Source organism: Oncorhynchus keta, chromosome 18 (assembly GCF_023373465.1).
Source record: "Oncorhynchus keta strain PuntledgeMale-10-30-2019 chromosome 18, Oket_V2, whole genome shotgun sequence".
Taxonomy (NCBI): domain Eukaryota; kingdom Metazoa; phylum Chordata; class Actinopteri; order Salmoniformes; family Salmonidae; genus Oncorhynchus; species Oncorhynchus keta.
This window is the reverse complement of record NC_068438.1, coordinates 57,030,321-57,174,499: the sequence shown is the minus strand read 5'-3', so window position 1 is coordinate 57,174,499 and position 144,179 is coordinate 57,030,321. Positions and strand designations below refer to the sequence as shown.

Genomic DNA, 144,179 nt, shown 5'->3' with positions numbered 1-144,179 from the left:
CCCAAAGTGGCACCCTATTCCCTACTGGCTCTGGTCTAAAGTAGTACACTATATAAGGAATAGGGTGCCATTTGGGATGCAGCCCTGAAAGTGCAGAAAGGACCCGAGGAGACAAGTACCATTTTCTTCCAGTGTCAAGATCCACTTCCTCCTGACACCACTTAGGCTGACTCGTAATGAGAAACAGGAGAATCTGTCTGTCTCTGTGTCCCAACTGGAACACTTCTCTATGGGTCATGCTCAAAGTAGTGCACAATATAAAAATAGAGTGCAATTTGGGAAGCAGACTGTCCCTGTCCTCACATAGCTGACAATGACTAATTGACTGCTCCCTGAACCCACCACGACATTCTGCTAGGTCATCACTGCCCCAAACCCCTCCTACAACATTAATGACTACCCAAACCCTCCTATGAAATGCTCCTCAACATTGTGGAAACCCTCCTACAACATTAATGGCTAACCCCAAACCCTCCTCCAACATGAATTGCTGCTCCAAACCCTCCTGGATGCTCCAGAAACCACTTAATGGCTCCAACCCAAACCCTCCTCCAACATGGAACTCAGGAATTGCTGTTCTTAAACCACTCCTACAGCAAACCCTCCTACAACATTAATGGCTAAGCCTCCCTGCAACAAACCCTCCTCCAACATGAATTGCTGCTCCAAACTCCTACAACGTTAATGGATACTCCAAACCCTCCTACAACATTAATGGATACTCCAAACCCTCCTACAACATTAATGGATACTCCAAACCCTCATTATGACTCCAACATAAAATACAAAATAAAACAGTCCTGCTCCTTAAAAAATAACCTCCTACAACATTAATGGCTAACCCAAACCCTCCTCCAACATGAATTGCCTGCTCCAAACCTCCTACAACGTTAATGGATACTCCAAACCCTCCTACAACATTAATGGATACCCAAACTCCTCCTACAACATTTTTCTTAATGGATACTCCAAACCCTCCTACAACATTAATGGATACTCAAAAACCCTCCTACAACGTTAATGGATACCCAAACCCTCCTACAACATTAATGAATACCCACACCCTCCTACAACATTAATGGATACTCCAAACCCTCCTACAACATTAATGGATACCCACACTCTCGTCTGTGAGGAAATTAACAACGTTAATGGATACTCCACACCCTCCTATCAATGAGTTAATGGATACTCCAAACCCTCCTACAACGTTAATGGATACCCAAACCCTCCTACAACGTTAATGGATACTCCAAACCCTCCTACAACATTATATGGATACATCCAAACCCTCCTACAACATTAATGGATAGTCCTCCAAACCTCCTACAACATTAATGGATACCCAAACCCTCCTGATCAACATCTTAATGGATACTCCAAACCTCCTACAACATTAGGTTTCTTCCTAGGTTTTGGATACTCCACACCCTCTTGCTAGGCTGGGTTTCAACATTAATGGCTAACCCAAACCAGTCTCCTACAACGTTAATGGATACTCCAAACCCTCCTACAACATTAATGGCCAATTTTTCCCAAACCCTCCAACATCCAACAAAAATTCATGTTTTTATTTTTATATAAAGTGTGAAACTGAAGTTTTACATATACATAAGTATTCAGACAGTTTAATTTGTTGAACCACCTTTTGGTAGTGATTACAGCCTCGAGTCTTCTTGGGTATGACGCTACAAGCTTCAAGCACACCTGTATATAGATATTTTCTACCATTCTTCTCTGCAGATCCTCAAGCTCTGTCAGGTTGGATGGGTAGTGTCGCTGCACAGCTATATTCATGTCTCGCCGGAGATGTTGATCCGGGTTCAAGTCCGGGTTCTGGCCGGGCCGCTCAAGGACATTCAGACTTGTCTCAAGCCACTACTGCGTTGTCTTGCTGTGTGCTTAGGGTCGTTGTCCTGTTGGAAGTTAAACTTCACCCCAGTCTGAGGTCCTGAGCTCTGAGCAGATTTTCATCAAGGAGCGCTGTACTTTACTCATCTTTCCCTTGATTCTGACTAGTCTCCCAGTCCCTGACACTGGAAAAAATCCCCATGGCATGGTACTGCTGCCTGCCCATGCTTCACCGTAGGGATGGTGCCAGGTTTCCACCAGGCGTGACTCTTGGCATTCAGGCCAAAAGAGTTGAATCTTGGTTTCGTCAGACCAGAGAATCTTGTTTCTCATGGTCTTTGAGTCTTTCGGTGCCTTTTGCAAACTTCAAGCAGGCTGTCTTTCATATTACTGAGGAGTGGCTTCTGCCTGGCCACTCTAACATAACGGCCTGATTGGGCGCTTGCTGCAGAGACAATGTCCTTCTGGAAGGTTCTCCCATTTCAAAGAGGAACTCTTGTAGCTCTATCAAGAGTGACCATTGGTTTCTTGGTCACCTCCCTAACCAAGGCCCTTCTTCCCCAGATTGCACAGTTTGGTCGTGGGTGGCCAGCTCTAGAAGATTCTGGTCGTTCCAGACTTCTTTCATCTAAGAATGATGGAGACCACCTTGCTGTTGGGAACTTAAATGCTGCAGACATTTTTGGTGCCCTTCCACAGATCTGTGCCTCGCCACAATCTTGTCCCTGGGGCTTTACGTACAATTTCTTAGGGAACTCATGCCTTAGTTTTTGCTCTGACATGCACTGTCACACTACCCGCTATTCTGCTGAGCCAGTCAATAATGACGTGCGTGACACTTACATATATATATGCCATTTAGCAGACGCTTTATCCAAAGCGATTACACAGTCATTTGTGCATACATTCTACGTTATGGGTGGTCCATTTTAGAACGAAACACACTACCCTGAACATTTATTTTAGCGCCATGCTTTACATTCTATTACTTACACAGAAGGTTATTTACACATTCCATGTTCTTAATACCTGCCTAGCTGCTATTATCTTATATTACAGAACGTTGTTACACAGAACATTGTTACACATTCTATTGTTACACAGAACGTTGTTTCACATTCCATTTTTACACAGAACGCGTTTTTACAGAACGTTGTTACAGCATTCTATTGTTACACAGAATATTGTTACACAGAAACATTTGTTACACAGAACGTTGTTCACATTCCATTGTTACACAGAACATTGTTTCATTCCATTTTTACACAGAACATTGTTACACATTCTATTGTTACACAAACGTTGTTACACATTGTTATACAGAACGTTGTTACACATTGTTACACAGAACGTTTGTTACACAGGGTGTTCCATTTTAACACAGAACGTTGTTACACATTCCATTTTTACATTCCATTTTTACACATTCTATTGTTACACAGAACGTTGTTACACATTCTATTGTTACACAGAACGCTTGTTACACAAGATATTTATTTGCACATTCCATTTACACAGAACGTTGTTACACAGAACGTTTATTTACACATTCCATTTTTATACAGAACGTTGTTACAGAGAACATTGTTACACAATGTTAGACATTCCATTTGTTACACAGAACGTTGTTACACAGAACGTTGTTACACATTCCATTTTACACAGAACGTTGTTACACAGAACGTTGTTACACATTCATTGTTAGGCGTTGTTACACAGAAAATGTTTACACAGAAATTTGTTACACATTCCGACATCTCCATTGTTACACAGAAAATTTTACACAATGAACATTTTATACATTCCATTGTTAGAACATTCCATACACTATTGTTACACAGAACGTTGTTACACATTCTATTGTTACACAGAGCGTTGTTACACATTGTTACACAGAACGTTGTTACACATTCTATTGTTACACAGAACGTTGTTACACATTATTGTTACACACGTTGTACACAGAACATTGTTACACATTCCGTTGTTACACATTCCATTTTTACACAGAATGTTGTTAGACATTATTTTATTCCATTGTTACACAGAACATTTTATACATTCCATTGTTACACAGAACATTTTATACATTCTATTGTTACACAGAACATTTTTACACAGAACGTTGTTACACATTTTCTATTGTTACACAGAACGTTGTTACACATTATTGTTAGCACAGAACGTTGTTAGACAGAACGTTGTTACACAGAACGTTGTTATTCAGAACGAATGTTACACATTCCATTTTTTACACAGAATGTTGTTAGACATTCCATTGTTACACAGAACATTTTACACATTCTATTGTTACACAGAACGTTGTTACACATTATTGTTACACAGAACGTTGTTATTCTACAGAAGCGTTGTTACACAGAACGTTGTTACACAGAACGTTATTTTACACATTCCATTTTTACATTCTAGAATGTTGTTGACATTCCATTGTTACACAGAACATTTTTTATACATTCTATTGTTACACAGAACGTTGTTACACAGAACGTTGTTACACATTCTATTGTTAGCACAGAACGTTGTTACACATTCCGACAATCTGATTGTCAGGGAGTACTATTGTCTGGGTCTTTGTCTGCTAAAGGTTGTCTCCACATGAGCAGAATAGCAGTGTTGGCAGTCATCTCTCCACACCTGAGAGGATGTCTAAATGTTTCCTGTTTATGATAAATCTAATTTATTGGGTTTGACATTTCCATAACTTAGCAGACATTCTTATCCAGTGCAACTTGCAGTGGTGAGTGCATGCATTTTGATACTGGTACACCGTGGAATTTGAACCCACAACCCTGGCATTGGAACTGCCGTGCTCTAAAAACTGAGCTACACCTGTCGCCAAGCTTGCCAGGTAAATCTTAATTGCAAATGTTTCACTTGTAAAACTGTAAAAATCGATGTTTTGGGGGCAGCTCAAGTCTTCGTCTGGTTGCCGGCAGATCACATTTTAGGTGTAAAGATTCTCTCATGTTGTTTACGCTGTGTTGAAGGTGTAAAGATTGTTTTGGCCAACACCACACACGCTTCTTGGCAGTATTCCTATTGCCTCCCTGTGCACTCTAAAGATTGACATCGAACAGACATTTTCATTAGATATTGATGAAAAGTCAAACCCCTCCTGAGCTAACGACTGATTAGGATTTCAAAGTAACACCTTTCTATGAGACATTTGAGTGAACCTCAAAGCAACAATGGACCCACTGTTCCCCAGGCGCCTAAGACACATTTCAGCTGAATATATTCAGTTGGACAACTGCCTAGGTATCCCCCTTTCCCTTTCAGTGCTTAGGCAACAGTTTCCTTCAGCAGGTTTTCCAATATTAGCTTGTCATTCCACTAATGACAGAGTTGGTCCGATTCAGCAAGTGGACTGGTCTCACCGTGTCTGTACTTTCACTGTCTCATTTCCATATTGCCCAAATGCCACTTACCCAATAGAACATTGGAAATGCTTGAATTAAAAACATAAACCAATAGGGTCTAGTATAAATCACAATGTACTGTGTAACAATGGAATGTGTAACACTGTACTGTGTAACAATGCAGACCGAGCTGTTGGGTTGATGTTAGGTGCACCATACGCTAATCTGTCCAAACAGGCCCCCACCCCCCCACCTTACCAGACCAGAGTTTCCCCATATGTGAGACCCACCAGACCCCAGCCTCCCCTCTCCACACCGTCCAACCAGACCCCAGCCTCCCCCTCTCCACGCCATCCAAAGAGACCCCAGCCTCCCCTCTCCACACCGTCCAAAGAGACCCCAGCCTCCCCTCTCCACACCGTCCAACCAGACCCCAGCCTCCCCTCTCCACACCGTCCAACCAGACCTCAGCCTCCCCTCTCCACACCGTCCCACAAGACCCCAGCCTCCACTGTCCAACCAGACCCCAGCCTCTCCACACCGTCCCACCAGACCCCAGCCTCTCCACACCGTCCCACCAGACCCCAGCCTCCACTGTCCAACCAGACCCCAGCCTCCCCTCTCCTGACACCGTCCCACCAGACACCAGCCTCCACTGTCCCACCAGACCCCCAGCCTCCCCACACCCATCCCACCAGACCCCAACATCTACTGTCCCACCAGACTCCAGCCTCCCATCTCCGCACTGTCCCACCAGACTCCCAGCCTCCCCACACCATCCCACAAGACCCCAGCCTCCCCACTGTCCCACCACCCAGCCTCCCCCTCCACACCGTCCCACCCAGACCCCAGCCTCCCTCTCCACCCATCCCACCAGACCCCAGTCTCCACTGTCCCACCAGACCCCAGCCTCCCCTCTCGACACCGCCCCACCAGACACCAGCCTCCACTGGTCCCACCAGACCCCAGCTCCATCTACTGTCCCACCAGACTCCAGCCCACTGTCCCACCACTCAGCCTCCCTCTCCACACTGCCCCACTATGGCTCACATCAACACCATCATCCCACTCCACTTGCATAACGCCCAACAGATCCACAGATGACGCAATCTCAATTTCACTCCAGACCATTTCCGTTCACCCAGACCCCAACTCCCCACCGTCCCAGGAACAGCTATGTGAGAATGCTGTTCAGTTTAGCATTCAACACCATACCCCCAGCCTCCCCCTACCGTCCCACCCACTATCCTCACCTGCCACTTCACAATCCATTTAATCACCGGGCCAGCCTCCCTCTCCCTGAAAACCTCACATCAATAATCATATGGTACAAACGCCCCAAAATCCACAACTGGATGGTGATCAGATTTAGACGGGACAGCTATGTGGGGAATGCTGTTCAGTTTTGGCACTAAAAACAAACAAAGATCTCCTACATGTAAAGCCTCTAGTAGTATGTATAAGCTTTTGAAGTAGAAGTGTTGTTATCCTCTAGTTTACTTCAATTAGGGAGGGATGGTAGGGTCAGGGGACAATAATAAAGGAAAATATTAAATAAAAATATATGGGGACTGGAATGATACAGACTACTTTGTTGGGAGCTCGATCTGCTAATCATTTACATTTACATTTAAGTCATTTAGCAGCTAATCTATCTATTACAGCTCATCTACCCCACCAAAATAACAAATACATTCAAAAAAGCCTCAATCCCTCAGAGGCATAATAAATGTTGCTGCAAGTTGTATAAATTGGGGGATCAATGATCATTGATTTCCAGTCAATACATTTATTAAGGTGACAACCATTTAAGCATTTGCTTGCTTGTTCCCATCCATCAGCCCCCCAGCCTGTTCCATCTATCAGCCAGCTGCCTGGTCCCAGTCCCCGAGAGATAGATCCAGCCCACTGCTTTAACCACACCACTTTGGTAGCAACTATCGGTCTCAGGAATTTATTACAATGGAATAATTGCCGAGCACTGTCAAGGCAGATTCGACACGCATGGAGGCAGCAGTTAATTTTCATTTTGGAGCAGACTGAGGGAGGGTCTCAGGGCATAGTCTGTTAACCAAATCTTGGTTATTGTTGACAGTGAATTGAATTTCCCATAAGGCAGAATAAATTGGTTCTGGAGTGTCAGCTCCTGTCATAGAAGGTGGTGATATACAACTGCAGATGAACCCTGTCATCTGGAAGAGAAGGAACCACGCGTGATTATTTCATCTGGTGGGACGGTGTGGAGAGGGAGGCTGGGGGTCTGGTGGGGCGGTGTGGAGAGGGAGGCTGGGGTCTGGTGGGACGGTGTGGAGAGGGGAGGCTGGGGTCTGGTGGGGACGGTGTGTGAGAGGGGAGGCTGGGGTCTGGTGGGACGGTGTGGAGAGGGGAGGCTGGGGTCTGGTGGGACGGTGTGAGAGAGGAGGCTGGGGTCTGGTGGGACGGTGTGGAGAGGAGGCTGGGGTCTGGTGGGACGGTGTGAGAGAGGGAGGCTGGGGGTCTGGTGGGACAGTAGTGAAGAGGAGGCAGTGTGGGATCGTGGAAGGACGGCGGTGTGAACAGACTGGAGGGGAGGCTAGATCGGTGAGACGGTTGGAAGGGAGCTAGTCTGAGTGGAGACGTGTGAAGAGGAGGCTGGGGTCTGGTGGGACGGTGTGGAGAGGAGGCTGGGGTCTGGTGGGGACGGTGTGGAGAGGGAGGCTGGGGTCTGGTGGGACGGTGTGGAGAGGGGAGGCTGGGGTCTGGTGGGACGGTGTGGAGAGGGGAGGCTGAGGTCTGGTGGGACGGTGTGGAGAGGAGGCTGGGGTCTGGTGGGGACGGTGTGGAGAGGGAGGCTGGGGTCTGGTGGGACGGTGTGGAGAGGGAGGCTGGGGTCTGGTGGGACGGTGTGGAGAGGGAGGCTGGGGTCTGGTGGGACGGTGTGGAGAGGGGAGGCTGGGGTCTGGTGGGACGGTGTGGAGAGGGGAGGCTGGGGTCTGGTGGGACGGTGTGGAGAGGGAGGCTGGGGTCTGGTGGGACGGTGTGGAGAGGAGGCTGGGGTCTGGTGGGGCGGTGTGGGAGAGGGAGGCTGGGGTCTGGTGGGACGGTGTGGAGAGGGAGGGCTGGGGTCTGGTGGGACGGTGTGGAGGGAGGCTGGGGTCTGGTGGGACCGGTGTGGAGAGGAGGCTGGGGTCTGGTGGGACGGTGTGGAGAGGGGAGGCTGGGGTCTGGTGGGACGGTGTGGAGAGGGAGGCTGGGGTCTGGTGGGACGGTGTGGAGAGGGGAGGCTGGGGTCTGGTGGGACGGTGTGGAGAGGGGAGGCTGGGGTCTGGTGGGACGGTGTGGAGAGGGAGGCTGGGGTCTGGTGGGGCCGGTGTGGAGAGGAGGGCTGGGGTCTGGTGGGACGGTGTGGAGAGGGGAGGCTGGGGTCTGGTGGGACGGTGTGGAGAGGGAGGCTGGGGTCTGGTGGGACGGTGTGGAGAGGGAGGCTGGGGTCTGGTGGGACGGTGTGGAGAGGGGAGGCTGGGGTCTGGTGGGACGGTGTGGAGAGGAGGCTGGGGTCTGGTGGGACGGTGTGGAGAGGGGAGGCTGGGGTCTGGTGGGACGGTGTGGAGAGGGAGGCTGGGGTCTGGTGGGACGGTGTGGAGAGGGGAGGCTGGGGTCTGGTGGGACGGTGTGGAGAGGGGAGGCTGGGGTCTGGTGGGACGGTGTGGAGAGGGGAGGCTGGGGTCTGGTGGGACGGTGTGGAGAGGGGAGGCTGGGGTCTGGTGGGACGGTGTGGAGAGGGGAGGCTGGGGTCTGGTGGGACGGTGTGGAGAGGGGAGGCTGGGGTCTGGTGGGACGGTGTGGAGAGGGGAGGCTGGGGTCTGGTGGGACGGTGTGGAGAGGGGAGGCTGGGGTCTGGTGGGACGGTGTGGAGAGATGAACCCTGTCATCTGGAAGGGAACCACGCGTGATTATTTCATCTCAGACTTGGTGGCCCCTTTATGTCTTCCTTAAAGTGATGGCACAGACATGGGCTTGTATATTGAGAACCAGGAATCATGAAGATAATATTATTATTATTATTATCAGAACTCAGCCTAGCATTTTTCTCAGATGTTTTGTGTGCCATAGGATGAACTATATGATGAACTATAGGATGAACCATAGGATGAACTATAGGATGAACTATAGGATGAACCATAGGATGAACTAGAGAATGAACTCATTAAGGAAACCAGACAGGGACAACGTTCTCTGTAACTTCATTAAGGAAACCAGACAGGAACAACGTTCTCTGTAACTTCATTAAGGAAACCAGACAGGGACAACGTTCTCTAACTTCATTAAGGAAACCAGACGGGGACAACGTTCTCTAACTTCATTAAGGAAACCAGACAGGGACAACGTTCTCTAACTTCATTAAGGAAACCAGACAGGGACAACGTTCTCTAACTTCATTAAGGAAACCAGACAGGGACAACGTTCTCTGTAACTTCATTAAGGAAACCAGACAGGGACAACGTTCTCTAACTTCATTAAGGAAACCAGACAGGGACAACGTTCTCTAACTTCATTAAGGAAACCAGACAGGGACAACGTTCTCTGTAAGTTCATTACAGAAACCAGTGTTGACTAAGGGTATCAGTGTTGATTAAGGAAATCAGTGTTGACTAAGGGTATCAGTGTTGATTAAGGAAATCAGGGTTGACTTGCCATGCACATAGAAATCCCCTTGCGAAGAAAATTCAAAGATTGTGTTTGACGGCTCACATATTTGTTGTCACAACATGAATTTTAACTGAATACCACACCATTAATTGACTACAGCTCAGTGTTCAACACCATAGTGGAAAACTCATCACTGAGCTAATGATTAGCTCAGGGGTGCGTGCTTAGTCCCCTCCACATACTCCCTGTTCACCCACGACTGTGTGGCCAGGCACGATTCCAACACCATCATTAGGTTTGCTGACAACACAACAGTGGTAGGCCTGATCACCGACAATGATGAGCCACCCTATAGGGAGGAGGTCAGAGACCTGGCAGTGTGTTGCAAGGACAACAATCTCTCCCTCAATGTGAGCAGGACTAAGGAGCTGATCGGGACTATTGGTTCTGCTTGGTGCTGTTGAAAAACATCCCCACAGCATGATGTTTCCACCAGCATGCTTCACCTTAGGGATGGTGCCCAGGTTCCTCTCAGCCATCACGGTGGCAATTCCGGCTAGTTCAATCTTTTGGTTTCATCAGAAGCGCTAAGAACCTTGGCGTTTCTCTGGACAACACGCCTGTAGATTCTGCCTTTTGACGAAATCAGGGCGGTGGCCGTTCTTGTGTGTGCCTTTCAGTGCTCTAGTAGTGGCTTCTGTCTGACCTCACATCAGACAGGAGCGCGCAGGTACAATCAGAAGATCGTTGTCATCTCCGTCTGGATTTCTCATCTAGCTGTTGGAACTCAGGAGCTCTGTGAGAGTGACCATCAGGTTCTTCGTCACCTCCCGACCAGTCTGGGTTCAAGCCTTCTCATGTTTCTCGTCACCCGCTCCTAGGAGAGTCTTCGTGGTTCCCAAGCTCTTTCCCTTTACAAGACCATGGTGGAGGCCACTGTTCTGTGAGGGGACCTTCAGTACCTCCCAGAAATGTCAAGGCCCTGCACCCCAGTTCTGGCAAGCGGTTGTCAGATGTCTGGCCTCTGAACCTTCTACCACTGAGAGTACGGTTTCCGCTCCCAGCCCAGTCCAAAACTATTAGACAGGTCTGGCTTTCAATGGTGGGAATCACACTCCTTTCCGCCAGGACAGGTGGGCTCAATCCCACCACCTTCGGAGTTCACCTGAACCCACCTCTTTGGAATACCTAGGATTTAGGATATTTTATTTCCTTTCACTAAATTTTCAATTGTAGTGGCTGTTCCACACTGGTTTACGTCATTTATGGAAGATGTGTGTGTAAATTGATGGGCGAAAATATATCATTGCAATGTTTTAGAAAGAGGCTTTAAATGTAACAAATGTGAAAAGTCAAATACTGAATACTTTCAAAACACAGTATTATTTTTCAAGTTTCAACCTATGTGTTAACAGAACATACTTTTCCCATAGCCAACCTAATTAAGAGACATAAATGCTAACTATTATATATTTGAATGTTGTTCCAAGTACAATTTCACATAAGAGATTTCTACATTTCTTCCATTCAGGTTTCAATCAATTAGATCCGTTTCCTGTTAAGGAAGATACCGTGTTAGTTCCATAACATGATGACTCCAAACACTTTCTTTAAATAAGATTTTCACAACATCTACAATATTGTAGCCAATTGATCACCTCAACAACAAACAACTGAACACATTATTTGCTGACCAACATATTTTCATTCAGTAAATCAAATCAAATGTATTTATAAAGCCCTTCGTACATCAGCTGATATCTCAAAGTGCTGTACAGAAACCCAGCCTAAAACCCCAAACAGCAAGCAATGCAGGTGTAGGAGCACGGTGGCTAGGAAAAACTCCCTAGAAAGGCCAAAACCTAGGAAGAAACCTAGAGAGAAACCAGGCTATGTGGGGTGGCCAGTCCTCTTCTGGCTGTGCCGGGTGGAGATTATAACAGAACATGGCCAAGATGTTCAAATGTTCATATATGACCAGCATAGTCGAATAATAGTAAGGTAGAACAGTTGAAACTGGAGCAGCAGCATGGCCAGGTGGACTGGGGACAGCAAGGAGTCATCATGTCAGGTAGTCCTGGGACATGGTCCTAGGGCTCAGGTCAGTTGAAACTGGAGCAGCAGCATGGCCAGGTGGACTGGGGACAGCAAGGAGTCATCATGTCAGGTAGTCCTGGGGCATGGTCCTAGTGCTCAGGTCCTCCGAGAGAGAGAAAGAAAGAGCGAAGGAGAGAATTAGAGAACACACTTAGATTCACACAGGACACCGAATAGGACAGGAGAAGTATTCCAGATATAACAAACTGACCCTAGCCCCCGACACAAACTGCTGCAGCATAAATACTGGAGGCTGAGACAGGAGGGGTCAGGATACACTGTGGCCCCATCCGAGGACACCCCGGGCAGGGCCAAACAGGAAGGATATAACCCCACCCACTTTGCCAAAGCACAGCCCCCACACCACTAGAGGGATATCTTCAATCACCAACTTACCATCCTGAGACAAGGCTGAGTATAGCCCACAAAGATCTCCGCCACGGCACAACCCAAGGGGGACGCCAACCCAGACAGGATGACCACAACAGTGAATCAACCCACTCAGGTGACGCACCCCTTCCAGGGACGGCATGAGAGAGCCCCAGTAAGCCAGTGACTCAGCCCCTGTAATAGGGTTAGAGGCAGAGAATCCCAGTGGAAAGAGGGGAACCGGCCAGGCAGAGACAGCAAGGGCGGTTCGTTGCTCCAGAGCCATTCCGTTCACCTTCCCACTCCTGGGCCAGACTACACTCAATCATATGACCTACTGAAGAGATGAGTCTTCAGTAAATACTTAAAGGTTGAGACCGAGTTTGCGTCTCTTTCATGGGTAGGCAGACCGTTCCATAAAAATGGAGCTCTATAGGAGAAAGCCCTGCCTCCAGCTGTTTGCTTAGAAATTCTAGGGACAATTAGGAGGCCTGCGTCTTGTGACCGTAGCGTACGTGTAGGTATGTACGGCAGGACCAAATCAGAGAGATAGGTAGGAGCAAGCCCATGTAATGCTTTGTAGGTTAGCAGTAAAAGTTTTCAGTACATTTATCTGCCATCCCTCTTAAATACGCTGTACATTAATTACAATGTTGTCAGACTCACTAGAATACATTGAGAGAAGTGGTTCAGAATATTAGAGATCAATTAATTAAATCCATCTAAATATATACATGTTTGTCTCTGTTTCAGCAGGTAGATGTAAAGATACTCAGGTCGATTACTTATATTTATGGATCATAAAAAAATAATTGAGAGACTTTACACACGAAAGAAAGAAAACAGTGGCTTGATTCATTCAGAACATTTTTACATTCAGTTCTTGAACTCATGGTAATGGTAGAAGAGTAGCATACAGAGAATTATAATATGGAGAATAGTGTACAACAGCAGGCTAGCTATACCGTCTTCTATTGCCTGCACTAACCACTTGCTTCCCGACTCCCAGTGTCCACATTTACAGTCAGATTCAATCTGTTGTCTACGACCATAACGATTTTTTTTGCCTTCATGTCATTTAAAAAAAAAATATGATCAACTGTTACTAATGATCCTCAGCAACAACCACAGTCGCCGTGACGACGTTTAGAGGAAGCTAATGAAGGTAAACGAAATGGACCCAAATTCCCAAATTCATGCAGTCAAATGACCTGGTGGTCTCATGGGTGGAATGTTTTTCACATTTTTCACAATTTCATAATGAATTAACTTTTTTTTTGTTTTAAATGTTGAAAATCTGTTGTTTCTATGTCCAACAGTTCTGTTATATTTTCAGTCTTCTGTGATGTATTTAAAGTGTAATATTTGGACGCTAACTCCAAATGGAATACATTTCAACTCTGTATCTGACATGGTGTCTTCTTTCTTTAAAGCCCATAACCATTTGTGTGAGGTGTATTATACTATTGTTGCAAAACTAGATTTGTTTTAGACTACCAAGAAACACTCTGAACCTGATTTTAGTCCACTGGAATAAAAGGTTCAATGTAATGATGATGTAGATCGTACCAAATGAACGGTACTTAGCAGTACATTTGCAGTTGATCATGTGCAATTATAAGGCAAGCCAAATGAAACTAGTTCAGACAGGACAAACCGTTCGGCAAGGGAGAGGAACGGTTCAAAAAACAAATGTCACTTAAAGGGAATGTTTCCGGGTTATGGGAGGGGAGGGGAGAGGCTTAAGGGAGGGGATAGAAGGAAGGAGACGTTGATGCTTAGAGCCGTGTGGAGGGACGGACCAAGGGACGAAAGTCTCACTCAAAGGGAATGTTTCTGGTTATGGGGAGTTGATGCTTAGAGCCGTGTGGAGGAAAGAATTACCACTGATGAATTGGTTTACAATTTCCATCATAGTCATGAAAAAACCAAAACATTGCTCTTTTAGGGGTTATTGACTCCTGTTAGAAATGTAAAAACCAGCAACCAGACGGTCATTACTGATAGTGACTAATATTTAACATGATAGAAATGATAGAAATTCAAGGTGAAGCATTGAGAGTCTTATACCTGAAAAGATTAAAAAAGGTAATATAGTAGCAGCATTTAATCAACTTTTCTACTTCAGTTTGCTGCCCATCGACTGGTTTCACATTTATCAGTTATAAAGGTAATATATATCTTAAAATGAAACAGATTACTAATTTGACCAGTAACCGAAGGTTGCTGTATGGGAATATTAGGCCATTATTGGCACATTGGGGTAGGTACTGACAGAGATCTGCAGGTAGTGGTTAGACCAGTAACCGAAGGTTGCTGGTAAATTATTAGGCCATTATTAGGCACATTGTAGGTACTGACAGAGATCTGGGGGAGGCAGGTGGCTTAGTGGTTAGACCAGAAGGTTTGCTGTATGGGAAGTGTGGGCGTTATTAGGCACATTGGAGTGGTACTGACAGAGATCTGGGGAGGCAGGTAGCTTAGTGGTTAGACCAGTAACCGAGAAAGGTTGCTGTATGGGGGTATTAGGCCGTTATTAGGCACATTGGGGTAGGTACTGACAGAGATCTGGGGAGGCAGGTAGCTTAGTGGTTAGACCAGTAACCGAAAGGTTGCTGTATGGGAGTATTAGGCCGTTATTAGGCACATTGGGGTAGGTACTGACAGAGATCTGGGGGAGGCAGGTAGCTTAGTGGTTAGACCAGTAACCGAAAGGTTGCTGTATGGGAGTATTAGGCCATTATTAGGCCCATTAGGTAGGTACTGACAGGATCTGGGGAGGCAGGTAGCAAGTGGTTAGACCAGTAACCCCGAAAGGTTGCTGTATGGGAATTATTAGGCCGTTATTAGGCACATTGGGGTAGGTACTGACAGAGATCTGGGGGAGGCAGGTAGCTTAGTGGTTAGACCAGTAACCAAAAAGGTTGCTGTATGGGTATTAGGCACATTGGGGTAATCCAGAGATCTGGGAGGCAGGTAGCTTAGTGGTTAGACCAAGGTAAAATCGGTTGTTCTGCCCCTGAACAAGGCAGTTAAAACCAACTTGTGACGTAGAAGTCCGTCACTGCCGCGGGCAGCATTTGGTACTTCAACACACACACATTCATCACTCCTCCCTGCTCCGTTATCAGATAAGGTAACAATGTGGGTCGACACAAGTTAACTTCTCTGTCTTAGTACCATTTCACACTTGTCAGTGTTCAAATTTAATATAAGCACATGTATTATACATATCTATGTTGTGGATGAGCGGGTTTTGTTTATTCTGTCTCTATCTCTGTAGCTTCGGGGGATGCTGGATAAGGACCCGAGCTAAGGAATTGGGCTGGACTTTGTAGTGCCTGTCCCGAATGGTTCATTCATGTAAATGGCCATATTGAAAGACACTGTCACTAGTGATACTAATTTTGTAAATGTTGTGGTGATATTGTTTAATAGACATGTTGCAATGTATATACTTTAGTATGTTTAGTTAAATGGAAAATGTAGGTTTGACGAGGTAATGGCTTAATTAATGAGTGTTAATTGTTCTGAGGAGGGGGCTAGCCCTGAAAGGAGCCTCTTTCAGTTCATGAGAGGCCATTTTTTGGCATTTTTTGATGTCAGCTGGGGAGTACTTGCAGGTAGCATTGTTTTTAGCTGTCCCATAAGGTATATGTTTGATGTCAGTACTGTTGTTATTGTTCCAGAATCACTATGTAAATTAACACCCTGAAGCACAGAATAACATTTGGAGGTCCACCATCTTTTATTTTGATAGAGGTTAGGTACCCATGCCTTTTATTTTGATAGAGGTTAGGTTTTCCAGCCTTCTGGCCTATACGTGATAGAGGTTAGGTTTTCCAGTTTAGCCTTCTGGCTACTCCGTGATAGAGGATTAGGTTTTCCAGCCTTCTGGCCTACCTCTACGTGACACCACTGTTCCCTGTTGGCTGTCATTGTAAATAAGAATTTGTTCTTAACTGACTTGCCTAGTAAAATAAAGGTCCTGTTCTGCCCTCTCCTCTGAGTCTGGGAGGACAGTGCACTGGTGGTGAACCTACTCTGCCTTCTCATTTAAAAACAGGTAGGCTAGTTGAGAACAAGTTCTCATTTAGGCCGCGACCTGGCCAAGATAAAGCAAAGCAGTGCGACACAAACAACAACACAGAGTTACACATGGAATAAACAAGCACAGTGAATAAGACAATAGAAACAAATAATGTCTATATACAGCGTGTGCAAATGGTATGAGGAGATAAGGCTATAAATAGGCCATAGTACAAATAATTAAAGTTTAGTAAATAAACATTGGAGTGATAGATGAACAGATGACGATGTCCAAGTAGAAATACTAGTGTGCAAAAGAGCAGAAAAGTAAATGAAAAACAATATGGGGATGAAGAGAGATGAGGTAGGTAGATTGGGTGGGTTATTTACAGATTTGGCTAAACAGCTACAGCACTCGGTTAGCTGCTCAGATAGCTGATGCTTAAAGTTAGTGAGGTCGAAATATAAGTCTCCAGCTTCAGAGATTTTTTGCAATTGTTCCAGTCATTTCGAGAACTGGAAGGAAAACAAAGTAGGTGTTTGCTTTGGGGGAAGACTAGTGAGATATAGCTGCTAAAGCGCATGCTAGGGGTGGTGTTATTGTGACCAGTGAACTGGAGATAAGGCGGGCTTACCTAGCATGGACTTGTAGATGACCTGGAGCCAGTGGGTCTGGCACGAATATGTAGCCAGAGCCAGCCGACTAGAGCATACAGGTAAAGTGGTGGTAGCATGTCAGTGCTATATGGGGGGCTCCAGAGTGGAGCAGGGGTCTAAGACACTACATCTCAGTGCTATATGGGGGCTCCAGAGTGGAGCAGGGTCTAAGACACTGCATCTCAGTTATATGTGGGGGGCTCCAGAGTGGAGCAGGGGTCTAAGACACTGCATCTCAGTGCTATGTGGGGGGCTCTAGAGTGGAGCAGGGTCTAAGACACTGCATCTCAGTGCTATTGGGGGCTCCAGAGTGGAGCAGGGGTCTAAGACACTGCATCTCAGTGCTATATGTTTGATGTCAGAGTGGATCCAGGGTTCCAGAGACACTGCATCTCAGTACTATGTGGGGGGCTCAGAGTGGAGCAGGGGTCTAGACAATACCATCTTTTGCTATTTTGAGGGCTCCAGAGTGGAGCAGGGGTCTAAGACACTGCATCTCAGTGCTATATGGGGGGCTCCAGAGTGGAGCAGGGGTCTAAGACACTGCATCTCAGTACTATGTGGGGGGCTCCAGAGTGGAGCAGGGGTCTAAGACACTGCATCTCAGTGCTATATGGGGGTCTCCAGAGTGGAGCAGGGGTCTAAGACACTGCATCTCAGTGCTATATGGGGGCTCCAGAGTGGAGCAGGGGTCTAAGACACTGCATCTCAGTGCTATATGGGGGCTCCAGAGTGGAGCAGGGGTCTAAGACACTGCATCTCAGTGCTATATGGGGGGCTCCAGAGTGGAGCAGGGGTCTAAGACACTGCATCTCAGTGCTATATGGGGGCTCCAGAGTGGAGCAGGGGTCTAAGACACTGCATCTCAGTGCTATATGGGGGCTCCAGAGTGGAGCAGGGGTCTAAGACACTGCATCTCAGTGCTATATGGGGGCTCCAGAGTGGAGCAGGGGTCTAAGAGCAATCTAAGGCTATAAGGAGGTCTCAGTATGATAATTTAAGTTTAGTAAATAAACATTGGGGATTGATGAACAGATGAGGATGTCCAAGCACATAGAAATACTAGTGTGCAAGAGCAGAAAGTAAATGAAAAACAATATGGGGATGAAAGAGAGAGGAGGATGAGGTAGGTAAATGGGTGGGTTAGTTTACAGATGGGCTATGTACAGCTACAGCGATCAGTTAGCTGCTTCAGATAGCTGATGCTTAAAGTTAGTGAAACAGGGGGTCTGCTTCCAGAGACTGTCTTGGTTCTAGTCATTATGGGGGGCTCAGAGTGGGCAGGGTCCAAGAGTGCCCATCTCAGTGCTTTGGGAAGGCTAGTGGAGATCTAAGACACTGCATCTCAGTGCTATGTGGGGGTGGGTGTGACAGGGTCTAAGACACTGCATCTCAGTGCTATAGAGGGCTCCAGAGTGGAGCAGGGTTAAGACACTGCATCTCAGTGCTATATGGGGAGCTCAGAGTGGAGCAGGGTGGTCTAAGACACTGCATCTCAGTACTATGTGGGGGCTCAGAGTGGAGCAGGGGTCTAAGACACTGCATCTCAGTGCTATATGGGGGTTCCAGAGTGGATCAGGGGTCTAAGACACTGCATCTCAGTGCTATATGGGGGGCTCCAGAGTGGAGCAGGGTTCTAAGACACTGCATCTCAGTACTATATGGGGGCTCCAGAGTGGAGCAGGGTCTAAGACACTGCATCTCAGTGCTATATGGGGGCTCCAGAGTGGAGCAGGGGGTCTAAGACACTGCATCTCATTGCTATATGGAGGGCTCCAGAGTGGAGCAGGGGTCTAAGACACTGCATCTCAGTACTATGTGGGGGGGGCTCCAGAGTGGAGCAGGGTCTAAGACACTGCATCTCAGTGCTATGTGGGGGGCTCCAGAGTGGAGCAGGGGTCTAAGACACTGCATCTCAGTGCTATGTGGGAGGGTTCCAGAGTGGAGCAGGGTCTAAGACACTGCATCTCAGTGCTATATGGGGGGCTCCCAGAGTGGAGCAGGGTTCTAAGACACTGCATCTCAGTACTATGGGGGGGCTCCAGAGTGGAGCAGGGGGTCTAAGACACTGCATCTCAGTGCTATATGGGGGCTCCAGAGTGGAGCAGGGGGTCAAGACACTGCATCAGTGCTATATGGAGGGGCTCCAGAGTGGAGCAGGGGTCTAAGACACTGCATCTCAGTGCTATGTGGGGGGCTCCAGAGTGGAGCAGGGTCTAAGACACTGCATCTCAGTGCTATGTGGGGGCTCCAGAGTGGAGCAGGGGTCTAAGACACTGCATCTCAGTGCTATATGGGGGCTCCAGAGTGGAGCGAGGGTCTAAGACACTGCATCTCAGTGCTATATGGGGCTCCAGAGTGGAGCAGGGGTCTAAGACACTGCATCTCAGTACTATATGGGGCTCCAGAGTGGGCAGGGGTCTAAGACACTGCATCTCAGTGCTATGGGGGCTCCAGAGTGGAGCAGTGGTCTAAGACACTGCATCTCAGTGCTATGTGGGGGGGGCTCCAGAGTGGAGCAGGGGTCTAGACACTGCATCTCAGTGCTATATGGGGGCTCCAGGAGTGGAGCAGGGGTCTAGACACTGCATCTCAGTGCTATATGGGGGCTCCAGAGTGGAGCAGGGGTCTAAGACACTGCATCTCAGTGCTATGGGGGCTCCAGAGTGGAGCAGTGGTCAAGACACTGCATCTCAGTGCTATGTGGGGGGCTCCAGAGTGGAGCAGGGTCTAGACACTGCATCTCAGTGCTATGGGGAGGGCTCCAGAGTGGATCAGGGTCTAAGACACTGCATCTCAGTGCTATGGGGGCTCAGAGTGGAGCAGGGTTCTAAGACACTGCATCTCAGTGCTGCTATATGGGGGGCTCAGAGTGGAGCAGGGTCTAAGACACTGCATCTCAGTGCTATATGGGGGCTCCAGAGTGGAGCAGGGTCTAAGACACTGCATCTCAGTGCTATATGGAGGGGGCCAGAGTGGAGCAGGGTCTAAGACACTGCATCTCAGTGCTATGTGGGGGCTCCAGAGTGGAGCAGGGGTCTAAGACACTGCATCTCAGTGCTATGGGGGGCTCCAGAGTGGAGCAGTGGTCGAAGACACTGCATCTCAGTGCTATGTGTGGGGGGCTCCAGAGTGGAGCAGGGGTTCAAGACACTGCATCTCAGTGCTATGTGGGGCCTCAGAGTGGAGCAGGGGTCTAAGACACTGCATCTCAGTACTATGTGGGGGCTCCAGAGTGGAGCAGGGGTCTAAGACACTGCATCTCAGTACTAAGTGTCAAGACACTGCATCTCAGTGCTATATGGGGGCTCCAGAGTGGAGCAGGGGTCTAAGACACTGCATCTCAGTACTATGTGGGGGCTCCAGAGTGGGCAGGGGGTCTAAGACACTGCATCTCAGTGCTATATGGGGCTCCAGAGTGGAGCAGGGTCTAAGACACTGCATCTCAGTGCTATATGGGGGCTCCAGAGTGGAGCAGGGGTCTAAGACACTGCATCTCAGTACTAGAGGCTCACTGCAGACACTGCTTCGGTCCAGGCTGCATCACAAACGACCGTGATTGGGCGTACCATTGGGAGGCTGGCCTCCTGCTGCTGCCTTGTCGGTCAGTGGGATAGGATGGCCTCCTGCTGCTGGCTTGATGGTCAGATGGGATAGCACGGTCTCCTGCTGCTGTCTTGATGGTCAGATGGGACAGCACTGTCTCCTGCTGCTGTCTGATGGTCAGATGGGGATAGCAGGTCCTGCTGCTGTCTTGATGGTCAGACAGCACGGTCTTCTTCATGGTTGAACACTGTGTTGTGATTCCATGTAGATCAAACAAAAGGTTATCAAAGAGCATCTCTAGACAGCTGATTAATCACTACTTAGTTAATATATACAGAAAGTTTTGAAAAATACAGAACAGACCTCTCCCCTGTCTTATTGCTAGGGTTCCTCCCAGCGCAGAAATGCAGGAGAACATCCCTGTCTTATAGCTAGTGTTCCTCCCAGCGCAGAAATGCAGAAGAACATCCCTGTCTTATTGCTAGGGTTCTCCCAGTGCAGAAATGCAGAAGAACATCCCTGTCTTATAGCTAGTGTTCCTCCCAGCGCAGAAATGCAGAAGAACATCCTGTCTTATAGCTAGGGTTCCTCCCAGCGCAGAAATGCAGAAGAACATCCCTGTCTTATAGCAGGGTTCCTCCCAGTGCAGAAAATGCAGGAGAACATCCCTGTCTTGTGCTGGGTTCCTCCCAGTGCAGAAATGCAGAAGAACATCCCTGTCTTATAGCTAGTGTTCCCTCCCAGCGCAGAAATGCAGAAGAACATCCCTGTCTTATAGCTAGGGTTCCTCCCAGCAGAAATGCAGAAGAACATCCCTGTCTTATAGCTAGGGTTCCTCCCAGTGCAGAAATGCAGGGAGAACATCCCTGTCTTATTGCTAGGGTTCCTCCCCAGTGCAGAAATGCAGAAGAACATCCCTGTCTTATAGCTAGTGTTCCTCCCAGTGCAGAAATGCAGGAGAACATCCCTGTCTTATTGCTATGGTTCCTCCCAGTGCAGAAATGCAGAAGAACATCCCTGTCTTATAGCTAGGGTTCCTCCCAGTGCAGAAATGCAGGGAGAACATCCCTGTCTTATAGCTAGGGTTCCTCCCAGTGCAGAAATGCAGGAGAAAATCACTGTCTTAGAACTGTGTTTTGTCTCCATCTCTTGGGCAGATGAGTAAGTACAACAATAAACATGCATGGGAAAGCTGCAGAGCAGTGATTTAGGCCTTGATTCACTCACATGAGAGGTAAATCAGTGTTATATTAGGCTTTTTAAAGGTAATTTCCAATTGAGCCACCAAATACAACATATACCATGATAATGGCCCTGCCAATGAAGGAACATTGTTTTAAAAGTTGCATAGCCAACAAAGCGAGATCTAATAAAATCCTGGCCCCAAATGATGCTGGTTTATGATGGTGGTGGATGCAATGACTCGATATTATGAAACTAGGTGACTTTACAGACTGTCCATCCTATTAGCCTATCCTTTAAATTGGACTGCTATTTGACCAGCGCCTTGGGCAACCACTATAAAGGAATATGTGCAATTTGGAACACATTGGTTCAGAGTTTTCCAAACCACCAGACCTGACCAGGGTTGACAAACTCTAAATATTACTGAGCATTACTATAGCACAAAGGCAGGTGGTCACTAGACACTGTCTCCAGAATAATACATAGACACTCCTGTCTCTAATAATACATAGACACTCCTGTCTCTAGAATAATACATATACACCCTGTCTCTAATAATACATAGACACTCCTGTCTCTAGAATAATACATAGACACTCCTGTCTCTAGAATAATGCATAGACACTCCTGTCTCTAATAATACATAGACACTCCTGTCTCTAGAATAATACATAGACACACCTGTCTCTAGAATAATACATGGTCACTCCTGTCTCTAGAATAATACATGGACACTCCTGTCTCTAGAATAATACATAGTCACTCTGTCTCTAGAATAATACATAGACACTCCTGTCTCTAGAATAATACATAGACACTCCTGTCTCTAGAATACATCGACACTCCTGTCTCTAGAATAATACATCGACACTCCTGTCTCTAGAATACATAGACACTCCTGTCTCTAGAATAATACATAGACACTCCTGTCTCTAGAATAATACATAGACATCCTGTCTCTAGAATAATACATAGACACTCCTGTCTCTAGAATAATACATAGACACTCCTGTCTCTAGAATAAATGCATAGACACTCCTGTCTCTAATAATACATAGACACTCCTGTCTCTAGAATAATACATAGACACACCTGTCTCTAGAATAATACATGGTCACTCCTGTCTCTAATAATACATAGACACTCCTGTCTCTAATAATACATAGACACTCCTGTCTCTAGAATAATACATAGACACACCTGTCTCTAGAATAATACATGGTCACTCCCTGTCTCTAGAATAATACATGGACACTCCTGTCTCTAGAATAATACATAGTCACTCCTGTCTCTAGAATAATACATAGACACTCCTGTCTCTAGAATAATACATAGACACTCCTGTCTCTAGAATAATACATCGACACTCCTGTCTCTAGAATAATACATAGACACTCCTGTCTCTAGAATAATACATAGACACTCCTGTCTCTAGAATAATACATAGACACTCCTGTCTCTAGAATAATACATAGACACTCCTGTCTCTAGAATACATAGACACTCCTGTCTCTAGAATAATGCATAGACACTCCTGTCTCTAATAATACATAGACACTCCTGTCTCTAGAATAATACATAGACACACCTGTCTCTAGAATAATACATGGTCACTCCTGTCTCTAGAATAATACACATAGACACTCTGTCTCTAGAATAATACATAGACACTCCTGTCTCTAGAATAATAAATAGACACTCCTGTCTCTAGAATAATACATAGACACTCCTGTCTCTAATAATACATAGACACTCCTGTCTCTAGAATAATACATATACACTCCTGTCTCTAGAATACATAGACACTCCTGTCTCTAGAATAATACATAGACACTCCTGTCTCTAGAATAATACATAGACACTCCTGTCTCTAGAATAATACATAGACACTCCTGTCTCTAGAATAATACATAGACACTCCTGTCTCTAGAATACATAGACACTCCTGTCTCTAGAATAATACATAGACACTCCTGTCTCTAATAATACATGGACACTCCTGTCTCTAGAATAATACATAGTCACTCCTGTCTCTAGAATAATACATAGTCACTCCTGTCTCTAGAATAATACATAGACACTCCTGTCTCTAGAATAATACATCGACACTCCTGTCTCTAGAATAATACATAGACACTCCTGTCTCTAGAATACATAGACATCCTGTCTCTAGAATAATACATAGACACTCCTGTCTCTAGAATAATACATACTCCTGTCTCTAGAATAATACACTCCTGTCTCTAGAATACATAGACACTCCTGTCTCTAGAATAATACATAGACACTCCTGTCTCTAGAATACATAGACACTCCTGTCTCTAGAATAATACATAGACACTCCTGTCTCTAGAATAATACATTCCTGTCTCTAGAATAATACATCGACACTCCTGTCTCTAGAATAATACATCGACACTCCTGTCTCTAGAATAATACATAGACACTCCTGTCTCTAGAATAATACATAGACACTCCTGTCTCTAGAATACATAGACACTCCCTGTCTCTAGAATAATACATATAGACACTCCTGTCTCTAGAATAATAGACACTCCTGTCTCATACATAGACACTCCTGTCTCTAGAATAATACATAGACACACCTGTCTCTAGACACTCCTGTCTCTAATAATACATAGACAGAATAATACATAGACACTCCTGTCTCTAGAATAATACATAGACACACCTGTCTCTAGAATAATATGGTCACTCTGTCTCTAGACACCCTGTCTCTAGAATAATACAGATCACTCCTGTCTCTAGAATAATGCATAGACACTCCTGTCTCTAATAATACATAGACACTCCTGTCTCTAGAATAAATACACTCCTGTCTCTAGACACACCTGTCTCTAGAATAATAATAGACATGGAATAATACATAGACACTCCTGTCTCTAGAATACATAGACACTCCTGTCTCTATATGCATAGACACTCCTGTCTCTAATAATACATAGACACTCCTGTCTCTAGAATAATACATAGACACACCTGTCTCTAGAATAATACATGGTCACTCCTGTCTCTAGAATAATACATAGACACTCCTGTCTCTAGAATAATACATAGACACTCCCTGTCTCTAGAATAATAAATAGACACTCCTGTCTCTAGAATAATACATAGACACTCCTGTCTCTAATAATACATAGACTCCTGTCTCACATATACCTCCTGTCTCTAGAATAATACATCGACACTCCTGTCTCTAGAATAATACATAGACACTCCTGTCTCTAGAATAATACATAGACACTCCTGTCTCTAGAATAATACATAGACACTCCTGTCTCTAGAATAATACATAGACACTCCTGTCTCTAGAATAGTAACATGACACTCCTGTCTCTAGAATAATGCATAGACACTCCTGTCTCTAATAATACATGGACACTCCTGTCTCTAGAATAATACATAGACACACCTGTCTCTAGAATAATACATGGTCACTCCTGTCTCTAGAATAATACATAGACACTCCTGTCTCTAGAATAATACATAGACACTCCTGTCTCTAGAATAATACATAGACACTCCTGTCTCTAGAATAATACATACTCCTGTCTCTAGAATGTACATGACACTCCTGTCTCTAGAATAATACATAGACACTCCTGTCTCTAGAATAATACATAGACACTCCTGTCTCTAGAATAATACATAGACACTCCTGTCTCTAGAATAATACATAGACACTCCTGTCTCTAGAGAATACATAGACACTCCTGTCTCTAGAGATAATACATAGACACTCCTGTCTCTAGAATAATACATAGACACTCCCTGTCTCTAGAATAATACATAGACACTCCTGTCTCTAGAATAATACATATACACTCCTGTCTCTAGAATAATACATAGACACTCCTGTCTCTAGAATAATACATAGACACTCCTGTCTCTAGAATAATACATAGACACTCCTGTCTCTAAAATACATAGACACTCCTGTCTCTAGAATAATACATAGACACTCCTGTCTCTAGAATAATACATAGACACTCCTGTCTCTAGAATAATGCATAGACACTCCTGTCTCTAATAATACATAGACACTCCTGTCTCTAGAATAATACATAGACACACCTGTCCTAGAATAATCATGGTCACTCCTGTCTCTAATAATACATAGACACTCCTGTCTCTAATAATACATAGACACTCCTGTCTCTAGAATAATACATAGACACCTGTCTCTAGAATAATACATGGTCACTCCTGTCTCTAGAATACATGGACACTCCTGTCTCTAGAATAATACTCACTCCTGTCTCTAGAATATACATAGACACTCCCTGTCTCTAGAATAATACATAGACACTCCTGTCTCTAGAATAATACATCGACACTCCTGTCTCTAGAATAATACATAGACACTCCTGTCTCTAGAATAATACATAGACACTCCTGTCTCTAGAATAATACATAGACACTCCTGTCTCTAGAATAATACATAGACACTCCTGTCTCTAGAATAATGCATAGACACTCCTGTCTCTAATAATACATAGACACTCCTGTCTCTAGAATAATACATAGACACACCTGTCTCTAGAATAATACATGCTCACTCCTGTCTCTAGAATAATACATAGACACTCCTGTCTCTAGAATAATACATAGACACTCCTGTCTCTAGAATAATAAATAGACACTCCTGTCTCTAGAATAATACATAGACACTCCTGTCTCTAATAATACATAGACACTCCCTGTCTCTAGAATAATACATATACACTCCTGTCTCTAGAATAATACATAGACACTCCTCTAGAATAATACATAGACACTCCTGTCTCTAGAATAATACATAGACACTCCTGTCTCTAGAATAATACATAGACACTCCTGTCTCTAGAATAATACATAGACACTCCTGTCTCTAGAATAATACATAGACACTCCTGTCTCTAGAATAATACATAGACACTCCTGTCTCTAGAATAATACATAGACACTCCTGTCTCTAATAATACATGGACACTCCTGTCTCTAGAATAATACATAGTCACTCCTGTCTCTAGAATAATACATAGACACTCCTGTCTCTAGAATAATACATAGACACTCCTGTCTCTAGAATAATACATCGACACTCCTGTCTCTAGAATAATACATAGACACTCCTGTCTCTAGAATAATACATAGACACTCCTGTCTCTAGAATAATACATAGACACTCCTGTCTCTAGAATAATACATAGACACTCCTGTCTCTAGAATAATACATAGACACTCCTGTCTCTAGAATAATACATAGACACTCCTGTCTCTAGAATAATACATAGACACTCCTGTCTCTAGAATAATACATAGACACTCCTGTCTCTAGAATAATACATAGACACTCCTGTCTCTAGAATAATACATAGACACTCCTGTCTCTAGAATAATACATAGACACTCCTGTCTCTAGAATAATACATATACACTCCTGTCTCTAGAATAATACATAGACACTCCTGTCTCTAGAATAATACATAGACACTCCTGTCTCTAGAATAATACATAGACACTCCTGTCTCTAGAATAATACATGAGTCCACTTTATCAACACAATGTTGTGGATGTTTTATCTGTTCCAGAGTAAAACAATGTCAGTTTGACCTGGATGGTCTGCAGTTGGAAAACATTATCTTTGCTTCTCTTTAAATACCAGGATACTGCGAACCACATCTCCCTATTACAAGATGATTGGCCATTTATTCAAAACTAATGTGTCCCTTCCCTGCCCCAGTCCCTTTAAAGACACTATAGACGTTGTAGATGCAGCAGGGCTATGACAGACATGGTTAATCTGCAGGCTCTCTTCTACTGCAGATCGATTAGATCTCCCCCCGCAGCAATTCAAGGAACTTACATCTTCCAAACGAGCCGCCTGGACAAATGATGCACGACATCAACTGTTAAATAGGTCTTTGGACCCAGGCAATCTATTCCCATCTATTCTACTTTACCACAGCCACTGTAAAGCTCTTCCATAAAAAACGTATTTTCCACACCCGTTCAAGGTAAACGCTCTAGGGATATTCTGTGTTGCTCATTTAAATTTGCAATGCAGATGGCTCTTTGCCACAACTAGATAGGGTATCTGGAGTGCATCCTGGCATGAGAGTAGTTGGCTGTAAAAAAATGCATGAGATATGTGATTTACTGTAGGAGGATGGAAACGCCCAGCTGCTTTCCAGGTACAATCAGTGCAGTATCTCTGGAATTACATCTGGGTGTATTAGATAGAACCTAGATATTTATCTGATATTACAGTAAATGATTGACAAATTAAAATATACAGTAACAATATTGAACAGCAATAATATATTGTTCACAGGTGGCTGGTGGCAAATTAATTTGGGGGGATGGGCCCATAGTAATGGCTTGAAGGGAATTGTTGGAATGGTCTCAAGCACATGGAACACATGGTTTCAAAGTGTTTGATACCATTCACAGTCATTATTATGAGCCTTTCTCCCCTCAGCAGCCTCCACTAATATTGTTATATGCTGAAGTGTTTCCTAAGACCATCACAACTCTACACAGCATTTCAATGACCAGACATACACAAAAAAAACTGAAAATGAGATTTAAAATATATAATTATTTTACATTTAAAAAAATGTTTTTAAATGGTTTGATTGATTACTTGTGAATAGTCTAAAGTTGATTGGATAAATCAATGATGTATGTGTGTCTACAGTTTATAGGAGGGTGTTACATTAGAGAGCCAGCTCAGGTTGATTAGAGACAGCTCTGTGGTACTCAGTAGGCAGGTTGATTAGAGACAGCTCTGTGGTACTCAGTATGAAGGTTGATTAGAGACAGCTCTGTGGTACTCAGTATGCAGGTTGATTAGAGACAGCTCTGTGATACTCAGTATGCAGGTTGATTAGAGACAGCTCTGTGGTACTCAGTATGCAGGTTGATTAGAGACAGCTCTGTGGTACTCAGTATGCAGGTTGATTAGAGACAGCTCTGTGGTACTCAGTAGGCAGGTTGATTAGAGACAGCTCTGTGGTACTCAGTATGCAGGTTGATTAGAGACATCTCTGTGGTACTCAGTATGCAGGTTGATTAGAGACAGCTCTGTGATACTCAGTATGCAGGTTGATTAGAGACAGCTCTGTGGTACTCAGTATGCAGGTTGATTAGAGACAGCTCTGTGGTACTCAGTATGCAGGTTGATTAGAGACAGCTCTGTGGTACTCAGTATGCAGGTTGAGTAGAGACAGCTCTGTGGTACTCAGTATGCAGGTTGATTAGAGACAGCTCTGTGGTACTCAGTATGCAGGTTGATTAGAGACAGCTCTGTGGTACTCAGTATGCAGGTTGATTAGAGACAGCTCTGTGGTACTCAGTATGCAGGTTGAGTAGAGACAGCTCTGTGGTACTCAGTATGCAGGTTGATTAGAGACAGCTCTGTGGTACTCAGTATGCAGGTTGAGTAGAGACAGCTCTGTGGTACTCAGTATGCAGGTTGAGTAGAGACAGCTCTGTAGTACTCAGTATGCAGGTTGATTAGAGACAGCTCTGTGATACTCAGTATGCAGGTTGAGTAGAGACAGCTCTGAGGTACTCAGTATGCAGGTTGATTAGAGACAGCTCTGTGATACTCAGTATGCAGGTTGATTAGAGACAGCTCTGTGGTACTCAGTATGCAGGTTGATTAGAAACAGCTCTGTGGTACTCAGTATGCAGGTTGATTAGAGACAGCTCTGTGGTACTCAGTATGCAGGTTGAGTAGAGACAGCTCTGTGGTACTCAGTATGCAGGTTGATTAGAGACAGCTCTGTGGTACTCAGTATGCAGGTTGAGTAGAGACAGCTCTGTGGTACTCAGTATGCAGGTTGATTAGAGACAGCTCTGTGGTACTCAGTATGCAGGTTGAGTAGAGACAGCTCTGTGGTACTCAGTATGCAGGTTGATTAGAGACAGCTCTGTGGTACTCAGTATGCAGGTTGAGTAGAGACAGCTCTGAGGTACTCAGTATGCAGGTTGATTAGAGACAGCTCTGTGGTACTCAGTATGCAGGTTGAGTAGAGACAGCTCTGTGGTACTCAGTATGCAGGTTGATTAGAGACAGCTCTGTGGTACTCAGTATGCAGGTTGAGTAGAGACAGCTCTGAGGTACTCAGTATGCAGGTTGATTAGAGACAGCTCTGTGGTACTCAGTATGCAGGTTGAGTAGAGACAGCTCTGTGGTACTCAGTATGCAGGTGGATTAGAGACAGCTCTGAGGTACTCAGTATGCAGGTTGATTAGAGACAGCTCTGTGGTACTCAGTATGCAGGTTGAGTAGAGACAGCTCTGTGGTACTCAGTATGCAGGTTGATTAGAGACAGCTCTGTGGTACTCAGCATGCAGGTTGATTAGAGACAGCTCTGTGGTACTCAGTATGCAGGTTGATTAGAGACAGCTCTGTGGTACTCAGAATGCAGGTTGATTAGAGACAGCTCTGTGGTATTCAGTATGCAGGTTGATTAGAGACAGCTCTGTGGTACTCAGTATGCAGGTTGATTAGAGACAGCTCTGTGGTACTCAGTATGCAGGTTGAGTAGAGACAGCTCTGTGGTACTCAGTATGCAGGTTGATTAGAGACAGCTCTGTGGTACTCAGTATGCAGGTTGATTAGAGACAGCTCTGTGGTACTCAGTATGCAGGTTGATTAGAGACAGCTCTGTGGTATTCAGTATGCAGGTTGATTAGAGACAGCTCTGTGGTACTCAGTATGCAGGTTGATTAGAGACAGCTCTGTGGTACTCAGTATGCAGGTTGAGTAGAGACAGCTCTGTGGTACTCAGTATGCAGGTTGATTAGAGACAGCTCTGTGATACTCAGTATGCAGGTTGATTAGATGTCCACATGTACTCTACATTTGGATGCTTCATTACCTCTAATATCAAATAACTGTGAATAAAAAGTATACTAATTTACCTTGATTATATTTTACTCTGACAAATGTTGTCCTGGCAGTTGCCGTTTTTACCTAAAATACATTTTATTTTACATTAAAATTACGTCAGAACCTCTACATTCTAAATAATGTCTTAATGCATATATACAAATTATAGTTTTTTCAGTGAACACACTGAATTTATAACCAGGATAATTATCTGTGAATACATTGCATTTATAACCAGGATAATTATCTGTGAATACTTTGCATTTATAACCAGGATACTTATCTGTGAATACTTTGCATTTATAACCAGGATAATTATCAGTGAATACACAGCATTTATAACCAGGATAATTATCTGTGAATACTTTGCATTTATAACCAGGATAATTATCTGTGAATACTTTGCATTTATAACCAGGATAATTATCAGTGAATACTTTGCATTTATAACCAGGATAATTATCTGTGAATACTTTGCATTTATAACCAGGATAATTATCTGTGAATACTTTGCATTTATAACCAGGATAATTATCAGTGAATACACAGCATTTATAACCAGGATAATTATCTGTGCATACATTGCATTTATAACCAGGATATTTGTTATCAGTGTGTTGGACCTTGGGCTAAGTCCTCTCATATTCATTATGTTTCCTTTGTCAAAGGGAGAAGGGAAGCTATATAATTGTTTTCTCAGATGTACCTTTTAAGTCATGCTATGTTCCTTTAGATGCACTAATTGGTAATAGAACTAGCCTTTGAGCTGCTGCAGTAAGTGGTTTGCTATGTTTTTATTTCTGTACACTGTGACTTTGAGGGTTAACTATTGATTTTCGTCTTCGCAGATGCACTATGAGGAATAGAGTGTGACCTTAGATTCCATGTGTCTATTTTCTTCAGTGGATTCAGTGGATCCTAGATGTTATCTGGGATGATACTGGGAGTCTCTGTCCTCTTCAGTGGATCCTAGAGGTTATCTGGGATGATACTGGGAGTCTCTGTCCTCTTCAGTGGATCCTAGATGTTATCTGGGATGATACTGGGAGTCTCTGTCCTCTTCAGTGGATCCTATATGTTATCTGGGATGATACTGGGAGTCTCTGTCCTCTACAGTGGATCCTAGATGTTATCTGGGATGATACTGGGAGTCTCTGTCCTCTTCAGTGGATCCTAGATGTTATCTGGGATGATACTGGGAGTCTCTGTCCTCTTCAGTGGATCCTAGATGTTATCTGGGATGATACTGGGAGTCTCTGTCCTCTTCAGTGGATCCTAGATGTTATCTGGGATGATACTGGGAGTCTCTGTCCTCTTCAGTGGATCCTAGATGTTATCTGGGATGATACTGGGAGTCTCTGTCCTCTTCAGTGGATCCTAGATGTTATCTGGGATGATACTGGGAGTCTCTGTCCTCTTCAGTGGATCCTAGATGTTATCTGGGATGATACTGGGAGTCTCTGTCCTCTTCAGTGGATCCTAGATGTTATCTGGGATGATACTGGGAGTCTCTGTCCTCTTCAGTGGATCCTATATGTTATCTGGGATGATACTGGGAGTCTCTGTCCTCTTCAGTGGATCCTAGAGGTTATCTGGGATGATACTGGGAGTCTCTGTCCTCTTCAGTGGATCCTAGATGTTATCTGGGATGATACTGGGAGTCTCTGTCCTCTTCAGTGGATCCTAGATGTTATCTGGGATGATACTGGGAGTCTCTGTCCTCTTCAGTGGATCCTAGATGTTATCTGGGATGATACTGGGGTCTCTGTCCTCTTCAGTGGATCCTAGATGTTATCTGGGATGATACGGGAGTCTCTGTCCTCTTCAGTGGATCCTAGATGTTATCTGGGATGATACTGGGAGTCTCTGTCCTCTTCAGTGGATCCTAGATGTTATCTGGGATGATACTGGGAGTCTCTGTCCTCTTCAGTGGATCCTAGATGTTATCTGGGATGATACTGGGAGTCTCTGTCCTCTTCAGTGGATCCTAGATGTTATCTGGGATGATACTGGGAGTCTCTGTCCTCTTCAGTGGATCCTAGATGTTATCTGGGATGATACTGGGAGTCTCTGTCCTCTTCAGTGGATCCTAGATGTTATCTGGGATGATACTGGGAGTCTCTGTCCTCTTCAGTGGATCCTAGATGTTATCTGGGATGATACTGGGAGTCTCTGTCCTCTTCAGTGGATCCTATATGTTATCTGGGATGATACTGGGAGTCTCTGTCCTCTTCAGTGGATCCTAGATGTTATCTGGGATGATACTGGGAGTCTCTGTCCTCTTCAGTGGATCCTAGATGTTATCTGGGATGATACTGGGAGTCTCTGTCCTCTTCAGTGGATCCTAGATGTTATCTGGGATGATACTGGGGTCTCTGTCCTCTTCAGTGGATCCTAGATGTTATCTGGGATGATACTGGGAGTCTCTGTCCTCTACAGTGGATCCTAGATGTTATCTGGGATGATACTGGGAGTCTCTGTCCTCTTCAGTGGATCCTAGATGTTATCTGGGATGATACTGGGAGTCTCTGTCCTCTTCAGTGGATCCTAGATGTTATCTGGGATGATACTGGGAGTCTCTGTCCTCTACAGTGGATCCTAGATGTTATCTGGGCTGTAACCCACAATGTGTTACTGACTCCAGTCTCAGATAGGCAGACAGGTCGTCATAGCTTTATTTGTAATAACTATTTATTTTCTCCTGCGGTGTATCAAGTGGATATCAAGAGGGTATAAAATGGGACATGACCTCCGTCTGATAGCTTGAAGATTGGAAAAAGATTTGTTTTTGAATGGTGTTGTGTTTGCATATAAAACACTTCTGAGCTGAGAGAGCGGATGAATACCTGGATATGAATACCCACCAGTGAGTGGAGACATATCCCATTTCAATCAAGAGATGACAATAACTGTTAGAGTGAATAGAGATTTAGCTGGGGGAAAGCTGCAAGGCTGAGAATCCTCCTCTAGTTAAATGCTTCATGATGTATTATAAAAGTTGTTTGTTTTTGCCCCTGCAGGTATTGGAGAGGGGGAGAGGGGGAGATAGGGGGTGAGGGAGAGAGGGAAAGAGGGGCGAGGGGGCAAGGGGGCGAGGGGAGAGGGGGCGAGGGAGATAGGGAGGGCGGGAGATAGGGGGAGAGGGAGAGGGGGAGAGGGAGATAGGGGGAGAGGGGGCGAGGGAGATAGGGGGGGAGAGGGGGCGAGGGGAGAGGGGGAGAGGGGGGAGAGGGAGATAGGGGGGGAGAGGGGGATAGGGGGCGAGGGGGAGGGGGAGGGAGATAGGGGAGGGAGATGGGGGAGGGAGGAGGTGAGGGGAGATGGAGGGGGGGGGTGAGGGATGGAGAGGGAGATAGGGGGGGGGAGGGGGGAGAGCGAGGGGGAGGGGTGGAGGGGAGGGGGGAGAGGGGTGAGGGGGCGAGGGGAGGGGGTGAGGGAGAGGGGGGGGGGTGAGGGAGATGGAGGGGGCGAGGGGGAGGGAGGGAGATGGAGGGGTGAGGGGGGAGGGGTGAGGGAGATAGAGGGCGGGGGAGGGGTGAGGGAGATGGAGCGAGGGGGGGGGAGGAGGAGGGGGATAGAGGGGGAGGGGGAGGGGGTGAGGGGGAGATAGAGGGGGCGAGATGGAGGGTGAGGGAGATGGAGGGAGGGAGATAGAGGGGGCAGGGGAGGGGATGGGGGGGGGGGAGGGGGCGAGGGGAGAGGGAGAGAGGGAGGGGGGGGAGAGGGGGCGAGGGAGATGGAGGGAGATAGGGGGAGAGGGAGATAGGGGGAGAGGGGGGAGAGATAGGGGGAGAGGGAGATAGGGGAGGGCGAGGGGAGGGGGCGAGGGGAGGAGGGGGCGAGGGAGAGGGGGGAGAGGGAGATAGAGGGGCGAGGGGAGAGGGGAGAGGGGGCGAGGGGGCGAGGGAGAGGGGGAGAGAGGGAGATAGAGGGGGTGAGGGAGATAGGGGCGGGGGGGGGAGGGGGGGGAGGGGGAGGGGAGGGGCGAGGGGGGGGGGAGGGGTGAGGGGAGAGGGGGTGAGGGAGATGGAGGGGAGGGGGTGAGGGAGATAGAGGGGGCGAGGGGGAGGGGGTGAGGGAGATGGGGGCGAGGGGGAGAGGGGCGAGGGAGGGGGTGAGGGAGATGGGGGCGAGGGGGAGAGGGGCGAGGGGGCGAGGGGGCGAGGGAGAGAGGGAGATAGGGGGAGGGGGCGAGGGAGAGAGGGAGAGAGGACTTTTTCCACATTTTGTTACGCTACAGCCTTATTAAAAATATATGAATCAAATGTTTTTCCTCATCAATTTACACAAAATACCCCATAATGACAAAATGAAAACAGGATTTGAGAAATGTATTACAAATAATTTTAAAAATGTATTTTATTATTTACGTAAGTATTCAGACCCTTTGCTATGAGACTCGACATTGATGTTTACAGTGATCATACTTGAGATGTAGTCCATCAACTTGATTGGAGTCCATCTGTGGTAAATTCAATTGATTGGGCATTATTAGGAAAGGCACACACTTGTCTATCTAAGGTCTCACAGTTGACAGTACATGCCAGAGCAAAAACCAAGCCATGAGGTCAAAGGAATTGTCCGTTGAGCTCCGATACAGGATTGTGTTGAGGCACAGATCTGGGGAAGGGTACCAAAAATGTCTGCAGCATTGAAAGGTCCCCAAAAACACAGTGGCCTCCATCCCAGTGGACTTGGTCTGGGAGGTAACCATGAACCCAATGGTCACTCTGACATTGCTACAGAGTTCCTCCGTGGAGATGGGAGAACCTTTCGGAAGGACAACCATCTCTGCGGCACTCCACCAAGCAGGCCAGATGGCCACTCCGCAGTAAAGAAAACATGACAGCCTGCTGGGAGTTTGCCTAAAAGCACCTAAAGGACTCAGAGAAACAAAATCCTCTGGTCTGATGAAACTGAGCATGAACTCTTTGGCCTGAATGCCAAACGTCTGGAGGAAACATGACACCATTCCTACGGTGAAGAATGATGGTGGCATCATGCTGTGGGGATTTTTTTCAGTGGCATGGACTCAGAGACTAGTCATGATAAAGGGAAAACTGAATGGAAAAAACCCTGACAAACTTTTACGGATACACAATCGAGAGCATCCTGACGGGCTTTATCACAGCCTGGTATGGCAACTGCACCGCCCTCAACCACAAGGCCTACAGTCGTGGCCAAAAGTTTTGAGAATGACACAAATATTAATTTTCACAAAGGCTGCTGCCTCAGTTTGTATGATGGCAATTTGGATATACTCCAGAATGTTATGAAGAGTGATCAGATGAATTGCAATTAATTGCAAAGTCCCTCTTTGCCATGCAAATGAACTGAATCCCCCCAAAAACATTTCCACTGCATTTCAGCCCTGCCACAAAAGGACCAGCTGACATCATGTCAGTGATTCTCTCGTTAACACAGGTGTGAGTGTTGACGAGGACAAGGCTGGAGATCCATCTGTCATGCTGATTGAGTTTGAATAACAGACTTGAAGCCTCAAAAGGAGGGTGGTGCTTGGAATCATTGAACTTCCTCTGTCAACCATGGTTACCTGCAAGGAAAATGTGCCGTCATCATTGCTCTGCACAAAAAGGGCTTCACAGGCAAGGATATTGCTGCCAGTAAGATGGCACCTAAATCAACCATTTAGCGGATCATCAAGAACTTCAAGGAGAGCGGTTCAATTGTTATGAAGAAGGCTTCAGGGCGCCCAAGAAAGTCCAGCAAGTGCCAGGAACGTCTCCTAAAGTTGATTCAGCTGCCGGATCGGGGCACCACCAGTACAGAGCTTGCTCAGGAATGGCAGCAGGCAGGTGTGAGTGCATCTGCACGCACAGTAAGGCGAAGACTTTTGGAGGATGGCTTCGTGTCAAGAAGGGCAGCAAAGAAGCCACTTCTCTCCAGAAAAAAACATTAGGGACAGACTGATATTCTGCAAAAGGTACAGGGTGAGGACTGGGGTAAAGCTGAGGACTGGGGTAAAGTCATTTTCTCTGATGAATCCCTTTTCTGATTGTTTGGGGCATCTGGAAAAAAGCTTTTCTGGAGAAGACAAGGTGAGCGCTACCATCAGTCCTGTGTCATGCCAACAGTAAAGCATCCTAAGACCATTCATGTGTGGGGTTGCTTCTCAGCCAAGGGAGTGGGCTCACTCACAATTTTGCCTAAGAACACAGCCATGAATAAAGAATGGTACCAACACATCCTCCGAGAGCAACTTCTCCCAACCATCCAGGAACAGTTTGGTGACGAACAATGTCTTTTCCAGCATGATGGAGCACCTTGCCATAAGGCAAAAGTGATAACTAAGTGGCTCGGGGAACAAAACATCAATATTTTGGGTCCATGGCCAGGAAACTCCCCAGACCTTAATCCCATTGAGAAATTGTGGCCAATCCTCAAGAGGCGGGTGGACAAACAAAACCACACAAATTCTGACAAACTCCAAGCATTGATTATGGAAGAGTGGGCTGCCATCAGTCAGGATGTGGCCCAGAAGTTAATTGACAGCATGCCAGGGTGGATTGCAGAGGTCTTGAAAAAGAAGGGTGAACACTGCAAATATTGCCTCTTTGCATCAATTTAATGTAATTGTCAATAAAAGCCTTTGACACTTATGAAATGCTTGTAATTATACTTCAGTATTCCATAGTAACATCTGCCAAAAATATCTAAAGACACTGAAGCAGCAAACTTTGTTTTCTCAAAACCTTTGGGCACTTTAAAAATGTTTACATATCTTACATTACTCATATATATCACATGTATATAATGTATTTTATACCATCTATTGCACCTTGTCTATGCCGCTCGGCCATATAATATAATAATATATGCCATTTAGCTGACGCTTTTATCCAAAGCGACTTACAGTCATGTGTGCATACATTCTACGTATGGGTGGTCCCGGGAATCGAACCCACTACCCTGGCGTTACAAGCGCCATGCTCTACCAACTGAGCCACAGAAGGACCACCATATATGTACATATTTTCATTCACCATTTAGATTTGTGTGAATCAGGAAGTTGTTGTGGAATTGTTAGATTACTTGTTATTAAAGATTACTGCACTGTCGGAAGTAGAAGCACAAGCATTTTGCTACGCTCGCATTAACATCTGCTAACCATGTGCTTGTGACCAATAACATTTAATTTTATTTGATGAAAACCTGCTCCAGAGTGCCCACAATCTGAAAGTGGGGCGGAGGTTCATCTTCCAACTGGACAACATCCCTAAGCATACAGCCAAGACAAAGCAGTCTATGATTGTCCATGAGTGGCCCAGCTAGAGCTCAGACATCTCTGGAGAGACCTGAAATAGCTCTGCAGCAAAGGTCCCCAAAGAATGGAAGAAACTCTCAAAATACAGGTGTACCAACCTTGTATAGTTATACCCAAGAAGTCTTGAGGTTGTAATTGCTGTGAAAGGTGCTTCAACCAAGTACTGAGTAAAGGGTCTGAATACTTATGTAAATGTGATATTTAAGTTGTAATTTATTTATTTTTTAAAAACATTTCTAAAAACCTCTTTGCTTTGTCTTATTCTAAAATGTCATCAATTTTAGAATATGGCTGTAATGTAACAAAATGTGGAAAAGTCTAGGGGTCTGAATGCTTTGTGTGTGTGTGTGTGTGTGTGTGTGTGTGTGTGTGTGTGTGTGTGTGTGTGTGTGTGTGTGTGTGTGTGTGTGTGTGTGTGTGTGTGTGTGTGTGTGTGTGTGTGTGTGTGTGTGTGTGTGTGTGTGTGTGTATAGATATATATATATATATATCTATACAGTTGAAGTTGGAAGTTTGCATCCACTTAGGTTGGAGTCATTAAAACTAGTTTTTTGTCCACTTCACACATTTCTTGTTAACAAACTATAGTTTTGGCAAGTCAGTTAGGACATCTACTTTGTGCATGACACAAGTAATGTTTCCAACAATTGTTTACAGACAGATTATTTCACTTTTTATTCACTGTATCACAATTCCAGTGGGTCAAAAGTTTACATACACTAAGTTGACTGTGCTTTTAAACAGCTTGGAAAATTCCAGAAAATGATGTCATGACTTTAGAAGCTTCTGATAGGCTAATTGAAATCATTTGAGTCAATTGGAGGTGTACCTGTGGATGTATTTCAAGGCCTACCTTCAAACTCAGTGCCTCTTTTCTTGACATCATGGGAAAATCTAAATAAATCATCCAAGACCTCAGAATTTTTTTTGTAGACATCCAAAAGTCTGGTTGATCCTTGGGAGCAATTTCCAAATGCCTGAAGATACCACGTTCATCTGTACAAACAATAGTATGCAAGTATAAACACCATGAGACCACACAGTCGTCATACCACTCAGGAAGGAGATGCATTCTGTCTCCTAGAGAGGAACGTACTTTAGTGTGAAAAGTGCAAATCAATCCCAGAACAACAGTAAAGGACCTTGTGAAGATGCTGTTGGAAACGGGTACAACAGTATCTAGATCCACAGTAAAATGTGTCCTATATCGACATGACCTGAAAGGCCACTCAGCAAGGACGAAGCCACTGCTCCAAAACCGCCATATAAAAGCCAGACAACGGTTTGCAACTGCACATGGGGACAAAGATCATACCTTTTGGAGAAATGTCCTTTGGTCTGATGAAACAAAATAGAACTGTTAGGCCATAATGACTATTGTTATGTTTGGAGGAAAAAGGGGGAGGCTTGCAAGCTGAAGAACACCATCCCAACCATGAAGCACGAGGGTGGCAGCATCATGTTGTGGGTGTTCTTTGCTGCAGGAAGGACTTGTGCACTTCACAAAATAGATGGCATCATGAGGAAGGGAAATTATGTGGATATATTGAAGCAACATCTCAAGACATCAGTCAGGAAGTTAAAGCTTGGTCGTTAATGGGTCTTCCAAATGGACAATGACCCCAAGCATACTTCCAAAGTTGTGGCAAAATGGATTAAAGACATCAAAGTCAAGATATTGGAGTGGCCATCACAAAGCCCTGACCTCAATCACATAGAAAAATTGTGCGTGATTAAGAAGGCCTACAAACCTGACTCAGTTACACCAGCTCTGTCAGGAGGAATGGGCCAAAATTCACCCAAGTTGTTGTGGGAAGCTTGTGGAAGGCTACCCGAAATGTTTGACCCAAGTTAAACAATTTAAAGGCAATGCTACAAAATATTAATTGAGTGTATGTAAAGTTATGTCCCACTGGGAATGTGATGAAATAAATAAAAGCTGAAATAAATCATTCTCTCTTACTATTATTCTGACATTTCACATTTTTTAAATAAAGTGGTGATCCCAACTGACCTAAAACAGGGATTTTTTACTCACATTAAATATCAGGAATTGTGAAAAACTGAGTTGAAATGTATTAGGCGAAGGTGCATGTAAACTCCTGTCTTCAACAGTAGATATTAGTTTATATAAAATGTTGAACTGATTGGCAGGCAGGTACTTCAGTTCTAAATAACCTCAATAAGAATCAATGTTGTTGCTTTGATCACCTCAGAAATCCCCATAATCTCCACAGGACAACTTTGTTTGGACCTATCTGATGCACATTCAGATAAATCAGCACTGCAGAGCTTTCCCTGTCCTCTGCCATGCCTTGATTGTATTACTGCTGATGATATATAGAAATGTGCTTGTGCAATCTGGAAGTGTGGGTTCAGCTCCAATCCAGATGTGTTGGTCATTACTGAGACGTGGTTAAGGAAGAGTGTTTTGAATATGTTAACCTTTCTGTTTATAACCTTTTCGGAAAGACAGATCTTCGAAAGGTGGTTGAGTGGCAATCCTCACCAAGGATCACCTTCAGTGCTGGGTTGTCTCCGCCAGGTCTGTCCTCAAACAAATTGATTAGCTGGTTTTAAGCATTACACTTTTAAATCTACATTGTTGACTGTTGCTGGGTGTTAACGTCCATCATCAGCACCGGCCTGTACCCTACCAGTACCCTACCTGTACTTTACCTGTACCCTACCTGTACACTACCTGTACCTTACCTGTACCCTGCCTGTACACTACCTGTACCCTACCCGTACCCTACCAGTACCCTACCTGTACTTTACCTGTACCCTACCTGTACCCTGCCTGTACCCTACCTGTACCCTGCCTGTACCCTACCTGTACCCTAGCTGTACCCTACCTGTACACTACCTGTACCCTACCTGTACCCTGCCTGTACCCTACCTGCCCGAAGTTCTCTACTGACCCCTTACACTTAGTCTCAATTTGTCCTGCTAGGTGACTTAAACTGGGACATGCTTAAACCACCTGACCAAGTCCTAAAGCAATGGGACTCCCTAACTCTTTCTCAGATTATTACCAATCCCACAAGGTCTGACTCCAAACACCAAGAAAAGGCTACACTTCTTGATGTTATCCCCACAAATAATCCTGATAGGTGTCAGTCTGGTGTTTTCTGTAATGACCTGTCTTGATTTGTCATAGAAGCTTACTAAAAAACTTGAATGAGCAAGCCTTCCTGCATGACCTGGCCTCTGTAAATCGGTATAGAATCAGCTTGATCCCCTCTGTTCAAGATGCTTAGACATTATTTATTTTAAATATTTTCAGTGGTATTGTTAATTCCCATAAAGAAAAATATAATTGAAAACAGGTTCAGCTCCTGCTTGGACAGTGATCTGGCAGAGTTACTCCACCTCAAGAATTTCATTTGGAGCACGGCTCGGCACACACATACTCAGGTTGACTGGCTCTCGTGAGAAAAAAATGCACTTGTGCTATCCAGTGGGCCCAAAGTTAGTTACTTTAAGGAGCAGCTCTCTCTCTGTCTCTGTGGGTCTAACCCCAAGAAGTTCTGGAAAATGGTTAAAGACGTGGAGAATAAACCCACCTCACAGCTGCCCATGTCCCATAAAGTTGATGATGTGGTTGTTAACGACAAGTTCCACATGCCAGAGTTTTTTTAATCACGACTTACTCTCGAGCAGCTAGAAGTTATTTACCATTCAGCCATCAGATTTGTCACCAATGCACCTCTAAGGACACATAACTGCACCCCATACTCCTCTGTAAACTGGTCATCTCTGTATACCCATCGCAAGACCGCTGGTTGATGTTTATTTATAAAAAAAAACTTATCTGAGATATCTGCTACTGCCCTCATCCTCCACAAACAACACCCGGTGCGTAGCGTGGGCTGATCAGTAGAAACTTGTGTGAGCGTTGTCTAACCAGTAGAAACCTTTGTGTAGCGTGGGCTAACCAGGAGAAACTTGTGCGTAGCGTGGGCTAACCAGTAGAAACCTTTGTGTAGCGTGGGCTAACCAGTAGAAACCTTTGTGTAGCGTGGGCTAACCAGTAGAAACTTGTGCGTAGCGTGGGCTAACCAGTAGAAACCTTTGTGTAGAGTGGGCTAACCAGTAGAAACTTGTACGTAGCGTGGGTTGACCAGTAGAAACTTGTGCGTAGCGTGGGCTAACCAGTAGAAACCTTTGTGTAGAGTGGGCTAACCAGTAGAAACTTGTACGTAGCGTGGGTTGACCAGTAGAAACTTGTGCGTAGCGTGGGTTGACCACTAGAAATGTGTGCGTCGCGTGGGCTAACCAGTAGAAACCTTTGTGTAGCGTGGGCTAACCAGTAGAAACCTTTGTGTAGCGTTGTCTAACCAGTAGAAACCTTTGTGTAGCGTTGTCTAACCAGTAGAAACCTTTGTGTAGCGTGGGCTAACCAGTAGAAACTTGTGGGTTGACCAGTAGAAACTTGTGCGTAGCGTGGGCTAACCAGTAGAAACTTGTGCGTAGCATGGGCTAACCAGTAGAAACTTGTGTGTAGCGTGGGCTAACCAGTAGAAACCTTTGTGTAGCGTGGGCCAACCAGTAGAAACTTGTGTGTAGCGTGGGCTAACCAGTAGAAACCTGTGTAGCGTGGGCTAACCAGTAGAGACTTGTGCGTAGCGTGGGCTAACCAGTAGAAACCTTTGTGTAGCGTGGGCTAACCAGTAGAAACTTGTGTGTAGCGTGGGCTAACCAGTAGAAACCTTTGTGTAGCGTGGGCTAACCAGTAGAAACGTGTGTGTAGCGTGGGCTAACCAGTAGAAACTTTGCGTAGCGTGGGCTAACCAGTAGAAACCTTTGTGTAGCGTGGACTAACCAGTAGAAACTTGTGTGTAGCGTGGGCTAACCAGTAGAAACTGTGTAGCGTGGGCTAACCAGTAGAAACCTGTGTAGCGTGGGCTAACCAGTAGAAACTTGTGCGTAGCGTGGGCTAACCAGTAGAAACCTTTGTGTAGCGTGGGCTAACCAGTAGAAACTTGTGCGTAGCGTGGGCTAACCAGTAGAAACTTGTGTGTAGCGTGGGCTAACCAGTAGAAACCTGTGTAGCGTGGGCTAACCAGTAGAAACCTGTGTAGCGTGGACTAACCAGTAGAAACTTTGTGTAGCGTGGGCTAACCAGTAGAAACTTGTGTGTAGCGTGGGCTAACCAGTAGAAACCTTTGTGTAGCGTGGGCTAACCAGTAGAAACGTGTGTGTAGCGTGGGCTAACCAGTAGAAACTTGTGCGTAGCGTGGGCTAACCAGTAGAAACCTTTGTGTAGCGTGGACTAACCAGTAGAAACTTGTGTGTAGCGTGGGCTAACCAGTAGAAACTTGTGTGTAGCGTGGGCTAACCAGTAGAAACTTGTGTGTAGCGTGGGCTAACCAGTAGAAACTTGTGCGTAGCGTGGGCTAACCAGTAGAAACCTTTGTGTAGCGTGGGCTAACCAGTAGAAACTTGTGCGTAGCGTGGGCTAACCAGTAGAAACTTGTGTGTAGCGTGGGCTAACCAGTAGAAACCTGTGTAGCGTTGGCTAACCAGTAGAAACCTGTGTAGCGTGGGCTAACCAGTAGAAACTTGTGCGTAGCGGGGGCTAACCAGTAGAAACTTGTGTGTAGCGTGGGCTAACCAGTAGAAACCTGTGTAGCGTGGGCTAACCAGTAGAAACTTGTGTGTAGCGTGGGCTAACCAGTAGAAACCTGTGTAGCGTGGGCTAACCAGTAGAAACCTGTGTAGCGTGGGCTAACCAGTAGAAACTTGTGTGTAGCGTGGGCTAACCAGTAGAAACTTGTGCGTAGCGTGGGCTAACCAGTAGAAACCTTTGTGTAGCGTGGGCTAACCAGTAGAAACTTGTGCGTAGCGTGGGCTAACCAGTAGAAACTTGTGTGTAGCGTGGGCTAACCAGTAGAAACCTGTGTAGCGTTGGCTAACCAGTAGAAACCTGTGTAGCGTGGGCTAACCAGTAGAAACTTGTGTGTAGCGTGGGCTAACCAGTAGAAACCTGTGTAGCGTGGGCTAACCAGTAGAAACTTGTGTGTAGCGTGGGCTAACCAGTAGAAACCTGTGTAGCGTGGGCTAACCAGTAGAAACTTGTGCGTAGCGGGGGCTAACCAGTAGAAACTTGTGCGTAGCGGGGGCTAACCAGTAGAAACCTGTGTAGCGTGGGCTAACCAGTAGAAACTTGTGCGTAGCGGGGGCTAAAGTCAACTGGAGGATCATCACATTCTCACGTCAAGTTCAGTTTTTACAGGTTTTGCGTAAAAACGGGTACGTCATGTTGTGGGTGATATCTTGTGCATCTACGTGTATAAATGAGACCCATGATGAGCCCAAAAGTTACTGTGTGTGGTCGAAGAGTGGAGGCGAATGTAAAGTAGAGAAGTGAAGATCATACTGCCACCAGTTGTCTCTGTCCTGCAGTCCTATTATATGTTACGGGTGGCCTTGATGCAACTCCCTAGAACTCTGACCTCTTGCCACGGCCCCTTCCTTCAGAGCGCTACAGCCGATAGGCTGGACTGTGGGACTTATATTTCTACATTACCGTGGGAGTGTCAACAAGGCTGCACTGTGGGCCAACAGTACTACATTACTGTGGGAGTGTCAACAAGGCTGCACTGTGGGCCCACAGTACTACATTACTGTGGGAGTGTCAACAAGGCTGCACTGTGGGCCCACAGTACTACATTACTGTGGGAGTGTCAACAAGGCTGCACTGTGGGCCACATTACTACATTACTGTTGAACCATCAACAAGGCTGCACTGTGGGCCAACAGTACTACATTACTGTGGGAGTGTCAACAAGGCTGCACTGTGGGCCACATTACTACATTACTGTTGAACCATCAACAAGGCTGCACTGTGGGCCAACAGTACTACATTACTGTGGGAGTGTCAACAAGGCTGCACTGTGGGCCAACAGTACTACATTACTGTGGGAGTGTCAACAAGGCTGCACTGTGGGCCAACAGTACTACATTACTGTTGAACCATCAACAAGGCTGCACTGTGGGCCACATTACTACATTACTGTGGGAGCATCAACAAGGCTGCACTGTGGGCCAACAGTACTACATTACCGCGGGAGCATCAACAAGGCTATACTGTGGGCCAACAGTACTACATTACCGTGGGAGCATCAACAAGGCTGCACTGTGGGCCAACAGTACTACATTACCGTAGGAGCATCAACAAGACTGCACTGTGGGCCAACAGTACTACATTACTGTGGGAGCATCAAAAGGCTGCACTGTGGGCCAACAGTACTACATTACTGTGGGAGCATCAACAAGGCTGCACTGTGGGCCAACAGTACTACATTACCGTGGGAGCATCAACAAGGCTGCACTGTGGGCCAACAGTACTACATTACTGTGGGAGTGTCAACAAGGCTGCACTGTGGGCCAACAGTACTACATTACTGTGGGAGCATCAAAAGGCTGCACTGTGGGCCAACAGTACTACATTACTGTGGGAGCATCAACAAGCTGCACTGTGGGCCAACAGTACTACATTACTGTGGGAGTGTCAACAAGGCTGCACTGTGGGCCAACAGTACTACATTACCGTGGGAGCATCAACAAGACTGCACTGTGGGCAAACAGTACTACATTACCGTGGGAGTGTCAACAAGGCTGCACTGTGGGCCAACAGTACTACATTACCATGGGAGTGTCAACAAGGCTGCACTGTGGGCCAACAGTACTACATTACATGGGAGTGTCAACAAGGCTGCACTGTGGGCCAACAGTACTACATTACCGTGGGAGCATCAACAAGACTGCACTGTGGGCAAACAGTACTACATTACCGTGGGAGTGTCAACAAGGCTGCACTGTGGGCCAACAGTACTACATTACCGTGGGAGTATCAACAAGGCTGCACTGTGGGCAAACAGTACTACATTACCGCGGGAGCATCAACAAGGCTATACTGTGGGCCAACAGTACTACATTACCGTGGGAGCATCAACAAGACTGCACTGTGGGCAAACAGTACTACATTACCGTGGGAGTGTCAACAAGGCTGCACTGTGGGCCAACAGTACTACATTACCGTGGGAGTGTCAACAAGGCTGCACTGTGGGCCAACAGTACTACATTACCGTGGGAGCATCAACAAGGCTGCACTGTGGGCCAACAGTACTACATTACCGTGGGAGTCTAGACAGGCTGCACTGTGGGCCAACAGTACTACATTACCGTGGGAGCATCAACAAGCTGCACTGTGGGCCAACAGTACTACATTACCGTGGGAGTCTAGACAGGCTGCACTGTGGGCCAACAGTACTACATTACCGTGGGAGTGTCAACAAGGCTGCACTGTGGGCCAACAGTACTACATTACCGTGGGAGCATCAACAAGGCTGCACTGTGGGCCAACAGTACTACATTACCGTGGGAGTCTAGACAGGCTGCACTGTGGGCCAACAGTACTACATTACCGTGGGAGTCTAGACAGGCTGCACTGTGGGCCAACAGTACTACATTACCGTGGGAGTCTAGACAGGCTGCACTGTGGGCCAACAGTACTACATTACCGTGGGAGTCTAGACAGGCTGCACTGTGGGCCAACAGTACTACATTACCGTGGGAGTCTAGACAGGCTGCACTGTGGGCCAACAGTACTACATTACCGTGGGAGTCTAGACAGGCTGCACTGTGGGCCAACAGTACTACATTACCGTGGGAGTCTAGACAGGCTGCACTGTGGGCCAACAGTACTACATTACCGTGGGAGTGTCAACAAGGCTGCACTGTGGGCCAACAGTACTACATTACCGTGGGAGTGTCAACAAGGCTGCACTGTGGGCCAACAGTACTACATTACCGTGGGAGTCTAGACAGGCTGCACTGTGGGCCAACAGTACTACATTACCGTGGGAGTCTAGACAGGCTGCATGTCACTCCCTACTGCCTCACATAATGATACTAACATTAGTCATGTCACCGGTTAGCTGCAGTGAAATGTGTTGTTTTACAGAGTCAGCCATGGTAGTAATTAGGGTTAAGTACCTTGCTCAAGGGCACATCGACATATTTGTTTTACCTTGTCGGCTCGGTCTGTATATAATAGTAGTATCATGTTGTTCTGTTCTCTCCAGAAAGAGTCAGGCAGCTCAACAGATCAACAGAAATCGGTTGATTGATGTATTTCATGGATGTGAATTGTTCCGATAACGGCAGGTGAAGCACCACTCTGCTGATCTGCTGCCAAAGCAGGCCTACTTTGAATAGCATCATGTAAAGAAGTGTGACCATGAACACATGAAGACATGGACATGCAGAGCTACGTATCATGTACATGGACGTCTGGGCAGAGGAGATTAACATATGGTCTCCATGCATTTGTGTTTTACACTGGAGTCACGGAAGCAGAGGATCATCTGGTAAGGTAGCAAGAGGTCTGTCTGTCTCCCTACTGTAGTCAGTGGATGGCTGGTCAGGTAGCTAGAGGTCTGTCTGTCTCCCTACTGTAGTCAGTGGATGGCTGGTCAGGTAGCTAGAGGTCTGTCTGTCTCCCTACTGTAGTCAGTGGATGGCTGGTCAGGTAGCTAGAGGTCTGTCTGTCTCTCTACTGCAGTCAGTGGATGGCTGGTCAGGTAGCTAGAGGTCTGTCTGTCTCTCTACTGTAGTCAGTGGATGGCTGGTCAGGTAGCTAGAGGTCTGTCTGTCTCCCTACTGCAGTCAGTGGATGGCTGGTCAGGTAGCTAGAGGTCTGTCTGTCTCTCTACTGCAGTCAGTGGATGGCTGGTCAGGTAGCTAGAGGTCTGTCTGTCTCTCTACTGCAGTCAGTGGATGGCTGGTCAGGTAGCTAGAGGTCTGTCTGTCTCCCTACTGTAGTCAGTGGATGGCTGGTCAGGTAGCTAGATGTCTGTCTGTCTCTCTACTGTAGTCAGTGGATGGCTGGTCAGGTAGCTAGAGGTCTGTCTGATGGCTCTCTACTGTAGTCAGTGGATGGCTGGTCAGGTAGCTAGAGGTCTGTCTGTCTCTCTACTGTAGTCAGTGGATGGCTGGTCAGGTAGCTAGAGGTCTGTCTGTCTCCCTACTGTAGTCAGTGGATGGCTGGTCAGGTAGCTAGAGGTCTGTCTGTCTCTCTACTGTAGTCAGTGGATGGCTGGTCAGGTAGCTAGAGGTCTGTCTGTCTCTCTACTGTAGTCAGTGGATGGCTGGTCAGGTAGCTAGAGGTCTGTCTGTCTCTCTACTGTAGTCAGTGGATGGCTGGTCAGGTAGCTAGAGGTCTGTCTGTCTCTCTACTGTAGTCAGTGGATGGCTGGTCAGGTAGCTAGAGGTCTGTCTGTCTCTCTACTGCAGTCAGTGGATGGCTGGTCAGGTCGCTAGAGGTCTGTCTGTCTCTCTACTGTAGTCAGTGGATGGCTGGTCAGGTAGCTAGAAGTCTGTCTGTCTCTACTGTAGTCAGTGGATGGCTGGTCAGGTAGTTAGAAGTCTGTCTGTCTCTCTACTGCAGTCAGTGGATGGCTGGTCAGGTAGCTAGAGGTCTGTCTGTCTCTCTACTGTAGTCAGTGGATGGCTGGTCAGGTAGTTAGAAGTCTGTCTGTCTCTCTACTGTAGTCAGTGGATGGCTGGTCAGGTAGCTAGAAGTCTGGCTGTCTCTACTGTAGTCAGAGGATGGCTGGTCAGGTAGCTAGAATTCTGTCTGTCTCTCTACTGTAGTCAGTGGATGGCTGGTCAGGTAGCTAGAGGTCTGTCTGTCTCTCCACTGTAGTCAGTGGATGGCTGGTCAGGTAGCTAGAGGTCTGTTTGTCTCTCTACTGTAGTCAGTGTATGGCTGGTCAGGTAGCTAGAGGTCTGTCTGTCTCTCCACTGTAGTCAGTGGATGGCTGGTCAGGTAGCTAGAGGTCTGTCTGTCTCTCCACTGTAGTCAGTGGATGGCTGGTCAGGTAGCTAGAGTTCTGTCTAATGTAGTAAATGGATTGGCTGGTCAGGTAGCTAGAGTCTGTCTGTCTCTCTACTGTAGTCAGTGGATGGCTGGTCAGGGTAGAGGTCTGTCTGCTGTAGTCAGTGGTCTGTCTGTCTCTCTACTGTAGTCAGTGGATGGCTGGTCAGGTAGCTAGAGTCTGTCTGTCTACTGTAGTCAGTGGATGGCTGGTCAGGTAGCTAGAGGTCTGTCTGTCTCTCTACTGTAGTCAGTGGAGTCAGTGGAGGTCTGGCTGGTCAGGTAGGTAGCTAGAGTCTGTCTGTCTCTACTGTAGTCAGTGGATGGCTGGTAAGGTAGCTGGAGTCAGGTCTGTCTCTACTGTAGTCAGTGGATGGCTGGTCAGGTAGCTAGAGTCTGTCTGTCTACTGTAGTCAGTGGATGGCTGGTCAGGTAGCTGGAGTCTGTCTGTCTCTGTAGTCAGTGGATGGCTGGTAGTCAGTCTGGACTTGGCTGGTCAGGTAGCTGGAGTCTGTCTGTCTCTACTGTAGTCAGTGGATGGCTGGTCAGGTAGCTAGGAGTCTGTCTGTCTCTACTGTAGTCAGTGGATGGCTGGTCAGGTAGCTAGAGGTCTGTCTGTCTCTACTGTAGTCAGTGGATGGCTGGTCAGGTAGCTAGAGGTCTGTCTCCACTGTAGTCAGGGGTCTGGCTGGTCAAGGTAGCTGGAGGTCTGTCTACTGTAGTCAGTGGGTTGGCTGGTCAGGTAGCTAGAGTGGTCTGTCTGTCTACTGTAGTCAGGGGGATGGCTGGTCAGGTAGCTAGAGGTCTGTCTGGCTGGTCAGGTAGCTAGAGTCTGTCTGTCTCTCTACTGTAGTCAGTGGATGGCTGGTCAGGTAGCTAGAGGTCTGTCTGTCTCTCTACTGTAGTCAGTAGAGGTCTGTCTACTGTAGTCAGGGGTTGGCTGGCCAGGTAGCTAGAGGTCTGTATTGTAGTGAGTGGACGGCTGGTCAGGTATACAGAGGTCTGTCTACTGTAGTCAGGGGTTGGCTGGTAAGGTAGCTGGAGGTCTGTCTACTGTAGTCAGGGGTTGGCTGGTAAGGTAGCTGGAGGTCTGTCTACTGTAGTCAGGGGTTGGCTGGTAAGGTAGCTGGAGGTCTGTCTACTGTAGTCAGGGGGTTGGCTGGTAAGGTAGCTGGAGGTCTGTCTACTGTAGTCAGGGGTTGGCTGGTAAGGTAGCTGGAGGTCTGTCTACTGTAGTCAGGGGGTTGGCTGGTAAGGTAGCTGGAGGTCTGTCTACTGTAGTCAGGGGGTTGGCTGGTAAGGTAGCTGGAGGTCTGTCTACTGTCGTCAGGGGATCGGCTGGTAAGGTAGCTGGTCAGGTATATAGAGGTCTGTCTTTCTGTATGGTCAGGTATATAGGGGGCTGTCTTTCTGTATGGTCAGGTATATAGGGGGCTGTCTTTCTGTATGGTCAGGTATATAGGGGGCTGTCTTTCTGTATGGTCAGGTATATAGAGATCTGTCTTTCTGTATGGTCAGGTATATAGAGATCTGTCTTTCTGTATGGTCAGGTATATAGAGATCTGTCTTTCTGTCTGGTCAGGTATATAGAGATCTGTCTTTCTGTCTGGTCAGGTATATAGAGATCTGTCTTTCTGTCTGGTCAGGTATATAGAGGCCTGTCTGGTCAGGTATATAGAGGCCTGTCTGGTCAGATATATAGACGTCTGTCTTTCTGTCTGGTCAGGTATATAGAGATCTGTCTTTCTGTATGGTCAGGTATATAGAGATCTGTCTTTCTGTCTGGTCAGGTATATAGAGGCCTGTCTGGTCAGGTATATAGAGGCCTGTCTGGTCAGATATATAGACGTCTGTCTTTCTGTCTGGTCAGGTATATAGAGGCCTGTCTGGTCAGGTATATAGAGGCCTGTCTGGTCAGATATATAGAGGCCTGTCTGGTCAGATATATAGAGTCTGTCCTGGTCCTGTCTGGTCAGATATATAGAGGCCTGTCTGGTCAGGTATATAGAGGCCTGTCTGGTCAGATATATAGAGGCCTGTCTGGTCAGGTATATAGAGGCCTGTCTGGTCAGGTATATAGAGGCCTGTCTGGTCAGGTATATAGAGGCCTGTCTGGTCAGGTATATAGAGGCCTGTCTGGTCAGGTATATAGAGGCCTGTCTGGTCAGGTATATAGAGGCCTGTCTGGTCAGGTATATAGAGGCCTGTCTGGTCAGATATATAGAGGCCTGTCTGGTCAGGTATATAGAGGCCTGTCTGGTCAGGTATATAGAGGCCTGTCTGGTCAGATATATAGAGGCCTGTCTGGTCAGGTATATAGAGGCCTGTCTGGTCAGGTATATAGAGGCCTGTCTGGTCAGGTATATAGAGGCCTGTCTGGTCAGGTATATAGAGGCCTGTCTGGTCAGGTATATAGAGGCCTGTCTGGTCAGGTATATAGAGGCCTGTCTGGTCAGGTATATAGAGGCCTGTCTGGTCAGGTATATAGAGGCCTGTCTGGTCAGGTATATAGAGGCCTGTCTGGTCAGATATATAGAGGCCTGTCTGGTCAGGTATATAGAGGCCTGTCTGGTCAGATATATAGAGGCCTGTCTGGTCAGATATATAGAGGCCTGTCTGGTCAGATATATAGAGGCCTGTCTGGTCAGATATATAGAGGCCTGTCTGGTCAGATATATAGAGGCCTGTCTGGTCAGGTATATAGAGGCCTGTCTGGTCAGGTATATAGAGGCCTGTCTGGTCAGGTATATAGAGGCCTGTCTGGTCAGGTATATAGAGGCCTGTCTGGTCAGATATATAGAGGCCTGTCTGGTCAGATATATAGAGGCCTGTCTGGTCAGATATATAGAGGCCTGTCTGGTCAGGTATATAGAGGCCTGTCTGGTCAGATATATAGAGGTCTGTCTGGTCAGGTATATAGAGGCCTGTCTGGTCAGGTATATAGAGGCCTGTCTGGTCAGATATATAGAGGCCTGTCTGGTCAGGTATATAGAGGCCTGTCTGGTCAGATATATAGAGGCCTGTCTGGTCAGGTATATAGAGGCCAGTCTGGTCAGGTATATAGAGGCCTATCTGGTCAGATATATAGAGACCTGTCTGGTCATATATATAGAGGCCTGTCTGGCCTCTTTGTGAATATGAAAACGCATCTGGAAGAACAATGATAATGTTGTAACTAAACTGTTAATGTTTCAGACTCCATATTTAATACACTTCATACATTTAACGTCACTATAATTGTGAAAGTGGCTGATCTTTACAGTCATGAATAGAGACTCACAGAAGTGTAGATGTACTGTACAAACAAGATACCTGTGTGTGTGTGTGTGTGTGTGTGTGTGTGTGTGTGTGTGTGTGTGTGTGTGTGTGTGTCAGTGTGTGTGTGTGTGTGTGTGTGTGTGTGTGTATATAGTGGTGTGTGTGTGTGTGATATATAGAGGTCTGTCTGGTGTGTGTGTGTGTGTGTGTGAAACAGGAGCACTGCCTCCTCTATTCCAGCACCATTTAAACTTAAACATGTAACCGTCTTCAAATCAACAAGTCCATACTTATGCTTAGTCTGATACACTGAAAACAAACGTAAAAATATCCATTCAATGTTGCCCAATATCATCGGGCAGTCCATGGTGGGGATTTCTCTGTGTGCGTGTGTCCAGTGTTTCAAAGTATACACTCACAGCAGAGTTTATGTCTGAGTTAACCAAATACAGATGTCCTCTCTGCCCAGAATGATCTCAAAGTCTGCCTGTTTCCACCCCCTGCTTCGATTGGTTGAGGACAAATCTGTGAGAATTTGAGCAGAAAATGCACCCCTCACCCACCACTTCGGATCGCAATTCCACTACTCTGACTTCTGCTACACACCCATCTGTAACAATGGCTTCAGCCCATGACAGAGCTGTACTTCAGGCCATCTTTAACCCCACCAGCCCTCCAGGAGACGTCCCGGGATTAAACCAAGAGCAGGAACTGACAGACGATGGTGAACACCTTTTTTTACAATGGATTTATCATGTGTGTTAGTAGTTATCATGTGTGTTAGTAGTTATCATGTGTGTTAGTAGTTATCATGTGTGTTAGTAGTTATCATGTGTGTTGGTAGTTATCATGTGTGTTAGTAGTTATCATGTGTGTTAGTAGTTATGTGTGTTAGTAGTTATCATGTGTGTTAGTAGGTATCATGTGTGTTAGTAGTGTGTTAGTAGTTATCATGTGTGTTAGTAGTTATCATGTGTGTTAGTAGTTATCATGTGTGTTATATTAGTAGTTATCATGTTAGTAGTTATCATGTGTGTTAGTTATCATGTGTGTTAGTAGTTATCATGTGTGTTAGTAGTTATCATGTGTGTTAGTAGTTATCATGTGTGTTAGTAGTTATCATGTGTGTTAGTAGTTATCATGTGTGTTAGTAGTTATCATGTGTGTTAGTAGTTATCATGTGTTAGTAGTTATATGTGTGTTAGTAGTTATGTGTGTTAGTAGTTATCATGTGTGTTAGTAGTTATCATGTGTGTTAGTAGTTATGTGTGTCAAAGTCTGCCTGTTAGTAGTTATCATGTGTGTTAGTAGTTATCATGTGTGTTAGTAGTTATCATGTGTGTTAGTAGTTATCATGTGTGTTAGTAGTTATCATGTGTGTTAGTAGTTATCAGTTACCATGTGTGTTAGTAGTTATCATGTGTGTTAGTAGTTATCTGTGTTAGTAGTTATCATGTGTGTTAGTAGTTATCATGTGTGTTAGTAGTTATCATGTGTGTTAGTAGTTATCATGTGTGTTAGCCATCATGTGTGTTAGTAGTCATGTGTGTAGTTATCATGTGTGTTAGTAGTTATCATGTGTGTTAGTAGTTATCAGTAGTGTGTTAGTAGTTATCATGTGTGTTAGTAGTTATCATGTTAGTAGTTATCATGTGTGTTAGTAGTTATCATGTGTGTTAGTAGTTATCATGTGTGTTAGTAGTTATCATGTGTGTTAGTAGTTATCATGTGTGTTAGTAGTTATCATGTGTGTTAGTAGTTATCATGTGTGTTAGTAGTTATCATGTGTGTTAGTAGTTATCATGTGTGTTAGTAGTTATCATGTGTGTTAGTAGTTATCATGTGTGTTAGTAGTTATCATGTGTGTTAGTAGTTATCATGTGTGTTAGTAGTTATCATGTGTGTTAGTAGTTATCATGTGTGTTAGTAGTTATCATGTGTGTTAGTAGTTATCATGTGTGTTAGTAGTTATCATGTGTGTTAGTAGTTATCATGTGTTAGTAGTTATCATGTGTGTTAGTAGTTATCATGTGTGTTAGTAGTTATCATGTGTGTTAGTAGTTATCATGTGTTAGTAGTTATATGTGTGTTAGTAGTTATCATGTGTGTTAGTAGTTATCATGTGTGTTAGTAGTTATCATGTGTGTTAGTAGTTATCATGTGTGTTAGTAGTTATCATGTGTGTTAGTAGTTATCATGTGTGTTAGTATGTGTGTTAGTAGTTCATGTGTGTTAGTAGTTATCATGTGTGTTAGTAGTTATCATGTGTGTTAGTGGTTGTAGTAGTTATCATGTGTGTTAGTAGTTGTTTATCATGTGTGTTAGTAGTTATGTGTGTTGTAGTTGTGTGTGTTAGTAGTTATGTTGTGTGTGTGTTATGTGTGTTAGTAGTTATCATGTGTGTTAGTAGTTGTTGTGTGTGTTAGTGGTTATCATGTGTGTTAGTAGTTATCATGTGTGTTAGTAGTTATCATGTGTGTTAGTAGTTATCATGTTATCATGTGTTAGTAGTTATTGTGTTAGTAGTTATCATGTGTGTTAGTAGTTATCATGTGTGTTGGTAGTTATCATGTGTGTTAGTAGTTATCATGTGTGTTAGTAGTTATCATGTGTGTTAGTAGTTATCATGTGTGTTAGTAGTTATCATGTGTGTTAGTAGTTATCATGTGTGTTAGTAGTTATCATGTGTGTTAGTAGTTATCATGTGTGTTAGTAGTTATCATGTGTGTTAGTAGTTATCATGTGTGTTAGTAGTTATCATGTGTGTTAGTAGTTATCATGTGTGTTAGTAGTTATGTGTGTGTTAGTAGTTATCATGTGTGTTAGTAGTTATATGTGTGTTAGTAGTTATCATGTGTGTTGTGTGTTAGTAGTTATCATGTGTTGTAGTTATCATGTGTGTAGTAGTTCATGTGTGTTAGTAGTTATCATGTGTGTAGTAGTAGTAGTAGTCATGTGTGTAGTAGTTATCATGTGTGTTAGTATGTGTGTTGTAGTTAGTGTGTTAGTCATGTGTGTTAGTAGTTATGTGTGTGTTAGTAGTTATCATGTGTGTTAGTAGTTATGTGTGTTAGTGGTGTGTAGTAGTTGTTGGTGTGTTGTTGTGTGTGTTAGTGGTTGTCATGTGTGTTGGTAGTTATGTGTGTTGGTGGTTGTCATGTGTGTTGGTGGTTGTTGTGTGTGTTGGTGGTTGTTGTGTGTGTTGGTGGTTGTAGTTATGTGTGTTGGTGGTTGTCATGTGTGTTGGTGGTTGTTGTGTGTGTTAGTGGTTGTATGTGTGTTGGTGGTTGTGTGTGTTGTGGTTGTGTGTGTGTTGGTGGTTGTGTGTGTGTTGGTGGTTGTTGTGTGTGTTGGTGGTTGTGTGTGTGTTGGTGGTTGTTGTGTGTGTTGGTGGTTGTCGTGTGTGTTGGTGGTTGTTGTGTGTTGGTGGTTGTTGTGTGTTGGTGGTTGTTGTGTGTTGGTGGTTGTCGTGTGTGTTGGTGGTTGTTGTGTGTGTTGGTGGTTGTGTGTGTTGGTGGTTGTTGTGTGTGTTGGTGGTTGTGTGTGTGTTGGTGGTTGTTGTGTGTTGGTGGTTGTGTGTGTGTTGGTTGTTGTGTGTGTTGGTGGTTGTGTGTGTGTTGGTGGTTGTGTGTGTTGGTGGTTGTTGTGTGTTGTTGGTTGTTGTGTGTGTTGGTGGTTGTTGTGTGTTGGTGGTTGTGTGTGTTGGTGGTTGTTGTGTGTTGGTGGTTGTTGTGTGTGTTGGTGGTTGTCGTGTGTGTTGGTGGTTGTTGTGTGTTGGTGGTTGTGTGTGTTGGTGGTTGTTGTGTTGGTGGTTGTTGTGTGTGTTGGTGGTTGTTGTGTGTGTTGGTTGTTGTGTGTGTGTTGGTTGTTGTGTGTGTTGGTGGTTGTCGTGTGTGGTGTGTGTTGGTGGTTGTTGTGTGTGTTGGTGGTTGTCGTGTGTTGGTGGTGTGTTGGTGGTTGTCGTGTGTGTTGGTGGTTGTTGTGTGTTGGTGGTTGTTGTGTGTGTGGTGGTTGGTTGTGTGTGTTGGTGGTTGTTGTGTGTTGGTGGTTGTCGTGTGTTGGTGGTTGTCGTGTGTGTTGGTGGTTGTCGTGTGTGTTGGTTGTTGGTTTGTGTGTGTTGGTGGTTGTCGTGTGTTGGTGGTTGTCGTGTGTTGGTGGTTGTTGTGTGTGTTGGTGGTTGTTGTGTGTGTTGGTGGTTGTCGTGTGTTGGTGGTTGTCGTGGTGTTGGTGGTTGTCGTGTGTTGGTGGTTGTCGTGTGTGTTGGTGGTTGTTGTGTGTTGGTGGTTGTGTGTGTGTTGGTGGTTGTCGTGTGTTGGTGGTTGTCGTGTGTTGGTGGTTGTTGTGTGTTGGTGGTTGTCGTGTGTTGGTGGTTGTTGTGTGTTGGTGGTTGTCGTGTGTGTTGGTGGTTGTCGTGTGTTGGTGGTTGTGTGTGTGTTGGTGGTTGTCGTGTGTTGGTGGTTGTCGTGTGTGTTGGTGGTTGTGTGTGTGTTGGTGGTTGTGTGTTGGTGGTGTTGGTGGTGGTTGTGTGTGTGTGTTGGTGGTTGTTGTGTGTTGGTGGTGGTTGTCGTGTTGGTGGTTGTAGTTATCATGTGTGTTGGTGGTTGTTGTGTGTGTTGGTGGTTGTTGTGTTGTGGTTGTTGTGTGTGTTGGTGGTTGTTGTGTGTTGGTGGTTGTTGTGTGTTGGTGGTTGTTGTGTGTGTGTTGTGTGTTGGTGGTTGTCGTGTGTTGGTGGTTGTCGTGTGTGTTGGTGGTTGTCGTGTGTTGGTGGTTGTTGTGTGTGTTGGTGGTTGTCGTGTGTTGGTGTTGTTGTGTGTGTTGGTGGTTGTGTGTGTTGGTGGTTGTTGTGTGTGTTGGTGGTTGTCGTGTGTTGGTGGTTGTCGTGTGTTGGTGGTTGTCGTGTTGGTGGTTGTTGTGTGTGTTGGTGGTTGTCGTGTTTTGGTGGTTGTGTGTGTTGGTGGTTGTCGTGTGTTGGTTGTTGTGTGTGTTGGTGGTTGTCGGGTGTGTTGGTGGTTGTCGTGTGTTGGTGGGTTGTGTGTGTTGGTGGTTGTCGTGTGTTGGTTGTTGTGTGTGTTGGTGGTTGTCGGGTGTGTTGGTGGTTGTTTGTGTGTTGGTGGTTGTCGGGTGTGTTGGTGGTTGTTGTGTGTTGGTGGTTGGTTGTCGTGTGTTGGTGGTTGTCGTGTGTTGGTGGTTGTCGTGTGTTGGGGTGATGTGCTGTTTCATGTTCATCATTTTGTAACATATCTGTTTATCTGTCTCCTCCATCAGAACACTGTTTATCTGTCTCCTCCATCAGAACACTGTTTATCTGTCTCCTCCATTAGAACACTGTTTATCTGTCTCCTCCATTAGAACACTGTTTATCTGTCTCCTCCATTAGAACACTGTTTATCTGTCTCCTCCATTAGAACACTGTTTATCTGTCTCCTCCATTAGAACACTGTTTATCTGTCTCCTCCATTAGAACACTGTTTATCTGTCTCCTCCATTAGAACACTGTTTATCTGTCTCCTCCATTAGAACACTGTTTATCTGTCTCCTCCATTAGAACACTGGTTATCTGTCTCCTCCATTAGAACACTGTTTATCTGTCTCCTCCATTAGAACACTGTTTATCTGTCTCCTCCATTAGAACACTGTTATCTGTGTCCTCCATTAGAACACTGTTTATCTGTCTCCTCCATTAGAACACTGTTTATCTGTCTCCTCCATTAGAACACTGTTTATCTGTCTCCTCCATTAGAACACTGTTTATCTGTCTCCTCCATTAGAACACTGTTTATCTGTCTCCTCCATTAGAACACTGTTTATCTGTCTCCTCCATCAGAACACTGTTTATCTGTCTCCCCATTAGAACACTGTTTATCTGTCTCCTCCATTAGAACACTGTTTATCTGTCTCCTCCATTAGAACACTGTTTATCTGTCTCCTCCATTAGAACACTGTTTATCTGTCTCCTCCATTAGAACACTGTTTATCTGTCTCCTCCATTAGAACACTGTTTATCTGTCTCCTCCATTAGAACACTGTTTATCTGTCTCCTCCATTAGAACACTGTTTATCTGTCTCCTCCATTAGAACACTGGTTATCTGTCTCCTCCATTAGAACACTGTTTATCTGTCTCCTCCATTAGAACACTGTTTATCTGTCTCCTCCATTAGAACACTGTTATCTGTCTCCTCCATTAGAACACTGTTTATCTGTCTCCTCCATTAGAACACTGTTTATCTGTCTCCTCCATTAGAACACTGTTTATCTGTCTCCTCCATTAGAACACTGTTTATCTGTCTCCTCCATTAGAACACTGTTTATCTGTCTCCTCCATTAGAACACTGTTTATCTGTCTCCTCCATCAGAACACTGTTTATCTGTCTCCTCCATTAGAACACTGTTTATCTGTCTCCTCCATCAGAACACTGTTTATCTGTCTCCTCCATTAGAACACTGTTTATCTGTCTCCTCCATTAGAACACTGTTTATCTGTCTCCTCCATTAGAACACTGTTTATCTGTCTCCTCCAGACAGTGGCTTTGAGGTTGGGCTACTGCAGCAGGTCAAAGAGCTGGAGATGGAGGGGGTTGCAGCAGCAGAGGCTGGGGATTTACCCACAGCTCTGGAATGGTTCAGCCAGGCCATAGACACACTGCCGCAGAGAGCCTCTGGCTACAACAACAGGGCCCAGACCAGACGACTCCAGGAGGACACAGAAGGTAGTAGGCTGCTGAGGCCACCTATACAGTGGCTTGGGAAAGTATTCACCCCCTTGGCATTTCTTCTATTTTGTTTTCTTACAACCTGGAATTAAATTGATTTTTGGGGTATTTGTATCATTTGATTTACTCAACACACTTTGAAGATGCAATTTTTTTTATTGTGAAACAAACAAGAAATCAGACAAAAAACTAAAAACTTGAGCTTGGATAACAATTCACCCCTTCAAAGTCAATGCTTTTTAGAGCCACCTTTTCTTTTGGGGTAAGCTTGGCACATCTCGCCACCTCAATTTTTTCCCCACTCTTCAAGGTAAAACTGCTCCAGCTCCTTCAAGTTGGATGGGTTCCACTGGTATACTGCAATCTTTAAGTCATACCACAGATTCTCAATTGGATTGAGGTCTGGGCTTTGACTAGGACATTCCAAGACATGTAAATGTTTCCCCTTAAACCACTCGAGTGTTGCTTGAGCAGTATGTTTAGGGTCATTGTCCCGCTGGAAGGTGAACCTCCGTCCCAGTCTCAAATCTCTTTGACAATGAAACAGGTTTCCCTCAAGAATTTCCCTGTATTTAGTGCCATCCGTCATTCCTTCAATTTTTACGAGTTTCCCAGTCCCTGCCGATGAAAAACATCCCCACAGCATGATGCTGCCACCACCATGCTCCACCTTGGGGGTGGTATTCCTGGGGTAATGAGAGGTGTTGTCTTTGCGCCAGACATAGCATTTTCCTTGATGGCCAAAAAAATACATTTTAGTCTCATCTGACCAGACCTTCCATTTTTTTTTTTTTTTTTTTTTTTACCTTTATTTAACTAGGCAAGTCAGTTAAGAACAAATTCTTATTTTCAATGACGGCCTAGGAACAGTGGGTTAACTGCCTTGTTCATATGGTTGGGTAGTCTCCCACATACCTTTTGGGGAACACCAAACATGTTTACTTATTTTCTTCTGGCCACTCCTCCGTAAAGCCCAGCTCTGTGGAGTGTACGGCTTAAAGTGGTCCTATGGACAGATACTCCAATCTCCGCAGTGGAGCTTTGCAGCTCCTTCAGAGTTATCTTTGGTCTCTTTGTTGCCTCTCTGATTAATGCCCTCCTTGCCTGGTCTGTGAGTTTTGGTGGGCGACCCTCTCTTGGCAGGTTTGTTGTGGTGCCATATTCTTTACATTTTTTAATGGATATAATGGTGCTCCGTGGGATGTTCAAAGTTTCAGATATTTTTTAGTAACCCTGATCTGTACTTCTCCACAACTTTGTCCCTGACCTGTTTGGAGAAGTCCTTGGTCTTCATGGTGCCACTTCTGAAAGGCCCCAGACTCTATACTGAGATCATGTGACAGATCATGTGACACTTAGATTGCACACAGGTGGACTTTATTTAACTAATTATGTGACTTCTGAAGGTAATTGGTTGCATTAGATCTTATGTAGGTGCTTCAAGGGGTGAATGCATATGCACGTACCACTTTCCATTGTTTTTTTTGTTTTTTTCCACTTCATCAATTTGGACTATTTTGTATATGTCCATTACATGAAATCCAAATAAAAAACTATTTATATTACAGGTTGTAATGCAACAAAATAGGAAAAACGCCAAGGGGGTGAATACTTTTGCAAGGCACTGTAGAAGGGCCAGTCACCATACTTTCACTTTCATATCACCCACTATGCAGTTTTCCATTGTGGTTTACAATCTACATAATTTACAGTTACATCTTGAACGTTATTTCAGTACGTTATGAAATATGTCTCTGAAATCAACCACATGCGGTGAATGTTCTACCTAATATAAATGTATGGGGATTTTTGTGATCATATCAACCACATTTTCATCTTAAAACCACATGTCCTTGAAAGTAACCCTGTTAATGTCTACATACAAACACGTGTTCTCGCCGTTTGCATCATCTGCGGGTTCTGTACTCCTCCAGGAGCCCTAGAGGACCTGGAGGTTATCATTATGTGTGGGTTCTGTACTCCTCCAGGAGCCCTAGAGGTTCTGGAGGTTATCATTATGTGTGGGTTCTGTATTCCTCCAGGAGCCCTAGAGGACCTGGAGCGTGCCATCGCTCTGAGTGGGGGTGTAGGGCGTACAGCGTGTCAGGCTCTGGTCCAGAGAGGCCTGCTTCTGAGGCTGGCCTGCCAGGATGATAAGGCCCGGGAGGACTTCAAGAGGGCAGCCGTCCTGGGCAGTGAGTTCGCCCGGCAACAGGTAGTGGTTCTGAATCCGTACGCTGCCCTCTGCAACCGCATGCTGACGGAGGTCATCAACAAGCTACGCAACCCGGAGGTGTCAGAGACAAAGTAGTCAAAGGACAAGACTTACCACCCCAACACTGGCAAACCAAATAGATTTGTATCACTTGTGCATGCATTAAATGTTGTCTTGAGAAATTAATTAATAAACGTTTACGTTTTATTGAAGGTGAAAGATTTTATTGAGTTATCCTGAGTCATTCTGTGGAATTCATTCAATCAAATGTATTTATAAAGCCCTGTTTACGTTATCAGATGTCACAAAGTACTATACAGAAACCCAGCCTAGAACCCAAAACAGCAAGCAATGCAGAAGTAGAAGCACAGTGGCTAGGGAAAACTCCCTAGAAAGGCAGAAACCTAGGAAGAAACCTAGAGAGGAAGCAGGGTCCAAGGGGTGGCCAGTCCTCTTCTGGCTGTACTGGGTAGAGAGGAACCAGGCTCTGAGGGGTGGCCAGTCCTCTTCTGGCTGTACTGGGTAGAGAGGAACCAGGCTCTGAGGGGTGGCCAGTCCTCTACTGGCTGTACTGGGTAGAGAGGGACCAGGCTCTGAGGGGTGGCCAGTCCTCTGGCTGTGCTTGGTAGAGAAGAACCAGGCTCTGAGGGGTGGCCAGTCCTCTGGCTGTGCTGGGTAGAGAGGAACCAGGCTCTGAGGGGTGGCCAGTCCTCTGGCTGTGCTGGGTAGAGAGGAACCAGGCTCTGAGGGGTGGCCAGTCTTCTGGCTGTGCCGGGTAGAGAGGAACCAGGCTCTGAAGGGTGGCCAGTCCTCTGGCTGTACTGGGTAGAGAGGAACCAGGCTCTGAGGGGTGGCCAGTCCTCTGGCTGTGCTGGGTAGAGAAGAACCAGGCTCTGAGGGGTGGCCAGTCCTCTGGCTGTGCTGGGTAGAGAGGAACCAGGCTCTGAGGGGTGGCCAGTCCTCTGGCTGTGCTGGGTAGAGAGGAACCAGGCTCTGAGGGGTGGCCAGTCTTCTGGCTGTGCCGGGTAGAGAGGAACCAGGCTCTGAAGGGTGGCCAGTCTTCTGGCTGTGCCGGGTAGAGAGGAACCAGGCTCTGAAGGGTGGCCAGTCTTCTGGCTGTGCTGGGTAGAGAGGAACCAGGCTCTGAAGGGTGGCCAGTCCTCTGGCTGTGCTGGGTAGAGAGGAACCAGGCTCTGAGGGGTGGCCAGTCCTCTGGCTGTACTGGGTAGAGAGGAACCAGGCTCTGAAGGGTGGCCAGTCCTCTGGCTGTACTGGGTAGAGAGGAACCAGGCTCTGAGGGGTGGCCAGTCCTCTGGCTGTACTGGGTAGAGAGGAACCAGGCTCTGAAGGGTGGCCAGTCCTCTGGCTGTGCTGGGTAGAGAGGAACCAGGCTCTGAAGGGTGGCCAGTCCTCTGGCTGTGCTGGGTAGAGAGGAACCAGGCTCTGAGGGGTGGCCAGTCCTCTGGCTGTACTGGGTAGAGAGGAACCAGGCTCTGAAGGGTGGCCAGTCTTCTGGCTGTGCTGGGTAGAGAGGAACCAGGCTCTGAGGGGTGGCCAGTCCTCTGGCTGTGCTGGGTAGAGAGGAACCAGGCTCTGAGGGGTGGCCAGTCCTCTGGCTGTACTGGGTAGAGAGGAACCAGGCTCTGAAGGGTGGCCAGTCCTCTTCTGGCTGTGCCGGGTGGAGATTATAAGAGTACATGGCCATTAAGGCCAGATTGTTCTTCAAGATGTTCAAACGTTCATAGATGACCAGCAGGGTCAAACAATAATCACAGTGGTTGTAGAGGGTGCACCAGGTCAGTTCCCCAGGAGTAAATGTCAGTTGGCTTTTCATAGCCGAGCATTCAGAGGTCGACACAGCAGGTGCGGTGGAGAGAGAGAGAGAGGGAGAGTCAAAACCTGTTGAGTGTGTTTGTTGCAGTAATAGTGACTGTTAGGCACTTATGGTGTTGTAGACTGACCTGTGGAGAAGTTTAAAATGCTTTCCAGATAGATAAATCATGTTATATCCAACTGGCCCGGCTGTGAAGGGAAAGGGAACGGAAAGTGCATGGCATTGTTATCCCTCATGTGATCACCATGTGGTCCACTAAGTGTCTGGAATGGAAGGGCAGATGCTTGGCGAATCCGTGGATAGCTCTGTGGCTGGCCGTGTGGCAGGCTCCATGGCCGGCTCCGTGGCAGGCTTTACGTAGACACATTTCTGAGAGCTTATGCACTTTATAAAAATATTAAACATAACACACATCACGACAAGAGAGACACCACAACACTACATAAAGAGAGACCTAAGACAACAACATGGCATGGTAGCAACACCAACATGACAACAACATGGTAGCATCACAACATGGTACAAACATTATTGGGCACCGACAAAAACACAAAAGGAAAGAAGGTAGAAACAACAGTACACCACGCGAAGCAGCCACAATTGTCAGTAAGAGTATCCATGATTGAGACTTTGAATAAAGAGATGGAGATAAAACTGTGAAGTTTGAGTGTTTTTTACTGCTCGTTCCAGTCGCTAGCTGCAGGGAACTGAAAATAGGAGCGACCCAGGGATATGTGTACTTTGGAGAGCATATCGGGGTGTATACAGAGGTATCAGACAAATTAAAAACAGGCTTAAATCTGGTTTCAAATTCTTAAAGAATTTCTCAAAACAAAGTTGTTGCCTGTCTGTTTGTTTGGGCACTTTGCTTTGGAGAAAAGCAAAGCTGGAGGAGAGGAATTTGTTACAGACTTGACTTCCATATTTAGCCACAGGGGGGCAACAGTGTACAATTTATCAGGGAAAGCCAGTTGCCAGTATATTGATGCCCTGGCATTTGCAGCCCAATAATAATGCTTAAAGGTGGGAAGGGCTAAGCTGACACTTTCCTTGAGATTTCTTCCCAGGTGGGAAAACTTTCATTGCCTGGAATAATTCCTCTGTTGAGATAATTGAGTTGTCATCAATTTTTGGCAGGCTGATGGAATCAAAGAAGGCTGAAATATCAGAACTGTAAGTCAGGCTGATATAATCAAAGGAGGCGGATACATCAGAACTAGAAGCCAGGCTGATATAATCAAAGGAGGCGGATACATCAGAACTAGAAGCCCGGCTGATATAATCAAATGAGGCTGATACATCAGAACTAGAAGCCAGGCTGATGGAATCAAATGAGGCTGACATATCAGAACTAGAAGCCAGGCTGATAGAATCAAAGGAGGCTGAAACATCAGAACTAGAAGCCCGGCTGATATAATCAAAGGAGGCTGATACATCAGAACTAGATGCCAGGCTGATATAATCAAAGGAGGCTGATACATCAGAACTAGAAGCCAGGCTGATATAATCAAAGGAGGCTGATACATCAGAACTAGAAGCCCGGCTGATAGAATCAAATGAGGCTGATACATCAGAACTAGAAGCCAGGCTGATGGAATCAAATGAGGCTGACATATCAGAACTAGAAGCCAGGCTGATAGAATCAAAGGAGGCTGAAACATCAGAACTAGAAGCCCGGCTGATATAATCAAAGGAGGCTGATACATCAGAACTAGATGCCAGGCTGATAGAATCAAAGGAGGCTGAAACATCAGAACTTGAAGCCAGGCTGAGAATTAAATGAGGCTGATACATCAGAACTAGAAGCCAGGCTGATGGAATCAAATGAGGCTGAAATATCAGAACTAGAAGCCAGGCTGATATAATCAAATGAGGCTGATACATCAGAACTAGAAGCCAGGCTGATGGAATCAAATGAGGCTGAAATATCAGAACTAGAAGCCAGGCTGATATAATCAAATGAGGCTGATACATCAGAACTAGAAGCCAGGCTGATGGAATCAAATGAGGCTGAAATATCAGAACTAGAAGCCAGGGTGATAGAATCATAGGAGGCTGATACATCAGAACTAGAAGCCAGGCTGATGGAATCAAATGAGGCTGAAATATCAGAACTAGAAGCCAGGGTGATAGAATCAAAGTAGGCTGAAATATCAGAACTAGAAGCCAGGCTGATGGAATCAAAGGAGGCTGATACATCAGAACTAGAAGCCAGGCTGAGAATCAAAGGAGGCTGATACATCAGAACTAGAAGCCAGGCTGATATAATCAAAGGAGGCTGATACATCAGAACTAGAAGCCAGGCTGATAGAATCAAAGGAGGCTGAAACATCAGAACTAGAAGCCAGGCTGATATAATCAAAGGAGGCGGATACATCAGAACTAGAAGCCAGGCTGATATAATCAAAGGAGGCTGATACATCAGAACTTGACGCCAGTCGGGCTGATATAATCAAAGGAGGCTGATACATCAGAACTTGACGCCAGGCTGATGGAATCAAAGGAGGCTGATACATCAGAACTAGAAGCCAGGCTGAGAATCAAAGGAGGCTGATACATCAGAACTAGAAGCCAGGCTGATATAATCAAAGGAGGCTGATACATCAGAACTAGAAGCCAGGCTGATAGAATCAAAGGAGGCTGAAACATCAGAACTAGAAGCCAGGCTGATAGAATCAAAGGAGGCTGAAACATCAGAACTAGAAGCCAGGCTGATGGAATAATCAAAGGAGCCTGATACATCAGAACTAGAAGCCAGGCTGATGGAATAATCAAAGAAGGCTGATACATCAGAATGTTGTATCCAGATGTCCACTACATTCCTGTGGGATGTTGCAGTCTCCAGATGTCCTCTAGATTCCTGTGGGATGTTGCAGTCTCCAGATGTCCTCTAGATTCCTGTGGGATGTTGCAGTCTCCAGATGTCCTCTAGATTCCTGTGGGATGTTGCAGTCTCCAGATGTCCTCTAGATTCCTGTGGGATGTTGCAGTCTCCAGATGTCCACTAGATTAATGTGGGATGTTGCAGTCTCCAGATGTCCACTAGATTAATGTGGGATGTTGCAGTCTCCAGATGTCCTCTAGATTCCTGTGGGATGTTGCAGTCTCCAGATGTCCTCTAGATTAATGTGGGATGTTGCAGTCTCCAGATGTCCACTATAATGTGGGATGTTGCAGTCTCCAGATGTCCTCTAGATTCCTGTGGGATGTTGCAGTCTCCAGATGTCCACTAGATTAATGTGGGATGTTGCAGTCTCCAGATGTCCACATGATTAATGTGGGATGTTGCAGTCTCCAGATGTCCACTAGATTAATGTGGGATGTTGCAGTCTCCAGATGTCCACTAGATTAATGTGGGATGTTGCAGTCTCCAGATGTCCTCTAGATTCCTGTGGGATGTTGCAGTCTCCAGATGTCCTCTAGATTCCTGTGGGATGTTGCAGTCTCCAGATGTCCTCTAGATTCCTGTGGGATGTTGCAGTCTCCAGATGTCCACTAGATTCCTGTGGGATGTTGCAGTCTCCAGATGTCCACTACATTCCTGTGGGATGTTGCAGTCTCCAGATGTCCACAAGATTAATGTGGGATGTTGCAGTCTCCAGATGTCCTCTAGATTAATGTGGGATGTTGCAGTCTCCAGATGTCCTCTATAATGTGGGATGTTGCAGTCTCCAGATGTCCTCTAGATTAATGTGGGATGTTGCAGTCTCCAGATGTCCACTAGATTAATGTGGGATGTTGCAGTCTCCAGATGTCCTCTAGATTCCTGTGGGATGTTGCAGTCTCCAGATGTCCACTAGATTAATGTGGGATGTTGCAGTCTCCAGATGTCCACTAGATTCCTGTGGGATGTTGCAGTCTCCAGATGTCCACTAGATTAATGTGGGATGTTGCAGTCTCCAGATGTCCTCTAGATTCCTGTGGGATGTTGCAGTCTCCAGATGTCCTCTAGATTAATGTGGGATGTTGCAGTCTCCAGATGTCCTCTAGATTCCTGTGGGATGTAGCAGTCTCCAGATGTCCTCTAGATTAATGTGGGATGTTGCAGTATCCAGATGTCCTCTAGATTAATGTGGGATGTTGCATTCTCCAGATGTCCTCTAGATTCCTGTGGGATGTTGCAGTCTCCAGATGTCCTCTAGATTCCTGTGGGATGTTGCAGTCTCCAGATGTCCTCTAGATTCCTGTGGGATGTTGCAGTCTCCAGATGTCCACTAGATTAATGTGGGATGTTGCAGTCTCCAGATGTCCACTAGATTCCTGTGGGATGTTGCAGTCTCCAGATGTCCACTAGATTAATGTGGGATGTTGCAGTCTCCAGATGTCCACTAGATTAATGTGGGATGTTGCAGTCTCCAGATGTCCACATGATTAATGTGGGATGTTGCAGTCTCCAGATGTCCACTAGATTCCTGTGGGATGTTGCAGTCTCCAGATGTCCTCTAGATTAATGTGGGATGTTGCAGTCTCCAGATGTCCTCTAGATTCCTGTGGGATGTTGCAGTCTCCAGATGTCCACTAGATTCCTGTGGGATGTTGCAGTCTCCAGATGTCCACTAGATTAATGTGGGATGTTGCAGTCTCCAGATGTCCACTAGATTCCTGTGGGATGTTGCAGTCTCCAGATGTCCACTAGATTAATGTGGGATGTTGCAGTCTCCAGATGTCCACTAGATTAATGTGGGATGTTGCAGTCTCCAGATGTCCTCTAGATTCCTGTGGGATGTTGCAGTCTCCAGATGTCCTCTAGATTAATGTGGGATGTTGCAGTCTCCAGATGTCCTCTAGATTCCTGTGGGATGTTGCAGTCTCCAGATGTCCTCTAGATTAATGTGGGATGTTGCAGTCTCCAGATGTCCTCTAGATTCCTGTGGGATGTAGCAGTCTCCAGATGTCCTCTAGATTAATGTGGGATGTTGCAGTATCCAGATGTCCTCTAGATTAATGTGGGATGTTGCATTCTCCAGATGTCCTCTAGATTCCTGTGGGATGTTGCAGTCTCCAGATGTCCTCTAGATTCCTGTGGGATGTTGCAGTCTCCAGATGTCCTCTAGATTCCTGTGGGATGTTGCAGTCTCCAGATGTCCACTAGATTAATGTGGGATGTTGCAGTCTCCAGATGTCCACTAGATTAATGTGGGATGTTGCAGTCTCCAGATGTCCTCTAGATTCCTGTGGGATGTCGCGGTCTCCAGATGTCCTCTAGATTAATGTGGGATGTTGCAGTCTCCAGATGTCCTCTAGATTCCTGTGGGATGTCGCGGTCTCCAGATGTCCTCTAGATTAATGTGGGATGTAGCAGTCTCCAGATGTCCTCTAGATTAATGTGGGATGTTGCAGTATCCAGATGTCCTCTAGATTAATGTGGGATGTTGCATTCTCCAGATGTCCTCTAGATTCCTGTGGGATGTTGCAGTCTCCAGATGTCCTCTAGATTCCTGTGGGATGTTGCAGTCTCCAGATGTCCTCTAGATTAATGTGGGATGTTGCAGTCTCCAGATGTCCTCTAGATTAATGTGGGATGTTGCAGTCTCCAGATGTCCACTAGATTAATGTGGGATGTTGCAGTCTCCAGATGTCCTCTAGATTAATGTGGGATGTTGCAGTCTCCAGATGTCCACTAGATTAATGTGGGATGTTGCAGTCTCCAGATGTCCACTAGATTAATGTGGGATGTTGCAGTCTCCAGATGTCCTCTAGATTAATGTGGGATGTTGCAGTCTCCAGATGTCCTCTAGATTCCTGTGGGATGTTGCAGTCTCCAGATGTCCTCTAGATTAATGTGGGATGTTGCAGTCTCCAGATGTCCACTAGATTAATGTGGGATGTTGCAGTCTCCAGATGTCCTCTAGATTCCTGTGGGATGTTGCAGTCTCCAGATGTCCTCTAGATTAATGTGGGATGTTGCAGTCTCCAGATGTCCTCTAGATTCCTGTGGGATGTTGCAGTCTCCAGATGTCCTCTAGATTCCTGTGGGATGTTGCAGTCTCCAGATGTCCTCTAGATTCCTGTGGGATGTTGCAGTCTCCAGATGTCCACTAGATTAATGTGGGATGTTGCAGTCTCCAGATGTCCTCTAGATTCCTGTGGGATGTTGCAGTCTCCAGATGTCCTCTAGATTAATGTGGGATGTTGCAGTCTCCAGATGTCCACTAGATTAATGTGGGATGTTGCAGTCTCCAGATGTCCTCTAGATTAATGTGGGATGTTGCAGTCTCCAGATGTCCACTAGATTCCTGTGGGATGTTGCAGTCTCCAGATGTCCTCTAGATTCCTGTGGGATGTTGCAGTCTCCAGATGTCCTCTAGATTAATGTGGGATGTTGCAGTCTCCAGATGTCCTCTAGATTCCTGTGGGATGTTGCAGTCTCCAGATGTCCTCTAGATTCCTGTGGGATGTTGCAGCTTCCAGATGTCCTCTAGATTCCTGTGGGATGTTGCAGTCTCCAGATGTCCTCTAGATTAATGTGGGATGTTGCAGTCTCCAGATGTCCACATGATTCCTGGATTTGATTAGGTTATTCAGAACCTGGACCGAGGTGATATTTAGTTTTTTATTCAGTCTGCCAAGATACGGATCAAGATAACAATTAAAACCGGCTTTGATTATTAGATTAGTTGTACTAAGATCTGTGAGTAAGTCAAAAACATTACTAAAGAAATGTGGGTCGTCAGTGTTTGGGGCATAGATGTTCAATAGGGTGACAGAGAAAGAGTTCATGTTCCCTGATACTATGATGTACCTTGTGGGTCCTGCAGACAAGGACGAAAGCTGAAAACAATGTTTTTTACAAAAGATAATAACAATACCACTTGCTTTGGAGGAGATTCATCAATTTGAGAAATGCAGTTGGGTTATGTCAGTCAGCACCATGTGATTTCAAGTGCTTAAATAGAATACCTCTTTTACGCAAGTGCCAGAAACATGCACAATCCACAAGACTATGTGACACCTTATACATCTGACTGATTCCCAAGATCGTTTCCTGACATTTATATGCAAGAGAATTTCAAATAAAACATCTTAAACATGCATGTATTAATTCAAATAGAACTTGTTTGGCAGCAGAAAACAAAAACCGAACACAGGAACAGACCCCCAGAGAAACCCGCTCTCCCCACTGCTTCCCCAGAGAAACCTGACCTCCCCACTGTTCCCCCAGAGAAACCTGCCCTCCTCACTGTTTCTCCAGAGAAACCTGCCCTCCCCACTGTTTCCCCAAATGAAGCACTGTCCTCCCCATATCACGTAAATGAGGACTGCCGGGCATGATGGCTAGCACGGACCCAATACTACGCTAGCAAGCAAACAATAGTCAGCCTTAACTAATAGCCCTCTCCGCGATTGTTGGAAAACAAATTAATACGTCACCGTTTATGAATAAACCCTGTTTACTCAGTCAATAATGAATAAACCCTGTTTACTCAGTCAATAATGAATAGCAAGCAAACAAACCCTGTTTACTCAGTCAATAATGAATAAACCCTGTTTACTCAGTCAATAATGAATAAACAAATTTACTCAGTCAATAATGAATAAACCCTGTTTACTCAGTCAATAATGAATAAACCCTGTTTACTCAGTCAATAATGAATAAACCCTGTTTACTCAGTGTCACGTAGAGTAGGCCAGAAGGCTAAACTGGATAACCTAACCTCTATCAAAATAAAAAGATTCTTCTGTGCAAAGGTGTTTATTTACAAGTGATTCCGGAACAAAAAACAACAGTACTGCCATCAACGTCTACCTTATGGGACAGCTTAAAAACAATGCTGCCCCATCCACAGCTCAATCCAAAAATGCCTCTCCCCCATGACTGAAAGAGAGGCTCCTTTTGTAGGGCTAGCCCCTCCCCTCAGAACAATTAACCCTGGTTAATTAATCAATTAACAATACAAACCTACATTTTCCATGAACTAAACATACTAAAGGATATACATTGCAACACGGTTTTAAACAATATCACAACATAACATTTACAACATTACATCACTACTGACAATATCTTTCAATATGCCCATATGCATTAATGAGCCATTTGGGACAGGCACTATAAAGCCAACCCAATTCCCTTAGCTCGGGTCCTTTTCCAGCATACCCGGAAGCTACAGAGATGGAGAGAGAGGAACAGAACAAACAAACAATGCGCTCATCCACAACATTGATAAGTATAATAATTATTATATCTCTCAAATATGAACATTGACAGGTGTGAAATGCATGCACCAAGACAGAAGTTAATTTGTGTGTCGACCCACATTGTTGACTTATCTTATAATGGCGCAGGGAGGAGTGATGAATATGTGTGTGCGTTAAAGAACCAAATGCTGCCCGCGGCCAGTGACGGACTTCTACGTCACACTCAGTCAATACTGAATAAACCCTGTTTACTCAGTCAATAATGAATAAACCCTGTTTACTCAGTCAATAATGAATAAACCCTGTTTACTCAGTCAATAATGAATAAACCCTGTTTACTCAGTCAATAATGAATAAACCCTGTTTACTCAGTCAATATCCCAGAAATCAGTGTCGAGGGACTTCACCCTTTCAGGGGTTTTCTGTATTTGTAATACATAGCTTGCAGCCTCTTCGGGCTTGGTGAAGACTCTTGTTATGCTGTTGTGATGAACATGAAGCTTGGTGAAGACTCTTGTTATGCTGTTGTGATGAACATGAAGCTTGGTGAAGACTCTTGTTATGCTGTTGTGATGAACATGAAGCTTGGCTGGAAAACACAGGCTGTATTCACCTCCACTTCTCTCATGGTCTGCATCACATTGCTCCATCACCGCCATGGTTTAGTTGGGGAAGATGAAAACCTTTTGGCCTTTGTATTCCATATCTCGTAGAATGAGCTCCTTATCCTGAAGGTGATGTACCCTTGAGATGATGGTGCTTGGCTTGACACCTGGTGAGGGCTTCACCTGTAGAGAGCGGTGTGCAAGGTCAATAATGAGGGGCTTTGGGAAGTTGTCGTCACCCAGGAGCTTGGGAATTAGCTTGGACACAGACTTTGTGGGTTTCCCTTGTTCTTCGTCCTCCAAAATCTCCACAAGTTTGATGTTCAGCCTGCGACTCTTGCCTTCTAAATCGAGAACCTTGGCTTGGTGAGCTCATTCTTCTTTTTAAGCTGAGTCCAGGGGGTATTCAGGCCTCCTATCAGGGTGTCATGATCAGACATGGACAATCGGCTATGTCCATGCGGCCCTTCAGTTCGGCCTGTGCTGTCTTTAGAGACTCAAACTTTGTTTATAGCTTATCAAAACGATTGTTGATTGTAATAAAAAACTGACTCTTTCATTTCCGTGGCAGAATCTTGTTGCTGGGTATCTGGAGAGATGTTGTCATCTAAATGGCACTAGCAGCAGCTTGTTGGGCCTGGGCTTTGTCGAACAGTCCCTGTTCTGTTGGCCTCTATGGAGGATAATAATAATAATATATGCCATTTAGCAGACGCTTTTATCCAAAGCGACTTACAGTCAGTCATGTGTGCATACATTCTACGTATGGGTGGTCCCGGGGATCGAACCCACTACCCTGGCGTTACAAGCGCCATGCTCTACCAACTGAGCTACAGAAGGACCGAAGGATCTTTAAATGTCGGAACTTCCAAAAGTTGGCTTAACGTTGTACCAGAGCTAGCTAGCTCGGCAGTTAACAAGATTGTGTGTGTTGGTGTAACGTTGTACCAGAGCTAGCTAGCTAGGCAGTTAACAAGATTGTGTGTGTTGGCTTAACGTTGTACCAGAGCTAGCTAGCTAGGCAGTTAACAAGATTGTGTGTGTTGGCTTAACGTTGTACCAGAGCTAGCTAGCTAGGCAGTTAACAAGATTGTGTGTGTTGGCTTAACGTTGTACCAGAGCTAGCTAGCTAGGCAGTTAACAAGATTGTGTGTGTTGGCTTAACGTTGTACCAGAGCTAGCTAGCTAGGCAGTTAACAAGATTGTGTGTGTTGGCTTAACGTTGTACCAGAGCTAGCTAGCTAGGCAGTTAACAAGATTGTGTGTGTTGGCGTAACGTTGTACCAGAGCTAGCTAGCTAGGCAGTTAACAAGATTGTGTGTGTTGGCTTAACGTTGTACCAGAGCTAGCTAGCTAGGCAGTTAACAAGATTGTGTGTGTTGGCGTAACGTTGTACCAGAGCTAGCTAGCTAGGCAGTTAACAAGATTGTGTGTGTTGGCGTAACGTTGTACCAGAGCTAGCTAGCTAGGCAGTTAACAAGATTGTGTGTGTTGGCTTAACGTTGTACCAGAGCTAGCTAGCTAGGCAGTTAACAAGATTGTGTGTGTTGGCGTAACGTTGTACCAGAGCTAGCTAGCTAGGCAGTTAACAAGATTGTGTGTGTTGGCTTAACGTTGTACCAGAGCTAGCTAGCTAGGCAGTTAACAAGATTGTGTGTGTTGGCTTAACGTTGTACCAGAGCTAGCTAGCTAGGCAGTTAACAAGATTGTGTGTGTTGGCTTAACGTTGTACCAGAGCTAGCTAGCTAGGCAGTTAACAAGATTGTGTGTGTTGGCTTAACGTTGTACCAGAGCTAGCTAGCTAGGCAGTTAACAAGATTGTGTGTGTTGGCGTAACGTTATACCAGAGCTAGCTAGCTAGGCAGTTAACAAGATTGTGTGTGTTGGCGTAACGTTGTACCAGAGCTAGCTAGCTAGGCAGTTAACAAGATTGTGTGTGTTGGCTTAACGTTGTACCAGAGCTAGCTAGCTAGGCAGTTAACAAGATTGTGTGTGTTGGCGTAACGTTGTACCAGAGCTAGCTAGCTAGGCAGTTAACAAGATTGTGTGTGTTGGCGTAACGTTGTACCAGAGCTAGCTAGCTAGGCAGTTAACAAGATTGTGTGTGTGCAGAGTGGCACCAGAATGAGCATGTCGTACCTCTTTGTAGTTAATAAATCCCATGTAAAACGTAATAACTATAGTATCTCTAACTAGCATTGAAAAAGTTAATCCATTCTTCTCTAATTAAAAATCTTTCTCCCTAATTACTGAAACGTCAGTAGGTTACATTAGCATAAGCTTCAAAGGGGACGGGCAGGTTGCCAACACACACACATACACTGGCAAAGATCAGCTGGCAGATAGAGACTTGAATACATATCTGAGTGACAAAGTGTGCTTTGTTGTCTTTATTGTGGGATTGAACATAACATAATGTTATTAACCGGTTCCCATACTTTTATAATAAAGTTTATGGTCCAGACCACTAGATATCACTTTCATCCGTGGTTCTGAATCTGTTCCTCAGAAAAAGACATCCCTGAACCGGTTCCAACCTCTGGTGTACAGCGCTTTAGGGTTATTATGGGATTCAAATCATTTATGAAGAGTTAGTACATAGTTTTAAAGGCTCTACATTAATTACCAACTGAGGTATTAGTAAGTGCATATACTCACATTTACAACTGCACTCATTAACAATCAATAAATATACCATTTATGACACATATACAGTAAATATGTGTATAAATGGTGAGTCAAACCATTAATCAACCGTTAACTTGGGGCAGGGAGACTAGTTGTTAGAGCGTTGGACTAGTAACCGAAAGATTGCAAGATCGAATCCCCGAGCTGGCAAGGTAAAAATCTGTCATTCTGCCCCCAAAACAAGGCAGTTCACCCACTGTTCATACACCGTCATTTGAAATAAGAATTTGTTCTCTACTGACTTGCCTAGTTAAATAAAGGTAAGACTAAATAAAATAACAAATACTTTATAAATAATCTTATGAGATGACAATAACTCATTTATAACTGGTTTATAAGTACCCTAGTGGTACATTATTAATATGAGATGACAATAACTAATTTATACCAGGTTTATAAGTACCCTAGTCATACATTATTAATATGAGATGACAATAACTCATTTATACCTGGTTTATAAGTACCCTAGTGGTACATTATTAATATGAGATGACAATAACTAATTTATACCTGGTTTATAAGTACCTAGTGGTACATTATTAATATGAGATGACAATAACTCATGTATAACTGGTTTATAATTACCTAGTGGTACATTATTAATATGAGATGACAATAACACATTTATACCTGGTTTATAAGTACCCTAGTGATACATTATTAATATGAGATGACAATAACTAATGTATAACTGGTTTATAAGTACCCTAGTGGTACATTATTAATATGAGATTACAATAACTCATGTATAACTGGTTTATAAGTACCCTAGTGGTACATTATTAATATGAGATGTCAATAACTCATGTATAACTAGTTTATAAGTACCCTAGTGGTACATTATTAATATGAGATGACAATAACTCATGTATAACTGGCTTATAAGTACCCTAGTCATACATTATTAATATGAGATGACAATAACTAATTTATACCTGGTTTATAAGTACCCTAGTGGTACATTATTAATATGAGATGACAATAACTAATTTATAACTGGTTTATAAGTACCCTAGTGGTACATTATTAATATGAGATGACAATAACTCATGTATAACTGGTTTATAATTACCCTAGTGGTACATTATTAATATGAGATGACAATAACACATTTATACCTGGTTTATAAGTACCCTAGTGATACATTATTAAAATGAGATGACAATAACTCATGTATAACTGGTTTATAAGTACCCTAGTGGTACATTATTAATATGAGATGACAATAACTAATGTATACCTGGTTTATAAGTACCTAGTGGTACATTATTAATATGAGATGACAATAACTCATGTATAACTGGTTTATAAGTACCTAGTGGTACATTATTATATGAGATGACAATAACTCATGTATACCTGGTTTATAAGTTAGTGGTACATTATTACTATGAGATGACAATAACTAATTTATACCTGGTTTATAAGTACCCTAGTGGTACATTATTAATATGAGATGACAATAACTAATTTATAACTGGTTTATAAGTACCCTAGTGGTACATTATTAATATGAGATGACAATAACTCATGTATAACTGGTTTATAATTACCCTAGTGGTACATTATTAATATGAGATGACAATAACACATTTATACCTGGTTTATAAGTACCCTAGTGATACATTATTAAAATGAGATGACAATAACTCATGTATAACTGGTTTATAAGTACCCTAGTGGTACATTATTAATATGAGATTACAATAACTAATGTATACCTGGTTTATAAGTACCCTAGTGGTACATTATTAATATGAGATGACAATAACTAATGTATACCTGGTTTATAAGTACCCTAGTGGTACATTATTAATATGAGATGACAATAACTAATTTATACCTGGTTTATAAGTACCCTAGTGGTACATTATTCATATGAGATGACAATAACTAATTTATAACTGGTTTATTAGTACCCTAGTGGTACATTATTAATATGAGATGACAATAGCTCATGTATAACTGGTTTATAAGTACCCTAGTGGTACATTATTAATATGAGATGACAATAACTCATTTATACCAGGTTTATAAGTAACCTAGTGGTACATTATTAATATGAGATGACAATAACTAATTTATACCTGGTTTATAAGTACCCTAGTGGTACATTATTAATATGAGATGACAATAACTAATTTATACCTGGTTTATACGTACCCTAGTGGTACATTATTAATATGAGATGACAATAACTCATTTATACCTGGTTTATACGTACCCTAGTGGTACATTATTAATATGAGATGACAATAACTAATTTATACCTGGTTTATAAGTACCCTAGTGGTACATTATTAATATGAGATGACAATAACTAATTTATACCAGGTTTATAAGTACCCTAGTCATACATTATTAATATGAGATGACAATAACTAATTTATACCTGGTTTATAAGTACCCTAGTCATACATTATTAATATGAGATGACAATAACTCATTTATACCTGGTTTATAAGTACCCTAGTGGTACATTATTAATATGAGATGACAATAACTAATTTATACCTGGTTTATAAGTACCCTAGTGGTACATTATTAATATGAGATGACAATAACTCATTTATACCTGGTTTATAAGTACCCTAGTGGTACATTATTAATATGAGATGACAATAACTAATTTATACCTGGTTTATAAGTACCCTAGTGGTACATTATTAATATGAGATGACAATAACTCATTTATACCTGGTTTATAAGTACCCTAGTGGTACATTATTAATATGAGATGACAATAACTAATTTATACCTGGTTTATAAGTACCCTAGTGGTACATTATTAATATGAGATGACAATAACTAATTTATACCTGGTTTATAAGTACCCTAGTGGTACATTATTAATATGAGATGACAATAACTCATTTATACCTGGTTTATAAGTACCCTAGTGGTACATTATTAATATGAGATGACAATAACTCATTTATACCTGGTTTATACGTACCCTAGTGGTACATTATTAATATGAGATGACAATAACTCATTTATACCTGGTTTATACGTACCCTAGTGGTACATTATTAATATGAGATGACAATAACTCATTTATACCTGGTTTATACGTACCCTAGTGGTACATTATTAATATGAGATGACAATAACTCATTTATACCTGGTTTATACGTACCCTAGTGGTACATTATTAATATGAGATGACAATAACTCATTTATACCTGGTTTATACGTACCCTAGTGGTACATTATTAATATGAGATGACAATAACTCATTTATACCTGGTTTATAAGTACCCTAGTGGTACATTATTAATATGAGATGACAATAACTAATTTATACCTGGTTTATACGTACCCTAGTGGTACATTATTAATATGAGATGACAATAACTCATTTATACCTGGTTTATACGTACCCTAGTGGTACATTATTAATATGAGATGACAATAACTAATTTATACCTGGTTTATAAGTACCCTAGTGGTACATTATTAATATGAGATGACAATAACTCATTTATACCTGGTTTATAAGTACCCTAGTGGTACATTATTAATATGAGATGACAATAACTCATTTATACCTGGTTTATAAGTACCCTAGTGGTACATTATTAATATGAGATGACAATAACTCATTTATACCTGGTTTATACGTACCCTAGTGGTACATTATTAATATGAGATGACAATAACTCATTTATACCTGGTTTATACGTACCCTAGTGGTACATTATTAATATGAGATGACAATAACTCATTTATACCTGGTTTATAAGTACCCTAGTGGTACATTATTCATAATACACAAATTGTTTACATACTATGATCAAACACCATATTCATTATCCTATAAATCAAATCAAATCAAATCAAATCAAATCAAATTTATTTATATAGCCCTTCGTACATCAGCTGATATCTCAAAGTGCTGTACAGAAACCCAGCCTAAAACCCCAAACAGCAAACAATGCAGGTGTAAAATCATGTATAATAGTGTTTATAAATACTTCATAAATCATGTAAAATGGTGTTTATAAATAATTATGAATCATGTAAAATAGTATTTATTAATAATTAATAAATTACGTAAAATAGTGTTTATGAATCATTTATAAATCATGTAAAATAGTGTTTATAAATGCATTAATTACTTTGTAGAAATTGCTTATTGACATTTATAAATTTAGTAACAGTGATTAATTGTAAGCTCTTACAGCGTATTTCTACGAGGTTTATTAAGGGACCTTAGTCTTCTGCTCATTTTCCCAGCATACATCACACGCACACAGTTGAGAGGAGGACAGGGTCAAGCTGCAGTGCAGTGCCTTGCTCCAAGGCCCAACAGTAGAGAATTGTTGTTAGGATTTAAAGCCAGTGCTCAGATCAATCGAGTGCCCGGCCCAGGATTCAAATCGGTGACTTTTCGGCTACAGGTCCAAATCCTTAGCTGCTGGGTTACCTACCACCCACTCCTTATAATGTCATTGGTCTGCTAGAGGCAGGTCATACTCCTGGGACAGGTCCAGTAGGCCCTGGGGTCTCTCTCTGGCCCCCTCCATGCTGGCTAGCTTTACAGGCTGATTGAGCTCCTCTCTCTGGTAGAAAGGGCAGACCTTCAGGTGCTCAGACATGGAGGGGACATCATTAAAGCACCACCTGTCCACCTTGGAAAACAGACTGCTAAACTCCCATACCTTAGGAAACCAGCCACAGAGAGAAAGAGAGAGAGAATGTTTTTTATTACACAGAGTATTAGATTGGGTCAAGGAGTTTTTCCTGACGACGTGACCTGACCAGGAAAAACTGTAAACTCTATGAGCTCTAGAGCCACGTGGTCAGGAAAAACTCCTAGTAAAGTATACTAATATGTAATATATATAATAGAACTCTAGTATACTAAGTTCTGATGCATGGTACCTCTTGATATGAAGCTCTATTACATTGGTAACAAAATCCTGTTTATTCCGTATGCTGGTTTATACTGTCCCGGTTGTTGATGTGTATGGATTTCCTGCCTAGCAACCTGGTTGTCTGTGTGCATCCCAGTTGGAAACCTATTCCCTACAATAGTGTGCTACAGGTCTTAATCAAAACAAATGCACTACAAAGGGAAAAGGGCTTGGTGGCATTCCAGACCACTGATATCATTGGCATGCTCTTTGTCCCGTGGACACACGGACTGGCTCTCTCTCTCTCTCTCTCTCCGATTGGTTGGTGCCAAACACTGGGATGGGAAATTCAACTCATAATCGTGTCTCAGAGGAATGAAGGGAGTAGTCAGGGGGCTCTTTACAATGCAACAGCTGTCATAGGACTAGAAATGCATCCCAAATGGCATTCTATTCTCTACATAGTGCACTACTTCTGACCAGGGCCCATAGCTCTATAGGGTTCCTGTTGGGACAAGACTGAGATTTAGTCAAGTGGCAACCTATTACCTACATAAGTAGTTCAGGTTTACAGGGAATAGGGTGCAGATTGGGAAGCAACCCTCAGACTAGGGCTGGATCCATTTCTCTGTCCAAAAGAGATGTAGAGAATGTGGCTGGATGCCATATAGGGCCGGCCGGTCATATTAGGGTGACCTGGTAACTATGCTATCGCACAGTGACTGACGGACCTGACCACCTGGTCAGTAGACGTGATGTGACCGAACAACAACAGTATGTTTGAACCTTTGGCTTTCTTTCGAATCAGTGACATGTTTACAACCAAACACATGTTCATTCTGCCTTTCACTCTCCATTGAAAGTTTATGGCAGGACGAATAGACTTACATCCACCAGTGTTTGTCCTACCACAGATTTAGGCTATAGGCCTGCCTACCTCTGGAGGGGATGGGTGGGGATGGAGATAGGAAACTCTTTATGTTGTTGTTGTGTGTTTATATATATATATATATAGTCAGTCAGTGGCGGATTATATAGGTATATGCAACACAGGTAGGTTGACCTCAGGTCTCCCCTCTGGAAGGGGGAACGGGGGAATCTATCAAATAGCGCACCTTTAACTTTGTACAGTACTAATGAATTTAGTCAAATCAGTCACACTACGAAATGCTACCAAATAAACCACAATTAATTCATAGTACTGTGAATATATAGTTTCACAATCTTTAGGAATAATATAAAACCAGTCTGCACACCACCAAGGTGAACTGGTTTAGTCATGACTCTTGGTTGACAGTGTTGGGGGATGGGTAATGTGGTCTTGACTCTTGGTTGACAGTGTTGGAGGATGGGTAATGTAGTCTTAACTCTTGGTTGACAGTGTTGGGGGGGATGGGTAATGTAGTCTTAACTCTTGGTTGACAGTGTTGGGGGGATGGGTAATGTAGTCTTAACTCTTGGTTGACAGTGTTGGAGGATGGGTAATGTAGTCTTAACTCTTGGTTGACAGTGTTGGGGGATGGGTAATGTGGTCTTGACTCTTGGTTGACAGTGTTGGAGGATGGGTAATGTAGTCTTAACTCTTGGTTGACAGTGTTGCGGGATGGGTAATGTAGTCTTGACTCTTGGTTGACAGTGTTGGGGGGGATGGGTAATGTTGTCTTAACTCTTGGTTGACAGTGTCGGGGGATGGGTAATGTAGTCTTGACTCTTGGTTGACAGTGTTGGAGGATGGGTAATGTTGTCTTAACTCTTGTTTGACAGTGTTGGGGGATGGGTAATGTAGTCTTGAGTCTTAGTTGACAGTGTTGGGGGATGGGTAATGTAGTCTTGACTCTTGGTTGACAGTGTTGGGGGATGGGTAATGTAGTCTTGACTCTTGATTGACAGTGTTGGGGGATGGGTAATGTAGTCTTGAGTCTTAGTTGACAGTGTTGGGGGATGGGTAATGTAGTCTTGACTCTTGGTTGACAGTGTTGGGGGATGGGTAATGTAGTCTTGACTCTTGTTTGACAGTGTTGTGGGATGGGTAATGTAGTCTTGACTCTTGGTTGATAGTGTTGTGGATGGGTAATGTTGTCTTAACTCTTGGTTGACAGTGTTGGGGGATGGGTAATGTAGTCTTGACTCTTGTTTGACAGTGTTGGGGGATGGGTAATGTAGTCTTGACTCTTGGCTGACAGTGTTGGGGGATGGGTAATGTTGTCTTAACTCTTGGTTGACAGTGTTGGGGGATGGGTAATGTAGTCTTGAGTCTTAGTTGACAGTGTTGGGGGATGGGTAATGTAGTCTTGACTCTTGTTTGACAGTGTTGGAGGATGGGTAATGTAGTCTTAACTCTTGGTTGACAGTGTTGGGGGATGGGTAATGTAGTCTTGACTCTTGTTTGACAGTGTTGGAGGATCAGGTAATGTAGTCTTGACTCTTGTTTGACAGTGTTGGGGGATGGGTAATGTAGTCTTAACTCTTGGTAGACTGTTTTTTGGGATGGGTAATGTAGTCTTGAATCTTAGTTGACAGTGTTGGGGGATGGGTAATGTAGTCTTAACTCTTGGTAGACTGTTTTTTGGGATGGGTAATGTAGTCTTGAATCTTAGTTGACAGTGTTGGGGGATGGGTAATGTATTCTTAACTCTTGGTTGACAGTGTTGGGGGATGGGTAATGTAGTCTTAACTCTTGGTTGACAGTGTTGGAGGATGGGTAATGTAGTCTTAACTCTTGGTTGACAGTGTTGGGGGATGGGTAATGTAGTCTTAACTCTTGGTTGACAGTGTTGGGGGATGGGTAATGTAGTCTTAACTCTTGGTTGACAGTGTTGGAGGATGGGTAATGTAGTCTTAACTCTTGGTTGACAGTGTTGGGGGATGAGTAATGTGGTCTTGACTCTTGGTTGACAGTGTTGGAGGATGGGTAATGTAGTCTTAACTCTTGGTTGACAGTGTTGCGGGATGGGTAATGTAGTCTTGACTCTTGGTTGACAGTGTTGGGGGGGATGGGTAATGTTGTCTTAACTCTTGGTTGACAGTGTTGGGGGATGGGTAATGTAGTCTTGACTCTTGGTTGACAGTGTTGGAGGATGGGTAATGTTTTCTTAACTCTTGGTTGACAGTGTTGGGGGATGGGTAATGTAGTCTTGAGTCTTAGTTGACAGTGTTGGGGGATGGGTAATGTAGTCTTGACTCTTGGTTGACAGTGTTGGGGGATGGGTAATGTAGTCTTGACTCTTGATTGACAGTGTTGGGGGATGGGTAATGTAGTCTTGAGTCTTAGTTGACAGTGTTGGGGGATGGGTAATGTAGTCTTGACTCTTGGTTGACAGTGTTGGGGGATGGGTAATGTAGTCTTGACTCTTGTTTGACAGTGTTGTGGGATGGGTAATGTAGTCTTGACTCTTGGTTGATAGTGTTGTGGATGGGTAATGTTGTCTTAACTCTTGGTTGACAGTGTTGGGGGATGGGTAATGTAGTCTTGACTCTTGTTTGACAGTGTTGGGGGATGGGTAATGTAGTCTTGACTCTTGGCTGACAGTGTTGGGGGATGGGTAATGTTGTCTTAACTCTTGGTTGACAGTGTTGGGGGATGGGTAATGTAGTCTTGAGTCTTAGTTGACAGTGTTGGGGGATGGGTAATGTAGTCTTGACTCTTGTTTGACAGTGTTGGAGGATGGGTAATGTAGTCTTAACTCTTGGTTGACAGTGTTGGGGGATGGGTAATGTAGTCTTGACTCTTGTTTGACAGTGTTGGAGGATCGGTAATGTAGTCTTGACTCTTGTTTGACAGTGTTGGGGGATGGGTAATGTAGTCTTAACTCTTGGTAGACTGTTTTTTGGGATGGGTAATGTAGTCTTGAATCTTAGTTGACAGTGTTGGGGGATGGGTAATGTAGTCTTAACTCTTGGTAGACTGTTTTTTGGGATGGGTAATGTAGTCTTGAATCTTAGTTGACAGTGTTGGGGGATGGGTAATGTATTCTTAACTCTTGGTTGACAGTGTTGGAGGATGGGTAATGTAGTCTTGACTCTTGGTTGACAGTGTTGGGGGATGGGTAATGTAGTCTTGACTATTGGTTCACAGTGTTGGAGGATGGGTAATGTAGTCTTGACTCTTGTTTGACAGTGTTGGGGGATGGGTAATGTAGTCTTGACTCTTGGTTGACAGTGTTGGGGGATGGGTAATGTAGTCTTAACTCTTGGTTGACAGTGTTGGGGGATGGGTAATGTAGTCTTAACTCTTGGTTGACAGTGTTGGGGGATGGGTAATGTAGTCTTGACTCTTGGTTGACAGTGTTGGGGGGGATGGGTAATGTTGTCTTAACTCTTGGTTGACAGTGTTGGGGGGGATGGGTAATGTAGTCTTAACTCTTGGTTGACAGTGTTGCGGGATGGGTAATGTAGTCTTGACTCTTGGTTGACAGTGTTGGGGGATGGGTAATGTTGTCTTAACTCTTGGTTGACAGTGTTGGGGGATGGGTAATGTAGTCTTGACTCTTGGTTGACAGTGTTGGAGGATGGGTAATGTTTTCTTAACTCTTGGTTGACAGTGTTGGGGGATGGGTAATGTAGTCTTGAGTCTTAGTTGACAGTGTTGGGGATGGGTAATGTAGTCTTGACTCTTGGTTGACAGTGTTGGGGGATGGGTAATGTAGTCTTGACTCTTGATTGACAGTGTTGGGGGATGGGTAATGTAGTCTTGAGTCTTAGTTGACAGTGTTGGGGGATGGGTAATGTAGTCTTGACTCTTGGTTGACAGTGTTGGGGGATGGGTAATGTAGTCTTGACTCTTGTTTGACAGTGTTGTGGGATGGGTAATGTAGTCTTGACTCTTGGTTGATAGTGTTGTGGATGGGTAATGTTGTCTTAACTCTTGGTTGACAGTGTTGGGGGGGATGGGTAACGTAGTCTTGACTCTTGTTTGACAGTGTTGGGGGATGGGTAATGTAGTCTTGACTCTTGGTTGACAGTGTTGGGGGATGGGTAATGTTGTCTTAACTCTTGGTTGACAGTGTTGGGGGATGGGTAATGTAGTCTTGAGTCTTAGTTGACAGTGTTGGGGGATGGGTAATGTAGTCTTGACTCTTGTTTGACAGTGTTGGAGGATGGGTAATGTAGTCTTAACTCTTGGTTGACAGTGTTGGGGGATGGGTAATGTAGTCTTGACTCTTGGTTGACAGTGTTGGGGGATGGGTAATGTAGTCTTGACTCTTGGTTGACAGTGTTGGAGGATGGGTAATGTAGTCTTGACTCTTGTTTGACAGTATTGGGGGATGGGTAATGTAGTCTTAACTCTTGGTAGACTGTTTTTTGGGATGGGTAATGTAGTCTTGAATCTTAGTTGACAGTGTTGGGGGATGGGTAATGTAGTCTTAACTCTTGGTAGACTGTTTTTTGGGATGGGTAATGTAGTCTTGAATCTTAGTTGACAGTGTTGGGGGATGGGTAATGTATTCTTAACTCTTGGTTGACAGTGTTGGAGGATGGGTAATGTAGTGTAGTCTTGACTCTTGGTTCACAGTGTTGGAGGATGGGTAATGTAGTCTTGACTCTTGTTTGACAGTGTTGGGGGATGGGTAATGTAGTCTTGACTCTTGGTTGACAGTGTTGGGGGATGGGTAATGTAGTCTTGACTCTTGGTTGACAGTGTTGGAGGATGGGTAATGTAGTCTTAACTCTTGGTTGACAGTATTGGGGGGATGGGTCATGTAGTCTTGACTCTTGGTTGACAGTGTTGGGGGATGGGTAATGTAGTCTTGACTCTTGGTTGACAGTGTTGGGGGGATGGGTAATGTAGTCTTGACTCTTGGTTGACAGTGTTGGAGGATGGGTAATGTAGTCTTGACTCTTGGTTGACAGTGTTGGGGGATGGGTAATATAGTGTTGCTCGAGTTCCAAATCAACACAAATTTGTTTCTATTTGTCTTTGTTACTTCTTTTTGATATGTATGGGTCTTTTTTTGTATATATTTTTTATTTATGTAGTTTTAAATGTTGCTTATTTATTTGTGTTGATTCAAATGTCTGAATAAAAATGACAGAATGGGTCTTTTTTCATTTTGGTGCCGGGGAGGGGGCACTGAATGTGGGATCTCCCAGGGAGCCAAACAAGCTACATCTGCCACTGTATACAGAACCAGTCCAACGTTTGGAAACACCTACTCACATACTCACCTAAGGGTTTTTCTTACTTAAAAAAATATATTTTCTACATTGTAGAATAATAGTGAAGACATCAAAACTATGAAATAACACATGGAATCATGTAGTAACCAAAAAAGTGTTAAACAAATGAAAATATATATATTTTTTCAAAGTAGCCACCATTTGCCTTGATGACTGCTTTGCACACTCTTGGCATTATCTCAACAAGTCTCTTCTTATTATTGGTGCTCAGTTGCCCGTTATTTTGGCTACCGTGGCTAGAGGAAGACATCTCAGTAACTTTGAAAGAGGGGACTCAAAGGAGAATATGGGGATTTAAATGGTGTGTGTGTGCGTTTGTGCGTGTGTGCGTGTGCGTGTGTGTGAACATTTATGGGAGATTCTGTAGCAGCGCCTGACACAGCATTTTCCACCCCCATCTACAAAACATCAACTTATGGAATTTCTCATGGACGAATGGTCCCGCATCCCTCCATAGAGTTTGAGACACATGTAGACTCTATGCCAAGGTGCATTGAAGCTGTTCTGGTTCGTGGCCCAACGCCCTGTTAAGACACATGTAGACTCTATGCCAAGGTGCATTGAAGCTGTTCTGGTTCGTGGCCCAACGCCCTGTTAAGACACATGTAGACTCTATGCCAAGGTGCATTGAAGCTGTTCTGGTTCGTGGCCCAACGCCCTGTTAAGACACATGTAGACTCTATGCCAAGGTGCATTGAAGCTGTTCTGGTTCGTGGCCCAACGCCCTGTTAAGACACTATGTTGGTGGTTCATTTACATTCAATAACCATGGACTCTATACCAGATAGTGCTAGACAAGAAAATATAATACCACAAAAAGGGATGATTTCCATCCCTTAAAAAATATATATATTTTAAATTCAGGCAAAGTACTCACCTTTTTTCTACATTTCCATGAAGACCCTCCATGGGAGTAGGTCTTCTTCTCCCATTTCAGATAGACCATCCCCCTCTCCTCTAGCAGTGTGACACACACCTCCCTCATCAATTGGGACACCTGGGACAGCTGAGACAGGCTAAAGCTGTCCAGGAACCCTGCCAGGTGATGGAGGATCTCAAAGGGAAGTCTGCTCAACGGGTCCAGCTTACGGGGATGCTTCCTGACATAGGTGATGCTGATGGTCTTCAAAGAGTCGGACAGCATTGAGGGGCCCTCTGGTTTGAGGCTGAAGGTACTGAGATCCTGGTGGTAGGTGACGGTGGCTCTCTGACCTGCAGGATGGAACCTCCTCTGGCTGTAGTTGCAGCCTAGGTACGCTAGAGGGCAGCGCTGCTCGAACCAGCCGTTCAGGCAGGACTGGATGTCCAAGTGCACATTCTTGAAGTGAGTGTGGTATTCATCGCGGCGGAAGACGTGGCCACAGAGGTAACTAAAAGCAGAGTTGGTAAAGTTGTGTCTTCTGGTTATGTCCTCAGCTTGGATCTGGACATAGAGGCCTTTGTGTGTGTCTGTGATGATGTCTGCCAGAGAGGCTTCAGGTTTGAACGGAGCAGATGGGATGTTGTAAGTCTGTGTTCCAATGTGTACATAGAAGCCGTCTGCTCCTCCACTTTCTGAGATGTTGTGACCCTTCAGTTCTTTCTCCAAGAAGCACAACAAAGTTGCATTGACTTCATCACACTTCGGAAGATCTTCTACGGACACGCCTAGATCTGACGTGTCAACACTTTTGTTGACCATCGGTGACCAAGGGTCGTGCACGTGAATCCGTTTCGGCCGGTAGCTCGTGGGAACGTTGAACGTTCTGACAGTTTGAACCTCTATGGGCTCCAGCTTTCCATAAACAAAGTCCTTGTCCCTTGGGGTGCAGGCGGCAAGCTGACCGAAGTTGATCAGCATAGCTCCATGGTGGACCAAATACATGTTGTAGTCTGCAGTGGTGACCTCTCTACGCAGTCTCTCCATGACCCCGTCCTGCCACGGTGCAAGGCCAGACCTGGTGACGTCTACAGCACGCGCAGTGGCTCCATTCTCCTGGCACTCCTTGGATGATTCATCCCCATCCAGCTCTCTATGACCATTTGACAAGCTAAATGCTTTCTCTTCACCACCATCACCGGGATTCAACTTCTTTTCCATGTTTTTGACGGTTTGTTGGCATCCCTTCATCTCCTTTCTGTACTTGGCCTCATGGGAGCTGTAGTTCTGGAGAGTGGCCACGTCCATGTTCTTGGCCAAGGCCTCCCTCTCTTCCTGACTCAGTTCCTTCTCCTGCCCCATCCCATCTCCATAACTGTTAAATCCATCCTCCATTGCTTCACTGGGGTCTAACGAACTACAACCTTCACCTGCAGAGCTGGTGACCCCTACATCTATCTCTTTCTGAGCAGGTTCTGCTTTCACCTTCAGAAAGAAGACAACAAAGCTAGGCAGTTTGATGCAGAAAACTTTACTAAACTATTAACAAAATATTAACAGAAATATGTATAAAAAAAATTGCATTACCTTCTCCATCAGCTCAGGGAAGACGGTCTTCATCTTGAGGCATCTGAAGAGGAGCTCCTGGTCTCTCAGGGCCAGGGACACGTTCAGCTCCTTCTCAGGGTCAGTCAGGGTGGTCCTGTAGAAATAGCAGTAAACTCCATTATTAAGAGGGCCAGGGACACGTTCAGCTGCTACTCAGGGTCAGTCAGGGTGGTCCTGTAGAAATAGCAGTAAACTCCATTATTAAGAGGACCATGGACACATGCAGCTGTAGCAGAATCATCTATATTTTTTCAGTGTCTTTGTTTCTCTATGTTGATCTGAATCTGTAAAGCCCAATCTGTCTCAGTCCCAGTATTCATTAGGTTATTCAGTATTCAATATTCAAATTGTGAGACAGCCCACTGGGCACTGGTTGAATCAGCCCTGATTCCATGTCATTTCAATGATATTAACTTCAACCAATGTGGAATAGACGTTGAATTGACGTCTGTGCCCAGTGGGAGTACACACAATGAAATAACATGACAATAACATGACAATAACATGGGAATAACATGGGAATCCGTAATAAACCCCAGGAAGAGTATCTTCTGCCTTGGCAGGAACTAATGGGGATCCATAATAAACCCCAGGAAGAGTATCTTCTGCCTTGGCAGGAACTAATGGGGATCCATAATAAACCCCAGGAAGAGTATCTTCTGCCTTGGCAGGAACTAATGGGGACCCATAATAAACCCCAAGAAGAGTATCTTCTGCCTTGGCAGGAACTAATGGGAATCCGTAATAAACCCCAGGAAGAGTATCTTCTGCCTTGGCAGGAACTAATGGGAATCCGTAATAAACCCCAGGAAGAGTATCTTCTGCCTTGACAGGAACTAATGGGGACCCATAATAAACCCCAGGAAGAGTATCTTCTGCCTTGGCAGGAACTAATGGGAATCCGTAATAAACCCCAGGAAGAGTATCTTCTGCCTTGGCAGGAACTAATGGGGATCCATAATAAACCCCAGGAAGAGTATCTTCTGCCTTGGCAGGAACTAATGGGGATCCATAATAAACCCCAGGAAGAGTATCTTCTGCCTTGGCAGGAACTAATGGGGACCCATAATAAACCCCAGGAAGAGTATCTTCTGCCTTGGCAGGAACTAATGGGAATCCGTAATAAACCCCAGGAAGAGTATCTTCTGCCTTGGCAGGAACTAATGGGAATCCGTAATAAACCCCAGGAAGAGTATCTTCTGCCTTGGCAGGAACTAATGGGAATCCGTAATAAACCCCAGGAAGAGTATCTTCTGCCTTGGCAGGAACTAATGGGAATCCGTAATAAATCCCAGGAAGAGTATCTTCTGCCTTGGCAGGAACTAATGGGGACCCATAATAAATCCCAAGAAGAGTAGCTGCTGCCTTGGCAGGAACTAATGGGGACCCATAATAAACCCCAGGAAGAGTATCTTCTGCCTTGACAGGAACTAATGGGGACCCATAATAAACCCCAGGAAGAGTAGCTGATGCCTTGGCAGGAACTAATGGGGATCCGTAATAAACCCCAGGAAGAGTAGCTGCTGCCTTGGCAGGAACTAATGGGGACCCATAATAAACCCCAGGAAGAGTATCTTCTGCATTGGCAGGAACTAATGGGAATCTGTAATAAACCCCAGGAAGAGTAGCTGCTGCCTTGGCAGGAACTAATGGGAATCCGTAATAAATCCCAGGAAGAGTATCTTCTGCCTTGGCAGGAACTAATGGGGACCCATAATAAATCCCAAGAAGAGTAGCTGCTGCCTTGGCAGGAACTAATGGGGACCCATAATAAACCCCAGGAAGAGTATCTTCTGCCTTGACAGGAACTAATGGGGACCCATAATAAATCCCAGGAAGAGTATCTTCTGCCTTGACAGGAACTAATGGGGACCCATAATAAACCCCAGGAAGAGTATCTTCTGCCTTGGCAGGAACTAATGGGAATCCGTAATAAACCCCAAGAAGAGTAGCTGCTGCCTTGGCAGGAACTAATGGGGATCCATAATAAACCCCAGGAAGAGTAGCTGCTGCCTTGGCAGGAACTAATGGGGACCCATAATAAACCCCAGGAAGAGTAGCTGCTGCCTCGGTAGGAACTAATGGGGATCCGTAATAAACCCCAGGAAGAGTAGCTGCTGCCTTGGCAGGAACTAATGGGGATCCATAATAAATACCACACCGCACCCCAGCACATTATACCACACCAAAGCACAGCACATTATATCACACCACAGCACAAAATACCACACCGCACCCCTGCACATTATACCACACCACACCACATTATACCACACCACAGCACAACACATTATACCACACCACACCACAACACATTATACCACACCACAGCACAACACATTATACCACACTACACCACAACACATTATACCACACCACACCACAACACATTATACCACACCACATTATACCACACCACAACACATTATACCACACCACACCACATTATACCACACCACATTATACCACACCACACCACAACACATTATACCACACCACACCACAACACATTATACCATACTACACCACACCACATTATACCACACTACACCACAACACATTATACCACACCACACCACACCACACCACATTATACCACACCACACCACATTATACCACACCACACCACAGCACATTATACCACACCACACCACACCACACCACATTATACCACACCACACCACAGCATATTATACCACACCACAGCACATTATACCACACCACACCACATTATACCACACCACAACACATTATACCACACCACACCACATTATACCACACCACACCACAGCACATTATACCACACCACACAACACCACAGCACATTATACCACACCACACCACAGCATATTATACCACACCACAGCACATTATACCACACCACACCACAGCACATTATACCACACCACACCACACCACAGCACATTATACCACACCACACCACAGCACATTATACCACACCACAGCATATTATACCACACAACACCACAGCACATTATACCACACCACACCACACCACAGCACATTATACCACCCACACCACAGCACATTATACCACACCACACCACATTATACCACACCACACCACAGCACATTATACCACACCACACCACATTATACCACACCACAACACATTATACCACACCACACCACAACACATTATACCACACCACACCACACCACAACACATTATACCACACCACAACACATTATACCACACCACAACACATTATACCACACCACACCACAGCACATTATACCACACCACACCACATTATACCACACCACACCACACCACATTATACCACACCACAGCACATTATACCACACCACAGCACATTATACCACACCACAGCACATTATACCACACCACAGCACATTATACCACACCACAGCACATTATACCACACCACAGCACATTATACCACACCACAGCACATTATACCACACCACACACATTATACCACACCACAGCACATTATACCACACCACAGCACATTATACCACACCACAGCACATTATACCACACCACACCACACCACATTATACCACACCACAGCACATTATACCACACCACAGCACATTATACCACACCACAGCACATTATACCACACCACAGCACATTATACCACACCACAGCACATTATACCACACCACAGCACATTATACCTGTCACGCCCTGGTCGAAGTATTTTGTGTTTTTTCTTTATGTATTTGGTCAGGCCAGGGTGTGACATGGGTTTTTGTATGTGGTGTGTAGCTTAGTGGGATTGTAGCTTAGTGGGGTGTTCTAGGAGAGTCTATGGCTGTCTGAAGTGGTTCTCAATCAGAGGCAGGTGTTTATCGTTGTCTCTGATTGGGAACCATATTTAGGCAGCCATATTCTTTGGTTGTATTGTGGGTGATTGTCCTGAGTGTCTTGATGTCCTTAGTCTGTGTTAGTTTGCACCAGTTAAGGCTGTTTCGGTTTTTCACTACGTTTATTGTTTTGTAGTTTGTGTTTTGGATTCGTGTTACGTTGTGTGATTAAACATGGATCGCATCATACAAATCCAATTGTATTTGTCACATACACATGGCTAGCAGATGTTAATGCGAGTGTAGCGAAATGCTTGTGCTTCTAGTTCCGACAATGCAGTAATAACCAACTAGTAATCTAACTAACAATTAAAAAACTACTGTCTTATACACAGTGTAAGGGGATAAAGAATATGTACATAAGGATATATGAATGAGTGATGGTACAGAGCAGCATAGGCAAGATACAGTAGATGGTATCGAGTACAGTATATACATATGAGATGAGTATGTAAACAAAGTGGCATAGTTAAAGTGGCTAGTGATACATGTATTACATAAGGATGCAGTAGATGATATAGAGTACAGTATATACGTATGCATATGAGATGAATAATGTAGGGTATGTAAACATTATATTAGGTAGCATTGTTTAAAGTGGCTAGTGATATATTTTACATCATTTCCCATCAATTCCCATTATTAAAGTGGCTGGAGTTGAGTCAGTGTCGGTGTGTTGGCAGCAGCCACTCAATGTTAGTGGTGGCTGTTTAACATTCTGATTGCCTTGAGATAGAAGCTGTTTTTCAGTCTCTCGGTCCCAGCTTTGATGCACCTGTACTGACCTCGCCTTCTGGATGATAGCGGGGTGAACAGGCAGTGGCTCGGGTGGTTGTTGTCCTTGATGATCTTTATGGCCTTCCTGTAACATCGGGTGGTGTAGGTGTCCTGGAGGGAAGGTAGATTGCCCCGGTGATGTGTTGTGCAGACCTCACTACCCTCTGGAGAGCCTTGCGGTTGTGGGCGGAGCAGTTGCCGTACCAGGCGGTGATACAGCCCGCCAGGATGCTCTCGATTGTGCTGTAGAAGCTTGTGAGTGCTTTTGGTGTCAAGCCGAATTTGGTTGCGCAATCGATATGCTGATACAATTTAGGGAGTCTTGTTTTCAGATTAGCCTTGTTAAAATCCCCAGCTACAATGAATGCAGCCTCAGGATGTATGGATTCCAGTTTGCAAAGTTCGTTCAGAGCCATCGATGTGTCTGCTTGGGGGAATATATACGGCTGTGATTATAATCGAAGAGAATTCTCTTGGTAGATAATGCGGTCAACATTTGATTGTGAGGAATTCTAAATCACGTGAACAGAAGGATTTGAGTTCCTGTATGTTACTTTGATCACACCACGTCTCGTTTGCCATAAGGCATACGCCCCCGCCCCTCTTCTTACCAGAAAGATGTTTGTTTCTGTCGGCGCGATGCGTGGAGAAACCCGCTGGCTGCACCGCCTCCGATAGCGTCTCTCCAGTGAGCCATGTTTCCGTGAAGCAAAGAACGTTACAGTCTCTGATGTCCCTCTGGAATGCTAACCTTGCTCGGATTTCATCAACCTTGTTGTCAAGAGACTGGACATTGGCGAGAAGAATGCTAGGGAGTGGTGCACGATGTGCCCGTCTCCAGAGTCTGACCAGAAGACCGCCTCGTTTCCCTCTTTTACGGAGTCGTTTTTTGGGGTCGCCACATGGGATCCATTCCGTTGTCCTGGTTGAAAGGCAGAACACAGGATCCGCGTCGCGAAAATCATATTCTTGGTCGTACTGATGGTGAGTTGACGCTGATATTATATTCAGTAGTTCTTCTCGACTGTATGTAATGAAACCTAAGATGACCTGGGGTACTAATGTAAGAAATAACACGTAAAAAAACAAAAAACTGCATAGTTTCCTAGGAACACGAAGCTAGGCGGCCATCTGTTGAATGGCTTGTTTTAAGCTATGATGACTTCAGATGAAGGATTTATCAAATACAGTAATAGTTGTATACAATAAATCAGAAAACATTCATTCTTTGTATCAACGTTGACGTGGCCTTGTATTGTGTTCCTGTTTCTTTTTGGAAAATGCAGCACATTATACCACACCGCAGCACATTATACCACACCACAGCACATTATACCACACCGCAGCACATTATACCACACAACACCACATTATACCACACATCACCACATTATACCACACAACACCACATTATACCACCCAACACCACAGCACATTATACCACACCGCAGCACATTATACCACACAACACCACATTATACCACACCACCCAACACCACAGCACATTATACCACACAGCAGCACATTATACCACACCACACCACATTATACCACACAACACCACAGCACATTATACCACACCGCAGCACATTATACCACACCACAACACATTATACCACACAACACCACATTATACCACACAACACCACAGCACATTATACCACACCGCAGCACATTATACCACACCACACCACATTATACCACACCACACAACACCACAGCACATTATACCACACCGCAGCACATTATACCACACCACACCACATTATACCACACAACACCACAGCACATTATACCACACCGCAGCACGTTATACCACACCACACCACAACACATTATACCACACCACACAACATTATACCACACCACAGCACATTATACCACACCACAACACATTATACCACACCACACAACACCACAGCACATTATACCACACCACACCACAGACCACACCACAGTACATTATACCACACCACACCACATTATACCACACCACAGTACAGCACATTATACCACACCACACCACATTATACCACACCACACCACAGACCACACCACAGCACATTATACCACACCACACCACATTATACCACACCACACCACAGCACATTATACCACACCACAACACATTATACCACACCACATTATACCACACCACAGCACATTATACCACACCACAGCACAGCACATTATACCACACCACACCACAGTACAGCGGATTTTATCACACCACACCACACCACAACACATTATACCATACCACACCACATTATACCACACCACAACACATTATACCACACCACAGCACATTATACCACACCACAACACATTATACCACACAGCACCACAGCACATTATACCACACCACAGCACATTATACCACATCACAGCACATTATACCACACCACACCACAGTACAGCAGATTTTATCACACCACACCACACCACAACACATTATACCACACAGCACCACAGCGCATTATACCACACCACAGCACATTATACCACACCACAACACATTATACCACACCACACAACACCACACCACATTATACTCCTATCATTGCTATGCAGACGACACACAATTCATCTTCTCCTTTCCCCCTTCTGATGACCAGGTGGCGAATCACATCTCTGCATGTCAGACTTCCAGTTGAAGCTCGCATCCGCTACAAGACCATGGTGCTTGCCTACGGAGCTGTGAGGGGAACGGCACCTCAGTACCTCCAGGCTCTGATCAGGCCCTACACCCAAACAAGGGCACTGCGTTCATCCACCTCTGGCCTGCTCGCCTCCCTACCACTGAGGAAGTACAGTTCCCGCTCAGCCCAGTCAAAACTGTTCGCTGCTCTGGCTCCCCAATGGTGGAACACACTCCCTCACGACGCCAGGACAGCGGAGTCAATCACCACCTTCCGGAGACACCTGAAACCCCACCTCTTTAAGGAATACCTAGGATAGGATAAAGTAATCCTTCTCACCCCCCTTTTAAGATTTAGATGCACTATTGTAAAGTGGCTGTTCCACTGGATGTCATAAGGTGAATGCACCAATTTGTAAGTCGCTCTGGATAAGAGCGTCTGCTAAATGACTTAAATGTAATGTAAATGTATACCACACCACACCACAACACATTATACAACACCACACCACATTATACCACACCACACCACAGTACATTATACCACACCAAAGCACATTATACCACACCACAGTACAGCGGATTATATCACACCACAACACATTATACCACACAACACCACAGTACATTATACCACACCACAGCACAACATACCTGTGGATGGAAGAGCGTGTGTCTGCCACTGGGAAGCGGATCCATTGCTGGGAGCAGATGACAGTGCTAGCGGGACAGACCTCCAGGTGCTTGGCTAGCCTGTGGCGGAGCATGGTGAAGGGACAGCCGTAGTCAACGTTGAGGCAGGGGACCATCTCATTGGGACAAAGTAACTGGTGCTCCTCTTCCTTACACTTATGGAAGGCAGCGCCACAATGTAGATGACACTTAATGACCACACAGGAGACAGAGGTGTTCACGGGGGCTTGGCAGTGGAGGCTGTAACACCTCTCACAGTGCTGATGAAGCCCCTCTGGGTACATACTGCCTTTCACCTACAGAGGGAGAGAGAGGTTTTGCATCAGTGTCAGGAATACTGTTTTTTGGCATTTTTGATTGTGATGTTGAATATCCTACAGTATGGGGTTGGTGAACTTTGTAGTTTGATGATTAACTGTGTAGTTTGATGATTAACTGTGTGGTTTGATGATTAACTGTGTAGTTTGATGATTAACTGTGTAGTTTGATGATTAACTGTGTGGTTTGATGATTAACTGTGTAGTTTGATGATTAACTGTGTGGTTTGATGATTAACTGTGTGGTTTGATGATTAACTGTGTAGTTTGATGATTAACTGTGTAGTTTGATGATTAACTGTGTAGTTTGATGATTAACTGTGTAGTTTGATGATTAACTGTGTGGTTTGATGATTAACTGTGTAGTTTGATGATTAACTGTGTAGTTTGATGATTAACTGTGTAGTTTGATGATTAACTGTGTAGTTTGATGATTAACTGTGTAGTTTGATGATTAACTGTGTAGTTTGATGATTAACTGTGTGGTTTGATGATTAACTGTGTAGTTTGATGATTAACTGTGTAGTTTGATGATTAACTGTGTAGTTTGATGATTAACTGTGTGGTTTGATGATTAACTGTGTAGTTTGATGATTAACTGTGTGGTTTGATGATTAACTGTGTGGTTTGATGATTAACTGTGTAGTTTGATGATTAACTGTGTAGTTTGATGATTAACTGTGTAGTTTGATGATTAACTGTGTAGTTTGACACCGAGATCTAAATAAATACACTCACCACATCAACAAATATTATTAGTTCAGAAGAATTTCTGAAAAAGTAAACAGATCAATGGGAATGTATACTTTGAACGCAGAGACCACAGGAGGCTGGTGGCACCTTAATTGGGGAGGATGGGCACGTGGTAATGGAAAGGTATAAACAAAATCAAACACATGGGTTTCATGGTTTCCATGTGTTTGATGGCATTCCATTTGCTCCGTTCCAGCCATTTTTTAAGAGCCGTCCTCCCCTCAGCAGCCTCCACTGACAATAACAAGATTCACTTTTTACTTGTTTACCTTTATTTTACTAGGCAAGTCAGTTAAGAACAAATTCTTATTTTCAATGACGGCCTCGGAACAGTGGGTAAACTGCCAGTTCTGGGGCAGAACGACAGATTTGTACCTTGTACCTTGTCAGCAACCTTCCGGTTACTAGTCCAACGCTCTAACCACTAGGCTACCCTGCTGCCCCGTAGCCTATATCCTCCACAGCAAACAGACAGTTGAAAACTCTAAATTAAGGTCATGGGCATTGATCTTCACATCTCCTGAATGAATCCTATTATTCTGTCCAAATCTCTTGTGTTTGACCACTTTAAAACAGTTTTCATCTCACTCTTGCTCATATAAACAAACACACATGTTCTTAGAACAGTAGTGCAGCAAAGTACCAAAAATATTTTCCAGTAATATTTCATATCAAAATTCAACAGAAATAATTGGCGTCCCCACTCACCCTCTGTAACTCTTCGTGTCCCTCTGTCAGTCTGGGTTGTTTGTAAGCAATTCTGACTACTGTCCTACCTTTGTGATCAGCTTCTGCAGTGTGTCTATGCGTTATAAATAGCCAGACAGAGGCGTTGACAGGCCATTGTGACAGAGCACTGGTACTAAAGCCTTTGACAGACAAGGTCAAGTTACTGGCTCCGATACCACTAGACGAGTGTCTGTGGAGTGTCAATTGACCAATAATCAATCAATAGTCAATCGTCTGTTGAATGGCTTGTTTTAAGCCGTGATGCCTTCAGATGAAGGATTTATCAAATACAGTAATAGTTGTATACAATAAATCAGAAAACATTCATTCTTTGTATCAACGTTGACGTGGCCTTGTATTGTGTTCCTGTTTCTTTGTGGAAAATGTATTGTTGTTTGCGGGTCACACGTATGTATACTGTACTTGCTAAATGGACTCATATCCGACAGCAGTGTACCAGCAGATGTCACTAGTGGTGTTTGAATTAGTTTGAACAAGCTATAAAAATCCATTAGATGTACTCAGATTCAAACCAAATGCACCTCAACATCATGTCTTGATTTTTTAACACTGTGAATGAGAATGCCAGACTAAAGCGGTCAATCAGTGTTCCTAATCTAACTGGGGACATTGTCAGAAATCATTCACAGAATCAAGGTGTAAATGGTACAGGAGTAATTAAGTCGTGTGAGAAATATTAAATATTCTGAGAATCTCAATACTTGGAGACAACATGAGCCCCTCTCTAAATGATGACGTTATTGCTTCCTTGCATTATATACTGGCACAGTATCTTTAAGATAAGGTTTTAATTAACTGAAAGATAATAATAATAATATACCATCAGCAGGGTAGTCACTAATATAATAATACACCATCAGTAGGGTAGTTACTAATATAATAATATACCATCAGTAGGGTAGTTACTAATATAATAATATACCATCAGTAGGGTAGTTACTAATATAATAATATACCATCAGTAGGGTAGTTACTAATATAATAATATACCATCAGTAGGGTAGTTACTAATATAATAATATACCATCAGTAGGGTAGTTACTAATATAATAATATACCATCAGTAGGGTAGTTACTAATATAATAATATACCATCAGTAGGGTAGTCACTAATATAATAATATACCATCAGTAGGGTAGTTACTAATATAATAATATACCATCAGTAGGGTAGTTACTAATATAATAATATACCATCAGTAGGGTAGTTACTAATATAATAATATACCATCAGTAGGGTAGTCACTAATATAATAATATACCATCAGTAGGGTAGTTACTAATATAATAATATACCATCTGTAGGGTAGTTACTAATATATTAATATACCATCAGTAGGGTAGTTATTAATATAATAATATACCATCAGTAGTGTAGTCACTAATATAATAATATACCATCTGTAGGGTAGTCACTAATATAATAATATACCATCTGTAGGGTAGTTACTAATATAATAATACACCATCTGTAGGGTAGTCACTAATATAATAATATACCATCAGTAGGGTAGTTACTAATATAATAATACCATCTGTAGGGTAGTCACTAATATAATAATATACCATCAGTAGGGTAGTTACTAATATAATAATATACCATCTGTAGGGTAGTTACTAATATAATAATATACCATCTGTAGGGTAGTTACTAATATAATAATATACCATCAGTAGGGTAGTTACCTGACAGGTCGCTCCTACCAGGTGGCGTGGCGAGAATCTGTCTCCTCACCATCTCACCACTGGTGTCCCCCAGGGCTCTGTTCTAGGCCCTCTCTTATTCTCGCTATACACCAAGTCACTTGGCTCTGTCATAACCTCACATGGTCTCTCCTATCATTGCTATGCAGACGACACACAATTAATCTTCTCCTTTCCCCCTTCTGATGACCAGGTGGGAATCGCATCTCTGCATGTCTGGCAGACATATCATATGACGGATCACCACCTCAAGCTGAACCTCAGCAAGACGGAGCTCCTCTTCCTCCCAGTAGGGGAAGGACTGCCCGTTCCATGATCTCGCCATCACGGTTGACAACTCCATTGTGTCCTCCTCCCAGAGCGCTAAGAACCTGGCGTGATACAACACCCTGACGTTCTCAACTAACATCAAGGCGGTGTCCCGTTCCTGTAGGTTCATGCTCTACAACATCCATCTGAGTACGACCCTGCCTACACAGGAAGTAGGCGCAGGTCCTAACCAGGCACTTGTCATCTCCCGTCTTGATTACTGCAACTCGCTGTTGGCTGGGCTCCCTGCCTGTGCCATTAAACCCCTACAACTCATCCAGAAAGCCCGTCTGGTGTTCAACCTTCCCAAGTTCTCTCACGTCACCCCGCTCCTCCGCTCTCTCCACTGGCTTCCAGTTGAAGCTCGCATCCGCTACAAGACCATGGTGCTTGCCTCGGAGCTGTGAGGGGAACGGCACCTCAGTACCTCCAGGCTCTGATCAGGCCCTACACCCAAACAAGGGCACTGCGTTCATCCACCTCTGGCCTGCTCGCCTCCCTACCACTGAGGAAGTACAGTTTCAGCCCAGTCAAAACTGTTCGCTGCTCTGGCCCCCAATGGTGGAACAAACTCCCTCATTTACGCCAGGACAGCGGAGTCAATCACCACCTTCCGGAGACACCTGAAACCCCACCTCTTCAAGGAATACCTAGGATAGGGTAAGTAAGGGTAAGTAATCCTTCTCACCCCCCTTCTCCCCCCAACAAGATTTAGATGCAAGTGGCTGTTCCACTGGTTGTCATAAGGTGTATGCACCAATTTGTAAGTCGCTCTGGATAAGAGCGTCTGCTAAATGACTTAAATGTAGTTACTAATATAATAATATACCATCAGCAGGGTAGTTACTAATATAATAATATACCATCAGCAGGGTAGTCACTAATATAATAATATACCATCAGTAGGGTAGTCACTAATATAATAATATACCATCTGTAGGGTAGTTACTAATATAATAATATACCATCTGTAGGGTAGTTACTAATATAATAATATACCATCTGTAGGGTAGTTACTAAAATAATAATATACCATCTGTAGGGTAGTTACTAATATAATAATATACCATCAGTAGGGTAGTTACTAATATAATAATATACCATCTGTAGGGTAGTTACTAATATAATAATATACCATCTGTAGGGTAGTTACTAATATAATAATATACCATCAGTAGGGTAGTTACTAATATAATAATATACCATCAGTAGGGTAGTCACTAATATAATAATACACCATCAGTAGGGTAGTTACTAATATAATAATTACCATCTGTAGGGTAGTTACTAATATAATAATATACCATCTGTAGGGTAGTTACTAATATAATAATATACCATCTGTAGGGTAGTTACTAATATAATAATTTACCATCAGTAGGGTAGTTACTAATATAATAATATACCATCAGTAGGGTAGTTACTAATATAATAATATACCATCAGTAGGGTAGATACTAATATAAAAATATACCATCAGTAGGGTAGTTACTAATATAATAATATACCATCAGTAGGGTAGTTACTAATATAATAATATACCATCAGTAGGGTAGTTACTAATATAATAATAATATACCATCTGTAGGGTAGTTACTAATATAATAATACACCATCAGTAGGGTAGTTACTAATATAATAATATACCATCAGTAGGGTAGTTACTAATATAATAATTTACCATCAGTAGGGTAGTTACTAATATAATAATATACCATCAGTAGGGTAGTTACTAATATAATAATATACCATCAGTAGGGTAGTTACTAATATAATAATATACCATCAGTAGGGTAGTTACTAATATAATAATACACCATCAGTAGGGTAGTTACTAATATAATAATTTACCATCAGTAGGGTAGTTACTAATATAATAATTTACCATCAGTAGGGTAGTTACTAATATAATAATTTACCATCAGTAGGGTAGTTACTAATATAATAAATACCATCAGTAGGGTAGTTACTAATATAATAATATACCATCAGTAGGGTAGTTACTAATATAATAATATACCATCAGTAGGGTAGTCACTAATATAATAATATACCATCAGTAGGGTAGTTACTAATATAATAATACACCATCAGTAGGGTAGTTACTAATATAATAATATACCATCAGTAGGGTAGTTACTAATATAATAATTCACCATCAGTAGGGTAGTTACTAATATAATAATTTACCATCAGTAGGGTAGTTACTAATATAATAAATACCATCAGTAGGGTAGTTACTAATATAATAATTTACCATCAGTAGGGTAGTTACTAATATAATAATATACCATCAGTAGGGTAGTTACTAATATAATAATATACCATCAGTAGGGTGGTCCTTCTGTAGCTCAGTTGGTAGAGCATGGCGCTTGTAACGCCAGGGTAGTGGGTTCGATCCCCGGTACCACCCATACGTAGAATGTATGCACACATGACTGAAAGATTTGGATAAAAGCGTCTGCTAAATGGCATATATTAGGGTAGTTACTAATATAATAATTTACCATCAGTAGGGTAGTTACTAATATAATGATATACCATCAGTAGGGTAGTTACTAATATAATAATTTACCATCAGTAGGGTAGTTACTAATATAATAATATACCATCAGTAGGGTAGTTACTAATATAATAATATACCATCAGTAGGGTAGTTACTAATATAATAATTTACCATCAGTAGGGTAGTTACTAATATAATAATTTACCATCAGTAGGGTAGTTACTAATATAATAATTTACCATCAGTAGGGTAGTTACTAATATAATAATTTACCATCAGTAGGGTAGTTACTAATATAATAATTTACCATCAGTAGGGTAGTTACTAATATAATAATATACCATCAGTAGGGTAGTTACTAATATAATAATATACCATCAGTAGGGTAGTCACTAATATAATAATATACCATCTGTAGGGTAGTTACTAATATAATAATATACCATCAGTAGGGTAGTTACTAATATAATAATTTACCATCAGTAGGGTAGTTACTAATATAATAATTTACCATCAGTAGGGTAGTTACTAATATAATAATTTACCATCAGTAGGGTAGTTACTAATATAATAATTTACCATCAGTAGGGTAGTTACTAATATAATAATATACCATCAGTAGGGTAGTTACTAATATAATAATTTACCATCAGTAGGGTAGTTACTAATATAATAATTTACCATCAGTAGGGTAGTTACTAATATAATAATTTACCATCAGTAGGGTAGTTACTAATATAATAATATACCATCAGTAGGGTAGTTACTAATATAATAATTTACCATCAGTAGGGTAGTTACTAATATAATAATATACCATCAGTAGGGTAGTTACTAATATAATAATATACCATCAGTAGGGTAGTTACTAATATAATAATTTACCATCAGTAGGGTAGTTACTAATATAATAATATACCATCAGTAGGGTAGTTACTAATATAATAATATACCATCAGTAGGGTAGTCACTAATATAATAATATACCATCAGTAGGGTAGTCACTAATATAATAATATACCATCAGTAGGGTAGTTACTAATATAATAATATACCATCAGTAGGGTAGTTACTAATATAATAATATACCATCAGTAGGGTAGTTACTAATATAATAATATACCATCAGTAGGGTAGTTACTAATATAATAATTTACCATCAGTAGGGTAGTTACTAATATAATAATATACCATCAGTAGGGTAGTTACTAATATAATAATTTACCATCAGTAGGGTAGTTACTAATATAATAATATACCATCAGTAGGGTAGTTACTAATATAATAATATACCATCAGTAGGGTAGTTACTAATATAATAATATACCATCAGTAGGGTAGTTACTAATATAATAATTTACCATCAGTAGGGTAGTTACTAATATAATAATATACCATCAGTAGGGTAGTTACTAATATAATAATATACCATCAGTAGGGTAGTTACTAATATAATAATTTACCATCAGTAGGGTAGTTACTAATATAATAATATACCATCAGTAGGGTAGTTACTAATATAATAATATACCATCAGTAGGGTAGTCACTAATATAATAATATACCATCAGTAGGGTAGTTACTAATATAATAATATACCATCAGTAGGGTAGTTACTAATATAATAATTTACCATCAGTAGGGTAGTTACTAATATAATAATATACCATCAGTAGGGTAGTTACTAATATAATAATATACCATCAGTAGGGTAGTCACTAATATAATAATTTACCATCAGTAGGGTAGTTACTAATATAATAATATACCATCAGTAGGGTAGTTACTAATATAATAATATACCATCAGTAGGGTAGTTACTAATATAATAATTTACCATCAGTAGGGTAGTTACTAATATAATAATATACCATCAGTAGGGTAGTTACTAATATAATAATATACCATCAGTAGGGTAGTCACTAATATAATAATATACCATCAGTAGGGTAGTTACTAATATAATAATATACCATCAGTAGGGTAGTCACTAATATAATAATATACCATCAGTAGGGTAATCCCTATTGGAGTGTTCCAAAAATGTTTTACACCCAATATACTGATTCAATCATTCATCACAACCTATTACAAAACATGTATTGGTACATTGGACCCACACCAGAGGCAGCTGGTTGAGTTGCTATAGACTTCAGTAGTACATTAGACCCACCCATCAGAATGAGAATAATTTGTAATGGAAGATAATCTCACTTATATCTCCAAATAGCCCATTATCTTTACAACAATTGAACAACTGAGACTGGGTGAATTACAACACATTTTTGTGGATATTAGTCATACAGATTCAAATTAAATTACTTCTGTCTGGAGCAGTATATTAATCTTTTCATTCAGATATATTGTTGTATTGTGTTTGAATAGAGCGTCAACAACACCTGGGTTCAAATACTATTTGAAATCTTTCAAATAGTTTGAGCGCTTTGCTCTATCCGCGTTCAAGTTCCAGATGGGTGTGGGTTGCAGTTTACTGACTGACTATTCAATTGATTTCATAGTGCCAAGAATGCTTAATCAAGCCCAGCTAACTGATTTGAAATAATTTCAAATAGTACTTGAACCCGGATCTGGCACTGGTCCATTTGAACTGGGTATAGGTATTTTCTCAATATGACCAGACTGGATTTTTGCATTGGAAAACATAATCCTCTATTGTTTAATGATCAATTGTGTCTTTCACCAGTGTTAGAACACACATCCAACATGGCAGCTGAGAAAGACCTGGCAGCTGAGAAAGACCTGGCAGCTGAGAAAGACCTGGCAGCTGAGAACGACCTGGCAGCTGAGAAAGACCTGGTAGCTGAGAAAGACCTGGCAGCTGAGAAAGACCTGGCAGCGAGAAAGAGGGGGCAGCTGAGAAAGACCTGGCAGCGAGAAAGAGGGGGCAGCTGAGAAAGACCTGGCAGCGAGAAAGAGGGGGCAGCTGAGAAAGACCTGGCAGCGAGAAAGAGTGGGCAGCTGAGAACGACCTGGCAGCGAGAAAGAGGGGGCAGCGAGAAAACCTGGCAGCGAGAAAGAGGGGGCAGCTGAGAAATACCTGGCAGCTGAGAAAGACCTGGCAGCGAGAAAGACCTGGCAGCGAGAAAGAGGGGGCAGCTGAGAACGACCTTCAATCATAGGTACAGTGCATCTCTTTGTCCTTTTCTACAGTCTTTTGGCTGATTGTTCAACCTGTTCCATGTCCATGTTGAAACTGTCCCTCTATTTCCTACATCCTCGACCTGTCCAGTGGCTGCTGGAAATATGTTCACCACTCCAGTATACGAGGGTTGTATAAGGATGCCCTTGGCCTCCTGAGTGGCACAGCAGTGCTAGAGGCATCACTACATCGCAGTGCTAGAGGCGCCACTACAGACCTGGGTTCTATCCCGGGCTGTGTCGCAGCCGTCCGTGACCGGGAGACCCATGAGGCGGCGCACAATTGGCCCAGCGTCGGCAGAGTTAGGGGAGGGTTTGGCTGGCATGCCCTTGTCTCATCTCGCTCTAGCGACTCCTTGTGGCAGCCGGGCGCATGCACGCTGACTTCAGGAGCCAGTTGTACAGTGTTTCCTCTGCGGCTGGCTTCCGGGTTAAGTGAGCAGTGTGTTGAGAAGCAGTGGGGATTGGCAGGGCTGTGTTTCGGGGATGCATGGCTCTCCATCTTCGCCTCTCCTGAGTTCGTACGGGAGTTGCGGCAATGGGACAAGACTGTAACTACCAATTGGGGAGAAAAAGAGGAATAAGTACACACACAAAAAAAATGGCTCTTCAGTTTGTGATTATTGTAGCAGCCTGACAGAGCCAACCCTGCACTGGACAGAGCCAACCCTGCACCGGACAGAGCCAACCCTGCACCGGACAGAGCCAACCCTGCACCGGACAGAGCCAACCCTGCACCGGACAGAGCCAACCCTGCACCTGACAGAGCCAACCCTGCACTGGACAGAGCCAACCCTGCACTGGACAGAGCCAACCCTGCACTGGACAGAGCCAACCCTGCACCGGACAGAGCCAACCCTGCACTGGACAGAGCCAACCCAGCACTGAGCAGAGCCAACCCTGCACCTGACAGAGCCAACCCTGCACTGGACAGAGCCAACCCTGCACTGGACAGAGCCAACCCTGCACCGGACAGAGCCAACCCTGCACCGGACAGAGCCAACCCTGCACCGGACAGAGCCAACCCTGCACTGGACAGAGCCAACCCTGCACCTGACAGAGCCAACCCTGCACCGGACAGAGCCAACCCTGCACCTGACAGAGCCAACCCTGCACCTGACAGAGCCAACCCTGCACCTGACAGAGCCAACCCTGCACTGGACAGAGCCAACCCTGCACCTGACAGAGCCAACCCTGCACCTAACAGAGCCAACCCTGCACTGGACAGAGCCAACCCTGCACCTGACAGAGCCAACCCTGCACTGGACAGAGCCAACCCTGCACCTGACAGAGCCAACCCTGCACCGGACAGAGCCAACCCTGCACCTGACAGAGCCAACCCTGCACCGGACAGAGCCAAGGCTGCACCTGACAGAGCCAACCCTGCACCGGACAGAGCCAACCCTGCACCTGACAGAGCCAACCCTGCACCGGACAGAGCCAACCCTGCACCGGACAGAGCCAACCCTGCACCTGACAGAGCCAACCCTGCACTGGACAGAGCCAACCCTGCACCTGACAGAGCCAACCCTGCACTGGACAGAGCCAACCCTGCACCGGACAGAGCCAACCCTGCACCGGACAGAGCCAACCCTGCACCTGACAGAGCCAACCCTGCACCGGACAGAGCCAACCCTGCACTGGACAGAGCCAACCCTGCACCTGACAGAGCCAACCCTGCACCGGACAGAGCCAACCCTGCACCTGACAGAGCCAACCCTGCACCGGACAGAGCCAACCCTGCACCGGACAGAGCCAACCCTGCACCGGACAGAGCCAACCCTGCACCTGACAGAGCCAACCCTGCACCGGACAGAGCCAACCCTGCACTGGACAGAGCCAACCCTGCACCTGACAGAGCCAACCCTGCACCGGACAGAGCCAACCCTGCACCTGACAGAGCCAACCCTGCACCTGACAGAGCCAACCCTGCACCTGACAGAGCCACAGAGCCAACCCTGCACCTGACAGAGCCAACCCTGCACCTGACAGAGCCAACCCTGCACTGGACAGAGCCAACCCTGCACTGGACAGAGCCAACCCTGCACCTGACAGAGCCAACCCTGCACCTGACAGAGCCAACCCTGCACTGGACAGAGCCAACCCTGCACTGGACAGAGCCAACCCTGCACTGGACAGAGCCAACCCTGCACCTGACAGAGCCAACCCTGCACTGGACAGAGCCAACCCTGCTCCTGGTAAACTAAAACGTTAATAGCAGCAAATCCATGATTGAATTAATACAAGATATGACCATGGTTTTATTTTGCAAAGGTTTTGGGTGAGCAGGTATAGTGAATAGAGAATTACAACGATCAAAGGTTTTGGTTGGATGGTTTGTATTACAGTCCAGAGAGCCATAGAGATGACTGTCTGTATGCCTCTGGAAGGTCTAGTCAGTCACAGTAGGAAGCATATAATCTGCAGCACACACCTTCCCTCTAGGCTCCGTGTCCCTCTCACCTCTACAGATAAATCCTGTAAAGGCTTGTTAAAATGGAGCTGATGAGGGAGAAAATAAATAAATCAAATCAAATCAAATGTATTCATATAGCCCTTCGTACATCAGCTGATATCTCAATGTGCTGTACAGAAACACAGCCTAAAACCCCAAACAGCAAGAAATGCAGGTGTAGAAGCACGGTGTTGCCTGCATGCAGATGTTTATGGACGTCTTCATTTAGCAGGCAACATGCAGGTGGTTATGGACTTGTGTGTTTACGTGGCAACCGTGCTGCACCCGTTTGTCCTGTCTGGTTTATAATACACTAATTGAAATCATTAGCCAATACACTCGCTCCTCCCGTTTGTCCTGTCTGGTTTATAATACACTAATTGAAATCATTAGCCAATACACTCGCTCCTCCCGTTTGTCCTGTCTGGTTTATAATACACTAATTGAAATCATTAGCCAATACACTCGCTCCTCCCGTTTGTCCTGTCTGGTTTATAATACACTAATTGAAATCATTAGCCAATACACTCGCTCCTCCCGTTTGTCCTGTCTGGTTTATAATACACTAATTGAAATCATTAGCCAATACACTCGCTCCTCCCGTTTGTCCTGTCTGGTTTATAATACACTAATTGAAATCATTAGCCAATACACTCGCTCCTCCCGTTTGTACTGTCTGGTTTATAATACACTAATTGAAATCATTAGCCAATACACTCGCTCCTCCCGTTTGTACTGTCTGGTTTATAATACACTAATTGAAATCATTAGCCAATACACTTGCTCCTCCCGTTTGTCCTGTCTGGTTTATAATACACTAATTGAAATCATTAGCCAATACACTCGCTCCTCCCGTTTGTCCTGTCTGGTTTATAATACACTAATTGAAATCATTAGCCAATACACTCGCTCCTCCCGTTTGTCCTGTCTGGTTTATAATACACTAATTGAAATCATTAGCCAATACACTCGCTCCTCCCGTTTGTCCTGTCTGGTTTATAATACACTAATTGAAATCATTAGCCAATACACTCGCTCCTCCCGTTTGTCCTGTCTGGTTTATAATACACTAATTGAAATCATTAGCCAATACACTCGCTCCTCCCGTTTGTCCTGTCTGTTTAACTCTAATAAACATCTAGGTGCATATTTGCATGCTGAGTATATTTCAAGTTTCCTTTCATTTGGCCTGAGACACTTGATTTTGAAATATTTGATTATTTTTATTGTCATGTACAGAATTCAACCCTCCCAAATATCTATCAGTGTCTTTTTGTTCATAAGAGTGTCACAAATGTTCAAGTAGTCGTTCATATGACGTAAGACGATCATTTATGATACTAAAACTGCAGTTTAGACAAGCAGCCCAATCTGATTCTGAATCTGATCTTTTTTCCACTAATTGATCTTTTGAGCAATCACATCATATCTTCTCACATCAGACATTTGTCAGATGCTTATCTGATTGGTCAAAAGTCCACTTCAGTTTTCATGTATCGAATGAAAATCGAAAAGCTCAATGTTTTTCCATTGTATTTTCGACTGCACCGATAGTTTTGTCACAAAAAACTGTTGAGTTAAATAGCGAATGCGCCTACTCTAGTCTTAGTACGTGCACTCTAGCCAACAGTGGTGAGATTATTATGGATAAGAGCGAGAATATTTGTATTTGTCAAACAGCAGTCAATCATCTACTATCATGTCACCAGAATAAGAGCCTTAATATTTATTGGAAAGGAGCATCAAGATCACCTTGCACTTTCACCACCCTGTGAGGTTCATCGTAATTGATTTAATCTGTAGCTTAATAAACTGCACGGAGTCGTAGTGGGAGGTCCACACTACATATGGAATGACTCCAACAACAGTCTGATATGATGGTTATTAAATCAATATTTGGTCATAAAGGTGTTTCCACTGCCATTCCTTGCATAATTCATTTTACCAAAACAAAAAGAGCCCACCATGTCGAATGAACAAATTATCTATTGGCATTTACACAACTGTACTGAAACTTCCTGTTTCCATCACAGCTGTCATACGATTTGACTTTACTTGCATAAAATACATTGTCCTAGCGAGCTAACAACGAATGATGTTACGGTACAGGAGATATCTGAATACTGTATCTAGCTAACCACTGTATCTAGCTAACCACTGTTAGCTAGCTAACCACTGTATCTAGCTAACCACCGTTAGCTAGCTAACTACTGTATCTAGCTAACCACTGTATCTAGCTAACCACTGTTAGCTAGCTAACCACTGTATCTAGCTAACCACTGTAACAGTTCAAATCAAATTGTGCTTCTAGTTCCGACAATGCAGTAATAACCAACAAGTAATCTAACTAACAATTCCAAAACTACTGTCTTATACACACAAGTGTAGGGGGATAAAGAATATGTACATAAAGATATATGAATGAGTGATGGTACAGAGCGGCATAGGCAAGATACAGTAGATGGTATTGAGTACAGTATATACATATGAGATGAGTATGTAAACAAAGTGGCATAGTTAAAGTGGCTAGTGATACATGTATTACATAAAGATGCAGTAGATTATATAGAGTACAGTATATACGTATACATATGAGATGAATAATGTAGGGTATGTAAACATTATATTAGGTAGCATTGTTTAAAGTGGCTAGTGATATATTTTACATCATTTCCCATCAATTCCCATTATTAAAGTGGCTGGAGTTGAGTCAGTGTGTTGGCAGCAGCCACTCAATGTTAGTGGTGGCTGTGTAACAGTCTGATGGCCTTGAGATAGAAGCTGTTTTTCAGTCTCTCGGTCCCAGCTTTGATGCACCTGTACTGACCTCGCCTTCTGGATGATAGCGGGGTGAACAGGCAGTGGCTCGGATGGTTGTTGTCCTTGATGATCTTTATGGCCTTCCTGTAACATCGGGTGGTGTAGGTGTCCTGGAGGGCAGGTAGATTGCCCCCGGTGATGCGTTGTGCAGACCTCACTACCCTCTGGAGAGCCTTACGGTTGTGGGCGGAGCAGTTGCCGTACCAGGCGGTGATACAGCCCGCCAGGATGCTCTCGAAGTTTGTGAGTGCTTTTGGTGACAAGCCAAATTTCTTCAGCCTCCTGAGGTTGAAGAGGCGCTGCTGCGCCTTCTTCACGATGCTGTCTGTGTGGGTGGACCAATTCAGTTTGTCTGTGATGTGTATGCCGAGGAACATAAAACTTGCTACCCTCTCCACTACTGTTCCATCGATGTGGATAAGGGGGTGTTCCCTCTGCTGTTTCCTGAAGTCCACAATCATCTCCTTAGTTTTTTTGACGTTGAGTGTGAGGTTATTTTACCTGACACCACACTCTGAGGGCCCTCACCTCCTCCCTGTAGGCCATCTCGTCGTTGTTGGTAATCAAGCCTACCACTGTTGTGTCGTCCGCAAACTTAATGATTGAGTTAGAGGCGTGCGTGGCCACGCAGTCGTGGGTGAACAGGGAGTACAGGAGAGGGCTCAGAATGCACCCTTGTGGGGCCCCAGTGTTGAGGATCAGCGGGGTGGAGATGTTGTTGCCTACCCTCACCACCTGGGGGCGGCCCGTCAGGAAGTCCAGTACCCAGTTGCACAGGGCGGGGTCGAGACCCAGGGTCTCGAGCTTGATGACGAGCTTGGAGGGTACTATGGTGTTAAACGCCGAGCTCATTGGAACTAAACTGTAGTTGTTCTAGCTCCTTACCCCTTAATCTCCGTTAACCCAGAACTAAAATCTTGAGTAATTTGGTCAGATGCTTGATTCAAAGACTGTCCACAAGAAATTAGAAAACTCCTTCAGCTGAAAAACAAACGTCGGAAGAAATTATTTGCTAGGCTGAATAAGAAGATGTTTATGAAAACGTAGAACTCAAATAGAAACAAAAGCTCATGTGTCGTGTCAAGCATAATGTAAAATGCTACAGTCATTAGACGACATAACATTCAATGACCCCGTACCCCCATAATGTAAATTAGACGACATAACATTCAATGACTCTAAACCCCCTCTATATAGCCTCCACATTTACTCTGTACCGTAATACCCTGTATATAGCCTCCACATTGACTCTGTACCGTAATACCCTGTATATAGCCTCCACATTGACTCTACCCCCTGTATATAGCCTCCACATTGACTCTGTACCGGTACCCCCTGTATATAGCCTCCACATTGACTCTGTACGGGTACCCCCTGTATATAGCCTCCACATTTACTCTGTACCGTAATACCCTGTATATAGCCTCCACATTGACTCTGTACTGTAATACCCTGTATATAGCCTCCACATTGACTCTGTACCGTAACACCCTGTATATAGCCTCCACATAGACTCTGTACCGGTACCCCCTGTATATAGCCTCCACATAGACTCTGTACCGGTACCCCCTGTATATAGCCTCCACATTGACTCTGTACCGTAACACCCTGTATATAGCCTCCACATTGAATCTGTACCGTAATACCCTGTATATAGCCTCCACATTCACTCTGTACCGTAAAACCCTGTAAATAGCCTTCACATTGACTCTGTACCGTAATACCCTGTATATAGCCTCCACATTGACTCTGTACCGTAATACCCTGTATATAGCCTCCACATTCACTCTGTACCGTAAAACCCTGTAAATAGCCTTCACATTGACTCTGTACCGTAATACCCTGTATATAGCCTCCACATTGACTCTGTACCGTAATACCCTGTATATAGCCTCCACATTGACTCTGTACCGTAATACCCTGTATATAGCCTCCACATTGACTCTGTACCGGTACCCCCTGTATATAGCCTCCACATTGACTCTGTACCGGTACCCCCTGTATGTAGCCTCCACATTGACTCTGTACCGTAATACCCTGTATATAGCCTCCACATTGACTCTGTACCATAATACCCTGTATATAGCCTCCACATTGACTCTGTACCGTTACCCCCTGTATATAGCCTCCACATTGACTCTGTACCGGTACCCCCTGTATATAGCCTCCACATTGACTCTGTACAGGTACCACCTGTATATAGCCCCCGCACATTGACTCTGTACTGGTACCACCTGTATATAGCCTCCACATTGACTCTGTACCATAATACCCTGTATATAGCCTCCACATTGACTCTGTACCGCTACCCCCTGTATATAGCCTCCACATTGACTCTGTACCGTAATACCCTGTATATAGCCTCCACATTGACTCTGTACCGTAATACCCTGTATATAGCCTCCACATTCACTCTGTACCGTAAAACCCTGTAAATAGCCTTCACATTGACTCTGTACCGTAATACCCTGTATATAGCCTCCACATTGACTCTGTACCGTAACACCCTGTATATAGCCTCCACATTGACTCTGTACCTGCACCCCCTGTATATAGCCTCCACATTGACTCTGTACCGGTACCCCCTGTATATAGCCTCCACATTGACTCTGTACAGGTACCCCCTGTATATAGCCTCCACATTGACTCTGTACCGTAACACCCTGTATATAGCCTCCACATTGACTCTGTACCGGTACCCCCTGTATGTAGCCTCCACATTGACTCTGTACCGTAATACCCTGTATATAGCCTCCACATTGACTCCGTACCATAATACCCTGTATATTACATTTACATTTACATTTAAGTCATTTAGCAGACGCTCTTATCCAGAGCGACTTACAAATTGGTGCATACACCTTATGACATCCAGTGGAACAGCCACTTTACAATAGTGCATCTAAATCTTTTTAGGGGGGGTGAGAAGGATTACTTACCCTATCCTAGGTATTCCTTGAAGAGGTGGGGTTTCAGGTGTCTCCGGAAGGTGGTGATTGACTCCGCTGTCCTGGCGTTGTGAGGGAGTTTGTTCCACCATTGGGGGGCCAGAGCAGCAAACAGTTTTGACTGGGCTGAGCGGGAACTGTACTTCCTCAGTGGTAGGGAGGCGAGCAGGCCAGAGGTGGATGAACGCAGTGCCCTTGTTTGGGTGTAGGGCCTGATCAGAGCCTGGAGGTACTGAGGTGCCGTTCCCCTCACAGCTCCGTAGGCAAGCACCATGGTCTTGTAGCGGATGCGAGCTTCAACTGGAAGCCAGTGGAGAGAGCGGAGGAGCGGGGTGACGTGAGAAAACTTGGGAAGGTTGAACACCAGACGGGCTGCGGCGTTCTGGATGAGTTGTAGGGGTTTAATGGCACAGGCAGGGAGCCCAGCCAACAGCGAGTTGCAGTAATCAAGACGGGAGATGACAAGTGCCTGGATTAGGACCTGCGCCGCTTCCTGTGTGAGGCAGGGTCGTACTCTGCGGATGTTGTAGAGCATGAACCTACAGGAACGGGACACCGCCTTGATGTTAGTTGAGAACGACAGGGTGTTGTCCAGGATCACGCCAAGGTTCTTAGCGCTCTGGGAGGAGGACACAATGGAGTTGTCAACCGTGATGGCGAGATCATGGAACGGGCAGTCCTTCCCCGGGAGGAAGAGGAGCTCCGTCTTGCTGAGGTTCAGCTTGAGGTGGTGATCCGTCATCCACACTGATATGTCTGCCAGACATGCAGAGATGCGATTCGCCACCTGGTCATATAGCCTCCACATTGACTCTGTACCGCTACCCCCTGTATATAGCCTCCACATTGACTCTGTACCGGTACCCCCTGTATATAGCCTCCACATTGACTCTGTACCGGCACCCCCTGTATATTGCCTCCACATTGACTCTGTACCGTAATACCCTGTATATAGCCTCCACATTGACTCTGTACCGTAATACCCTGTATATAGCCTCCACATTGACTCTGTACTGTAATACCATGTATATAGTCTCCACATTGACTCTGTACCGTAATACCCTGTATATAGCCTCCACAATGACTCTGTACTGTAATACCATGTATATAACCCCACTATTGTTATTCACTACTGCTCTTTAATGATTTGTTTTTCTTATCTCTTGCTTTTTGGGGGGTATTTCCTTAACTGTTTTGTTGGCTAAGCTTGTAAGTAAGCATTTCACTGTCAGGTCTACCTGTTGTATTTGGCACATGTGACAAATATCATTTGATTTGATTTGTTAACTATGATATCAATGTCCATTTAGATGTGGAGAGAGAGATAGGGAGGAAGAGCCCAGTACAGTAAAACCCTGTGGATCACTGTGTCCGTGTCTCAAACACCCTATTCCATATATGGTGCACTACTTTTGACCGGAAGTAGTGCACTAAATAGGGTGCCATTTGGGATGCAATCTTTGTGAGTCCTGTGGGAAATCATGCTGTTGACTCTCCATCAGACAGCAGGGTCTGGTCTTCCAAATGGGTTGAATCAGAGCGCAGACACTCAGGTCACTGCTGCAGTATTGATTACCAATGGAAGACCAGACCACTCACTTTCATTCTTTATATCCCTCCTTCCTTCCCTTTCTCTATCTCTCTCTTTCTCTTTCTCTCTGTCTTTCTCTTTCTCTATCGCACGCACGCGCGCGCACACACACACACGAAGCTGACAAGCTGTCAGCGTGCAGAAACACATGGGCAGATTAATGGTTGGCAAGCCTAGCATGTTATCAACATAGTAGCACATGGGCAGGTTAATGGTTGGCTAGCCTAGCATGTTATCAACATAGTAGCACATGGGCAGGTTAATGGTTGGCTAGCCTAGCATGTTATCAACATAGTAGCACATGGGCAGGTTAATGGTTGGCTAGCCTAGCATGTTATCAACATAGTAGCACATGGGCAGGTTAATGGTTGGCTAGCCTAGCATGTTATCAACATAGTAGCACATGGGCAGGTTAATGGTTGGCTAGCCTAGCATGTTATCAACATAGTAGCACATGGGCAGGTTAATGGTTGGCTAGCCTAGCATGTTATCAACATAGTAGCACATGGGCAGGTTAATGGTTGGCTAGCCTAGCATGTTATCAACATAGTAGCACATGGGCAGGTTAATGGTTGGCTAGCCTAGCATGTTATCAACATAGTAGCACATGGGCAGGTTACTTATTGGCTAGCCTAGCATGTTTTCAGCATGCTTATTTTGCCCCATAAAACAGATTAACAAATACATATTTAAATGACTCATTAAATGACATGTTCTTTGCTGACTCTCTCATGATATAAAAACAACCACATAGCAACCACATAGCAACCACATAGCTATAGAGTTGAATCAAAGCAGAGGTTATCTAATTTGCCTGTCTAAACTCTCATTTATGAGGCCTGTATTTTGGGAGCTTGGCTGGTGCTTGGCGCGGGTGCGGGCAAAACGCGGTGGGGTGTTTATTGAAGTCCTGAACCCGTTCTCCTCTCATTAAATTGATTTATAAGCTCAATAAGCCAAGCACCGGGCAGCAGGTGTGAAAGGCAGTGTGAGGAACTGAGCTAGATGACATCCATCAACTTGAGTAGGAGCAGCCCAGCCATCCTCCTCCTCAACCGCACCAGATGTAGTCTGGCTCTGGCTGGCTGGCCTCTGGGCTGGAGCTGGTTGACCGCCTGCTCTCACATCTTTAACTCTGAGTCTCACCTCTGGTCTTCCACAACTCTGGAAGCGTCCCACATGGTTCCAGCTACGAAGTTTGGAATATTTGTGCATCAGAGCATGATGTTTATGGTCTATTTTTTTGGGGGGAGGGGGTAGATCAGATTTAATGCTGCAGATAGATTGTGGCTTCCATCAATTTAATTGTCTGCATGATTTCCAATCCCCCATATATATTTGTTGTAAATATACAGTGCATTCAGAAAGTATTCAGACCCCTTGAATTTTTCCACATTCTGTTATGTTACAGCCGGATTTTAAAATTGATTAAATAAAAAACATTCCCCTCATCAATCAACACACATCAACCCCAAAATGACAAAAATTAAAACAGGTTTTTAGAAATCCTGCATCCTGTTTCCATTGATAATACTTGAAATGTTTCTACATCTTAATTCAACCACTCTACACTTTTCTTGTTAACAAACTATAGTTTTGGTAAGTCGGTTAGAACATCTACTTTGCGCATGACACAAGTCATTTTTTAACAATTGTTTAAAGATAGATTATTTCACTTATAATTCACTGTATCATAATTCCAGTGGGTCAGAAGTTTACATACACTAAGTTGACTGTGCCGTTAAACAGCTTGGAAAATTCTAGAAAATGTCATGGCTTTAGAAGCTTCTGATAAGCTAATTGACATCATTTGAGTCAATTGGATGTGTACCTGTGGATGTATTTCAAGGCCTACCTTCAAACTCAGTTCCTCTTTGTTTAACATCATGGGAAAATCAAAATAAATCAGTCAAGACCTCAGAAAAAATAATAGTAGACATCCACAAGTCTGGTTCATCCTTGGGAGCAATTTCCAAATGCCTGAAGGTGCCATTTTCATCTGTACAAACAATAGTATGCAAGTATAAACACCATGGGGCCAGGCAGCCGTCATAACGCTCAGGAAGGAGACACGTTCTGTCTCCTAGAGATGAATGTATTTGATGTGAAAAGTGGAAATCAATCCCAGAACAACAGCAAAGGACCTTGTGAAGATGCTGGAGGAAACAGGTACAAAGGTATCTACATTCACAGTAAAACGAGTCCTATATCGACACAACCTGAAAGGCCGCTCAGCAAGGAAGAAGCCACTGCTCCAATACCGACATAAAAAAAGCCAGACTACAGTTTGCAACTGCAAATGGGGACAAAGCTCGGAATTTTGGGGTGAAATTTCCCCTGCTCTGATGAAGCAAAAATTTAACTGTTTGGCCATAATGACCATCGTTATGTTTGGAGGAAAAAGGGAGAGGCTTGCAAGCTGAAGAACACCATCCCAACCATGAAGCACGGGGGTGGCATTATCATGTTGTGGGGGTGCTTTGCTGCAGGAGGGACTGGTGCACTTCACAAATAGATGGTATCATGAGGAAGCAAAATTATGTGGATATATTGAAGCAACATCTCAAGACATCAGTCAGGAAGTTAAAGCTTAGTCGCAAATGGGTCTTTCAAATGGACAATGACCCCAATCACACTTCCAAAGTTGTGGCAAAATGGCTTAAGGACAACAAAGTCAAGGTATTGGAGTGGCCATCTCAATGCCCTGATCTCAATCCTATAGAAAATGTGGGATGAACTGAAAAAGCAAGGAGGCCTACAAACCTGACTCAGTTAACCCAGCTCCGTCAGTAGGAATGGGACAAAATTCACCCAACTTATTGTGGGAAGCGTGTGGAAGGCTACCCGAAATGTTTGACCCAAGTTAAACAATTAAAACGCAATGCTACCAAATACTAATTGAGTGTATGGAAACCACTGGGAATGTGATGAAAGAAATAAAAGCTGAAATAAATAATTCTCTCTACTATTATTTTGACATTTCACATTCTTCAAATAAAGTGGTGATCCTAACTGAGCTAAGACAGGGAATTTGTACTGCGATTTAATGTCAGGAATTGTGAAAAACTGTCTAGTTCGGATCGAGGGAAAGATGAACAGAGCAAAGTACAGAGAGATCCTCTCTCTGTGCCAGTGTATTTATCCATGTGTTTCGTGTCTCTCTGTGCCAGTGTATCTATCCCTTTGTTTCCTGTCTCTCTGTGCCAGTGTATTTATCCCTGTGTTTCCTGTCTCTCTGTCCCAGTGTATTTATCCTTGTGTTTCCTGTCTCTCTGTACCAGTGTATTTATCCCTGTGTTTCCTGTCTCTCTGTACCAATGTATTTATCCCTGCGTTTCCTGTCTCTCTGTACCAGCGTATTTATCCCTGTCTTTCCTGTCTCTCTGTACCAGTGTATTTATCCCTGTGTTTCCTGTCTCTCTGTACCAGTGTATTTATCCCTGTGTTTCCTGTCTCTCTGTGCCAGTGTATTTATCCCTGTGTTTCCTCTGTACCAGTGTATTTATCCCTGTCTTTCCTGTCTCTCTGTACCAATGTATTTATCCCTGTGTTTCCTGTCTCTCTGTACCAGTGTATTTATCCCTGTGTTTCCTGTCTCTCTGTACCAATGTATTTATCCCTGCGTTTCCTGTCTCTCTGTACCAGTGTATTTATCCCTGTGTTTCCTGTCTCTCTGTACCAGTGTATTTATCCCTGTGTTTCCTGTCTCTCTGTACCAGTGTATTTATCCCTGTGTTTCCTGTCTCTCTGTACCAGTGTATTTATCCCTGTGTTTCCTCTATCTCTGTCAGTGTATTTATCCCTGTGTTTCCTGTCTCTCTGTGTCAGCGTATTTATCCCTGTCTTTTCTGTCTCTCTGTACCAGTGTATTTATCCCTGTGTTTCCTGTCTCTCTGTACCAGTGTATTTATCCCTGTGTTTCCTGTCTCTCTGTGCCAGCGTATTTATCCCTGTCTTTCCTGTCTCTCTGGGCCTCTCTCTCTGGATCTCTCTGGGCCTCTCTTTCCCATACTGCCTTTGCAATTCTCTTTTTCTAGTCTTCCCAGTTTTGACCCTTGCCTGTTCTGGACTCTATAACTGCCTCCCTGCCCATTCTGCCTGCCCTGACCTTGAGCCTGCCTGCCCATTCTGCCTGCCCTGACCTCGAGCCTGCCTGCCCATTCTGCCTGCCCTGACCTCGAGCCTGCCTGCCCATTCTGCCTGCCCTGACCTCGAGCCTGCCTGCCCATTCTGCCTGCCCTGACTTCGAGCCTTCCTGCCCATTCTGCCTGCCCTGACCTCGAGCCTGCCTGCCCATTCTGCCTGCCCTGATCTCGAGCCTGCCTGCCCATTCTGCCTGCCCTGACCTCGAGCCTGCCTGCCCATTCTGCCTGCCCTGACCTCGAGCCTGCCTGCCCATTCTGCCTGCCCTGGTCTCGAGCCTGCCTGCCCATTCTGCCTGCCCTGACCTCGAGCTTGCCTGCCCATTCTGCCTGCCCTGACCTCGAGCCTGCCTGCCCATTCTGCCTGCCCTGACCTCGAGCCTGCCTGCCCATTCTGCCTGCCCAGATCTCGAGCCTGCCTTCCCATTCTGCCTGCCCTGATCTCGAGCCTGCCTGCCACTCTGATCTTATCTGATCGCCACTGATTTCAGGGACGGATCCGGCTGCCAGGGCCAGCAGTTTTAGATCATGCTGGAACCAGACCATTTGTGGGCCAGACGTTTGTCCTACCTGGGAAGGACTAACCTAAATATTTACTTTTAAAAGAAAAAAAAAGCATTTTAATCTAATTATTATATAATTGATCTATAATTTAATCAGCAGAATTGTATATTTAATATAATGTGAACCTCTGACAGGTTAATGACTTTCTTTGAACTACTTTGATCTTTACTTGTGTTTTTCTAACACCAAAATCTTACAATTCTAGGAAAACAAGTGTCTAGAATGATTTCATATTAGTCTCCTCGATCCTCAACAACAAGCATTAGGTTGTGTCCCAAAACAGAATCCTATTCCCTTTATAGTGCACTACGTGGAGAATAGGGTGCCATTTGGAACGTAGCACAGGAAGCACCCTAGGTTTGCACAAAGAAAATATATTCAGAGCACAATGTCCAAACCAGAATAAAATGGCATGAAACCGGTAAATGATTCTCTGTAGAGAACTTGAAAGATGTTCAGATCACGATGTCCTAACCAGAATAAAATGTAATGAAAGCAGTAAATTATTGTTTGTAGAGAACTTGAAAGATGTTCAGAGCACAATGTCCTCACCAGAATAAAATGTAATGAAAGCACTAGATAATACTCTGTGGAGAACTTGAAAGCAACAGACCCATTAAAAGGTGTTTGAAGCCTCTATGATTCAGAATAGCTAGCCCTCTCTCTCTCTCAACAGCACATTTTAATACACCATATTCTATTCAAACAAAGTTATTGAAAACTCAGTGGAAAGAATACACATTTACATTTTTATAATCCAATTACTATTCCTATAAATTCTAAAATTATTTTTATGATGATCTTAAAATGATTCTTAAAAATGAATGTATAAACAGTAAATGTTTTAATTACTGTAAAATCATAAAGATATCTAAGCATACCATATGGTAAACATGCTATAGTTAGATCGTCCTCTGTCACATGCTCCTCATCCATCATCCCAGTAAGTGTAACATAAATGTCTGTTTGACCATCAGGGTTATTGATGGTTAAGATGGAGGTCATTATACAAGCTGTGGGCAGCATATGCTCTTCCAGTGCTCTTCAACTTGGTGGTTGGAGGACCAAATCCCAGAAGGACAAATGTCTAGACATCTTCCCTTCTTTTATATGCCTGTGTCTCAAATGGCATGATCAGGTAAAACAGAAAACCAGCTTCTTATGGCAAGAGTTCAATAACCCTGATCTATAGTGGGCCCTGGTCAAGAGTTCAATAACCCTGATCTATAGTGGGCCCTGGTCAAGAGTTCAATAACCCTGACCTATAGTGGGCCCTGGTCAAGAGTTCAATAACCCTGACCTATAGTGGGCCCTGGTCAAGAGTTCAATAACCCTGACCTATAGTGGGCCCTGGTCAAGAGTTCAATAACCCTGACCTATAGTGGGCCCTGGTCAAGAGTTCAATAACCCTGATCTATAGTGGGCCCTGGTCAAGAGTTCAATAACCCTGACCTATAGTGGGCCCTGGTCAAGAGTTCAATAACCCTGATCTATAGTGGGCCCTGGTCAAGAGTTCAATAACCCTGATCTATAGTGGGCCCTGGTCAAGAGTTCAATAACCCTGACCTATAGTGGGCCCTGGTCAAGAGTTCAATAACCCTGACCTATAGTGGGCCCTGGTCAAGAGTTCAATAACCCTGACCTATAGTGGGCCCTGGTCAAGAGTTCAATAAATCTATAGTGGGCCCTGGTCAAGAGTTCAATAACCCTGATCTATAGTGGGCCCTGGTCAAGAGTTCAATAACCCTGATCTATAGTGGGCCCTGGTCAAGAGTTCAATAACCCTGATCTATAGTGGGCCCTGGTCAAGAGTTCAATAACCCTGACCTATAGTGGGCCCTGGTCAAGAGTTCAATAACCCTGACCTATAGTGGGCCCTGGTGAGTTCAATAACCCTGATCTATAGTGGGCCCTGGTCAAGAGTTCAATAACCCTGACCTATAGTGGGCCCTGGTCAAGAGTTCAATAACCCTGATCTATAGTGGGCCCTGGTCAAGAGTTCAATAACCCACCTATAGTGGGCCCTGTCAAGAGTTCAATAACCCTGATCTATAGTGGGCCCTGGTCAAGAGTTCAATAACCCTGACCTATAGTGGGCCCTGGTCAAGAGTTCAATAACCCTGACCTATAGTGGGCCCTGGTCAAGAGTTCAATAACCCTGACCTATAGTGGGCCCTGGTCAAGAGTTCAATAACCCTGACCTATAGTGGGCCCTGGTCAAGAGTTCAATAACCCTGACCTATAGTGGGCCCTGGTCAAGAGTTCAATAAATAACCCTGGTCAAGAGACCCTGACCTATAGTGGGCCCTGGTCAAGAGTTCAATAACCCTGACCTATAGTGGGCCCTGGTCAAGAGTTCAATAACCCTGACCTATAGTGGGCCCTGGTCAAGAGTTCAATAACCCTGACCTATAGTGGGCCCTGGTCAAGAGTTCAATAACCCTGACCTATAGTGGGCCCTGGTCAAGAGTTCAATAACCCTGACCTATAGTGGGCCCTGGTCAAGAGTTCAATAACCCTGACCTATAGTGGGCCCTGGTCAAGAGTTCAATAACCCTGACCTATAGTGGGCCCTGGTCAAGAGTTCAATAACCCTGATCTATAGTGGGCCCTGGTCAAGAGTTCAATAACCCTGACCTATAGTGGGCCCTGGTCAAGAGTTCAATAACCCTGACCTATAGTGGGCCCTGGTCAAGAGTTCAATAACCCTGACCTATAGTGGGCCCTGGTCAAGAGTTTAACCCTGACCTATAGTGGGCCCTGGTCAAGAGTTCAATAACCCTGACCTATAGTGGGCCCTGGTCAAGTCTAACCCTGATCTATAGTGGGCCCTGGTCAAGAGTTCAATAACCCTGATCTATAGTGGGCCCTGGTCAAGAGTTCAATAACCCTGATCTATAGTGGGCCCTGGTCAAGAGTTCAATAACCCTGACCTATAGTGGGCCCTGGTCAAGAGTTCAATAACCCTGACCTATAGTGGGCCCTGGTCAAGAGTTCAATAACCCTGACCTATAGTGGCCCTGGTCAAGAGTTCAATAACCCTGACCTATAGTGGGCCCTGGTCAAGAGTTCAATAACCCTGATCTATAGTGGGCCCTGGTCAAGAGTTCAATAACCCTGATCTATAGTGGGCCCTGGTCAAGAGTTCAATAACCCTGACCTATAGTGGGCCCTGGTCAAGAGTTCAATAACCCTGACCTATAGTGGGCCCTGGTCAAGAGTTTAACCCTGACCTATAGTGGGCCCTGGTCAAGAGTTCAATAACCCTGACCTATAGTGGGCCCTGGTCAAGAGTTCAATAACCCTGATCTATAGTGGGCCCTGGTCAAGAGTTCAATAACCCTGACCTATAGTGGGCCCTGGTCAAGAGTAACCCTGACCTATAGTGGGCCCTGGTCAAGAGTTCAATAACCCTGACCTATAGTGGGCCCTGGTCAAGAGTTCAATAACCCTGACCTATAGTGGGCCCTGGTCAAGAGTTCAATAACCCTGATCTATAGTGGGCCCTGGTCAAGAGTTCAATAACCCTGACCTATAGTGGGCCCTGGTCAAGAGTTCAATACCCTGACCTATAGTGGGCCCTGGTCAAGAGTTCAATAACCCTGACCTATAGTGGGCCCTGGTCAAGAGTTCAATAACCCTGACCTATAGTGGGCCCTGGTCAAGAGTTCAATTGACCTATAGTGGGCCCTGGTCAAGAGTTCAATAACCTGACCTATAGTGGGCCCTGGTCAAGAGTTCAATAACCCTGACCTATAGTGGGCCCTGGTCAAGAGTTCAATAACCCTGATCTATAGTGGGCCCTGGTCAAGAGTTCAATAACCCTGATCTATAGTGGGCCCTGGTCAAGAGTTCAATAACCCTGATCTATAGTGGGCCCTGGTCAAGAGTTCAATAACCCTGACCTATAGTGGGCCCTGGTCAAAAGTAGAACGCTATATAGAGAATCTCTTCTTTTACATAACTTATTTTACATGTGTCTATGTTAAACCATCTGGTGTTGTGGAATGCCATTCAATCATTAATGTTATGTTATGTTAACCATTATGTGATTAAAGTTATAGCTATTCTATAGTGTAGTACACCATTATGTGATGAATGTTATAGCTATTCTATAGTGTAGTACACCATTATGTGATTAAAGTTATAGCTATTCTATAGTGTAGTACACCATTATGTGATGAATGTTATAGCTATTCTATAGTGTAGTACACCATTATGTGATTAAAGTTATAGCTATTCTATAGTGTAGTACACCATTATGTGATGAATGTTATAGCTATTCTATAGTGTAGTACACCATTATGTGATGAATGTTATAGCTATTCTATAGTGTAGTACACCATTATGTGATGAATGTTATAGCTATTCTATAGTGTAGTACACCATTATGTGATGAATGTTATAGCTATTCTATAGTGTAGTACACCATTATGTGATGAATGTTATAGCTATTCTATAGTGTAGTACACCATTATGTGATGAATGTTATAGCTATTCTATAGTGTAGTACACCATTATGTGATTAAAGTTATAGCTATTCTATAGTGTAGTACACCATTATGTGATGAATGTTATAGCTATTCTATAGTGTAGTACACCATTATGTGATTAATGTTAAAGCTATTCTATAGTGTAGTACACCATTATGTGATTAAAGTTATAGCTATTCTATAGTGTAGTACACCATTATGTGATTAAAGTTATAGCTATTCTATAGTGTAGTACACCATTATGTGATTAAAGTTATAGCTATTCTATAGTGTAGTACACCATTATGTGATTAAAGTTATAGCTATTCTATAGTGTAGTACACCATTATGTGATTAAAGTTATAGCTATTCTATAGTGTAGTACACCATTATGTGATGAATGTTATAGCTATTCTATAGTGTAGTACACCATTATGTGATTAATGTTAAAGCTATTCTATAGTGTAGTACACCATTATGTGATTAAAGTTATAGCTATTCTATAGTGTAGTACACCATTATGTGATTAAAGTTATAGCTATTCTATAGTGTAGTACACCATTATGTGATTAATGTTATAGCTATTCTATAGTGTAGTACACCATTATGTGATTAAAGTTATAGCTATTCTATAGTGTAGTAAACCATTATGTGATTAAAGTTATAGCTATTCTATAGTGTAGTACACCATTATGTGATTAAAGTTATAGCTATTCTATAGTGTAGTACACCATTATGTGATTAAAGTTATAGCTATTCTATAGTGTAGTACACCATTATGTGATTAATGTTAAAGCTATTCTATAGTGTAGTAAACCATTATGTGATTAAAGTTATAGCTATTCTATAGTGTAGTAAACCATGTATTTATTTCACCTTTATTTAACCAGGTAGGCCAGTTGAGAACAAGTTCTCATTTACAACTGCGACGTGGCCAAGATAAAGCAAAGCAGTGCGACACAAACAACAACACACAGTTACACATGGAATGAACAAACATACAGTCAATAATACAATAGAGAAAAACTCTATATACAGTGTGTGCAAATGAGGTAAGATAATGGAGGTAAGGCAATAAACAGGCCATAGTGGCAAAGTAATTACAATATAGCAATTAAACACTGGAGTGGTAGATGTGCAGAAGATGAATGTGCAATTAGAGATACTGGGGTGCAAAGGAGCAAAATAAATAAATAACAGTATAGGGATGAGGTAGCATGGATGGGCTATTTACAGATGGACTATGTACAGGTGCAGTGATCTGTGAGCTGCTCTGACAGCTGATGCTTAAAGTTAGTGAGGGAGATATGAGTCTCCAGCTTCAGTGATTTTTTTCAGTCCGTTCCAGTCATTGGCAGCAGAGAACTGGAAGGAAAGGCGGCCAAAAGAGGCATTGGCTTTGGGGATGACCAGTGAGATAAACCTGCGCGTGCTACGGGTGGGTGCTGCTATGGTGACCAGTGAACTATCTCAATAAGGTGGGGCTTTCAAAGACTTGTAGATGACCTGGAGCCAGTGGGATTGGCGACGAGTATGAAGCGAGGGCCAGCCAACGAGAGCATACAGGTCGCAGTGGTGGGTAGTATATGGGGCTTTGGTGACAAAACGGATGGCACTGTGATAGACTGCATCCAATTTGCTGAGTAGAGTGTTGGAGGCTATTTTGCGAATGACATCGCTGGAGTCAAGGATCGGGAGGATGGTCAGATTTACAAGGGTATGTTTGGCAGCATTTGTAAAGGATGCTTTGTTGCAAAATAGGAAGCCGATTCAAGATTTAATTTTGGATTGGAGATGCTTAATGTGAGTCTGGAAGGAGAGTTTACAGTCTAACCAGACACCTAGGTATTTGTAGTTGTTCACATATTCTAAGTCAGAACTGTCCAGAGTAGTGATGCTGGACAGGCGGGCAGGTATGGGCAGCGATCGGTTGAAGAGCATGCATTTAGTTTTACTTGCATTTAAAAGCAGTTGGAGGCCACCGAAGGAGAGTTGTATGGCATTGAAGCTCGTCTGGAGATTATTTAACACAGTGTCCAAAGAAGGGCCAGAAGTATACAGAATGGTGTCGTCTGCGTAGAGGTGGATCAGAGAATCACCAGCAGTAAGAGCGACATCATTGATGTATACAGAGAAGAGAGTCGGCCCGAGAATTGAACCCTGTGGCACACCCATAGAGAATGCCAGAGGTCTGGACAACAGGCCCTCCGATTTGACGCACTAAACTCTGTCTGAGAAGTAGTTGGTGAACCAGGTGAACCATGTGGTGTTGATTAACGTTATAGCTATTCTATAATGTGGTAAACCATGTGCTGTCTTTACATTACAATTCACTGTCATTGCAATGCTACGTGTGTTGTTCATGCAGTGGAATAATACGTGTGTTAAACAATAGAAACTAAAAACCTTGGAAATATCAGATTCAAAGAAACTGGGCTCATGCCTGGTATTCAATAAAAGCCCAGTGTTTTCATGAAAAAATGGAATTGCTGTAATTATTACAATGGGCCTTCCTGTATTCTATCCAGGCTAAAATGTTTGTTCTCTTCTACTCAGCCATTTACTTTAAGTTGATATTCTCTTCTTATTTCCTATTGATCATATTCTCTTCTTATTTCCTATTGATCATATTCTCTAATGATTTCCTATTGATCATATTCTCTAATTATTTCCTATTGATCATATTCTCTTCTTATTTCCTATTGATCATATTCAGTTTCAGATTCAGATTGACTAATACTCACATTTACAGTGTTGTAGGTGTGATTGCAGGGTACAGTGAAAATCTTACATGCTGACCACACCGTAGGCGTCGTGTGCGCGAGCGTTGCAAAATAAATGTACACACATTATACATGTTATTCAATCATTGTACCCACACTGCAACGCGCTTGTCAACGAGTGTCTGCGTTGCCAGGCGCTAAAATAGAAGTCGATTCTATATGTGGAGCAGAATGCGGTGCAAGTCCTGCCTCTCCCATCTCCTCATTGGTTTATATAGAGGCAGATACACACGTCCCATCTCCTCATTGGTTTATATAGAGGCAGATACACACGTCCCATCTCCTCATTGGTTTATATAGAGGCAGATACACACGTCCCATCTCCTCATTGGTTTATATAGAGGCAGATACACACGTCCCATCTCCTCATTGGTTTATATAGAGGCAGATACACACGTCCCATCTCCTCATTGGTTTATATAGAGGCAGATACACACGTCCCATCTCCTCATTGGTTTATAGCCATCTCCTCATTGGTTTATATAGAGGCAGATACACACGTCCCATCTCCTCATTGGTTTATATAGAAGCAGATACACACGTCCCATCTCCTCATTGGTTTATAGAAGCAGATACACACGTCCCATCTCCTCATTGGTTTATAGAGGCAGATACACACGTCCCATCTCCTCATTGGTTTATAGAAGCAGATACACACGTCCCATCTCCTTATTGGTTTATAGAAACAGATACACACGTGCCATCTCCTCATTGGTTTATAGAAGCAGATACACACGTCCCATCTCCTCATTGGTTTATAGAAGCAGATACACACGTCCCATCTCCTCATTGGTTTATAGAAGCAGATACACACGTCCCATCTCCTCATTGGTTTATATAGAGGCAGATACACACGTCCCATCTCCTCATTGGTTTATATAGAGGCAGATACACACGTCCCATCTCCTCATTGGTTTATAGAGGCAGATACACACGTCCCATCTCCTCATTGGTTTATATAGAGGCAGATACACACGTCCCATCTCCTCATTGGTTTATATAGAGGCAGATACACACGTCCCATCTCCTCATTGGTTTATATAGAGGCAGATACACACTCCCATCTCCTCATTGGTTTATATAGAAGCAGATACACACGTCCCATCTCCTCATTGGTTTATAGAAGCAGATACACACGTCCCATCTCCTCATTGGTTTATAGAAGCAGATACACACGTCCCATCTCCTCATTGGTTTATAGAAGCAGATACACACGTCCCATCTCCTTATTGGTTTATAGAAACAGATACACACGTCCCATCTCCTCATTGGTTTATAGAAGCAGATACACACGTCCCATCTCCTCATTGGTTTATAGAAACAGATACACACGTCCCATCTCCTCATTGGTTTATAGAAGCAGATACACACGTCCCATCTCCTCATTGGTTTATAGAAGCAGATACACACGTCCCATCTCCTCATTGGTTTATAGAAGCAGATACACACGTCCCATCTCCTTATTGGTTTATAGAAACAGATACACACGTCCCATCTCCTCATTGGTTTATAGAGGCATATACACACGTGCCATCTCCTCATTGGTTTATAGAAGCAGATACACACGTCCCATCTCCTCATTGGTTTATAGAAGCAGATACACACGTCCCATCTCCTCATTGGTTTATATAGAGGCAGATACACACGTCCCATCTCCTCATTGGTTTATATAGAGGCAGATACACACGTCCCATCTCCTCATTGGTTTATATAGAGGCAGATACACACGTCCCATCTCCTCATTGGTTTATATAGAGGCAGATACACACGTCCCATCTCCTCATTGGTTTATAGCCATCTCCTCATTGGTTTATATAGAGGCAGATACACACGTCCCATCTCCTCATTGGTTTATAGAAGCAGATACACACGTCCCATCTCCTCATTGGTTTATAGAAGCAGATACACACGTCCCATCTCCTCATTGGTTTATATAGAAGCAGATACACACGTCCCATCTCCTCATTGGTTTATAGAAGCAGATACACACGTCCCATCTCCTCATTGGTTTATAGAAGCAGATACACACGTCCCATCTCCTCATTGGTTTATAGAAGCAGATACACACGTCCCATCTCCTCATTGGTTTATAGAAACAGATACACACGTCCCATCTCCTCATTGGTTTATAGAAGCAGATACACACGTCCCATCTCCTCATTGGTTTATTAGAGGCAGATACACACGTCCCATCTCCTCATTGGTTTATATAGAGGCAGATACACACGTCCCATCTCCTCATTGGTTTATAGAGGCAGATACACACGTCCCATCCCTCATTGGTTTATATAGAGGCAGATACACACGTCCCATCTCCTCATTGGTTTATATAGAGGCAGATACACACGTCCCATCTCCTCATTGGTTTATATAGAGGCAGATACACACGTCCCATCTCCTCATTGGTTTATATAGAAGCAGATACACACGTCCCATCTCCTCATTGGTTTATAGAAGCAGATACACACGTCCCATCTCCTTATTGGTTTATAGAAACAGATACACACGTCCCATCTCCTCATTGGTTTATAGAAGCAGATACACACGTCCCATCTCCTCATTGGTTTATATAGAGGCAGATACACACGTCCCATCTCCTCATTGGTTTATATAGAGGCAGATACACACGTCCCATCTCCTCATTGGTTTATAGAGGCAGATACACACGTCCCATCTCCTCATTGGTTTATATAGAGGCAGATACACACGTCCCATCTCCTCATTGGTTTATATAGAGGCAGATACACACGTCCCATCTCCTCATTGGTTTATATAGAGGCAGATACACACGTCCCATCTCCTCATTGGTTTATATAGAAGCAGATACACACGTCCCATCTCCTCATTGGTTTATAGAAGCAGATACACACGTCCCATCTCCTCATTGGTTTATAGAAGCAGATACACACGTCCCATCTCCTCATTGGTTTATAGAAGCAGATACACACGTCCCATCTCCTTATTGGTTTATAGAAACAGATACACACGTCCCATCTCCTCATTGGTTTATAGAAGCAGATACACACGTCCCATCTCCTCATTGGTTTATAGAAACAGATACACACGTCCCATCTCCTCATTGGTTTATAGAAGCAGATACACACGTCCCATCTCCTCATTGGTTTATAGAAGCAGATACACACGTCCCATCTCCTCATTGGTTTATAGAAGCAGATACACACGTCCCATCTCCTCATTGGTTTATAGAAGCAGATACACACGTCCCATCTCCTTATTGGTTTATAGAAACAGATACACACGTCCCATCTCCTCATTGGTTTATAGAAGCAGATTCCCATCTCCTTATTGGTTTATAGAAACAGATACACACGTCCCATCTCCTCATTGGTTTATAGAAGCAGATACACACGTCCCATCTCCTCATTGGTTTATAGAAGCAGATACACACGTCCCATCTCCTTATTGGTTTATAGAAACAGATACACACGTCCCATCTCCTCATTGGTTTATAGAGGCATATACACACGTGCCATCTCCTCATTGGTTTATAGAAGCAGATTCCCATCTCCTCATTGGTTTATAGAAGCAGATACACACGTCCCATCTCCTCATTGGTTTATATAGAGGCAGATACACACGTCCCATCTCCTCATTGGTTTATATAGAGGCAGATACACACGTCCCATCTCCTCATTGGTTTATATAGAGGCAGATACACACGTCCCATCTCCTCATTGGTTTATATAGAGGCAGATACACACGTCCCATCTCCTCATTGGTTTATAGCCATCTCCTCATTGGTTTATATAGAGGCAGATACACACGTCCCATCTCCTCATTGGTTTATATAGAGGCAGATACACACGTCCCATCTCCTCATTGGTTTATAGAAGCAGATACACACGTCCCATCTCCTCATTGGTTTATAGAAGCAGATACACACGTCCCATCTCCTCATTGGTTTATAGAAGCAGATACACACGTCCCATCTCCTCATTGGTTTATAGAAGCAGATACACACGTCCCATCTCCTTATTGGTTTATAGAAACAGATACACACGTCCCATCTCCTCATTGGTTTATAGAAGCAGATACACACGTCCCATCTCCTCATTGGTTTATATAGAAGCAGATACACACGTCCCATCTCCTCATTGGTTTATAGAAGCAGATACACACGTCCCATCTCCTCATTGGTTTATAGAAACAGATACACACGTCCCATCTCCTCATTGGTTTATAGAAGCAGATACACACGTCCCATCTCCTCATTGGTTTATAGAAGCAGATACACACGTCCCATCTCCTCATTGGTTTATAGAAGCAGATACACACGTCCCATCTCCTCATTGGTTTATAGAAGCAGATACACACGTCCCATCTCCTTATTGGTTTATAGAAACAGATACACACGTCCCATCTCCTCATTGGTTTATAGAAGCAGATACACACGTCCCATCTCCTCATTGGTTTATATAGAGGCAGATACACACGTCCCATCTCCTCATTGGTTTATATAGAGGCAGATACACACGTCCCATCTCCTCATTGGTTTATAGAAGCAGATACACACGTCCCATCTCCTCATTGGTTTATAGAAGCAGATACACACGTCCCATCTCCTCATTGGTTTATAGAAGCAGATACACACGTCCCATCTCCTCATTGGTTTATAGAAGCAGATACACACGTCCCATCTCCTCATTGGTTTATAGAGGCAGATACACACGTCCCATCTCCTCATTGGTTTATAGAAGCAGATACACACGTCCCATCTCCTCATTGGTTTATAGAAGCAGATACACACGTCCCATCTCCTCATTGGTTTATAGAAGCAGATACACACGTCCCATCTCCTCAATGGTTTATAGCCATCTCCTCATTGGTTTATAGAAGCAGATACACACGTGCCATCTCCTCATTGGTTTATAGAAGCAGATACACACGTCCCATCTCCTCATTGGTTTATTGAGGCAGATACACACGTGCCATCTCCTCATTGGTTTATAGAAGCAGATACACACGTCCCATCTCCTCATTGGTTTATAGCCATCTCCTCATTGGTTTATAGAAGCAGATACACACGTGCCATCTCTTCATTGTTTATACCCACGTGGGTGATTGAAAGATGAACTGAGTTCGGTCGGTCACCATTAAAAAGTCCAAAGAACAAAAATCCTGAAATGAGGAGAGATGACTAGAAACGATTCGGTTGATCGTTTTATGTGTGAATTAATTGTCGGAGTAGAGGGCCTTGTGCATTTCAGGTCAAATAACAACTCAACGTTTATATCCCAGGACAAATTAGCTGGCAACTGCAAGCTAGCTAGCTAAATTGACATAAATATTTAATGCTTTTCGACTATTTCCCAATTTAATATAATTGGTTCAATTTAATCAACCTGCATGTTGTGATCGCGTTTGGTGTGGGGGGACAAAATCAATTTTCCACTGCCTAGTTTGGATACTGTGTTCTCATTCTGCCCCTGAACAAGGCAGTTAACTCACTGTTCAAGGGTGCCATTGTAAATAAGAATTTGTTCTTAACTTCAAGTAAAGGTAAAATTAACAAAAATAGGCAGCTCTATAACTCTCTCTTTCCACTCCTTGTCTCTTCTGACCTAAACCTTTCCCAGTCCCCTCCCACTTTCACAGTCCCCTCCCACTTTCACAGTCCCCTCACCTCCCACTTTCACAGTCCCCTCCCACTCACAATGCAGAGAGTATACTTGACCTGTTCTCCTACTAATCTCACTGTAACACCCTCCAGGTCTCTGTTCTCCTACTAATCTCACTGTAACCCCCCTCCAGGTCTCTGTTCTCCTACTAATCTCACTATAACCCCCTCCAGGTCTCTGTTCTCCTACTAATCTCACTGTAACCCCCTCCAGGTCTCTGTTCTCCTACTAATCTCACTATAACCCCCTCCAGGTCTCTGTTATCCTACTAATCTCACTGTAACCTCCTCCAGGTCTCTGTTCTCCTACCAATCTCACTGTAACCTCCTCCAGGTCTCTGTTCTCCTACCAATCTCACTGTAACCTCCTCCAGGTCTCTGTTCTCCTACCAATCTCACTGTAACCCCAGTGGTGCACGGGTGAACTGCACACACGGCTACACACACGACAGTGGCGCGACAGGGGTCTCGTCTATTCACCTCGTCTCCTGCGTAAACTGGCCGTAGAGAGGATACTAACATTGTCAGAGGTCATCGTTACCCCCCCATGCCGCGTGCTCCTCACGGCCACTGCTCAGTGGACCCGATCGGTGGACCCGAGGTGCACTTTACCTCAGCGCAGGTCCTAGAACAGATCTTCTCCTGCGTCAACCAAGAAGACTACTCCGAAGCCGAGGAGGAAGAGGTTTCGGAAGACGAAGACGCAGAGGAATGCAACCCCGAGCGTTCTTCGGAGGAAGACCCGGAGGAAGCCCCCGAGGACGACCACGAGGACGACCACGAGGACGACCACGAGGACGACCACGAGGACGAATGCGAGGACGACCGCGAGGATGAACGCTCGGCTCGAGCCCAAAGAGAGACGATGCCGCTGCTGTTGAAAAACGGCAAAATCAAATGGTCCCCCGTGGCCTACGTCCTGTCGCGCGCCCGCGGCATCGCGTCCACCTTCCACCTGTTTGGCAACGACGGAAGGCGAGCCATGGACGCCACCAACGTATGTGCCTACGTAGGGCTGCTGATCCTAGCGGGCGTCTACAGGTCCCGAGGCGAGGCCGCGGCCAGCCTGTGGGACGTGGAGAGCGGCAGGACCGTGTTCCGTGCCACCATGCCGCTCAAGGTCTTTCACTCGAAGGTGTGATTCGACTACCGCCGGTCGAGACCACGGACTCGTAGCCATACGAGAGGTCTTGGACCTGTGGCAGGAGCAGCTGCCGGCCCTCCACAACCCGGAGCCCGAGGTGACGGTGGAAGAGCAACTGGTCCCGGTCAGAGCTACTGTGTGTGTGTGTGTGTGTGTGTGTGTGTGTGTGTGTGTGTGTGTGTGTGTGTGTGTGTGTGTGTGTGAGTGTGTGTGTGTGTGTGTGTGTGTGTGTGTGAGTGAGTGAGTGAGTGAGTGAGTGAGTGAGTGAGTGAGTGAGTGAGTGAGTGAGTGAGTGCGTGCGTGCGTGCGTTTGCGTGGACAAAATAACCAGAGTTGCTCCCCTCCACAACAAACCAACAGAAAACAAAACACTTGAGCGTCTCAAAACAACCTGACCTGATCTCGCTGACCAGTCAGGCTTCAAGACAAGACAGGTCACTCAACCGAGACTGTTCTTCCTGTGTCACGGAGGCTCTCTGCACTGCCAAAGCTGACTCTCTCTCCTCTGTTCTCACCTAAATCCTCTGCCTTCAACACCGTGAACATCAAATCAAATGTATTTATAAAGCCCTTCGTACATCAGCTGATATCTCAAAGTGCTGTACAGAAACCCAGCCTAAAACCCCAAACAGCAAGCAATGCAGGTGTAGAAGCACGGTGGCTAGGAAAAACTCCCTAGAAAGGCCAAAACCTAGGAGGAAACCTAGAGAGGAACCAGGCTATGTGGGGTGGCCAGTCCTCTTCTGGCTGTGCCGGGTGGAGATTATAACAGAACATGGCCAAGATGTTCAAATGTTCATAAATGATCAGCATGGTCAAATAGGAATAATCACAGGCAGAACAGTGGAAACTGGAGCAGCAGCACGGCCAGGTGGACTGGGGACAGCAAGCAGTCATCATGTCAGTAGTCCTGAGGCCAAGTCCTAGGGCTCAGGTCCTCCGAGAGAGAGAAAGAAAGAAAGAGAGAAAGAGAGAATTAGAGAGGACGAAAGCGATGTCACCCCACTCCTCCGCACACTCCATTGGCTGCCAGTCGAAGTTCGCATCCACTACAAGACCATGGTGCTTCCCTACGGAACACCAAGAGGAACTGTCCCTCCCTACCTTCAGGTTATCTACAGAACAGCAAGAGGAACTGTCCCTCCCTACCTTCAGGTTATCTACAGAACACCAAGAGGACCTGTCCCTCCCTACCTTCAGGTTATCTATAGAACAGCAAATGTCCCTCCCTACCTTCAGGTATTCTATAGAACAACAACTGTCCCTCCCTGCCTTCAGGTTATCTACAGAACACCAAGAGGACCTGTCCCTCCCTACCTTCAGGTTATCTACAGAACAGCAAGAGGAACTGTCCCTCCCTACCTTCAGGTTACCTACAGAACAGCAAGAGGCCCTGTCCCTCCCTACCTGGTTGGTTCCAAACTTATTCCATTTAAGAATGATCAAGGCCACTGTGTTCTTTGGGACCTTCAATGCTGCAGACATTTTCTGGTACACTTCCCCAGATCTGTGCCTCGACACAATCCTGTCTCGGAGCTCTGGGGACTATTCCTTCGACCTCATGGCTTGGTTTTTGCTCTGACTTATACTGTCAACTGTGGGACCTTTATATAGACAGGTGTGCGCCTTTCCAAATCATGTCAAATAAATTGACTCCAATCAAGTTGAAGAAACATCTCAAGGATGATCAACGGAAACAGGATTCACCTGAGCTCAATGTCGAGTCTCATGGCAAAGGGTCTGAATACTTATGCAAATACGTTTATTTTTAATGCATTTGCTAAAATTTCTAAAAACCTGTTCTCACTTGAAAACTTGAATATTTCTACCTTTTGGTCTTCACATAAACAATATACATGATCAAATAGAGCAAACATTATTCCAAGTTAAAGCTCTATTACACAATTTTCAGGTAGCCTATAAGAATACATAAGAAGAATACACATACATAAGAATATGTTTTGTAGGAGCTCTCAGCCATAGCAACATAACAACATACACAAGACAGTCAATTTATAATGCAATACACAAATAACACCCTAACAGGCTAAAAGCATGAATAAACATGTACCGGGGGTGTAAGAAAGAGCAAAAAGCTCTTTTACATCTAGAATACTCTTACTTTACCATCCTGATCGTGTGACCTCACTGCTAGTGCTAATGGCCTCCTCCTATTGGCTAGCTTTCTGCGTCAGCTACCTCAACCACTGTTACTGTTACTGGTCTGATGAGGCCAGGTGAACTAGCAGGCACATGGGGGAGGAGAGGAGAGGAGAGGAGAGGGGAGGGGAGGGGAGGGGAGGGGAGGGGGGGAGGGGAGGATGTAATTTTGCTCTGCAGAATCCTGTCGTGGGGTGAAATCGGCTTTTTAATCATTGGGAATGATGTACTAGGAATCATTTGTGTCAGGAATTATTAAAGACATATCAGGAATTATAGGTTACTAAATATAGATGTGGTATTCTAGGTTTCTTAATATAGATGTGGTATTCTAGGTTACTGAAGACATATCAGGAATTATAGGTTACTAAATATAGATGTGGTTTTCTAGGTTACTGAATATAGATGTGGTATTATATTTAGCAGTATTTCCAGTTATTCATTCTGTTCTGCTGTTCTGGACTCAAAGGAGTGAAGACTGATTTTATGTGTTATATGGGCTGATTTTAAACAGTTGTTGTTGATCAAACATTAAATATGATTTATAAAGCATACCTTTAAAAAAAGTCAAAAACAGAAAAACAAGAAGTTATTATTTAATATTGGGTCACTGGAAAACTAAATGTGTTTGACTTGGCTACTTTCACGCGTCGCTGGTCTCCAAACATTTGTTCTTGAAAAAGACACAGCAATTTCAAGCTCCATTTAACTGCACTGACTTAAAATGTCTGCCATGTTCTTGTGAGTGAGGGCTGTTTAAAGAGGGCTGATGGAACCTGAGCATCTGTGCTTTCTGAGGTGTATTTCTTTCCCTCTGATTGAGACGTCAAAGGTGAAGGACCCAGACTAATGGATACAGCTGGTATGGACACACAACCACACTCACACACACACGCACACGCACACGCACACACACAGCCACGCACTCACACAGCCAGGCACTCACACGCACGCACGCACGCGCGCACGCACGCACGCACGCACGCACGCACACGCACGCACGCACGCACGCACACACACACACACACACACACACACACACACACACACACACACACACACACACACACACACACACACACGGCCAGGCACTCACACACACACACTCACACAACACACACACACACACACACACGCACACACACGCACGCACACACACGGCCAGGCACTCACACACACAGCCAGACACTCTCACACACACACACACACACACACACACACACACACACACACACACACACACACACACACACACACACACACACACCACACACAGCCAGGCACTCACACACACCACACACAGCCAGGCACTCACACACACAGCCAGACACACACAGGAAGTGGGTAATTTCAATATGAAAAGTTAGTGGACAGAAAATACAAATGATTAAACCCAATCAACATGTTACACAGTCCTACCCCACTCTTCTCTAGTTATGAAACCAAAACATGTTTCACAGTACAGTACTACCCCACTCTTCTCTAGTTATGAAACCAAAACATGTTACACAGTACTACCCCACTCTTCTCTAGTTATGAAACCAAAACATGTTACACAGTACTACCCCACTCTTCTCTAGTTATGAAACCAAAACATGTTACACAGTACTACCCCACTCTTCTCTAGTTATGGAACCAAAACATGTTACACAGTACTACCCCACTCTTCTCTAGTTATGAAACCAAAACATGTTACACAGTACAGTACTACCCCACTCTTCACTAGTTATGGAACCAAAACATGTTACACAGTACTACCCCACTCTTCACTAGTTATGAAACCAAAACATGTTTCACAGTACTACCCCACTCTTCTCTAGTTATGGAACCAAAACATGTTTCACAGTACTACCCCACTCTTCTCTAGTTATGAAACCAAAACATGTTACACAGTACTACCCCACTCTTCTCTAGTTATGAAACCAAAACATGTTACACAGTACTACCCCACTCTTCTCTAGTTATGAAACCAAAACATGTTACACAGTACTACCCCACTCTTCTCTAGTTATGGAACCAAAACATGTTACACAGTACTACCCCACTCTTCTCTAGTTATGAAACCAAAACATGTTACACAGTACTACCCCACTCTTCTCTAGTTATGAAACCAAAACATGTTTTACAGTACAGTACTACCCCACTCTTCTCTAGTTATGAAACCAAAACATGTTACACAGTACAGTAACCCCACTCTTCTCTAGTTATGGAACCAAAACATGTTACACAGTACTACCCCACTCTTCTCTAGTTATGAAACCAAAACATGTTACACAGTACAGTACTACCCCACTCTTCACTAGTTATGGAACCAAAACATGTTACACAGTACAGTTCTACCCCACTCTTCACTAGTTATGGAACCAAAACATGTTTCACAGTACTACCCCACTCTTCTCTAGTTATGAAACCAAAACATGTTACACAGTACAGTACTACCCCACTCTTCTCTAGTTATGAAACCAAAACATGTTACACAGTACTACCCCACTCTTCTCTAGTTATGAAACCAAAACATGTTACACAGTACTACCCCACTCTTCACTAGTTATGAAACCAAAACATGTTTCACAGTACTACCCCACTCTTCACTAGTTATGAAACCAAAACATGTTACACAGTACTACCCCACTCTTCTCTAGTTATGGAACCAAAACATGTTACACAGTACAGTACTACCCCACTCTTCTCTAGTTATGAAACCAAAACATGTTACACAGTACTACCCCACTCTTCTCTAGTTATGAAACCAAAACATGTTACACAGTTCTACCCCACTCTTCTCTAGTTATGAAACCAAAACATGTTTCACAGTACTACCCCACTCTTCTCTAGTTATGGAACCAAAACATGTTTCACAGTACTACCCCACTCTTCTCTAGTTATGGAACCAAAACATGTTACACAGTACAGTACTACCCCACTCTTCTCTAGTTATGAAACCAAAACATGTTACACAGTACAGTACTACCCCACTCTTCTCTAGAAACCAAAACATGTTACACAGTACAGTTCTACCCCACTCTTCTCTAGTTATGAAACCAAAACATGTTTCACAGTACAGTCCTACCCCACTCTTCTCTAGTTATGAAACCAAAACATGTTTTACAGTTCTACCCCACTCTTCTCTAGTTATGAAACCAAAACATGTTTCACAGTACAGTACTACCCCACTCTTCTCTAGTTATGAAACCAAAACATGTTTCACAGTACTACCCCACTCTTCTCTAGTTATGAAACCAAAACATGTTTCACAGTACAGTACTACCCCACTCTTCTCTAGTTATGAAACCAAAACATGTTACACAGTACAGTACTACCCCACTCTTCTCTAGTTATGAAACCAAAACATGTTACACAGTACAGTACTACCCCACTCTTCTCTAGTTATGAAACCAAAACATGTTACACAGTACTACCCCACTCTTCTCTAGTTATGAAACCAAAACATGTTACACAGTACTACCCCACTCTTCTCTAGTTATGAAACCAAAACATGTTTCACAGTACTACCCCACTCTTCTCTAGTTATGAAACCAAAACATGTTACACAGTACTACCCCACTCTTCTCTAGTTATGAAACCAAAACATGTTACACAGTACAGTCCTACCCCACTCTTCTCTAGTTATGAAACCAAAACATGTTACACAGTACTACCCCACTCTTCTCTAGTTATGAAACCAAAACATGTTACACAGTCCTACCCCACTCTTCTCTAGTTATGAAACCAAAACATGTTACACAGTACTACCCCACTCTTCTCTAGTTATGAAACCAAAACATGTTACACAGTACTACCCCACTCTTCTCTAGTTATGAAACCAAAACATGTTACACAACCCCACTCTTCTCTAGTTATGAAACCAAAACATGTTACACAGTACTACCCCACTCTTCTCTAGTTATGAAACCAAAACATGTTTCACAGTTCTACCCCACTCTTCTCTAGTTATGAAACCAAAACATGTTACACAGTACAGTACTACCCCACTCTTCTCTAGTTATGAAACCAAAACATGTTACACAGTACAGTTCTACCCCACTCTTCTCTAGTTATGAAACCAAAACATGTTACACAGTACAGTACTACCCCACTCTTCTCTAGTTATGAAACCAAAACATGTTTCACAGTACTACCCCACTCTTCTCTAGTTATGGAACCAAAACATGTTACACAGTACTACCCCACTCTTCTCTAGTTATGAAACCAAAACATGTTACACAGTACTACCCACTCTTCTCTAGTTATGAAACCAAAACATGTTTCACAGTTCTACCCCACTCTTCTCTAGTTATGAAACCAAAACATGTTTTACAGTACAGTACTACCCCACTCTTCTCTAGTTATGAAACCAAAACATGTTACACAGTACAGTACTACCCCACTCTTCTCTAGTTATGAAACCAAAACATGTTTCACAGTACTACCCCACTCTTCTCTAGTTATGAAACCAAAACATGTTACACAGTACTACCCCACTCTTCTCTAGTTATGAAACCAAAACATGTTACACAGTACTACCCCACTCTTCTCTAGTTATGAAACCAAAACATGTTACACAGTACTACCCCACTCTTCTCTAGTTATGAAACCAAAACATGTTACACAGTACTACCCCACTCTTCTCTAGTTATGAAACCAAAACATGTTTCACAGTACTACCCCACTCTTCACTAGTTATGAAACCAAAACATGTTTCACAGTACAGTACTACCCCACTCTTCACTAGTTATGAAACCAAAACATGTTTTACAGTACAGTACTACCCCACTCTTCTCTAGTTATGAAACCAAAACATGTTTTACAGTACAGTACTACCCCACTCTTCTCTAGTTATGAAACCAAAACATGTTACACAGTACTACCCCACTCTTCTCTAGTTATGAAACCAAAACATGTTACACAGTACTACCCCACTCTTCTCTAGTTATGAAACCAAAACATGTTTCACAGTACTACCCCACTCTTCTCTAGTTATGAAACCAAAACATGTTTCACAGTACAGTACTACCCCACTCTTCTCTAGTTATGAAACCAAAACATGTTTCACAGTACTACCCCACTCTTCTCTAGTTATGAAACCAAAACATGTTACACAGTACAGTACTACCCCACTCTTCTCTAGTTATGAAACCAAAACATGTTACACAGTACTACCCCACTCTTCTCTAGTTATGAAACCAAAACATGTTACACAGTACTACCCCACTCTTCTCTAGTTATGAAACCAAAACATGTTACACAGTACTACCCCACTCTTCTCTAGTTATGAAACCAAAACATGTTACACAGTTCTACCCCACTCTTCTCTAGTTATGAAACCAAAACATGTTACACAGTACTACCCCACTCTTCTCTAGTTATGAAACCAAAACATGTTTCACAGTTCTACCCCACTCTTCTCTAGTTATGAAACCAAAACATGTTACACAGTACAGTTCTACCCCACTCTTCTCTAGTTATGAAACCAAAACAACTACCCCACTCTTCTCTAGTTATGAAACCAAAACATGTTACACAGTACAGTACTACCCCACTCTTCTCTAGTTATGAAACCAAAACATGTTTCACAGTACTACCCCACTCTTCTCTAGTTATGAAACCAAAACATGTTACACAGTACAGTACCCCACTCTTCTCTAGTTATGAAACCAAAACATGTTACACAGTACTACCCCACTCTTCTCTAGTTATGAAACCAAAACATGTTTCACAGTTCTACCCCACTCTTCTCTAGTTATGAAACCAAAACATGTTTTACAGTACAGTACTACCCCACTCTTCACTAGTTATGAAACCAAAACATGTTTTACAGTTCTACCCCACTCTTCTCTAGTTATGAAACCAAAACATGTTACACAGTACTACCCCACTCTTCTCTAGTTATGAAACCAAAACATGTTACACAGTACTACCCCACTCTTCTCTAGTTATGAAACCAAAACATGTTTCACAGTTCTACCCCACTCTTCTCTAGTTATGAAACCAAAACATGTTACACAGTACTACCCCACTCTTCTCTAGTTATGAAACCAAAACATGTTTCACAGTACTACCCCACTCTTCACTAGTTATGAAACCAAAACATGTTACACAGTACAGTACTACCCCACTCTTCACTAGTTATGAAACCAAAACATGTTTCACAGTACAGTTCTACCCCACTCTTCTCTAGTTATGAAACCAAAACATGTTTCACAGTACAGTACTACCCCACTCTTCTCTAGTTATGGAACCAAAACATGTTTCACAGTACTACCCCACTCTTCTCTAGTTATGGAACCAAAACATGTTACACAGTACTACCCCACTCTTCTCTAGTTATGAAACCAAAACATGTTTCACAGTACTACCCCACTCTTCTCTAGTTATGGAACCAAAACATGTTACACAGTACAGTACTACCCCACTCTTCTCTAGTTATGAAACCAAAACATGTTTCACAGTTCTACCCCACTCTTCTCTAGTTATGAAACCAAAACATGTTTCACAGTACAGTACTACCCCACTCTTCTCTAGTTATGAAACCAAAACATGTTTCACAGTACTACCCCACTCTTCACTAGTTATGAAACCAAAACATGTTACACAGTACTACCCCACTCTTCTCTAGTTATGAAACCAAAACATGTTACACAGTACTACCCCACTCTTCACTAGTTATGAAACCAAAACATGTTTCACAGTACTACCCCACTCTTCTCTAGTTATGAAACCAAAACATGTTTCACAGTACTACCCCACTCTTCACTAGTTATGAAACCAAAACATGTTACACAGTACTACCCCACTCTTCTCTAGTTATGAAACCAAAACATGTTACACAGTTACCCCACTCTTCTCTAGTTATGAAACCAAAACATGTTACACAGTTCTACCCCACTCTTCTCTAGTTATGAAACCAAAACATGTTACACAGTACTACCCCACTCTTCTCTAGTTATGAAACCAAAACATGTTTCACAGTACAGTCTACCCCACTCTTCTCTAGTTATGAAACCAAAACATGTTTACACAGTACAGTACTACCCCACTCTTCTCTAGTTATGAAACCAAAACATGTTACACAGTACAGTACTACCCCACTCTTCTCTAGTTATGAAACCAAAACATGTTACACAGTACTACCCCACTCTTCTCTAGTTATGAAACCAAAACATGTTTCACAGTACTACCCCACTCTTCTCTAGTTATGGAACCAAAACATGTTACACAGTACTACCCCACTCTTCTCTAGTTATGAAACCAAAACATGTTACACAGTACTACCCCACTCTTCTCTAGTTATGGAACCAAAACATGTTACACAGTACTACCCCACTCTTCTCTAGTTATGAAACCAAAACATGTTTCACAGTACAGTACTACCCCACTCTTCTCTAGTTATGAAACCAAAACATGTTTTACAGTACTACCCCACTCTTCTCTAGTTATGAAACCAAAACATGTTACACAGTACTACCCCACTCTTCTCTAGTTATGAAACCAAAACATGTTACACAGTACTACCCCACTCTTCTCTAGTTATGAAACCAAAACATGTTACACAGTTCTACCCCACTCTTCTCTAGTTATGAAACCAAAACATGTTACACAGTACTACCCCACTCTTCTCTAGTTATGAAACCAAAACATGTTACACAGTTCTACCCCACTCTTCACTAGTTATGGAACCAAAACATGTTTCACAGTACAGTACTACCCCACTCTTCACTAGTTATGAAACCAAAACATGTTACACAGTACAGTACTACCCCACTCTTCTCTAGTTATGAAACCAAAACATGTTTCACAGTACAGTACTACCCCACTCTTCTCTAGTTATGAAACCAAAACATGTTTCACAGTACTACCCCACTCTTCTCTAGTTATGAAACCAAAACATGTTACACAGTACTACCCCACTCTTCTCTAGTTATGAAACCAAAACATGTTTCACAGTACTACCCCACTCTTCTCTAGTTATGAAACCAAAACATGTTTCACACAGTACTACCCCACTCTTCTCTAGTTATGAAACCAAAACATGTTTCACAGTTCTACCCCACTCTTCTCTAGTTATGAAACCAAAACATGTTTCACAGTACAGTACTACCCCACTCTTCTCTAGTTATGAAACCAAAACATGTTTCACAGTACAGTACTACCCCACTCTTCTCTAGTTATGAAACCAAAACATGTTTCACAGTACTACCCCACTCTTCTCTAGTTATGAAACCAA

At 43.9% G+C, this 144,179-nt stretch overlaps 2 protein-coding genes and 1 long non-coding RNA gene across 51 annotated transcripts; 1 reads left to right on the top strand and 2 right to left on the bottom strand.

Annotated features, from left to right (window-relative positions):
• The first annotated feature begins 52,609 nt into the window (after positions 1-52,609).
• On the top strand, positions 52,610-61,226 carry ttc36 (tetratricopeptide repeat domain 36). Of its 3 annotated transcripts, none has more exons than XM_052468743.1 (4): positions 52,610-52,800; positions 58,571-58,784; positions 60,722-60,741; positions 60,796-61,226. In XM_052468743.1, the coding sequence occupies exons 1-4, from the start codon at positions 52,798-52,800 to the stop codon at positions 61,096-61,098; spliced, it is 540 nt and encodes a 179-aa protein (XP_052324703.1). In that variant the 5' UTR covers positions 52,610-52,797; the 3' UTR covers positions 61,099-61,226. The 3 variants fall into 3 exon arrangements, with proteins under 3 accessions (XP_052324703.1, XP_052324701.1, XP_052324702.1); XM_052468741.1 differs by having other exon boundaries at positions 52,616-52,800; positions 58,596-58,784; XM_052468742.1 differs by lacking the exon at positions 60,722-60,741 and having other exon boundaries at positions 52,627-52,800; positions 58,596-58,784; positions 60,830-61,226.
• Positions 61,227-73,935: 12,709 nt separating this feature from the next.
• On the bottom strand, positions 73,936-78,089 carry LOC127908937 (uncharacterized). 47 transcript variants are annotated; one of them, XR_008069109.1, is made up of 5 exons: positions 77,698-78,089; positions 76,905-77,636; positions 76,783-76,843; positions 76,311-76,477; positions 75,132-75,219 (listed from the first exon to the last, which is right to left on the bottom strand). It is a non-coding gene; the product is annotated as an uncharacterized LOC127908937 (long non-coding RNA). The 47 variants fall into 47 exon arrangements; XR_008069114.1 differs by lacking the exon at positions 75,132-75,219 and adding an exon at positions 73,936-74,672 and having other exon boundaries at positions 76,311-76,416; positions 76,722-77,636; XR_008069126.1 differs by lacking the exons at positions 75,132-75,219; positions 76,783-76,843 and adding an exon at positions 73,936-74,672 and having other exon boundaries at positions 76,311-76,416; positions 76,844-77,636.
• Positions 78,090-78,237: 148 nt separating this feature from the next.
• On the bottom strand, positions 78,238-97,593 carry LOC118379988 (F-box only protein 40). The gene is made up of 5 exons (XM_052468733.1): positions 97,519-97,593; positions 95,702-96,036; positions 87,751-87,865; positions 86,182-87,648; positions 78,238-78,932 (listed from the first exon to the last, which is right to left on the bottom strand). Exons 2-5 carry the CDS (start codon positions 96,022-96,024, stop codon positions 78,720-78,722), a joined length of 2,118 nt encoding a protein of 705 aa, XP_052324693.1. The 5' UTR covers positions 96,025-96,036; positions 97,519-97,593; the 3' UTR covers positions 78,238-78,719.
• Positions 97,594-144,179: the final 46,586 nt, after the last annotated feature.

Bases quoted from the DNA above. Each gene is read 5' to 3' on its own strand.
- LOC118379988 (XM_052468733.1), bottom strand. From the start codon at position 96,024: ATGTACCCAGAGGGGCTTCATCAGCACTGTGAGAGGTGTTACAGCCTC. The intron at 87,866-95,701 runs GTATGTTGTGCT...CTATTTCTACAG, and splicing joins ACACGCTCTTCCATCCACAG to GACCACCCTGACTGACCCTG. The intron at 87,649-87,750 runs GTAATGCAATTT...TTCTTTCTGAAG, and splicing joins TCCCTGAGCTGATGGAGAAG to GTGAAAGCAGAACCTGCTCA.
- ttc36 (XM_052468741.1), top strand. From the start codon at position 52,623: ATGCACCCCTCACCCACCACTTCGGATCGCAATTCCACTACTCTGACT. The intron at 52,801-58,595 runs GTGAACACCTTT...TGTCTCCTCCAG, and splicing joins GCAGGAACTGACAGACGATG to ACAGTGGCTTTGAGGTTGGG. The intron at 60,742-60,795 runs GTTATCATTATG...GAGGTTCTGGAG, and splicing joins GAGCCCTAGAGGACCTGGAG to GTTATCATTATGTGTGGGTT.